General features: G+C 31.7%; 7 protein-coding genes across 13 annotated transcripts; 4 read left to right on the top strand and 3 right to left on the bottom strand.

Annotated features, from left to right (window-relative positions):
* The first annotated feature begins 13,459 nt into the window (after positions 1-13,459).
* Positions 13,460-66,516, top strand: LOC130442046 (ATP-binding cassette sub-family G member 1-like). 3 transcript variants are annotated; one of them, XM_056776015.1, is made up of 12 exons: positions 13,460-13,747; positions 50,923-51,040; positions 52,215-52,407; positions 52,565-52,710; positions 54,679-54,917; positions 55,767-55,856; positions 56,452-56,591; positions 60,818-60,986; positions 61,418-61,518; positions 63,908-64,063; positions 64,461-64,593; positions 65,027-66,516. In XM_056776015.1, the coding sequence occupies exons 1-12, from the start codon at positions 13,651-13,653 to the stop codon at positions 65,239-65,241; spliced, it is 1,797 nt and encodes a 598-aa protein (XP_056631993.1). In that variant the 5' UTR covers positions 13,460-13,650; the 3' UTR covers positions 65,242-66,516. The 3 variants fall into 3 exon arrangements, with proteins under 3 accessions (XP_056631993.1, XP_056631994.1, XP_056631995.1); XM_056776016.1 differs by lacking the exon at positions 13,460-13,747 and adding an exon at positions 20,726-20,901; XM_056776017.1 differs by lacking the exon at positions 13,460-13,747 and adding an exon at positions 25,176-25,347.
* Positions 39,233-41,856, top strand: LOC130442048 (protein FAM200C-like). The gene is made up of 2 exons (XM_056776021.1): positions 39,233-39,857; positions 39,994-41,856. The coding sequence occupies exon 2, from the start codon at positions 40,259-40,261 to the stop codon at positions 41,183-41,185; it is 927 nt and encodes a 308-aa protein (XP_056631999.1). The 5' UTR covers positions 39,233-39,857; positions 39,994-40,258; the 3' UTR covers positions 41,186-41,856.
* Positions 66,515-71,606, bottom strand: LOC130442049 (Krueppel homolog 2). Its single transcript, XM_056776022.1, has 5 exons — positions 71,266-71,606; positions 69,866-70,047; positions 69,702-69,769; positions 68,896-69,029; positions 66,515-67,336 (listed from the first exon to the last, which is right to left on the bottom strand). Exons 1-5 carry the CDS (start codon positions 71,418-71,420, stop codon positions 67,108-67,110), a joined length of 768 nt encoding a protein of 255 aa, XP_056632000.1. The 5' UTR covers positions 71,421-71,606; the 3' UTR covers positions 66,515-67,107.
* Positions 71,607-71,622: 16 nt separating this feature from the next.
* On the top strand, positions 71,623-73,865 carry LOC130442047 (dehydrogenase/reductase SDR family member on chromosome X-like). 2 transcript variants are annotated; one of them, XM_056776019.1, is made up of 6 exons: positions 71,623-72,416; positions 72,558-72,665; positions 72,731-72,904; positions 72,955-73,162; positions 73,287-73,488; positions 73,558-73,865. In XM_056776019.1, the coding sequence occupies exons 1-6, from the start codon at positions 72,242-72,244 to the stop codon at positions 73,750-73,752; spliced, it is 1,062 nt and encodes a 353-aa protein (XP_056631997.1). In that variant the 5' UTR covers positions 71,623-72,241; the 3' UTR covers positions 73,753-73,865. The 2 variants fall into 2 exon arrangements, with proteins under 2 accessions (XP_056631997.1, XP_056631996.1); XM_056776018.1 differs by having other exon boundaries at positions 71,768-72,416; positions 73,287-73,865.
* Positions 73,866-74,883: 1,018 nt separating this feature from the next.
* On the bottom strand, positions 74,884-101,042 carry LOC130442050 (pre-mRNA cleavage complex 2 protein Pcf11). Of its 4 annotated transcripts, none has more exons than XM_056776026.1 (15): positions 100,759-101,042; positions 99,634-99,747; positions 99,347-99,554; positions 92,313-92,438; positions 89,598-89,777; positions 88,719-88,943; positions 88,533-88,604; positions 87,680-88,457; positions 85,356-85,542; positions 84,037-84,242; positions 82,453-83,979; positions 80,913-81,518; positions 80,288-80,802; positions 79,904-80,075; positions 74,884-79,607 (listed from the first exon to the last, which is right to left on the bottom strand). In XM_056776026.1, the coding sequence occupies exons 3-15, from the start codon at positions 99,503-99,505 to the stop codon at positions 79,195-79,197; spliced, it is 5,166 nt and encodes a 1,721-aa protein (XP_056632004.1). In that variant the 5' UTR covers positions 99,506-99,554; positions 99,634-99,747; positions 100,759-101,042; the 3' UTR covers positions 74,884-79,194. The 4 variants fall into 4 exon arrangements, with proteins under 4 accessions (XP_056632004.1, XP_056632002.1, XP_056632001.1 ...); XM_056776024.1 differs by having other exon boundaries at positions 89,598-89,819; XM_056776023.1 differs by lacking the exon at positions 99,634-99,747 and having other exon boundaries at positions 89,598-89,819.
* Positions 101,043-102,811: 1,769 nt separating this feature from the next.
* LOC130441384 (sterol regulatory element-binding protein 1) lies at positions 102,812-106,366 on the bottom strand. Its single transcript, XM_056775044.1, has one exon. It carries the CDS (start codon positions 106,100-106,102, stop codon positions 102,911-102,913), a length of 3,192 nt encoding a protein of 1,063 aa, XP_056631022.1. The 5' UTR covers positions 106,103-106,366; the 3' UTR covers positions 102,812-102,910.
* A 197-nt stretch (positions 106,367-106,563) lies between these two features.
* LOC130441385 (ras-related protein Rab-30-like) lies at positions 106,564-113,522 on the top strand. The gene is made up of 5 exons (XM_056775045.1): positions 106,564-106,703; positions 106,759-107,090; positions 107,144-107,327; positions 107,495-107,646; positions 110,050-113,522. Exons 2-5 carry the CDS (start codon positions 106,920-106,922, stop codon positions 110,152-110,154), a joined length of 612 nt encoding a protein of 203 aa, XP_056631023.1. The 5' UTR covers positions 106,564-106,703; positions 106,759-106,919; the 3' UTR covers positions 110,155-113,522.
* The last annotated feature ends 7,034 nt before the right edge of the window (positions 113,523-120,556 follow it).

A 120,556-nucleotide genomic window follows, 5' to 3' on the forward strand; every position in this document is an offset into this window, starting at 1 on the left:
AAAGTTGCCCATTATTTGGTCCTTCGAGCCGCATGTGAATGCTCAACTTATGCTTTCCTTTTATTTGAAATTAAAAAGATTCAAGCGTTCTCAAAACTGAATTCGATATCGCGGCAATAAATAATTCTGAAAATTCTACAAAATGTAACCCATTTTTATTCCATTTTTTGACCAAGATGAATGTTTCAATTACCTATAAACGACTCAAATAGCATTCGTATGACAACATGTTCTGAGTACGTTGTTGCCATATCTTAAAACTTAAGTAGCAACCTTCGTATATACACTTTTGATTTTGCTTCACATGCACTGTTGTTCTAAACTGTTCGATTACTTTTATTGTTTAATAAAAGTACTTTTTTCTTAAATTTCCGCCCGTCTAATTTGCGGCCGTTGATATTTGTGGTTTTGCCCTTTTCACTCCTAGAAACCGCCGTTGAAAAATGTTTGTATCATTCCAGCACTGAAATTAACGGATGGAATTCTATTTCCACGATGATAAATTAATCAGATTCTATACAATACTTGTTCATTCATTCCTTCTTTTTTTTTGATGATTCAGTATATGTAGATTCCTTTCAATATAACGATAATGATAATCGTTTCGTGAAGGTACGTTTTTGGTACAAATTGGCACCATTGTTGATTGTTATTGCATATTAATTATAACAGCCGATAAAAGATAAACACCAAAGACGAAAGACGAAGAAGGCGTGCAGTTAGAACTTGCACACTTTGAAAATACCAAAGTTTGAGGATAAACATTCATGTGTATGAAACTCTTGTAGTTTTTGCATCGTAGATTATAACGATTCACAATCTGATTTTCACTTTTAATATACAGTCAATAAATGTACCAATACAATACGAGGATGGTTCCAGAAGTACCTGGCTCTACAAAGACCACACAAAAATTTTGGAAAAAATATATTTATTTTTCAACGTAATCACCTTTTAGCTCTATACACTTTTCCCAGCGATGTTCGATTCCCTTTCTATAATAAGAAAAGTCAAGCTCCTCAAAATAGTCATCACCTCTTCTTCATTATTGTAAAATCTTTGACCATTGAGCCATTTTTCAAGTCTGGGAAAAGAAAATAATCTGAGGGGGCCGAATCTGACGAATAGGTTGAATGAAGTAGCTATTCAAACTTTAATTCATTAATTTTGACCATTGTAATAACGGATGTGTGAGCTGATGCATTGTCTTGATGAAACAACACTTTGTTCTTAGCCAAACGCTGTCGTTTTTGCTTGATTACTTCGCTCAAACTTTGCAATAAGTCGCCATTGATAGTTTTTCCTCTCTCATGACAATGAAAATTATCTCATGCGCTACCCGACACCATGACCTTGCCTTCTTTGGAGCCGGTTCTCCCTTTACAGTTCTTTATTTTGAGTGTGATGGATTCACATTTCATCCATGGATTTGTCTTTGTTTCTGTGCCATTGCCAAACACTCGATGGAAACATCTTTACGACGTTGTTTTTGTTGAATTGTGAGCAAATGTGGCATCCATATTGCGCACGGCGCACTTTTTGTTATACCTACTATGTTTGCTAGCTCGTTTTGTGGAGTTTCTTCAACATTTCTGGAGTCGTCACCTCATTTGGTTGACCACTGGTGTTCGCAGGTTATACGGCCACGTTTAAACTCTACTACCCAATATTTTACTATTGATAAGGGGCAGTCTCACCCAGACTATATATAAAAGTATTGTATTAATATAATGTATAACAATATCCAATTTTTTCCATGGCTGCCAAACAAATACTAAACGACGCGACGTCTTCAAACTTGGAACATACGCTATATAGATTGTGTACTCTCTAATACGGTGCCATTTTTCAAACAACTACCGTCATCTCTAGGTCAGGCCAGGTACTTCTGGGACCATCCTCGTAATTGTCTACAGCAAGCGTGTAAAATCGTTTATTTCAGTTATAATTCGAAATTTCACTATACAGTTTCATTCTAATGAATCGTTAAAACATTTTATTGAACTACTTTTTCTATATATCGAAGATTTAAGTGTAAAAAATCCCGATTTTATAGTTATATTGCAATAATCATAATCATAATGGAAAAAAGAAAAATATTAATAGTAAACAGACTAATGACCCCTAAAGCCCAAGGTGCAACAAGTATGTAAATTCGAGACTGAAAGTATATAAGAGATAGAAATGAATGTCTTCACGTTTCTACTCTGTATAAACAACGACAAATATCGCTTAGCTCAAGGAAAAAAATTATAAATGTCGACGAAATATCTTTTTCCTTAAAAGAATGCGTGGAACGTTTGTATGGTAAGTTTTAAGATAGGCTATTACGTCAATCACCTCTTTATAGTTTACCTGATACCATACATCATTATTCATGGCCAATATAATACGAACGCTTCAGAACTGGATTTTTACTTATCAATTTCTTTTATATACAGTGTTGAATTTAGCCCGAAACATGTAGCGCCATCTGTTCAATGTCATAGCTTTCGCTTCTTATTGTTAGGGGCTGTTTTTTTATGTATTTACGAAACTCAACTTTCAGAGTCGCTTTCAAAATATATTTTAAAGTAATACTTTGAAACTTCCCGGCTGATTTGATGACCATACGGACTCGTTTCCACTTCGTGAGAATAGAGCCTCTCATCCTTGCCGAATATTCTTCTTAGACGCTTCGAGAATCTGAAGCATGTTGATGTAAACTCGAGGGTTCAAAAAAATCTATAAAAAGAAATTTATTACGGTTAAATCGAGTGATCTCGTTGGCCAAAACAAAATATTAAGCGATTCGGAAAGGTTTTCTTTAGAATATCGGTTGTGCCACGAGCTGTGTGCGCCTTTGTATTCTTTGAACCACATTTTTTCCAGCCCCAATTCATCCTATTGAGGAAGCAGAAATTCGATAATCATGGCTCTGCAGCGCGCTCTGTCCCACTGTCCCGCAGCGTTCAAAAAAATGTCCAGATGATTCCTCCGCCATCACGCAATAACTTTGAGCTGGTGTAATTTGCTTTTTGTTTCGGTGCCCCAAAAAACAATTATTCTGTTTACGTGAATTAACCTCATCGCTCATTATAAAAAAAATTGTCCACCTCTTCGTTGAGATTCAGGATAGCTTCATTGTTTCACGTGAGCATGTATGTACTTCTTCAAATATTTTAGCAAAATTATACGTAGGGATCACTGGCTAATGACCAATTTCGTGGTACGTCGTCTGATCGATGTTATTTACTTCTCTTCGATATCTTGGGCAACAGCAACGTTATGCTCAGCGGAACCGCTTGGGAAGAGCTCGTGTGCGAGTGGCCAAACGTCGCATTTGTTCAGTTGGTGCCAAATAAAACTGACGAATTATTCCGCTTGGTTGGAAATTGAACTGATTCATGGCTTGTCGATTCATATTCTGATTTTTTTCATAAACATAAAATCCGAATTGACAATTATCCACATGGAAATGTTATATAATTTCTAAATCTGAGCCAAAAATTTATTCATAAACATATCTTAGTATGTCCAGCACTCACACGAGTGGGGCGGTTCAAACACTTGGGCAAGCCTCACAGCTTCTCTAATGACAGCGGAATGTTTAAGTCGACTTCTCAAAGGACAAGTGGGGTGCGATTACACACTAGTGTAATCTGATTTTCCATTCGATTGGGTCCTCCAAAATTAGTCGATGCTTTCATTTTCATCTCCGGCGTCTTCGAAGTAACAAAGCCAAAAGTAGTGTTTCCTCATCGGAATCCATTTTGTTAATGACTGTATTGTGCGCTATAAACACGCGACGAAAACGTTGCATGTCTGTCTGCCAGGCGTCCGCGACGTCCTCGCGGTGCGGCCACGGCGTGTTCGCGACGCATTCGTTACGCGCTCGCTCCGCTCCGCAGCCGCTCGCTGCTAGCATGATAAGACTGTTAGTTCTTCAGGGACGATTATTCTTCTACAATTTTTACGATTGATGAATATACGAGGTCTAGCTATTAAATAACGAGACTGGTTACGAAAAAGGGTTTTATTATAAAAATTATTCTATATTCGAATGCTTCCCGTCAATATACACCTCTCCCCTCGCCACACATCTTTCCGTACGTTTTTTCCATTGATCGCAGCAGTGCTGGAAGTCTTCTTTGATGAGTGCCTTTAGGAGCTATGCAATTTTTTGTTTTACCGCTTCCATCGACTCAAATAGGGTCACTTTCAAAGCAGATTTTATTTTCGGAGACAAAACAAGTCGCACGGTGCCAAATCTTGTGAGTACGGCGGGTGTTCGAGAACTGGAGTGCGCTTACTGGCCAAATACTACTTCACAGATAGCGCGTTATGGGCAGCTGCGTTGTTCCGGTGTAAAATCGTTCACGCAGTGTTGCCAAAACTGACAAATAGTAAGTCTGGTTGACATTCTGACCCTCTGGAACCCATTTAGTCATCACGATACCGTTAATGTCGAAAAAACGATCAACATTGCCTTGAATTTTTATTTGCTCTCTCGGCCCTCACTAAAACGCTTACACCACTCAAAAACACGCGCAACAATTCATAATAGGCAGTCGTTTTTTTCAATTTAACGAGAAATTTGAGATTGATACGTTACTCCTCTTTCAAACCGCTACTGCACAAATACTATAATAGTGATGGAAACGTGTTTTGGGACGTGCATAGACAAGATATCCTGATACCCAACGCACTACTCGTTCTTTATCCCATCCGTCTAGGGTGCCCTCTAGGCGCGCAGTCTCGTTATTTAATAGCCAGACCTCGTACGTCCCAACCTAATTTAAATATCTCAAAACTTTATATGGCGGTCGAGATCATCATCGTTGAGTTCTTGTTGTAATTAAATTTTGTGCATATGTTGTTTTTCGTCTTTCAGAATACATAATACCGATAATATTATCTCTGTGGCGTGAATCATAATGAAAATTATCATCAACAATCAATACATCAAGTTTCATGTTTATATATACCTTGAGGCGTCCACCATTTTAATATGACCGGTTTTTCAAACTTTTTTTTTCAATTGTACTGACTGGTTGATAGTTTTATCTAGATATTTAGCATTCCAGTTCATTTTATCTAAACAAAGTGAAATTTTTAAGCGTTAGGTTTCACTTGAAGTAACAAGTACAGACTTCTTCAATTGAAACGGCGAAGTATATTCTAATTAACAGACATACCAATTTGTTTTATGTAAATTTGATTTGGGATCTTTAAAGCTGTCGTGTTTTTACGTATTTTATGTTTAAACAGTATTTAATTTCAAATGTTTGTTTGCATTAAGCCGCTATGGGTCACTATTTTATTTGATTCACTCGGTATTTACTTTTGAAATTAAATGCTATCTTTCACCATGTCAAAACTGCTGCCGTTTGCATATGAAAACATTGATCTATTTAAGGATTCTAATGCAACTAAATGTTCTTGGTTAGGTAAAATTTGACGTTTAGATTTTTTTGAGTCTTTATCAAGAACATTTAGTTGCATTAATATATCAAAAGGTCTAAGAAATAAGAAATTAAAGAAATTTAAGGATTTTTATTTAAAGTGAATTGTTCTGAATAATCAAATAATAGCACATGTAAAAATTGTATACAATTTATATATTTATAAATTTTAATATTGATTATTACCATGAAAATGGCTTGTGTTTAATAGTAGAAGCAATAAAACGTGAAAATAAGCATTTAAGTACATTAAAAACTTAAATTTTGTAAACAATTCAACAAAAACGAGTTATTTGAAAAAATCCACTGATAATTTACGTTATTAGGTGTCTTAAGTATAGTTTCAAAAGCAGAGAATCACTAAAAAGTCATTTCATGGCACAGAAGTTTGAGAATAATGTTTACGTAACTTTTCTTCAGTTTTCTCAATTGATTTTTCACCTAAAAAATAATGTTCAATTCTCTATTCTTCTTATGAAAGTACTCTTCCGTCAAACCACTTTCTTAAGTAGTCTTAAGATCGCACGGTTTGTCGTCCTCACTTATCGACTAGCTTAGTAGTTTTCTCAAAAAACCGATCCATCCAGGTCAATGTTGGTGTTTCCCTGGGATGCATCTTGTTACCTACTTTCTTTTACCTGTACATCACCGATCTACTCGACAAATTTGCAAACCCGGTATCGTCGTTCAAATCAACCACCTCAATAAACTCGGCTAATACCCAAATCCGTAGGCAGTAACAACAAAGATCCAGGCGCTGTTTTTATACTGCAGCTACTAAGGATTTGGACATAAAATGTCACTATCAACGCAAATTCGTTTATTGGGTGTTGAGGTTGGGAGCAATATGTCCTAGTATATTCTCGTGGCCGAATTACCTAAGGCAACTTCACAAAAATTTGGAGCCCAAAAAACTATATACTCCGCAACAGCTTTTAATTCTCTACAAGACCCAGATTCGTCCATGCTCCCATGTATACACTGAGAAGCGCGAATCAACATGAATGAGAGAAATTGGACTCATAGGCGACCCAGGGTTGACTAGAAACTTGGATAGCTTAGAACATTGAAGAAAGGTCACCGATCTGACTTTATCGTTACTACCACGACAAATACTTTTCCGAGCTGTCCAACATAATCCCATCTATAGCAATATTTGCAAGACCTAATCGACAGGCAGACGTGGCTTATGAACACCGAGTTCGCTGACAGACGCCCAGAACCTCAATTTATCGGGACTCCTTTCATTGGAGAAGTTCAAACCTGTGGATTCTGCTACCAAGGTACGTCTTTTCTGAATATTACAAACTACAGACGTTCAAGATCAATGTCCACAGGCACTAATCGAATTATACGAGTGTAAAAGAGTTCAACCTCTTGAGCTTGCTTGTTACATTAAAAAAAAACTTTATTCCGTAATTAAGAGGGGGTAGTTTCATGTATAAAAATAACCTGAATTAGGATTTTATTGCGTTCATAAAAACTGAATGTGTCCGTTGTTTTAGAATCTCACTGTGTAAGTTTTGGACCATTTACAAGGTATAGTTCTTCCAATATCAGTTGCAGAAGACAGTTATGCGAGGAACAATCAATATTTACATCTAACAAACCGTCAGTCCACGTGGACTTGATGAATGTATGTCAAAATATGGCTTACTTTAGACCATGGGCGAATGAAGACAATGTTATTTGTAAAGATACTTTGGAATTGTAAATGTTTTTTTTTCTTTTGTTTTATTTGCAAAGAATCTATTTTCCTTTATGGTTTTTGCTTTGAAATTTTGTTTTCCAAAAAAAAACGAAAAGGGGTACAAAATGGGCTCATTTCACGTCTGGTATCCTGCTTAAACCAAACGCACTTACAGGCAGGTACATTTTACTCGTCTATTTACGTTTTATAATTTAATATTCAGTTGTAGCAAGTTAACGAGGTATAATAATGATTTATTAATGCATCTGTCTAAATAACCAATTTATGATTCTATTACCTTTTAACGAATACTTTCTCGCATAAGATATACAGTAGTAAAAATAATAAATTTAAAAAATGAAGTATCTACGCCTATGGTAGATCAAACAAAATTGTCGGTAAGGGTTTTTATAATCTACATGGTTTCTTTACGGCTACTTTAGTATTTAATAAAATGTTCTACCTAATAATTTTTGAGCCACCCAATAAAGAATAAAGAATAGATAAATCCGCATTAAACAAATGTGACATGTCAAATCAAACATTTTTCATGAATTATCATAAATTATCCATATTAATGGCTAATTTAAAATGCAATCGTGGATTTTATATTAACAAATTCAAAGGTAACAAATGAACATATAACTATGTAAAAAAATTTCGCTACTGTTACGAAGATATGTAAATCTGATTATATTTTTGATCTTTTCCCAAATAATATGGAAATATATTACAATGGATTTCGGTTCAAACTATAATTAATTTCTTTTAATTATCATATTAAATTATCAAATTAATGAGAATAAGCTACTCTATAACGTAATACAGGGTGCGGCAGCATAACTTCCTTTTTTCAAAAGTTAATAAAACTTATTGTATGAATCAGAAAATTTTTATTCGTTTTTTATAATACAGGCACATACATAAAGTTTTGTTTTACTGAGTTTTGAAGATCAAATCAGTTAGGTGACGTCCCCCATTCTCCATACACTGAGTAAACCGATTTCTGGCGTTTGTCATGACTCTTGCCAGCATAGCAGGCGTTATGTTGGCAATTTCTTCCTGGATGTTCGTCTTCAAATCTTGTAGGGTCCTTGGACGGTTCACATACACACGGGATTTCAAAAAACCCCATAGGAAATAATCACAAGGGGTCAAATCGGGAGAGCGGGCTGGCCACTCCAAATCGCCCCTAATTGAGATAAGGCGCTCTGGGAAGTGTTCCCTCAAAACAGCCATCGATGTTCTTGAAGTGTGTGCCGTTGCTCCGTCTTGTTGGAACCAAGTGTCCCCTAAGTCCAACTCATCTAGCCGTGGAAAAAAAAATTCCTGTAACATGTTTACATACCGGTGCGAATTCACTGTCACTGTGACTTCATTTTCCTCAAAGAACCAGGGACCAATAATTCCACGTGAGTAAATTGCACACCACACTGTGACTTTAGGTGAATGCAAAGGCCGTTGATGCAATTGTCGAGGATTGGTATCAGCCCAGTAGCGCATGTTTTGTTTGTTTACGGATCCACACAAATGAAAATGGGCTTCATCACTAAAAAAAACAATAGCGTCCTCAGGAACGACTTCCAGAAAAACCTCACACGCGTTCCTCCGAGAATTGAAGTCACGTTCAGAAAGTTCCTGCACAATTGCCATCTTGTATGGATGAAAATGAAGATCATCATGAAGTATTCTCCTCACAGAACGATCGGAAAGTCCAAGGGCAGACGCATGTTTGCGCGCAGAACGCCGTGGTGATCGCAACACTGAAGTTCTAACTAACTCAATGTTCTCCGGTGATCTAATGGGCCGAGGGACTCCAGTTCTTCGTCTTGTCACACTTGCAGTTTGTCTGAACGTAGTGACCCACGTAACAATTGATTTCCGGTCCGGGACAGGGGCCAAGGGGGCTAAATTAAAGCGATTCCGAAAGGCGCGCTGGGTTGCGATCACAGAACATCCGCTCGAAAAGTAAACCTCAACGGCAAACGCACGCTCCTCACTGTTCCAACGCATGATGGCGACTGAACTGTGCCGGGACAAAACTTTATAGTCCCCCCTCTCGAACGAGACCACTAGCACTCCGTTACGACATCTACCGACTAAATGGCGAACTTTTTAAAAAAGGAAGTTATGCTGCCGCACCCTGTATTATTATACAGTGTAGAAAAACCAACGTGATCATAAATAATAGAACAAAAATCCGTAATTGCCAGACCTTCGTGATTTTATAAAAGTTGCCTATAAGACAGGTAAGAATGATGGACCATCATTAAGTTTGGGTTATCGAGGCTTTAGCAGGTAAACAAGGTAATCAAGGTGTTAGAATTTCAACTCAAATTTTAATGGGTGTTGTGTTTGTCTATTTTCCTCAGAATATTATTCAAAATCTCATCATTTATCGCCACACACCTAAAATCGTGGCAACCCTTTGTCAGACAACCTTCATTCATACTATATACGAATTATACACCTACTGCAAAATCGAAGGAACATGGGACTTGAACCTCAAAATGATGAACTTAATGTTCAACAAGTGTGACACGACAGCATTAGAACTCATTCTAGACTTGCTCATTTTGAAGATCTTCATAGAAAGTGCAGCAATATAGTTGGCAATAAAAGCATATAAATAACAGAACATGAAGCCCGGCGATCTGTCTGGACATCTCATCATTCTAAGATAAACTATATTATACACGAATTGCTTCATACAACTTCTGCAGAATCGAATGAACATAAGGCTTAAACTCCAAAATGGTGAGCTGGATGTTCAAATCCGTTGTGTAACCTCTCGTAATCTTTCACATTGTGAGGAAACATCTCTAGATAAGCTGCAAAGACCGACTTGCCTTTCAATAACAAATGCGGCACGGCAGCACTAAAATCATTTTAGATTTGCTCATTTTGAAGACATTTACAGAAAGTGCAGCAATAAAACCATACAGATAACAGAACATGAAGCCCGGCGATCTGTCTGGACATCTCAGCATTCTAATATAAATTATATTATACACGAATTGCTTCATACAACTTCTGTAGAATCGAAGGAACATGGAGCTTGAGCCACAAATTGATAAACTGGATGTTCAAATCCGTTGTGCAGCCTCTGGTAAGCTTTCATATTGTCAGGAAACAGTCCTAGATAAGATGTCTTGCTTTTCAATAACATGTGCGATACGGCAGCTCTAGAAGTCATTTTAGACTTGTCCTTTTTTGGATGTACCTATCAAATTGTAATACTAGTGAATTTGTCATTCTCAGTTTACGGACTTCATTTGAGGAACGTTCTGGTAAGAAAGCAGAAAACGCAAAAACAAATGAAAACGAGAAAACTGCATCTAAGTCGGTCGAGAATCAAGGTGATACTAATCGTTTTCTTGGATTACCTTGATGAAATCGTTTCAAAGGGTCAAACGGTCACTTTTTCGCAACGATAATGCGCCTTTGCATTCCAGTATAATTGTAATTGATTTTTGGGTGAAACATGTTCCTGTTTCCGAAACTGAAAACTCTAATTCAGGGAACGCACTATTGAAGCAATTAAAAAATATGCTTAAGGTTCTAAAGGCTCTTCTAATTGAAGATTACAAGTATTTGGAAAATTAGATTCACTGTTGGTATACTTAATTACAGCTTATTTTGAAAACATGTTATGAAAATGAAAAAAATGAAAATTTGTTATAAAATGTATCATTTTTTTTTAATTTTCGACAAATTGATAACAATGTAGTCAGTATTGATTCCTATCCATATATTAAACACGTTCTTAATGTGGTTCTCAACTTCCTTTAGGTATTTACTTGTTCTTGGGCTGTTAAAAAATAGTCAGTTCTCGCTGTATCTTCATATTATGATTTTATTGAGTCTTTTATTTCCTATTTGAATCGTTTTGAGTTTTCCTTCAATCGTTCTTTTGGTCTTCTCTATGTTTATATTCATATTTTTTTAAGTTAATCAAACTAGTCATTTAATTCATATGGAAGTTGTTATTATTCTATATATTAATGAATAAATAATGGTTTATCATATTTAAGATATTTTTTAATGTCTCGCTCAATTAATAAAAAATATTTTCACGTCATTATTCGACTTGTTTTTTTTCTTCTACTTGTCGGTGGGTTATTATTGAATAAATTAATAAATTGCTTAGTATCTTTAGTGATTTGATAGCGCGGAAAATTTTGTGATTTCGAGTTACTACTACATGTTTTGATTGCCAAAAAATATCGAATAGGATTTCGTTTTAATTGATTGATTTTTAAAAAGTAATTTCAAAAGAATTAAACTTTAGAATTAGATCTTAAAACAATAGTATCTACTTTACGTAAAAAAAACATTGTCGGAATATCAAAAGAAAATAAAAGTCGTATAATAGTTTACAACACCTTCTAATATTTATTATGTCCCCCTTTCTTACTGCAATAATGGAGAGCCCACTGTCAACAGCTGATCCATTAATTCCACTCCTTTTAAAAAGTCTAGAATGTAGGATCGCTTTAATTTCCAGAGATCTTCGTCTTCTATTTCAAGAGTTCCCAGGTGTAATAGTTCTTGGCCTACCAGACTCTATTTTTTTACGCCTCATATTCCCAGTTTCTCGACAACGTCCTTTAATGGCTCTGAATCTATTTTTACTTGGTAAGTTTAATCGAAAAAACTTTTCTGTATAACGCGTAACAGCTGCACAAGTGTTTTCTTAACTCTAACTTTCCTTAACTCGCTTGAGTTTAATAACATGTCAGTTTATTCAAAATTTGAGTACATTTTGATTAACAATATCTAATTTAACAAATAATAAGGTTACAGAAATGTAATAATTATTGACTCAACGTCATAACTATCAATGAAAGACAGTGCTATTGAGGAGGCCTTAGTATGAAACAAACAACAGTTTGAGTCCCAGAACCTCAATACATGATCATCAAATTGTCATTTCTTTCATACTAAGGCCTCCAATAGCTCAGTGCCCACACTTATTTAAATCAAGATCCCATACTGATTAGACTGGAGTTTTGTGAAACGTTACAAGAAACGAAAGCCCAAATTGAATGTATCCGTTTTATCGATGGAGTCTTTTTACGCGACAAAAATTTTTTCAATTTTTTCAATTCAAAATTCTTCCACGTGAAATTCTTATATATATATATATATATATATATATATATATATATATATATATATATATATATATATATATATATATATATATGTTTCTGAGTATTTTCATTTCTGTTGTTCGAATGATGTTTTTAGGTCTTTTGTTGTCCGTTCTTGTTTCTATAGCATATATCAATATGGGTCTAACGTATGTTTTAAATTTTACCTTTTTGTTCATACTGGTACTATTCCAGATAATGTCCCGGAGTGCGCCTGATATTCGGCTGGCTTTGTTTGCCTGTCTTTTTATGACATTACCTGTTCTATGGTTTTATTTTCTAGGGCGAGCTTGCACCTCATTGGTTCGTTAGAGATGACAAGGGTTTTAGTTTTTGCGGTGGATATTTGCGTTTTAAAGATTTTAGCTTTTAGGTAGAAAGAATATAGGAGCTGCTGTAAGTCGTTTTCACTTTCTGCCACAATTATAGCGTCATCGACATAACAGATTATTTTTATTGCGCCCGTTGAAAGTGAATATCCTCTTGCTATATTCTTGACATGACATGGCATTCTATTTAACGCCCTTTATCTTGAATACGGATTCATTATGGAGATCACCTTTTTTGAAACACCCTGTACATGTTACAACCTACAACTGTTTGATATCAGCCTACAACAATTAGAATAAACACGGTAAATGAATTGTCGAAGTGACAACATTTTAGTGGTTATTTCTAGCATTGGTTACGAATTGTATTAGATTTTTTTACTTTACATTTAATTAAACTTCATCTAAAAAAAAAAGTTTTGATATGAAGTAAAATAAAGGTTACTAATTTCACCCCCGTATAATAGAACAGGTATATTGTAAAAATACCTTTAGTTAGTCCTTTGCGAGTACACGAAAATTACAGTTTCTGGTATTACTAAAATTCTAGAGAAAAAATAAAACTCAACCTTTCAAAGGTATCTTTGAAAGAGATGGGCTGAAATTTTGTTATAGGAAGGACCCATCTCAATTTCATACCAGAAATTACCTCCTGCATTTAGAAACATCCTGTATAAACAAATAAAAAATTGCAAAACGCGATTTTTCTTATTTCAAACAAATAGGTTTCTTCCCTTTAAGACGTATAGAACATCTCAATATCTCCGGAAACAACATAGAAATAATGTACGTCCTTGATCATGGTACCGTGATATCTGATATATGATATTTTTCCATCCGTGGATATACATAAACACACGGTTATTTGCAATGTTGACATTCAGATACAATCGCATTCGACCAGTTACCACCACCAATACCACTCCAAAATAGTGTATCGCAAGCTCTTTAAAATATTTATATCGAAAAACAACAACAATAAATAATAATTATAATAATAATCATAACAATTATTTGAGTGAATTTGTGAAATGGAATCCGAGATATTTTCGATAAATTTGAGGGTGGATAAACAAGTTACTGACATCGAATTTCACGATGTGACTTATTCCACAAAAATCAAAAATGGTGAGTAAATAAAAATTTTTAGAAAATTTTATTACGGGGATTAAATGATATTAAAGAAAATATTTGATTGCGAAACTGATAAACTATTCTAAAAATATGTACATAGTTCAATATTTTTGAAAATTTGAGTGAAAATAATATTTACCTTTAGTTTAGTTAGTTTCTCAAGATCGATTTTTTACTTATGAAGTATTAAAAAATAATAACATATACATTCTAAAAATGCTTATAGACAAACTTGAAATTTTACTTTTTGATTCAAATTATACTTTCGTTTCAAAGTTAATAATTCTTTGACAATTTCACCTAATATTTAATTATCTAACAAGCAAAAAGATTTTTGTACGTATATATATACACCAGAAAAAGATTTCATTTCATATAAACAAGTAGTCCTCGAGATTGACTTGTGTATTAGTTTTACCAAAAAAGTAAAACTGGATTTTATTGTAGTAATGTCACAAAAATAATTGAATTATTATTTCAAGCCTTTCTGAGACAGAAAAAATTGAAATGCTAATTGTAATAAAACAAAAAACGAGTTTCATGGTATGTACAATATTAGTTTCTTTTTCTACAAAGGATAAAAATAAAGTAAGAATGTTTGGATATTAAAATTAAATGACGAAACGTCTGGACATATTGATAAATATTGAAAAAAAACTTGAAACCTGAAAAAGTTGCTGTTGATAATGGTGTAAAAATAAAAAATTTGTAACAATAATTTCGAAAAAAGAGCAATATATCATCCTAACACTAGAATTTTATTAAATAATGAAGAATAAGCAAAAGAAATCCGAGATTCTTCCACGGAAATTTTATTTGCAACGTTTACTGTACGGTATTGTAGACATTGGCAACATAGCGTTAGTGCGATCCATTTAAAAGAAAAAAATACACATGATCGACTGGTTAGGTTACTGTCGATATACCTAATTACGAGGGCTGAACTCTTTGCTCCCCTCCTAACGTATTTGTAAATCAAAACATTTATATATCATAACATCACATTGTAAACTATTATGTATAAAATCCACGTTAGAAAGTCTTGAACCTACAGTAAAAGTCACATCTCACTATCAAAATAGATCGTGGCAAGCAAGGTGCAGTGATTAAATACCTCCGTTTAAATAAGCTGTCCCCAAAGAAATTTCACAAAAATTTGGTACAAATATTAGAAAAATCTGCAGTATCGTATGACATAATGGAAAGTTGGTGTCGTGAGTTTGAATTTCGTGGAAAGTAGTTTACATAAGAATATGAAGCTGCTACTACACACAAACGACTATTAGACAGTAGTGTCTCCTTATGTACGAGGATTGCGCTAGGTAAATAAAAACCAATATAATTGGATACGACTTTATTGTTTTTCAAAATATAATCCATTAATATCAATACCCTTTTGCATTCGTTTGAACCAAGCTTTTTTCCATTCCGATTGAGGTATATATCTCCAAACTATGAGATTTGAACGCTTCTTCAGGTGTAGAAAAACGTTGATCTCGCAATTTATTTTTAATTTGTGGAATTCATTGAGTGCCAAATGAGGACTTCGATGTTTTGATTGTTCAAAAACGTTTTTGTTTGAACTGTTGTGTTAGAGCTGGCATTGCCGTTGTAGTAATAAATTCGCCTTCGGTTTCCCTAATTTTTTCCAACACTTCTGGCAAACAAATGCTAGGCTATCATTCAGAATTGACCGTTCTACGTTACTCTAATGGAACGGTGGCGACATGTGCAGTTATTCCGAAAAATTAGGCGACAATTTGCTTCGTGCGCGAACAACTATTATTATATTTGGTTCGTCCCATACAGAGTTATTGATGTTTAGTTTAGGTTTCATATTGATAGATCAATGATTCGTCGTTTGTCACGATCTTATAGTCGTCTTTTAAAATACCGCGATTAAATTTTGCATCATCGACACGAAGTTTTTTAAGCGATTGTCTAATTCTGTGGTATCCAACGCGAACAAATCTTTTTGACAGCCACATTTTTATAAAATATTTAATATTGCGAGTAGGACTAATGCCAAAGTGTGACTCAATCTTACAGAATGCCACAAGACGATCTTGCAATATCAGTTTACGCACTGCATCGATGTTTTCTGGCACAACAGCCGATTTTGGATGATACTCACGAACCTGTAGCGAAATTCGACCACTATGAATTTGGAAAACGAGCAAAACACGGTGCCTCGAGATGATGCTTCATCACCAAAGCTCGAAGCGGGTTGATCGGCATATTGTTGATGGTTTAATTCACGTCGAATTTCCATTTTTTGACCAAGATGAATGTTTTAAGTACCTGTAAACATCTCAAATAGTACTCGCATGAAAATATGTTCTACGTACGTTAACCATTAAAAATGTCAAACTTCATGATGGCAATGTCAGATTTGACATATTCATATCAATGCTGTCATATCTCATAACTTAATCAGCGTCTCTTGTAATACATAACTACTTACCGTGAAACATTTATCTGTAGGATATAAATGTTAACAGATGTACATATGGAACTGCAGTATATATTTGATGGGTCGTGGGTCATGGAGAGACCAAGAAGCAGAATAAGGAATAATTATAGTTATTTAAAATACATTTCAAAATGACTAATAACGATTTAAAATATCTCGATGTCGAAATTTGTGCCCGGAGATACGTGATAACAATTTCGCAACGATTAAATTTAATTTACATTGGAGTCAATTAATTTTTTAAAATTAAAAATATCTTAATACGATATGTTGTAAAATTGCTTTGAAAAACCGTGCGAGTGAATATTCAAATTACCCCTCAATTATTTTTAATTAGAAAGACAATAAAAATTATACATTCAAATTTCAAAAATATACAACTTAATTCTTATTTTTTGTATTTCCGCATAAAAATATTTCTACTAGTATTATTTAAAAAAAACATCATAGGCGACTTAACCAAAATCGCGTTTGAAAAGTATCAAAAAAGAATATTCAGTGGTATTTATTTTAGTTTATTTTAACGAATTGAAATAGTTTGAATACTTATAAAATTATTAAAATTGTTAGAAATAAGCTCTAATAACCTCTTTCAAACACGATATATCTTATTTAAATATCGTCCCATTATATTTCCACAAATGAAATTGAAATTTTATTCTGGCATTGCTTCTTTTGAATATTAAATTCATTCCACCGTATTCTGTTAAAATTTTGAAACAAATTTTAAGGCAGCAATGGAAGATTTCCGTTTGCAGCACCGGTATGGCCAGTTCTTAATATGTATGAATAGCGACCCTGATATAAATCTTTGTTATACGTTTTATCCAATTCAAATTTATTTCATAAATTTTATAACCTTGATATCTCTATGTAAATGGGTAAGTTTTGATATAATTAAAAGAATGAGTTCAAAAGAAAACCAGCTAATTAATATTAGTTGTATCATTAAAGATTTCCGTTGTATAATAAAATAATAGTACCATTTCGAAATTTTTAGGACTGGATTTATTTCTGTACAAATTTGACGGAAAATGAAACGCAGGGGTAAAAAGTAGCCCTAAATACACTCGTAACCAAAAAAATCTTAAAGCTAATAGTAATAGCTTCAAAATTATATAAATTATTGTAATTTGTCTTGCTCTCATATTTCAACAATATGTTATGATCGGTAGCCAATCTTTTTATGCTTGTTAGGGTTAACTGACCCTTATAAAAGATTATTTACGTGACTCACCACTATCAGTTAACCATCAAACGTCAACCGATACACATCGAATGAGCTGCACAAACGGTCACTTTATTGCGACAAGGCCAGAGTCAGCGAGAAGTGGTCAGTGCTCTGAAAAGAGTCAGTCCTGCTTTTTCCAGAGTTTGCCGTCGTTACCAAGAGACCGGTAACTTTAATTGAAGACGTGATCTTACAAGAAAAATGAGCGTACAAATCGGTGCGTACACTGGTGCTCAAGTCCAACAAGAGCTTGGAGAAACGCGAGGAGTGGCTGGATAGTCAGAAGAAGACTTAAGACAGCTATCTTTTAGCCAAAAAGGTCAGCTACAGGCATCAAATTTACCACAACTCATCGATCTTGTCAGAAAACACGTTAATGGGACTGACGAACTATGAGGCTCCGTTCTCTTTTCAGAAGAAAGCAGAGTGTGCGTATTTAGTAGCGTTAGAAGATGACAAGTCTACAGAAGACGTGGAGAAAGATTCGCGAAGAAATCATGATATTTGGATGAAGTTCCTGGATCATTGTTTTTTATTGAAACTATCGGTAGAATTGGAACTGATACATAGAAGAAATTGTAGGGGATCCCGTCGTTCCCCACGCTATAATCGACGAAAAGTTCATCCTAATGCAGGACAATGTTCATCCACATACGTACCACGGTACCGTACGGCAGTATTTACAGGATGTTGAAATTGCCGTTACGTGGCCAGCGTGTAGACCGTACTTGAATCAAGCATTTATGAGATACACTTAAAAGTTTTGGTTAGAAATCCTACACCAGCCACGAAATCTACAAGATCTAGTAACGAAACTTGTTCAGCACATGAAAAAGCGATTGGAAGCTGTTATTAGAGCCATGAGAGGGAACACTAAATATTGATAGGTTAATTTCAAATAAATTATTCCTTTTCATTTGTTATTTTTTTTTTACCAAGTCAATAACAACATAGACCACTCATCATAAAGTGAAGACTAATAGCTTTGAAATGCTAAAATAAAAATAGAATGGAAGCTATGACTCGAGTCGATTTTTTTCCTTTGCTAGACCTTATGATTTGTAGATCTGTTTTGTATTGTATTGTCTCTTGTTATCACAGCAAATACTGCTTCGTAACGCAGTTCCTATATTTTTTCTGGAACTAAAATGAATGACTGGCCAAGCGAATTGTCCTTCAGGAACAAAACTGGTGGAAGGAATTTATACACTCGGTGTATATACTTATTCACGCAATTTAATTATTTAAAAATAATCATTTATACGCTGAACTATTAACTAATATTTATTTTATTTACACACATCTTTTAATTGACCTGTTACTGTCCTGATGTAATCACTATGACATCAAATTGTTGACTCACTTACCACAGCTTTACAACTTTTGCTTTATATATTAAAACCTCCTGATTCTTGAAATCTCTAGATTCCCATAAAAAACAGAAATACTTTTGGATTTTGATATATTATCGAGTGTTTTATTAAATATGACAGTTTTTATCAAGAAGCAGAATCCGATTTGTCGCCCTCGTCAATAATAAAAACGTGAACTTTTTGTTTCGTACACATTTTTTCGCCGAATCAATGAATTGCTTCTGTATTCACCATATTCTCCAGATATGATCTCCTGTGGCTGGATTCCGTTGTAATAATATGCTCCAAAGACGAAAATATCAATCAAATGAAGCCAAAGAAAACTGAATCTACAAAAAATTGTTTGTATCACACTTAATGGAAAGTATTTTAAGGAATAAAACAAAATTTGGGAATAAAACTTTCTTCATTATCATGATTATTTCCAAAAAATAAAATGCTTGTTGTGTCGAAATTTATTTGTTTTTTGTGCTATATACATAGTACCATCTAAATAACTTTAACGTACCCAAAGAAATGGAAACGTGGCAAAAAAGTGATAAACACCATACAACAGATATAAAATAAACTGGATGGTACTGGTAACTTTGGTTTGGATACAAAACACGTAGTATTCACGCGCAAGAGGACAAGAAGTGTGTTTAGTTGTATCTCAAGTGCTGGTTCTAGCTTCGTACCAATGTTGGGTACTCCTGTGATGCGGGTCAAAAAAGCTTACTTTCCATAGCCAACAGTTCAATGCTAATGTTGGAAGCCAAACATTCATCGATCAGCGTCCAACCTTGGAAGCATTAGACGCATCGTGTGGTACCGGCCTTAGATTTTTGGTATTATTTTCAATACTGGGAGTTTCACTTTTTTCTAATACAGTTTTATTTTCAATAAAATATTGAAAGTGATGGAAAAAACCATCAATCTGTAGTTGCGTATGTGAATAATTATATAAATTATATTTACATTCAACCTATAAACAAACTTATCAATAAAGTGATTTTACATTTTAAAACTAGGCGATAAACGTAGACAAGGGTTATACATGGGTATTCAACAAATAATTTATTCAATAGCCATGATTATATGGAAATAAAATTTTTTTTGACGTCATAAAACAATGGTAACATAAGGTAGCTTTATTATGCCCGGTGTGGTATCTAAAATATATTTTTTATCTATATTATTTACAAGATCTCAAATGTCGAACATGAACAAGGACTCCTGTATCACATAAATTAACTATCTCATCAACAAAGCAATCGTTAATCATAAAGCCACCAGATCGTCTAAAGTTTTGAGAGAGGGTACTCGAACTACTCTGCCAGTGCCGTGCAGTTTTAAAATAAATAATTAATGAGGATGAAAATTGTTGAAAGTTGAGAAACACCAAATCAATCGAGTACTGTGTTTAACTGTATAAACGAATATGTATTGCGCAAGGAAATCCACAAGATACATTTGCCCAGTGGTTAACTAAATCAACGAGAAAGTTGGAAGGACCAATAAGTTGGATAAAATTCCCCGCTTGATTTAAAATACTTCCAATTAGCTGTCACCCGAATAATATGTATTAATAATAATAATATACCAATAGCTCAAAGTTTGTAAACTTCCTAAGCTATTAGTTACAGAGACACAAGAAGTGGACAAATTGAAATATTATGGTGATTGGTGAATTAATTAACAAATAACTACCCTTCATAATTTCGGATAATGGTTTCAAGCTGGAAACGAAACCTCGAGATATTCTAACGCAGTTAAATCTCATAAATCTAATATTTCAAAGCATATAAATAATATTATAAATGTGTGTAACAAAAATAGCGAAGCCACTGATGAAACCATTTCTTTGGCGATAAGATAAATGTAAATTAGTATATATAAAAGAATACTATCATAGATATATCCAATTGTTTATTAAACTATAACGTATCGATAACTAAATGGATAGTAATAGATATTTGTGAACAAAAATCTCATTGTGCCGAACTATTCGATGAAATGTTCGACAGTTCAAATCCCCAGTTATTCTGTTTGGAATTTCACTCAGTTTTTAAAAGTGCGCATACAAAAGAAGGTACAGTACTCATTTAAATATTTTATATTTTGTGCTTATTGTATATGCACCCACACTAAAAAATTGTAAAATTCGTTTGGTATCATTGTGTTGTTGTCAATAGATGTTTCCATTAACAAGATTGTACAACCTTTTATTATGAAAATTGAGTACTTGTAAGTGAGATAAAAACGTGGCAAATATTAACTGGAAGATATCTGACTGATAACTTGAAACATATTAGTATCATTTATTTAAAAACACAGCATTTATAGGATGACTTTCAAATTAGAATCTATGGAAAATCAATTTTAATATTCCGTTAAAATAAAAAGTGAATAATTTAGATATTCAAAATACTGTTTATGATAAATAAAACAAAAGAAAGAAACAATAATATGGAATAACCTGCCATAATAAAAAAAATTAGTATAACAAACGATATACAAAGATCTTAAATTTCGGTTGGGTAGGTTCAAGGACTCTTCCTCAAAGAATAGGACGGTCTACTTCCATAGACCGACACAATCCAATTTTATGAAGTCATAAATTACAGCAAGCGTGTAGCCATCCTAGGAAAGCTTTCATCTTGGAGATTTCAAAGTCCCCTTGACATGATGCAAGACAACGTGCCGTGCAATGCAAGACGCAATATTTCTTGATCAAAAGCATGCTCATATGAGGTTCATCTGATTGTTTCATGCAAGATTTTCACATTATCGGTTTTGTGCTATTTTTAATGCTTGCAATTTGAAATCTAGTTACTTTGGCTTAACATATCAGCTGATTTTAGGAAAAGCGCCCTTAACAAAATCAATGTTCATATAAGTCTAGTTAATAGTTTTTTAATCTTTCGAGTGGATATATTGGGTTGCTTTAATTTTTTGAGTCCTTTCCTCATCTTGTGCATATAATTTTTTTAAAACGTAAGAAGCTTCGCCTTATAAAGTGACGTCTATATGGAAAAATAAACAAATTATTTATTATTATGTTGCTTGTTTACATTTCACTATAAAGTAATGTCGTGTAATTTGTGACGTCAAAAAACAGATTTGCTCAAGTAGACCATCTTGCTTTGTGGAAGAGTACTTAGGTTTGGTTATCCTTCCTTCCACTGTAACTTATCCTTTGTCTATATAGGGTGTTCCTGGACTTGATGCAAAACAATCGGATGTGAGTAAATGACTTGTAAATAATACTGTACAAAAAAATATTTATGTGCGTTTTCTTACGAACCCTCGTTTCTGAGTTAAAGGGATTTGAAGTTGAGATATCAGAACTTATATTTAAGTATATTTTCTAATAGTCCAGGAGCCAGCACCAAAAATACACGACCAAGTTCCTCTTAAGAGATAATTAGTAGAATGCATCGGAAAGTTGTATTATAAAGCCTAGTGAACGTCAGCTGCGGCTTTGTGGGTGGGATGAAACGAGAAAAAAAAGAAATTTAGTCATTTTCTTCCAACTAAAAATTTGTGAAACTGAAATAATAAAATTTTTATTGATAATAGCTTCTGTGTAGATGTGAATAAATATATTAGTTAGCTGGCTATATCTCGATGGAAAAACTTTCGAAGTTATTACGTAGGAGTTAAGCGGAAGCATCTATTGCATCAGCTGAACAGTTTTTTCTTGGACTCACTGCTAGCTGATTTTTTTTATATATCACTGTAATATATGAACAATCAACTTACAAATTTTCGGCTGGGAGAAAATGACTGAATTTTTTTTGTAGTACGTGGGAAGCTACTGCCGCTTATCCCACCTACCGAGCAGCAGTTGATTTTCACTTGGTTTTGTTGCATAACTCTCTGATGCATCTCACCAATTAACTTTCGAAAAGAAATTTCACCTGGCTCCCGGACTATAAATTATACATTCGAACATTATAAATTTTTAATGGATGTACATGGAATATGTTTGACTAATAATAATGTTCTACACTAATATCTGAAGGCCAAGGGCGGGTCACGCCCAATGGTTAACAATCCGTAACTTTTACGATTTGTACAATCTAAATATAGCAAAAATGTTTTTTTAACAAAAAGGTACTCTTTGTTTAACTCTATAAAATTTATGGTTTATGAGATATGTAGATTTTTAGATCGTTGTACTTGCCAAAGAAACCGTTCGCCATAAAGAGACATTGGTTTCTAGATAAACAACTTTGTTGGAAAAGCTTTAGAGCAAAATGCTTCAAATGCAGTTGATGCCGATCCCACAACTAGCGTACGCAAAATTTCACTACAATTTAAGGCATCAATGACAACTATTCATAGGATTCTCTAGGAGAAACTTCCTTACACCTTTCACAATCCAGAAAGTGCATACCATGCCATGGAAGTAGAAGATTATCCAGCAAGACCGGCCTACGCTCGTTGGTTTCTAGTACTGTTTACTGATGAAGCTGGTTTTACACGAGACGGTTCTATTAATTCCCATAATATACGGCAGATGAAAATCCTCACCGTACAATTCAAAAGAAGAATGAACATCAATTTTGTCTTAATTTGTGGACAGGAATAGTGGGTAATGATTTAGTAAGTCCATATTTTTTTTTATAATAACCTGAATGGTTAGCGATACTTAGAATTTCTCTAAGAGATATGTTGTTTATGCACGATGGAGCCCACTTTATAAATGATGTAAAAAATCATCTTAATAACATTTTTTGAGCATAAAAGCTTGGGATTTGTAACACCGGTGAACATAAGAAAAGAAATTATCGATAGAATAAACTCTCATTGTGACGCTTTAAGGCAGAATCTTGGAATGCTTTTCCAAGTTCAAAGAAATATCCTTTGTAGATTTCGGAAGTATGAAGAACTTTAAGGTGCCCACTTCGAACATTTATTATAGTTTTTTTTTGTTTTTATTTGATAAGTTGTATGCTAACCAATTAAATGTTTCAGTATCTCCTGTAAGTATTTTCAATAAATAATTACAATTTATGATGATTTTCTTCAGAATATCTTTTTACGGCGAACGGTTTCTTTGGTATGTACAAAGATCTAAGCATCTACATATCTCCATGACCATGAATTTAATCGATTTAAGCAAAGAATACCTCGATTGAAATTATTTTTGCTAAATTTAGATTGTACAAGATGTCCCTGTAAAAGTTGCGGATTGTTAACCATTGAGCATGAGCTTCAGATAGTAGTGCAGAATTATTTTTTCCCTCAAACACACTACAGGGGCAAACGTAATCATTCATTAAAAATTTATAATGTGGGAATGTTTAATTTAGAAAATAAACTTAAATGTTAGTTCTAATTTCGAAACTTTAAGGGTCTATAACTCAGAAACGAGGGATCGTATGAGAAATTTTTTTATGTCACAGCATTATTTTCACCTCATCTTTATACTACATACCAAATTTTTTTGCCTCAAGTCGCGGAACACTCTGTATGATTACACAGTTATCGATTATTATGAAACGGTTCTGATTGCGTTGGATATATATGCGACAAGATCGGATTGGCTATAAAAGGAAGAAAATTATCCCAAAATATTATAAGTTAGCCTTGAAAAATTGATATTTATTTATAGTTAAGACGGTAATATCGATAATATCACATACCATTACGAATAAGTTAAAAAGAATAATTAAAATACATTCAAATGTTAAGTACCCAGATGTTATAAACTTTAAGCGTTAGGTTAGGTCAGTTCTTTTGTTTTTTTTTGTTTTGTTTGACAAAAAGCAGTTTTTATTTTTATATTTTGTGGTTAATAGACTAGTAAACATGCGGGGTTAGTTATTAAAAAAAATCTTAGCGGATTTTCAAAATAACATTTTATTTAATAACAATTTCCAATTGAAACTGAATCACATATTTTTTATCATGAAAAGAATATAAAATTACATTAAAGATTATAAAAAGAGTTTATCGTATTGACCTAACTAATCAAAAGTATTTATTGGGACATACAATTCATTTTGATTTTTTCTTTTCTCAAATGAAACCAAGGTCGAACTTGTTTTTGATTCCAAAGTTTCTTAATATTTTTAAAAAATATGAACGGGGAAAAACAATGGACTTTAATTTAATTTATTATGACATTAGCCTAATTTTTAATAATTGAATTTTTGCTATCACTGCTCTTCAATTAATTTCAGTTATATCATTTAATAATTATTTATTTAACTACGTTCAATATTCATTTTTACATAAATACTATATCGCTTATATAGTAATAATAATTATTTTTTTGAAGCAGAAATAATGCGTTTTTAATTACAAAGAAAAAAATCCAATAAATTACAAATTTAGTATAGAATTTCTATAAATAGTACTACATTAACAAAATAGTTATTTAGTGGTGGAAGTGTGGAAGCCCAAAGACGTGGTCATTACCCAATAGTGAGACCTTAATTTATGTGATAAAGACCTTCGATAAGATTTCCTAATTGAATTATGATCGAATTTGATTCGTTAACCTTTGAGGTCAAGGGTATCTCAAGTATGTATTCTCTCAAATTATTTTCCACGGTAAAATATTGGGTTTTATTTTTAGGGGTATATTAAAATAAAATTGTACTCAACAAAGGTGCGATTTTCGAAATTTTGAGGTGTATGAAAATTTGAAATCATATAAAAATAGTTTCAAAGCACATCACTCATATGGCTTCTTTATGAAACTTTAGAAAAATCTTCAAATATATGCTAAGACCACGTTTAAATTCAGTGCAACCGTTGCCTTGAGTGGTGGTGCTTCAATGTCAAAACTTGAAGTAAATATATTTAAGTATATCCCTCCTTTTCTTCTCTAATTTTTGTTCTATTCACCTGACTTTATCAATTTAATGAAAAGCTTACATGAACAGTTCCGTCACCATTTTCTAAAATTTAATTTTTTGTTACAATATGTGACCATTTGTGTAACTACTGCTAGTATTCGGTAGATTTTAGATTGGGTTGATTTAGATGGCCCTGATATAGGATTTATTTCCTCTGCTCACCTTGGGTTAATTAAACGGATGTAGGCAGCTATTTGAATGATGAACCAGCTCACTAGGTTACAAGGAAATCGAAAATATTTATAACACTGATGAGTGGTGAATGTTGGGTAGTAGTGATTTACGTAATGCCGATAGGTCATATTAGGTTAGTTTGAATTTGAAGAAAAAGTTCTGTTTGCTAGATCAGAGGAAAAGGATGACGTTTTTTACGAAATCGATGCCTGATTCGATGATGATTTCCGAAACTTCATCCATATACTTTAGTTGTAGTATTTCGGAATCGACCTGCTATCCTTTCCTTCTGCATTCAGTGAAATTTCCATTTTTCTTTTTTCAATAGTATTTTTCGTTAGTTGATTAAATCCATGATTCTACGTTTTTCGTAACTCAGTAATAAAATCAGAAATGCGAATCGATTTTCTTTTGTTGTGAAACTAAAATCTCAAAAGATATATTCGGTTTATTTTTTGGATAAAATTAATATTATGATGACACTTTTTACCGTCAAACAGCCTTGTTAATATACAAATTAAGAATGGATATACCAACTAATTATGGCCAAATTGTATGCATTCTTAATAAATTTTGAAAAATAGATAATACAACGATTTGATATCAGTTTTGACTCTAAACCAAGGTTAAAAAACGTATCAATCAATAATAAGTAAAATTATTTTGTTCGGATAAGTCCTCGAATTTTGTGACTGTCATAAATCAAGATAATTATGTTAAAATTATTTAATTACAACGAATATATAAGTTTTTTTGTCTTAACATTTCAAAGTTCTAATAATTGCTAATGTTTGTATTTTTTTGTTCATATTTTACGTAATAATTTTGTTAATTCTGTTAATTAATATTCTATTGATCCGTTTGACTTTAATTGTACACTATTCTAGTAAATAAAATACAATTACAATATATATTTATTAGCTAAATAGTACGAGGTACATTGTTAGAAAAACAATGCAAATGGGAATATTCGATTTCAATAGGTATCAATTAAGCCTTTTTCAATATAACTATGGTTATTAACGATATAGATATCCTTTAAACAACCAATATATACTTTCCACCTCCATTTTTTCATCTCTAGTCTCCGCTATTTTCAACCCTTTTGTAAACTATGTGCTAAAAAAGTACTACGAAAGATATGAAAAAGGATGTCAATTAAGTATGTCCTTCGTCCCAAAAACAGCGACTGACTATTCGAAAACTTACTTAAGAATTTGAACGATGTGCTAGATTGAGACGAAAGTTTATAAGCACAAGCCGATTGAAAATAATAGAGTATAAAAGAAAAGATACAAGATATATAGAAACTTTCAACGGACAAGCGTAGTTATATTGAGAATATAATCGGGATCAACAACACCAGGAAGATCAATTATAATCCAAAGTTGGTAATAGCACATGGACGTAAGAATGCTAAACACATAGTAAGAAGATCAACAAACATATTTTTTAGACGACGCCATCTGAAAGTTGATCGTTCTGTATTCATTTACATACCGAAGTTGCGTTCTGAGTGGACTCGTGTGTTGCTCGGCTCGTTTCGCTTGTCTCGCAATTTTCAGACTCATCCAACAAAGTAGCACTTTCAGTCCTTGGCATACAAATAACTATTGTTTTAAAACTGATTCTATTATTGCCGAGTATACTGAATTTGGAAGGTGGTAGGAGGAAATGTATAGAAATCACAGGATCTGAACCCTTTCGAGGAGTCAGCTATATATCAATAGAAAAAGCACTGAAAAAGAAGGTAGCTAGGGGTGGAACCCATTACTGGGAGTACCCACAAGGACTGAGACAGGCAAATACTCTCCTCTCAGAGAATATCTGCTGATTGTGCAGGCCTAAGAACAACCTACGAATACTAACAGCGTGTAGATTCTGTTGCACAGAGAAAAAACCTATATCCACATTCTCTCGAAAAGTGGGACACTACGGAACTCTATAGAGATATAAACTTTATTGTCATAAGAAAATTTTACAATTTTATGGACAAAGCGACACAAGTTTATATTAGATAATTGAATTATGTCAGTCTAAGGTAGATTGTAGAATTCTGCCACATTTCAAGCAGAAATGTCTTTGCCAATCTCCGGAGCTTATTGAATGTATTTGCCAATTCTGAAGGTAGCTGTCCAAATGTTCAAATTTTTTTCTTCTAGTAGGGTAACTACGAATGGGTCTCTCAGTTGAGTTAGCGAACCAAAGAAAGGATTCTTAAATGAAAAGACCAGAGAGAGCTATATTTCTATATTTTTTCAAATAGAATTCGCAATGATTTCTACTGCTTAAACCATAAATACGTAACCAATAGCTCTTTTAATTTGAAGATAGATTCGAAGAGGTTCAAACTACAAGAACCCCAGAAACGTTGCGATTCGAATAGCGAGTAGTAAGTTGCTAAAGCAGTACGAGAATTGAACTATTTAGATTAGAGGATAATTTTTTTGCCAAGGTCTACATGTACAGACCATTGAAGGAAACCTTCAATATGTAGACCAAGAAACTTGATCAAATTTGAAGATCATATTAAGTCATTTTGAGTTTTAGAGGCTGTAAACAGTAAACACTTCTCAGTGTTAAAACAGAGCCCGTTTACGTCAGACCAGGATTTAATAGTAATGAAATCTTAGCCCGTGGTAGAATGTAAAACTTGTATATCTGGACCACTCAACGTTATACTGGTGTTATCGCAAATAAAGTGAAATTACCATTAATTTTTAACTCTGTGACATAATTAATGAATACCAAAAAAAAAAGAATTGGACCCAAAACTGAACGCTGAGGTATACCATTGCCAACTTGTTAATTTATCTAAACTTTACCATCAGGTCGCTCCCGTTGTTTTCTACGTTCAAGGTCAAATAGAAACCATTTTAAAAGAACTCATCGGATACCATAATACTCTAGTTTGAGAAAATCATAAAAAAACGAAACCAAATAAAATTTATTATATGGTATATGTCATTAAGAACAAAAAAACAGCATTATTAGAGCATTTATTAGTTAGGAAACCAAATTGTTGAGATTTAAGATGTCACGGTGTATAAATCATTTTAGTGATACAATCGATTGATATTTGAAAAATTAATGACGTCTAGTCTAGACGATGCCATATTGCACTTGCAAAAAAGTGTAAAAAAGGAAATAACGTGCTCAAGTGTTGGACAGTATATAATAGTAGGTGCAAATAGTATTAAACCACGTTTTCAATGAATTCGAAAACATGGGAAAAATTGGTCATCGTTATGTGACACAATACTGTTATTTGAATGGCATTAACTCAACCAATATAAAAGCTGTACAGTAGTAGAGTTTAAACGAGGCCAGGTCCAGCAAATGTGGTGACGACTCCAGAAATGTTGAAGAAAATCCGCAAAGCACTACAGGATGATCGTCGACTGAAACTGCATAAGTTAGGCTACGTAGTAGGTATTGCAAAAATGGTTGTACTCATAATTTGTACATGAGAAAGCTATGAGCATGATGGGATTTCACACCCGAAACTATGGATTGAATAAGGAGTACCGGCTCCAAAGAAAGCAAAGACCGTTCCATCTATAGATAAGATCGGTTTTTTGGGATGCGCGTGGGATAATTTCTATTGATTATCTTGAAAAAATAAAAACTATCAACGTAGAGTATTATGCGAACTTATTGCAATCTTTGAGTGAAGAAATCATGCAAAAACGGTCGCGTTGAGCTGAGCAGAAAGTGTTGTGTCAACAAAAAATGTACCAGCCCACACATCCGTTATTGCAAAGGCCAAAATTAATGAATTAAAGTTTGAATTGCTACCTCGTGCACTCTATTCACAATATTTAGCCCCCTCGGATCATTTTTTGTTCCCAGACTTTAAAAAATGGCTCGGTAGCTAAAGATTTTCCAACAATGAAGAGGTGATGTCGGCAGTTAATGGCTATTTTGAGGAGCTTGACGATTCTTATTATAATAAAAAGGTTATCGAACTTATTGAACATCGCTGGGAACAGTTTATGGAGCTAAAAGGAGATTAAGTTGAAAAATAAACATATTTTTTATGTTATAATAATTAATGATGATGTCAAGTTTCTAGTCCTTAGTCATTATTTAAATAATCACTCATTTGTTTGGTAGTCAAATCTACCGAATATCATATGTAGACAATTTAGACATCAGCATCGATAATGATCATCAAGTCTATCAGTCACACGACTTTTTGAGTTATTTGAGCAAATTGGGGGTTAATAATTATTATGAAATTAGAGGATACGCAGGATATATACAGGATTTAAAAACGATTAATACCTTCTTATCTGAAATTTCGCTAGATTTCTGTATGACCAATCTGAAAATAATACATCATAAAATGCAAGTAAGCGAACCTTTTTTTTTTGAAACGCAATGAAACTATTTCTCAAAAAATTATGGATAAATATGAAAACGTTAAACATAAACGATCATGATCGAAGTGTTCCAGAGGCACGCAAATCCTGGATTGAGAAATGCTTTGTGTATAGAGGTATGTGGTATATAAATACTATGAAATTCTAAAACTGGTTGAACCAGCCCAAAAACATGTTTGATGACTCGCCAAAAATTGACTATGATTTGTTTCATTCTTTGCAAAACCTTATTAATGGGCAATAAAGGAGACAGACCATAAAATTTTTACTATTATGAAACTAGCAAAAGAGCAATGGCAAACAAAAAAGATAATAAATGCACATTTATTTTCGAATAACATGCATTTGTAGTCAATAAATTATTATTTAAAAATTAAGATGACCGTTTATTAAGTATACATATTTAGATATCTTAAAAGCCTTGTCTAAGTGATTGTTTATTTAATATTACGAAAAATTGTGGATATTCTCAAATGAATTATGGTCGCAAAAAATTTTATAATAAGTACGATTTCTACAAAAGCGAATTTAGCCCTGATTTTTGAGGCTATAATATGTATTAATATTGAATAGTTAATGAAATATAAAAAAAAATGATTAGCATATCCACGCATATTATTTGATATAATCAATCATCTTTATTTTCATAAAAAAACATTCTTTATTAACAAATTTATAGAAGTGCTATTAAAAAAGGATTAATATAATATTGTTTCATTAGAAGACACCAGTGAGGTACTTAACGACTTTTCCGACCGCCTGAGGCTAATTTAATATGAAACAGAAGATGCGAACCTAATTTTTTCAAATTGTTTACATTTTTTCAATATTATAAAGAGTTTTGGTCAAATGATTTGAGAGTTGCACTTTATATTTGATGAACTCGAAGAAATTATCAACATTGTTGACGAGCCAAGAAAACAAAAAGTTATTCATCTTAGAGCAAATATTTTTAAATTTCTTGTCCTTCTATCGAAAATATTCCTCTTTCACAAGGTTGACCAATTTTTTAATTATCAAATCAAATGCAATTCATGTTCTTACTTCATTTTTGTTCATACAACTTTCGTAAATAATTCAACAATTCAAAATATTCCTCCAAAGACTGTCAGGTTTGTCCAATTGCTGAAATAGCGGAAAGCGGTCATAATATTTTTGCCCAATCTCATTGACCATCACTCGTCGCGTCGTGCAACATTTCAAAATGGCTAGCACTTGCAGGCGAAGGGAACGTCTGTAAGAAAACCTTGAGTTCATCACGCAATTCGGACAATCTGGTTAAAACCCTTCACCTGGAGAGCTATCTCACTTCCGTTTGTAGAAGTGATTGGTGCTTACTTTCCATGTCTTTACACGACTTTTTGAATAGCCTGGACCGCAGTGGACGCATTTTCACAAAATTCACGATTTGTATGGCTTGATCAATGACTTGTTTCAAATCAGATGGCATTCTTTTCACTGCAAGAGCATGACGATGCAACAGTTTTTATTCTTGACACTGCTTGTTCCAATCTATATTGTGTTTCTTCATAAATTAATCAATGACTTTAAAAATTTCTTCTCCAGTCGTATTGGTCTCCAAATGTGCACAGAGAAACAAATCTTCTTCGATACTTCCACCGAATGGATATCTAACAAAAACGAGGAGTATTGCTAGTCCGGCAACATCCGTACTTTCGTCCAGTTGTATTACAAACGCTTTGCTCTATCTCTTTCTCTCAATCTACCAATCAGTTCATTTTCGATGTGATCTAAAATCTTATGAATTCGATCAGATATGATGTTGTTCGAACACTGAACTGCTCCGACTTTCTTTCCAGGCCAGACCATGCTTCCCGTCACAAACTCGTACTTACACTCGTGAGCGATACTTAAACGGAATTTCAGATTACAACATTTTAAAATAAGATAATTGAAACTTAATAATAATACGTTCATTTATAAAATTACCATCATACCCACGTATATCAAAGGTGAAGCAATTCACAAGTCTAGCTAGACTAGAAAAAAACATTCGGGTACCTCTGGATCATAGTTTGGATCTCCAGTGTTCATCTTAGGTTGTAAAATTGGCCCTAAGTTGTTAAAGATATTGGATGTGTTGGAAAAACTCACACTATCAGAATATTGGATTATACATATTCGCTGTTTGCTGATCGGTCTGCCGTTGGAGACTTTCAACATTAAGGAATTTTATTTTTCGTTTCGTTCGTAGCAATATAAAAAAGAGATTATCACATCCGTTTGTGTTTGTTACGTTCGTCCCAATAAAAAAACAGAATTTTACGGCAAACGGAAAGTTAAGTTTATGAATCGGACTTAATAAGAGGACATCCATCAAAATATGATAAACAAGTTGTTGTTTCGTAGTATATTCAGTTGCATCTCAATTTGTAACTCCAGAGGGTTGTTAGTATGATTATTCTTTTGGAGGAGCTTCAGTCTGTTATTTTCACAGTTTTTTGTAGGTTTGACGATTGAATTCCAATTAAATGTTGTAGGATAGCAAAAACTTCTACTGTATCCACAGGGCTTATGTCAGGTAATTTATATTTTGATAGTAGGTTTATGGTAGTAATAACAGTAGCTCCAATTTTATTTCAGTTGTTTGAAAGCATCGGTGTGTAGATATTTTATGGAAGTAAGATTGGTGTTTATGTCTTTTAAAGATGGTTACACTTTGTGGAATCTTCCGATGTATTCATACTGACATATTAATCACATTTGTAATTATAATAATATTGAATGAAACGTGTTTTGAAAATGAATTTTTTTAGTTTTTTAGTTACCCATATATAAGATAACCGGATCGATTAAAACCTGTTGCAGTTGACGGATGTTGTCTTGAACCACCTATTATAATTAATTTGAACTGGTATTCTTACCTTCGCAATTTTTCTATTTGTTATTGTCGATATAGCAGTGAGTCATTGTTCATGGTTCGGCCTTCATAAATTGTTTACAATTTTGGTACGGTGTTCATTTTGCTTCTTTCATAATAAAACAAAATGGAGAAACTAAATATATATATAACTAAACTAAACTAAAATAGATAACGTAATTATTTAAATGAGTTTTTTTCCGAAAATGCTTGTTAAAGTACGCAGTAACATAAAATAAGAATATGAAGAAATAAAAAAAATTATAAAACATTAAACAATAATGCCATATTACTGTCAAAAAAACTGATTTCACGAGCATTGGACAAAAAAAATAATATTGTTCTTTGAGCATTCGTAACCAAGTACTGATACTATGTACCTCAGTAATTTATTATAGTTACTAGGTCGTTGATAAGATAATGATTAAAACTTTACATTAATCTACTACCATGTTCTTCGTTTTATTATTAAAACATTTATTTAGTTGGAATATTACATAGATTTGTTGTTTAGATCATTTAACCACGAAATAAAAAAAATTATTTCTTTATACGTTAGCTGAAAGTACGTATTTTTTCGTACTTTTTCTCCCTGTGAGCAGTACACGCTCGCATTAAGCCGGTACTACACGATGCTTCTAACGTTCGCACCAACAGTCGCGTTCGAACGTTGTAAGAAAAGTTCGTCGCAGCGCTGCATAATTAATAAGATAAAAATCATTCATTAAAACGAGTTGATTTATCCTATCTGAACAAGAAAATACAATTGTTTACTTAATGAATAATCACCAGATAACATAGAAGAGCCTGAAAAATCTTTTGAAAATACTCTCGTAATTATGTGTTCTGTAGAATTGTAGAATAGTTACCTACAAAGTAATGATCAGCATATAACAGATATAAAATAAATATACTGTATGACTGTCAATTTTGGTTTTTCATACAAAACACGTAGCATTCACGCGAAAGAGGACAAGAAGTGTGTTTAGTTGTACCACATGTGTTGGGTCACTACCCCTTGTGACGCGGGTCAAAAAAACCGACTTTTCATGGCCATCGTTGAAAGCAAAACATTCGTCGAATGACATGCGACCCTACGATAAGTTTAATCATACCAGCGCCCAACGTTGGAAGCATTGGACGCATCGTGTTGTACTAGCTTTATACTTGGTTTGGAGGGTTGCTGAGAACCCTAAACGTATAGGAATGTGAGTCGAATATGAAGTCGCGCACGTGACATGACAGCTGTCAGCAACTCACAAATTAGACACTAGGTAGTTTAAGAAGACTAAATCCAAAGTTGCTGACAGCTTGGCCAATATAGAGAGCTGTACAGCGAGGTCTAAATCGCTTACCTGGTGTACAGATGGACAGGAGACAAAAATGTATCTCTCGATGGGCTCTTGAGTACGTTGCCGTATTGATCAAGCTGTCAGCAACTTTGATTTTTTTTTAAATAATAGATCCTTCGGCAAATATTCTATACACTTTCGGTATCTGAGTTGTCTAATAATTATTTTTATTCTCTACCCTTAAAAAAATGAAGTTTCATGTTTTATAGTAACATAATTCATTCGATCACAAAAACTGTTGATTCGGTAAGAAACTACATTCAATGTCCTACCCACGTGTTCGCTATAAAAATGAAAAAAATGTTAGTCATAATTATGTTGTTGGAAGTTTTCGAAGTGATTATTTTAGAAACCGGTTCGGAGGTGTGATTTGATAAATTATGCAACAATTTGATACATTTGAAATCATTAATACTGGTAAAAAAATTCAAACTTTGAATTTTCAAGGGTCACCAAACAATGTAGTCCAGGAACCCTGGCTGATTTTTGCATATGATTACTAACAAGCTAATTTTTCGTGCGTAGTTTCGTTTCGAAGAGACGTCCAAATTTTTCCTGTGCGATAATTCTCGAATGTGGTAGGTAATTGAGACAGCGGGTATAAAATATGTTGATTTGATGATTCAGAAAAAATTTATTCCTCGCCAGATTTTTTTGCTTTAAATCTAAAGATAATTACCTCATTTTTCTGAAAAAATTTTTGTCCTACAAAAATTTAGGTTTGATCAAAGAGTCCCCCTCCTTCCAACATGTATTGATAGTGAGGTCGTCAAAACGATTACTAACCAGCTGAATTTTGTTTCTAACTCAATTAATATTTATTTAATTTAACGGTGATATTGTCCTACAAATTTCATGGTACGCTACCCCGGTCCCACACTTAGAAACTATTATTAGTACAAAACCATTTTTGTCATTACTAACTGTAGGAAAAAATACGACATCTGCTCAAAGGAAATAATGTCCTACAAATAAACAGGTAAGCAGTCCGACAAGAATAGTCGTATTTGTAAGACAAAAAACAGTGGAGACATCTTTTAAAAATTTAAATAATTTTATTTTTTAGTGAGATGAGCACACAAATTTGTTTATTCGCTGAAAAAATTAATCCTCATCAGATTCATCTGATGAATCTTCACTGCTGACATCGCTTCTATCCTCATCCATTTCATTGTCCTCATTTGTGATATCCGACTCTGTAATAACATGAAAAAATTAAGTAAATTATTTTATCATAAATAATGAATCAATAAACAACAATAGTATTAATAGTATTGTATGTCAGAAGTTAATTCTTCAAAAGATGGACTTTGGGGACTATCAAACCAATAATATTGATATTTGCCGTCAATTATTGTCAATCCAAAATTTTCTGGCAATTTTTCCGTGGGACATCGCATGTATGCATTACACAATATATTGCTGAAGAATGCAGTTCTTTTAATTTGTTGCAACAATTCTTTTTTAGTTTTAAAATTTCTTCATTTTCATTTTTTGATTTATATCCTTTTTCAAATAACTTATACCGTCGTTTATTGATATCATTTTATGTTTTTAATGATTACATTCTGCATACATACTCTTCGATAGTTTGAACTACCTCATTCGTTGTTGTTATGAATATTTTTCTTTAAAAAACTGAAAGGTCTCTTTTTTCCTTTACGAAAGAAAGCATGATTATATTAATTCCCTGTAAAAATATGGCATATGGCGAGTGAGCAAAATAATTGTTCTCCAAGGTTGGCATGAATTTTATTTATGTTTAAGTATATTTTTTTCTCACTCATGCTTAAATTAATAATTATTTCAATTTGATCTTTCAAATACTTTAAATTTGCCAACATATCAGAATCTGTACAATGTATCTGCACACGGTAGTTAGTATTAACTTGACAAATGTGGTATACAATTTTGGTATCAGCTTCTTCATGATAACAAGAGAGGTCATAGTCTTCATCTTCAATTAAAAATTTAACGAATTTTTCTTTAAAGTTGTTGCTTCTCAATAATTTGCCGAAATCTACAGAACGTTTATTTTAGTACTTATTACGTCATACTGTGTGTCCTCTTCACCTCTCAGTTCATGTTCAAAATCTTTAATACTGGGTTTTTTATACTTGTCAAATATAATATGTACTTCTTTTCTATTGTATGTAAGTGTTGTTAATATCTGCTTCGAAATGTTACCATACTTGTTTGGAAGGTTCTTTGACTTATGCAATAAATAAAATCCGTCTTTGATTGGAAATATAATAGCATACCACGCAATTTGTAAGATAAATTTTTTTCGAATAGTTTAATTAATTATTGTCAAATTCAACTAAAAAAATCCTGTTATTAATAATAAATTTTTGTGAATCATCAAATCTACATATTTTTTCCTGCTCTCTCTGTTACCTACCACAACCGAAAGTAATCGCCGAGGATAAAGTTGGGCGTCTCATGGAAATGGAGCTATTCACGAAGATTCGGCTTGATAATAATTATTTATATATCAAGGGTCTTTAATCTTACTTTGAAGTGTAGGACCGGGGTAGCGTACCATGCAATTTGTAGGACAATGTCACCGTTAAATTAAATGAATATTAATTGAGTTAGAAACAAAATTCAGCTGCTTAGTAATCGTTTTGACGACCTCACTATCAATACTTGATGGAAGATCAAACGTAAATTTTTGTAGGACAAAAATTTTTTCAGAAAATTGAGGTAATTTAATTGAAGTAGATTTAAAGCAAAAAAATCTGGCAAGGAATAAATTTTTTCAGAATCATCAAATCAACATATTTTATACTCGTTGTCTCTGGTACCTACCACATTCGAGAATTATCGCACAGGAAAAATTTGGGCGTCTCTTCGAAACGAAACTACGCACGAAAAATTAACTTGTTAGTAATCATATGCAAAAATAAGCCAGGGATCCTGGACTAATGATACATCAATGGAAAAAAATTAGAAATATTCGTTAATTTACAATAAATAGCTTTGATAGGTCTCTTTTAAGTTTCCAGCAGTAATCTATTAACATTCCTGAACTTTTTTCTCCTTGTTCGTCAAGCACAGCGCCCAAATTCTCGGGGAATAAATCCAGATGAGAGTGCAGGATTTGTATTTTTAAAAACATATTACATCCCAAAGCTTTGTAGGAAATAATAAGCTCATTAATTAAGTCTTTGTAATTTTCCGCTTCATGGTCTTCTAGGAAATTTAGAACATTCACAAAATATTTCCAGATGACTTCTTCCAGATCATTCAGCTTTCTTCCAAATTTTCTATCCTTCATTAGTTCCCGTATTTGTGGACCAATAAATATTCCCTCTTTAATTTTTGCTTCGCCGAGTTTGGGATAACTGTCTTTACTGTCCCATTGGCAAATGATACAGCAATATTTTGTGTAACCAAGCTATAGCACAAGCAATAGAGCAATTATTTTGAAATCTCCACAAATTTTTTAAACATGTTCACGCCGCTCAATCTCTCGGATTATGTCTATCATTTTGTACGCATCTAAAACCCTTTATTAGGGTGGATTACTACCCTTTGTTCTTTTTGTTAGCGTTTTTTGCTGGTCCTGGCCTCGTAAATAAGTTTTCTCCATTCTTTTCTGTTCCTGCATTTTTCTTCCCAGTATATTATTCCTAGGATTTTGGTTTCTTCTTCAATATGGTTTCTCTCGGTATTTCTTGGTCTTCCTCTTGGCCATATTTTATCCTTCTTACCACATCTGTAGGTTTCCTTCTTGAGATTAGTCTTATATACCTTATTATATTTTCTCCTCCCAGTTCTTCTTCTATTCCTTTATGTTTCTTCAATCTTCTCTTTACATCTTCTGTAATATCTTATTAATGTTTTATGTGTTTCTATTTTGTTCTTTTCACTAATATTCTTATTTTTAATTGAAATTTTATTTTTTTAAAATGTTCGATATCCTTTTTGTATTCTCTCTCTTATTCTTTCTCTAGATGTGTGTCCTATTGTTTCTTCTAGATCAGTGATTCCCAAAGTGGTCCATATCGACCCCCAGGGGTCGATGAAGTCCTGCAAGGGGTCTATGTAGGCAAAAAAATAAATTGGGGGTCCATGAAATAAAAATGGGGGTCAATAGATAGAAGTTTTCAAAATTACAAAATTTTAATATAATTTTATATAATAATATAATTTTATATTAGTTATTAATATATTTTATGTTGTATTCGTTACATCAAAGGAAAATAAATACGTTAGCAAACGAATGTATATCGAAGCAAAAATCACTCTCTAATCTAAGCTAAGGAAAAGAATCACGATTTGTAAATATTAAACATCCGTTGTTGTTGAAATTTGATTAAGCAGAATTGTTTTTAAGAAAGAAATAAGAGAGCAATGACGACACGCTCCGTTTTTATGTATGTGCAAGCATATTCTTTGTGAGGGCTTCGGTCCACTAATAGTCCGAGAGCCAGCTGTCGAAAATCGAGACGATTATTTAAAGCATGAGATTTACAGGGTAGATAGATAATGATGAATGAAATTAACTGAATTCCAATCATCTGATCTATTTCAAATTTCTAAAAGAGTACAAAATAATTGCATATAATTAATTTTTCCTATAATTTCAATAAAATTATTAATTAATTACGAATTAAGGGTTGTTTTCTTTAACTCGCCGTATAATTAATAAATATTTTCTTGTTCAGAATTAAATAATCTACAAATCTATGATAGTACGGTGCTTTAATTCCGATTATAACTAGTAAAAAATTCAACATTTGTTCTCGTATCACTATTGCGCGGCTAATTAAGGGTAATTTGCCCTATGTTTCCACAGGCTTGCCTGAGATAATTTAATATTTTCTTGTTCAGAATTAAATAATCTACAAATCTATGATAGTACGGTGCTTTAATTCCGATTATAACTAGTAAAAAATTCAACATTTGTTCTCGTATCACTATTGCGCGGCTAATTAAGGGTAATTTGCCCTATGTTTCCGTAGGCTTGCCTGAGATAATTTAATATTTTCTTGTTCAGAAATAATATATTTTTTTGTATTCTATATATTCTGATCTTTAAATCTGAGTCAAATTTAAAACGAAATACCACTGTTTCAGCACTATAAATAATTACCGGAAATAACCCGTTTTAGGGGCAATTCCGTGGATGGACATTAGGCAAGCTATGATTTTTGGAATCCTCATATCATTATCTATCTACCCTGTAAATCTCATGCTTTAAATAATCGTCTCGATTTTCGACAGCTGGCTCTCGAACCATAAAGGTTCAATCAAAAACAGTGTTAATTTTGCTGTGTTTGACATCAGTTGAATAATAGCACTGTGCACTTTGTGTTTTACTTTGTTATCCTCAACGAAAGGAATACTAATTTGATTCGAAGTTTCGAAGAGAAGTAAGTACCTCTTACATTATTTTTTATAAAATATTAATTTTGTTCTTGTTGTTAGAACTGAAGAAAAATTTAAAATAAATAAATTAAATTTTTAATTATTGTTTTATGTTATATAAATAGCTTTCGTTGTCCACAGATAACCAATACTAAGCATGTCCCAATCAAAAAAGAAATGTAGACAGTACAATGTTGATTATCTGAAGTTTGGCTTTATTCCATCATTGTCGAATAAACAACTGCCATTGTGCCTTATATGCAACAAAGTATTTAGCAATGACGCCATGAAGCCATCTAAGCTGGAAGATCATTTAAGAAGATGTCATCCAGATAAATTAGATAAAGATTTGAAATATTTTCAAACTCTCAAAGAGAATCTTTAGAAGAGACCCACGCTGGACAAAATGTTCACTTTGACGTCACAAAGAAATGATGATGGTTTTCGAGCGTCTTATAATATCTCGCTACTTATAGCAAAATCCGGAAAACCGCATACCATTGGAGAGCAGTTAATTTTGCCAGCCGTTGAAGAGATTATAAAAACTGTTTTACACAAACCTGCGTTTGATATCATAAAGAAAATACCCTTAAGCAACAATTCTGTTCAAAGACGCATAGATGAAATAAGTGATGATATTGAAAACTTCCTATGTAAATATTTGCAAACGACCCATTTCTCTATACAACTGGACGAGTCAACTTTACCCGGAAATGAAGCATTATTACTAGCATATGTTCGCTTTATTATGGATCAAAATATCCACGAAGAATTGCTATTTGCGAGAACTTTGGCAACCGACACTAAAGGCGAATCAATTTTTCATGTTTTGAGGGATTACTTTATTGAAAAAGAAATTCCTCTATCAAATATAATATCTATAGCTACCGATGGAGCACCTGCCATGGTTGGTCGATATCGTGGATTTATAAGCTTTTTAAAAGAAAGCGTACCCGGGGTATTAGCAGTACATTGCGTCATCCATAGACAACACCTAGTTGCTAAAAATTTGAATGAAAGATTGCATGAATCTCTGCAATTTGTCATTGACGCACTAAACCGAATCCGCAGCAATGCGTTGAATACGCGATTATTTGCGCAGTTGTGTGAAGATAACGACGAGAACTTCCGCCAATTACTTCTTCACACTAATGTGCGTTGGCTGTCGAAAGGTTTATGCTTGGTAAGATTTTTTGCACTTTTTGAAACTGTTCTAGAGTTTCTCGATGGTAGATATGAAAATTTAAAAGAAAGTTTATTAAAAAGAAAAACGGACATCGCGTATTTGACCGATTTATTTGCTAAATTTAATACGATGAATTTGCAGTTGTAAGGTGATAGTTTAAATTTGATTAAGACAAAGTCGGTCATTTCAGCGTTTCTTGCCAGAATTAAAATGATGAAGCAAAACATTGGACGGAGCGAATTTTCACAATTTCCCAATTTATCCCAAGTAAACTGCCAAGAAGACGATGTTCCAGTCTATGTGCATCATTTGAATGCACTCTACTCAGATTTTGAAACGAGATTCGAAGATATTTTGACGCTAGTAATACCACAATGGATTATTAATCCTTATGGTGATATTGAGGAGACGGATATCTCATTACAAGAAGAATTAATTGGAATAAGTACAAACGAAGAACTTAAGGTAGAGTTCAGAAAGGGTTATCAACAATTTTGGCTTCAGAAAGACATACCTGCTACATATCCCGGAGTGTGGAATATCACGAGAAAGTTTTTAATTGCCTTTCCGTCTTCATATCTCGTAGAAAGAGGTTTCAGTGCAGTTACTAATCTTATTACAAAAAAAAGAAACAAACTGGACATAGTAAATCGAGGAGATTTGAGATTAAATGTTACTAAATTGAAGCCAAACGTTGATAATTTGTTATTAAAGCATCAAGTTCATCCCTCGCATTGAATGAATTAATTTCTTTTTTGTTTTTTTTTACAACACATTTTGTTTAAAATTTAATTAATAAATTAGTTAATGTATAAAAATGTGTTTTTTTGTCTTTTACACTATAGGAACTACTTATTTATTAATTTTTTTTAAAGAACAGGTGGGGGTCTAATAAAAACCATAAAATATGGCAAGGGGTCTACGAAACAAAAAAGTTTGGGAACCTCTGTTCTAGATAATTGAACGAGGATACAGTTTCAAATATGTATTTCTGTGTCCTTAGGTGGTCCATTCCTTTTTCTTCGTATCTTGCTATCTTCATGTATTTAATTTGTTATTGGTTTATTTCTAGACCAACGTTTCCTGTTTCTTATTACATTGTCTTTGACTCCTTTGTTTATTTTCAATTCTTCTGTTAGTGTTTCCGGATATCATAATTTGGCTTTCGTATTTTGTAATATAACTTCTATTAATATCTTGAATTTTTTGGAAACCTGTAGTATTTCTGGATCTTCTAATATTTGTTTATCTGTTTATTGAGTCAAACGGGCTTTTGAAATCTATAAAGATTATTTGTAGCTCTCTATTGAGCTCCCATGTTCCCATCTTTAATTATTCTATGGGAATAAATACTAAATTTTTTTACAAAAATTGGAAATGATTTTAATACGTCTATCCAACATTGTAAATGAAGTTTTACAATTTTATGGACAAAGCGACACAGTTTAATATTAAACAATATGAAATAACAATTTAATTATAATTATAATACAATAATAATAACTTATTTCATACTAAATATTATATTATGCCACTCAATGGGAAATTGTGGAATTCTGCCTAAGATGTTTTTCAAGCAGAAATGCCCTTGATGTTTTAAAAATATTTTATTTCTTTATGTGTAATTTAAAATATTGCATGATTGAAAAATGTGTTGTGAACAACGGAATTAGTTTTGTTTTCCAATTTCAAGGAGAATTTTCAGTAAAAACTGTAATTAATGTGTCGAGATTGCAGACATATATGATTTTTCACTTAACTGTTTTTTACAATTTAACATCGGTACTTGAACACGAACAATACTAACGAAATAATATAATTATTTAAATACATTTCGGCGATTGTAAATCATTAACTAATGATTATAGAACTTGTTGACATTATCATGAAAATATGAAACAGTTATTTCACGTTTTTCTCAAAAAATGTTTGGTCTATTTGGATAAACGAATCCGAAGAAAGATTAAAAAAGCATGTTATTTATTTATTGGTATATACCGAAAAGCAGGAACATTTATTTGAAAAATTATGAACAAAAAATTGAAAAAAAAAATCTTTTTTATTACGTATAAAACAAGTATTAGAGGTTCGAGTGCCTGTGAATATGGATCTTGAACTTCTGTAGGTTGTAATGTTCGACAAAGACGTGCTTCTTTAGCTAATTCCACAGGCTTGCACTTCTTTAAAGAAAGGAATCCCGAGAAATTGACGTTCTGGGTGTCTGTAGACGTTCATGAGCCAAGTCTATTTGTCGAGTAGGTCTTGCTCTAGTTGGGATTATGTTGAACAGCTCGGAAGAGTATCTGCCGTGGTAGTATCGGTGAAACGCTGTCGACTTACTTTCGTATTGAGTCTCTACTCTAGAGATGCTATTTGGTCTTAAAGAGGGACTATGCCAGGAAAATTGCTCTCAATCTAAACACTCAAAGAGCGAATTTGCGGTAATATGTATATTTTAAGCTCAGACAGGACCAAATCCCGAAACGCAGTGACAGCCTTCTTTTTAAAAACAACAGCCTGGGTCTTTACTGCATTCAACTCAATCAGATTGTGATGTGATGGTGGTGATCAATGTGCTATCAACGGCGAAGCTATAGATCGGATTTGCAGGTTTGTCTATCGTTGTAGATCGTTGATGTACAGAAGAAAGAGGGTAGGAGACAAGACAAGATTACTGAGGATTACCAGCATTGACCTCAATCCTTCCTGAAGTGACCTGAATGGATTGGTATTTGAGAAAGCTACTAAGCCAGCCGACAAGTCAAGAAGGCAAATCGTACGATCTCAATTTATTTATCAGCTTGGTGTACAAAACCCTGTCAAAAGCCTTCGATATGTCGCTATAGCTTCAATCTATACGTTGGTACCATAGGCCAGGTTGATTTATGTTTACAAAAGCCGTATTGATGGTCGCTGATAATGTTAGTAGATTCAAGACTTAAGTCAAGTTAGATTTAAGTTAACGTTTTCTTCTATGATCTTGGCAATGGCTGGGACTAAAATAATCGGACGGTAGTTGTTGGGAATCGTCTTTTTTTCGGGGTTTCGGGATTCTAAAGCTCCAAATATATAATAAAGTTAGTCTAATTTGTAGTAAGAAAACGAAAAATATAGCTGGCGAAAACTTCGTTATATATATATATATATATATATATATATATATATATATATATATATATGAAAGAGAGATTGATAAAAAATTGTTTCGACTGAACTTCAGTCTATCAAAATATTTTGATTTGATCAAAATAATACAAAAAACTAATTTTAAAACAGAAGAGACCTAAAATCGAATGTCAATATATATGACACTGACCCATTGTTTCGCAAATTCAGTGTAAATGTTTTAACCCTGAATTTTTAATGGCCGATCATTACTATTGTTTATTTGACGACGAAACTCACATAATTACAAATAATGGAAAGTTTTTATCAATTCCTATACATGTGATTAGTGATACTAAAGATTCAGGAAAATTATTTGTATGTACTCAAGGTAAACATATATCGGATATGATAAAATTTCTATATTTTCCTTTGAAAAATAAAACTTCATTTAAATAATTTGTCCAGAGTTCATTTTACTTTGCGAGGTTATTCTAGAAAAAATTTTTAAGTTTAAATATAAGCTGTCATATGTTATTTGACCAGTTTTCACCAAAGTAACGCCAATATGTACTAAATACTAACCCTCGAACTGAACAAATTTCGCATTGTCTTCATATATTGTATGTATTTATTTCAAATGTATATCATGAAGTAGATTACGCCATAAAATAAAAAGGCAAATTCGGTCGATGATCTTTACTGTGGATCATCATTTAATTTGTTTATAACAGCAACTGACCCAAAAAGATTAGATAATAATCAGATGCAAACTTTATGAATAACTTTCATCAATAATTATGGGCATTAGTTTTTAATTTGTATATTATCAAATTATCCAAACAGACATTGGCAAACGAAACAAATTTCATATACACTCCATAAAAAAGTTATAAACACTGTCTTCTACTTAATTAATTTATTCAAACACATTAAACTTAACCAACTTAACTAAAAATTAACTTCGTCACTACTTGTATAACTACTCTAATTTTCTAAATCCAGTGGTTACTTTTTTATTTCGTTCTGTTCACTATGACTTTTCAATTAAAACTAACTCTAACTGTTAAACAAGCTCGAATATATATTAGAATGGACATTTTCAGAATTCTAGAAAGTTAACAAAAAAAAACAAATGAATATAATAAGTAGACCTTTCTAAAAATTAATTCTTGAAAAAATAATATAATAAAACAACTCCCAGCTGCTTCTAAAAAACATACAACAGAGGTACCGAAAACCATCAAACTATTCGGCGTATTCACCAAATTGTAGAGATCCATTATAACCGGACAGGACCGGCCTCACAGCTCATGTCGTGGACTTATTGGTAACAATAATTATATTTCAAATTGCTTGATGAAAAATACGAATTCAAAAGGGATAGATATCTGTTTAATGAACAATAACCATTACGTCAATATACTATCTTCGATGAATTAATCCTTAGAAATGGTATAGAGCTGGAGTATTTTAAAACCAAAATTGAGCTGTTTCGTCATTTTCACAAAAATTCTTCCGTTTTCATTTTATTCCAAAGTTTTTACAGTTCACCATCCTATTAAAGCAAATGACTCCAAATAAATCATTGTTAACCCAAAAAATAATTAATGAACATCAAACTATTAATCACATTTTAATTTGAAATGACATGCAAATATTTAAGATGTCGTTGTCCTATTATAGTAAATTACTCTAGGTTAATATTTAGTTGCCCAAACACAGTGAACGAACTATAAAGTTTGACCTTTTATAAAATATTTTACTAAGGCATAGCTTTTAATATCTTTAAATAAATTAACCACTCTCTTAAAATTATTATTCAAAACAAACATACTCAATATTTTTAAAACTAATAATAAACATTTAAAAAATCTTGAAAAGAATCAGTTTTCTGTAATAATTTACTGCACAATTAATGCTTTATCAGTTTTGGCTCGTCGTCCGGTTAGACGTGTCAATCCAACAAGATGCTTGCAAATAGAATCTTTGAGAAATTTTAGGCAATTGTATATGCCGTGTAACCAATTTGCTTTCTCTCGAGGCATTATTACTTCCCAGTTGCTGGATGGTTGCTCTTTGTATATATGCAAGTTAGCTCAATATTAATCTTTAATGGCACCTGCTTCGATAGTTTGACCCATCGGTAATTTTCTGTCCATGTCTTTATAGACACTGTCCGCAGTTGAGCAAATCGTGTTTCAGTATTAATTATGTATTCATTAGACCAACCCTTGACTATTTCAGAAGTAATTACTAAGAACCGCGCCAGAGGATGACGCTCACGAACGTTTTACTCCTTCTTCAGTCATATAAACTTTTTATATTGACCAGGTCTTCTCATTTTTGATAAATTCCTCTCCGCTCCGCATAGTCGTAAATTTTCTTTGCCTCGCCTTCGATGTTTATTCGTATGCTCCGTGATTTTATCACCGTCTTTATCTGATTTCGCTGAAGAGCTTGACAGCGAACAGTTGTATGACTTCTGTCCAGGGAATAAATAAATGATATGGAACGTTTATTATATATTTGTGTACATTTATAATTATATTAAATACATCTATTAAATATATTTTTTCTCTATATGTTTATAATTTTAATCTGTTTTACTACGGCTCTTCCATAATGTTAACAACAATTTATAAATATAATTTATTTCAAATTGGTCATTAGCAGGTTCAAACAATGGAAAAGACGTTGTTTCCAATTAGTACTAACTAAATTAAATAAGTATTCAATGGATACATCAACCATTATTTTGATTGGCAAATTGTTCGATGTTCTATTACCTATGTTAACAATCGAAAATAATTGTATTGCTCATATAATTTTGTCGTTACATTAAAAGCTTACTTAAAAAACACTGAATAACGTTTTGTAGATAATATTCAAATTTAATTATTCTATCAATTGCTATACCAATCAAAAACTATTCAAATACTTTTTAGTTCTAAATCTTATCGTGTATTAAATAATTATTTATTGATAAAAAGTGATTGACACAATTTTTAAACTATTTTAAACAAGAATTTCTTTCTTTCCGGATTATGACACATAAAAATAAAATATCAATACAATAGGGATTTGACAGTACTTTCGTTAAGGTGATTGTAATTTTAGCTTTCGCGTTTTTTATTAATTTTGTTAATATTCCACATAATTCTGGTAGTTAGTTTTGAAAATAAAACGTGCATTTTCAGGAACTTACGAAATATTATTTGGTTGGTTTAACATAATTGGGAACTCGCTTGACTAGGTTTGTTGAGTTATAATGATGAAAAAAATATTTTTCACGCTGTAACTTTCTAATTAGAAAGTCATTCTTTCGTGAAATCACCCTTGTATAAAAACCACAATTACAAAATCATTAGGATTTTTTAAATATGGATTAGATTGATTTTAAATAGCCTGATATAATTTGCTTTTCCTCTGCGTACTTTGAGTTAAGATGTTTTTAATGGGGTTGTTTTGAATGAGGGTTTGTTGAATCAAAATACACTAGTGGGCAAAAAAATCGGCACAAATCGCACCCTCTCGTCTTTAACAAAAAAATCTCTAGCTTTATAAAGAGTGTTCTATGCTATTAATCAGTTATTTTTTTCCAAAAGAAAAAATTTCAAATAAAAAGAATCTTAAATAATGAAAAAGAGTTATAATTAATAGTAAAGAAAATACAATATTAAATTCGTTAAAATAATAACTAACCTATCAATATTTAGTGTTCTCTACCGTGACCCTAATAACCCTAATAACAGCTTCCAATCATTTTTCAATGGATCGAATGAGTTTCTCGATCTTATTCCACACTAAAATTTCTTCCACGTATCAGTTCGCCTTTAATCCTCCAAAAGGCGTGTTTTATGCAACACCACACGAATCTTTCTCTAGGTCTTCTATAGACTCGTCTTCTTCTATCGCTACCATGTAGGCACGCTCTGCTTTCGCTTTTCGTAAACAAGCTGCTCGTTGGCTGGGGTTAATTTGGGGCCAGTCTTCTTCTTCTTTTAATGCCTATCCATTAATGGATGTTCGCGACCACATTTTTTATGGCTTCTCTATCTCTAGCGGTATGGATCAATGTCTGAATATCTTGTATATCCGTCCACTGCCTCACGTTCTGCAACCATGACATCCTCTTCCGTCCCAATCCTCTCTTACCTTCAATCTTGCCCTCGACTATTAGCTTAAGGAATTGATATTTATGGCCTCGCATTATATGGCCAAGATATGCAATCTTTCGTTTCTTCACGATGTTAAAGAGTTCACGGTCTTTATTGATACGCCTGAGAATATCCTCATTCCTCACTTTGGTAGTCCATGGTATCTTCAGGATTCTACGATATACCCACATTTCGAATGCCTCTAATTTGTTGATGTTTTTTACCTTAAGGGTCCAACCCTCCATCCCGTAGAGAAGCACTGACCAAACGTAGCACCGCACAAGTCCCAGTCTAAGATCACGATCAAAGTCGGTACATGTAAATACATTTTTAAATTTTATGAATGTACTTCGAGCTTGTTCAATTCGGCATTTTTTCACCGTCCGACGACCATTCTTCATAGAGCCATGTTCCTAGATATTTAAATTTTTCTACCCGTTCAATAGGTTTTCCATTATATGTTACTCTAGATTTTCTAAACGTATTCGCTTCCCTAGTGATAATCATGAATTTAGTTTTTTTGATGTTGATGTTTAATCCCATGTTTTGGCTATGTCCGCCTACTATATTAATTAGTTGTTATAGGTCATCTATATTATCTGTAATCAGCACTGTGTCATCGGCGTAACGTATGTTGTTGACCCAGACTCCATTGACCTAACCAATATCTCTATATTCAAGTGACTTTCGAAAGATGGCTTCAGAGTATATATTAAACAGGAGTGGCGACAATATATAACCTTAATGTACTCCTCTGCGAATCCGAACTTGCTCAGTTAGACCATGATTTACTTTGACTTGCGCTTTTTGGTGCCAGTACAGATTTTCGATACAACAAATGTCCTTTTCGTCCAAATTCAATTTTTTAAGGAGCTGCATAAGTTTGTGATGTTGAACTTTATCGAAAGCTTTTTCGTAGTCTATGAAGCATAGACAAACATTTTTTCTTTGGTCATAGCAGTTCTGTACAAGAACCTGTGTTGCGACTATTGCCTCTCTTGTACCTAACCCCTGTCTAGTAGCCAGTAGCTAACCACAGCCACTTACAGCAACTCCTCGCGTTACTCTGAGCTCTTGTTGGACTTGGCCCGATTTCCCAGTGATGGGCTCTCATCTTTTTTTTCCGGAACCTCGTCTTCGAAGAAAATTACCAGTCTTTTGGTAAACTCTGGAAACAACAGACTGACTCACGTTCAGCACACTGTCCGCTTCTCGCTGACTCTGGCCTTGTCTCAATAAGGTAATCGCTTTATCACTGTCTATTTTCAAATAGAATTTTCATTTTTTGTTAACTGATAGTGGTGGATCAGGTCATAACCTTTTATAAGGATCAGTTACTCCTAATAAGCAGTATTATAAACAAAGGTTATTGATCATAACATATTTTTGGACTACTATTAGTAGTGATATAGTGTACGGTTACAGCTGCAGCTGCATTATTCTCTAACGTCGGCTAACTTGGTTAATGAAATAATTGACCAGGTTACAAGGAAAACACAATAAACCTGCAATACCGAAAAGTGGCGAGGGGAGCGGTTTGGAGATCTAGGTTTCATCATATAGTGATAGGGGATTCAGAGGAAATTACTAGTCTTAATACAAAATGTTTCTAAGGACTGTAGGTCTATTATTACAACAAGCTATTAGTTACCGCACATAGGGAAAAATGGAAATCGTTTGTGCCAAAATCGTAAATCTCAGGATCGGCTTGACTTAGAAATTTGAAATTTTTACAGCAGATAGCTTATGTAATTAGGAATACAAGAAAAATACTCCAATTACTTCAACGTCATGTTTTGACCTTGAAAAAAATTGACAAAGTTCAACATTTTTGAAAATTTTTGGTTTTTGCCCTGAAATTTGATTATTATGTTACTAAACCCATAAGTTATTTACATATTTGGAAAGCTGACGGAATGACGATTCTAAATCCATACAAACATCACATTCTATTTTATACAAAAATATATAGTAATTATAAAGTATTCAGTAATATATATCTTAAAAATTGTATTAAAAATAATATGACAGACGTTTTCTGTGTACTTTTTCCGCTATCATTTTTATCATATAATGTACCTAGAAAAAATAGAGCCGAAAAACCCTATGCAAATGTACTTTTTTACATTTAGCGCTTTTTAGGTATGTTCTATGACAAAACTGATAGCGCGGCAAAAATACATCGATATCATGTATCACATGATATTTTAAACAAAATTTTGCCTCATAATATCAAAACATATAACAACTTTGCAAAGTTTGGACAATTGTTGCGTAGGATCTAAAAATTAAAAAAAAATTTTGAAGTATGGATTTAGAATCGTCATTCCGTCAGCTTTTCAAATATGTAAATAACTTATGGGTTTAGTAACATAATAATAAAATTATTTTTTCCCTATGTGCTCCGTTTTAACCCCTCAGTTTTAACCACGAATACAAATATTCAATTATTCTGAAAAGTAACGTAAGAAATTGTAAAATAGCATTATTTTGAATAATAAATCCTATTTAATTTTCTTTTCTATATTTTCCTCATTTAAACAAGAAAATGTTTCATGGTTTACAAATCCAATTTTATTCAAAAAATCTAACTAAAATCTTTTATTATTTATTATACAGGCTACAAAAAAATCATCGATGGAGTTTCAGGAAAATTCTATTCTGGTCATCTTTCAGCCATTATGGGACCTTCGGGGGCTGGTAAAACATCTTTACTTAATATTTTAACTGGATATCAGTAAGTATTCGAATTTGAAATTAGATATAATAAAGTTTAAAATTATTAAATTTTATATCAAATCTGTTTACAATGCACTTAGCTAAATAATTATTCAATTAAAAATTTGTGATAAGTATTTAATAGCTAATTACCATTATAAGAGGATTTATAAATAATTTATATATTAAAATAATATTTATTGTTTGAATTCATATTTGAAAGCTGAATCATTTTTAATTTAATGCTGTTCAAACTACTTGTCTTTTGTAAATATATTGAAAAATTGCTCATAAATCTCATTCAGAATGGAGCTCTTGTGGATAATACATGGCCTATATCTCGTCCTTCATGGCTTGCACAGAATGTTAATTTGCGCAGATAGCAAAGCCATAGTATTTAGTGAGTTCGGCGATCGTTTTATCCGGGGTTTCTCGGTTCGTTTTTCCATATTTCTCAATTTTGTTCTCATTTTTTTTTTCGACGTGACAAATTATTTTTTTTGACAGTAACGTCATCATAGGGATTGGTTTCAAGCAATCCCTTAAACGTTTTACTGAGACCATCCCCGACGTATTTGACTCTATGCAGTTCTACCGATCGGAGAAACATTTTGGTAATTCTGTCGATTTCCTGCAGAACCGACGTTTCCACGTGTGTTTTCTTCTTCTATCCAGCAGGATCTTCATTTTTTTTTCTCTTCTTTGGTCTGGTATCCAATGAAACCAGTCACACCAATGAGAAATGTAAATCCTCTCCTTTTCCACTTGCCATATCCTGAAACAATGAAGTGATCTTTTTGTAGCCCTTCGAGAAACGTTTTCTTTCTTCTCATCTACTACAGCTTTCTTCAGAACCATGTTTTCTACACAAGCGTAATAAATTGTGGTCGTCATCCCTTTTCAAATGTCCATCAAGCCATAAAACCTGCTCAAGCAAACATGATTCGGCGATTTACTTCATAAGCTTTACCGATAAGTGAAAACATCTTTTATAAATCAAGTTTTTTGTTAATATTTACTTATTGCTAACAGTAAAAAATGAACTATAGTCACTCGCGACGACTTTGCTTCAAAAACAAATGAATATTCAATTTATTTAATTTTCTTCCAACTCGAAATTCAAACGTATTTGCAGCTATATTTTGCATTATAGTCTATCCGGTATGCTTTATTATTGTTAATCATTTTTCTAGAATTGCAGGAACCAGCGGCAATATAAAATGCAGCAGTCCAAATAAGAGAAAAAAAATACTACATTACAGAAAAGAATCCTGTTATATCCTTCAAGACGATAATTTACCACTTTTATTTACAGTACAGGAATCTATGATGATGGCTTGCAATCTTAAACTAAATAATATTACGGAAAAGGCTAAAGAATTTTTGGTAAGTTAACCTTTGGGAAGTTGGAATCCAGATTATAATCGTTCGATGAATTCAAATTTACTTTCTATGAGCATATTTAGTGCCTGAACTAATGAATATTATAACGATAAAGTTTTTCTCGTAAAATGTTCTACAATAATTTCATTTATTGTTACAGATTAACGACATTTTAACTAATTTGGGTTTACTTAAAACGAAAAATATTAGATGCCACAATTTATCTGGTGGTCAGAAAAAGCGTTTATCGATAGCTTTAGAATTGGTAGATAATCCTCCAATTATGTTCCTAGACGAACCTACTACGTAAGTTTTTCTCTCTCAAATCGAATGAATTGTGATTAAGAGTCCATAGTCAAAAAAATTATCGAATTATTGCGCCTTTTTAATTTGGAAAGTGTAAACAGGGAACATTTATTTAAATAAACTTTTGATTTTAAATAACCATAAAGGAGAATTTGAAGGTTATCTTCCTGTTTTGGTTTTTTTTTTAAATAAATTTGTGACAAAATAATGAATTGGTTTCATAATCACTGGTCGACAAGACAGGCCTTTATTTTTAAAATTGAAATACCCGTCCAATAATAGAAAAAACATTTAGTAAGCCCTAACACGTACCACTTTTCAATGGCTTAATTATCCCTGTTTACACTAGCAGTAGATACCTGAACTGTATTATTCAGAATAATAAACATGAGAATAACATTAAAAATTAGTATTCTGTTGAGTTTCATGGTAAGTGGTTCTCTGTTCATAGTGCAAAAAGTGATTATAAAGACGAAAATTTCGAGTCAATTGCGTCGCAGTTGCAAAACTTCTGACAAATTTTGCTATATTTGTGGAGAATTTATGGTGAAATCGGAAGCCAGTCCATTTTCCGAAAATGTGAAAAAAGCCTATGTCAAATATTTTGGTACTTTAATAGAAGACCAAGACAAGCAGTGGGCCTCCACGTGTGCTCTGATAGTTGTAGCGTGTCATTGGTGCAGTGGATGAACGGGGAGAAAATAAAACATGCCTTTTGCAATTCCAATGGTATGGCGGGAACCTACTAACCATTTTGACAACTGTAATTGTTGTCTAACAAAGACTGAAGGTTATTCTAAGAAAGAAAAGCACAATATTGAGTATCCAACTTTGCCGTCTACTATACGACCTGTTTCCCATAATCAAGATTCACAAGTACCGATTGCGCCTTTAGATCCGCAAAATATTGCTTTAGAAAATATTGGAGACAACATATCATCAGGAAGCTTTGAGGAACAATGCACTGACCCTATTTTTACTCCAAATCCCAGTTCCGGCGAGCCACATTTGATTGTTCAAAGTGAGTTGAATGGTTTAGCACGTGATTTGGGGTTATCAAAGCAACAGGAACCAAAGAGACAAAAATTACGACCTTTAGAAAAAGAAATGCTACATTTTCTGCATTCTACAGTATGGGAAATTCGTTGTGTGCGTGTACGGATATTGATGATTTAATGGAGGAACTTGATATTGAGCATAATCCCAGTGAGTGGCGCCTATTTATTGACTCATCTAAAAACAGTTTAAAAGCAGTGTTATTACACAATAGAAAGTGAAAACCGTCTATACCAGTTGCTCATTTAGTGAAGATGAAAATATTCGCTTGCTTTTAGACAAAAGTAACTACAAAAAGTATAAGTGGCAGATAATATGTGGGGACCTGAAGGTGATTGGAGTTTTAATTGGACCTCAGGGAGGGTTTACGAAACATTGCTGTTTCCTTTCTCTAAGGGACAGTCGACCAACACTATGTAAAAAAAAGGCAAGCAAGAAGTGACTTTCAGCCAGGATCCCAAAATGTTAAGTTTATACCCCTTGTAGATACCAAAAAATCCTTCTGCCCCCGATTAAACTTGGATTGAAGAAAAACTTTGTAAAGGCTGTGGATAAAGAGAGTGATACACAAATAAGAAAATTGCTGGACGATGAAAATTTTGCATATAAGCTCAACAGACATGAACTTAGAGCATGGAGGGGCATTTGTTAGTGTAGTGGAGAGATTTTTGTGCAACAATCACACACAACAAAATTTGGTAGCTGTCAATGATGAGCAAGCTGAAAGGTTCCACCAAGATATTAGAACAATGGAAATTGAGTATAAAGGACGATGGGATTCGGCCATGATGGGTGATTACCGTTGGTTATGGACTATTCATTTTTGTGTTAGTACAAAAATTTTTGTCGGCCATTGTAATTTAACCACAGTCTCTGGTCTAGTATATGTTAAAGTTGTGGTTTTTTCTTCAGGGGACTCGACAGTTTGTCGACCACTCAGTGCGTTCAAATGTTGAAGAAATTAGCCAACGGAGGAAGGATTATAGTTTGTACAATACATCAACCTAATGCCCATACGTACGAGTTATTTGATCAAGTATATATGATGGCAAATGGGAGATGCGTTTATCAAGGAACAAGTATGAATACTGTACCATACCTAGCTTCGGTGGGCCTATATTGTCCACATTATCACAATCCTGCAGATTATTGTAAGATTTTTATATTGTTATTTATCTATATTATATACGCTACGGGACATGATGCAAAAAATTGGAGAGTGAAAATGCGGTGACACAAAAAAATTTTCTCGTACGACTCCTCGTTTCTGAGTTGCGAAATCTGAATGTATACTTACCTACGTATTTTCTCTAAATTATACATTCCAACATTCGAAATATTTAATTGATGATTAGGTATGTCCACGTAGTGTCTTTGAGGAAATAAATAATTATATACTACTATCTAAAGGCCTACCGTAACTTTCACAGGGATAACTTGTACAATTTAAAAATAGCAACAATTTATTTTTCAACCGATTTTTTGAAAAAAAAGCACTCTTTGTTTAACACCTCAAAATTTATAATTTAGGAGATATGTAGATTTTTAGATCGTTGTACATGCCAAGGAAACTATTCGCCATAAAGAGACATTCCGAAGAAAATTATCAAAAATTGTAATTATTCATTGAAAATAGTTACTGGAGGTATTGAGTCACAATCTAACATTTCTTGGAGAACTAATGAAAAAATAAATAAACATTTGTACCACATACTATCGAAGATAGAAAGAGAAATAGTAATTATTTTGCATCTAGTAGGCTACTATCATCTAATCACTCTCGAATTTTTTGCATCAAGAATCAAAACACCCTGTATTGTTGGGATTTAGATAAAATTAAATACCAAAGTGTACTAACTCTAATATATTGCCGAGCTTTCGAATACTTATGTATTCAACTTTGGGGCAAGTAACGGGTAGATAAAAAAATTTTTAATTAAAAGTAATAGATATCAATTTTCATACTGTTACTAACGTATTTTTAAATGCTATTTTTGTAGTTATGGAAGTTGTTAGTGGAGATTATGGTAATTATCTTGATGTACTAGAAATTCAAGCCAAAGAGGACAAATGGAAATATGTACCTACAAGTAAGTCAATTTGAAAATATTTTCAACTTTCTGCCTTTATATTTAACAGTTTTACTAAATTGGGATTACTTGTCTATAATAAATTAATAAATAATGAGGACTCATTTTGTTTTTTTTTAGTTTGTGCACAACCAATCGTATTATGACACAATTTTGCAATAATTTATCGGTATCAAATTAACATTCCATTTTGAAATAAAAATGTTTTAGTTGGTTACTTCTTTCTGTTCGCATTCCCTCTCGTTTCTTTTATTCGAAGATATCAAAATAATTTACTAGAATGCTGGATTTTTCACCTGTCTTTTTTTAGACACGTAATGAATTTTTAAATCTTTAAATTAATTTCACATACATATTACTAAGTAGAATTATTTTCCATTGTTCGATAAATAAGATCAAACAACATTTCCAGTATTTAGTATTTATGTAATAAATGTTATAATATCTACTCAATACTATAAAAGTTTTCTATAGGTAACTTAACTAAGTTCCTTGGTCTCTTTGTTTCATCCCTTTTTTCAAATGAGAATTTCAACATTCTTTACGCTCTCTGTAACTTATTGACATATTGATTTTTTTTCTTTATATTTTACAGTTAAAATGAGTGACAATCTAACTCTAGTTGATAATAATATTGTCTATACCGATAATGGTGGTATAAATGAAGCGCCTCCGGAATGGAAAAGGTTTTTCACATTATTGAGAAAAAATGCTATTCAACTATACAGAGATTGGGTGAGTGTCTTTTCATGAAATGAAAGTATAAATAGATAATGAGGTCTTGAAGTAATTAATTAATTTACTTCCATGTAATTTTCCATACAATAACAGAAAAAATTTTATTATTGTAGGATTAGGGCCGGATTTAAACTTATTGCTGGTTCTCGACACCAGAAAATAAACCGCCCCAATTCTGGATTTTACTTTAAATTACAGTTTATATATTTTATTATGAGTCACCTATTATGGGTAACTCATAATCATATCACATAAATTTTTTCAAAGACAAAGGCAAATCTCCAAGGAAATAAATTGATTGATTCATTTTGATTATTGATTTTTACTCAAAGTGCCAAAATTATAATTCACAAATAATGGATAAATTTCTTGAATTATCAATTAAACAGACAATTATTTTACTTTCAAAATACCAGAAGCATGGAAAATGGCAATAATGATACCAATACACAAGATAGGAAAGATAGATTTATGCAGAAGCTACAGATGTATGACGCAACTAGATACAATCTACAAAATAATGACTAACGCCATATAATTTTGAGAAAATATGGAGGAAACTACTAGTTCGGAGACTACCAATGCGGGCTCAGATCTGGAAGATCAGTTACAGACCATATAACATATAAAAACGAAGATAAAAGGAAACCAAAAAATATTAAGATGTTTTCCAGAGCCACACAGGATTAAAAAAGCTGACCACTACACTGTTCAATATAGTATTATAATCGATAAAATCGGTGTGAACAAAACAAGGACAACGAAACTACTGGCATACGCATACATCGGAAAACGAGCTTAACCTTTCGTCGAGCGCCTTTAATCTATAAAATTAGTAGAATATATTTTGGTCTACCAAGTTTCTGTGTTTCACAACAGAGAGTAGACCTTCCAGCTATCTTCCCAATCGCTTTCTAAGAGTTAGAGACGTAAAGCCTACAGAGGTAGCTGAATTCAATAAATTTGTCGGATTACTCTATCTGGCTGAGGTACTAAAGAGTGTTCGGCAATCCTTGTAAGAACTGAGAGATTAAGACGGATATTGAGTTAAACGGTTTCATTAATTATAAGATAATAAAATTTCTTGTCAAGTTCACTCGATAATATGATAATATTAACACCAGAAAAACTCAAGAATAATTGGCAGTCCACCATATGGTCCAATCATTTGTAAATATTTAGATAAAACTAGCTGACCCGGCAAACGTTGTTTTACCATTTACATTATTATTTGTAGGAAACATTTTTTTAGATCAATAAAAATAATTATCTACTATAAGTGTTCGGGGATGTACTTATAATCGAAAGCGTTATAAACAATAAAAGAATGCTTTATGTAGGGTAATAAATTAATGTTTATTAATGTAGAGAATATATTTTAAATTACAATTCTTGCTAGTTATCTAAATATTAAAAATAATTATTCATATTGTAACTATCAATTATGGCAGTTGAAAAAAAAATTAATCACTTAGCGCAATAGAGTGTACAATATTCTTGGTTAGTCCGTCTTTAGCCAACACAAACAAACTGGATGGTTTTCCCACGCGAGAACATGCCACATATAGTTGTCCATGGGAAAAGCATGGTGTTTCCAAATCTAAGCCACACACAGACAATGTCTGGCCTTGTGACTTATTGATCGTCATAGCGAATGCCAATCTAATTGGGAATTGAGTGCGTTTGAATTCAATTGGCACATCTGTCAGAATCATAGGGATTCGTAGCAGCAACACATTTTCGCCTTGAAACTTGCCATTCAAGATGATGGCTTCTATAACGTTTTTCATTAATGTTTTAATGACTAATCGTGTGCCATTACATAGCCGTGGTGGGTTTAAGTTACGAAGGAGAATAATTGGTGATCCAACTTTCAATTGTAAATTGTGTGGTGGCATGCGTGTTTATTTATATGAGATCACTTTATTAACTAATAGTTAAAACTGTCTTTATCAGTTATTAATAAAATATGAAAAAATAATTATTGCACTGGAAATTAATAATAAATTCACGATGAGAGTAAAATTAACGTAATAGATGCACCGAAAAATTAAAATAATCCGTATAAGTCACTGCTACGATCGATACACAACGAAAACTGTATATTGAGTAAGACAGGAGACCGGCTTCCTTCTCATCCCTACTCCGTGATGTTTGCTGGATGAGAGGTGACCCAGGTAGACATCTAGCGGGGACAACTGATCGATTGATCGTTAATCGGTTATCGACCGGTGAAGGCGGAAGATCAAATTGAATTGAGAAAAAAAAAGGAATTATTAAAAATAAAAATCCCGATGGTAAAATAAATTTATCTAAAATTGATAAAAATGGGGGATGAAAAATAGATGTTGTCCGATTCTCAGACCTACCCGATATGCACACAAAATTTCATGATAATCGGGAAAGCCGTTTCGGAGGAGTTTAACCACAAACACCGCGACACGAGAATTTTATATATTAGATTTTCCTTATTATATGGATTTGGAAATGACGCAATTGGGAGCGTTACCGTACAAAGTTGTTCCAGCTTTTAAATTCCCATAAAAAAAATATAGACCAAAAAATTTCCCTAACCAAATATAATTTTTTCGCGGCGCAGGGTGTGTTTTTATCGAATCCAGTCGGGGTTTTCCCAAGCCCAGTAGAATTGTGTAGATTTAATGTACAAATTGAACAAAACGTTTTAAAATAATACGGTATTTAGATAATTTGGATTTTCATCACAATGCCTCATGAATATATTTCATAAAATTCCTTTCTCAAGAGTTCGTAAACAAGTGGAACTTTGTATGGGTACAGTTTTTATTTCTTCAAAATCTTTTTACTACAAACGACTGACTAATATTTTATTGCAAGGCAATTTCTGGTGCGTTGTCTTCTATTGACAGCAAAATATAAAAATCGTCTCTTATTCCTGGTCTCGTTACATGAAACTTATGCTTCAAGTAACCTACCGTCATTAAAACTTATTTCCCCTTTTTTTCGCTTAAGGGAACCATAATAAAAAATGTACTTGATCTCTTAGATGAATTGCATCCATTCAGGTTCAAATCATATTGCGCCTGTCGGAAGGTTGCGGAAATTTGCAGAATCTTCATAGTAACGGCAAAGACAGTAACTCTACGAGACAACGAATATAAATCGAAGTTCATGATAATGAAAACACCACAAAGAAAAAGAGCTAAGAGAAGTTTTTCAAATACAACTGAATGAAGAAAAAGTGATGACCTTAGAACAAGTTTAATGTGATTTATATCTTGGGGTGGTTATCAAAGACGACGGTGAAGAGGTAGAAAATCTAAAAGCAAGGTTAACGAAGGGAAGTAAACAATTGGGAGCACTGAATGCGATAATAAGTTCAAAAAAAATCTCCAGAAAGGCGAAGCTACATCTATAGAAAACAATAATAAGACCAACATAAGCGTGGATTCTTAACAGAGTTAGATATATGGGAAAGGTAAATACTCAGGAGGATACTAGGAGGAAAATAGGAAAGAGAATTATGACTGAGAAGAACAAATAATGAAATACGTATATTATTTGGAGAAACAGAACTAAGTAAAATAATAAGATCCAAAGGAATACAGTGACTGGGTCACATCCAGAGAATGCCAGATTTTAGATCAACAACAAAAATGATGGACATGAAGAACAAGAAAAAAACGAAGATAAAGGAAAAGATGGTACGCAGTGGTGATGGAAGATCTAAGAGAAAAAGAGGATTCAGGACAGGAAAACGAAAGCATTAAATAGAAAAAAATGGAAGGGAACCACTCACAGGCCTAAAAGGAAATGGTTTCACTCTTCCCAATATTTTCATCAAAATATAAGTGGGAATTTTTGAAACCGTTGGTGATATTCATACTAAACACACTGTTTACACTACACAAACACTCACAATTACAGTGTCGCGTTTCGATAATCAAGTTATAGAATGGTAAACTGTTTACCTTCAGTCTCTGAAGACGATACATTGAAACAGTCTAATCGTGTTGGTGTAGTTGTAGTGGAAACAATATGTTTAGTATTGCATCAAAATGTGTAGCTACTACTGTTTCAACTTAAGTGTTGTTATTTCTGTGTGATGGCTTTTATTAATTCATGTTTCGCTTAATTATTTCGCGTTTCATTCATTATTTCTTATCTATTTCGACTTCTTATTAATATATTATAGCCAAAAATTTCAATGTTCTTAATATGTTTAACGTGTTACTTTTTTTTAGACGATATCTCAACTTAGGGTACTCCTACATTTCCTAATAGGATTAATTTTAGGGTTCACTTTTCAAAGCTGTGGTCGTGATGCTACCAAAATATTTAGTAATTTAGGATTTTTACAATTTGGCATAGTTTATTTAACTTATACTTCAATGATGCCAGCAGTATTAAAATGTAAGTAGTAACACAAACTTTTGGATAACTTTAGATAAAATTCCTACTATGTCATAGATGCATAATACATTAGCAACAATTATCAAATTTTATCTTTTTGAGGAAAGTTTCGATAGGATAATCTATTCTGACTTAACAAAAATTAACGTTATCGTTATTTTATACGATGAAAACAAATATTAATTTGCAGTTCTTAAAATACAAATGCGTCAGTTGAAAATAAAAAATGTAAAATGTGCAGTTTCAAAATTAACCTTCTCGATAGGTTAGGTGAGGTTAAGTTAGGTTAGGTTAGCATAGGAATTGAACATCATCACAGAAAACATTCTCGTGATAAAATAGCAAAGTTTTGATCCAAAATACAACGACAGCATTAAAAAATTTTAAAAACAATTCAACTAATGTGAATTCATATTTTACGATTTTTCTAGTTCCCTCCGAATTAGTTATATTGAAAAAAGAAAACTTCAATAATTGGTATAAACTTTCTACATATTATGCTGCCTTTTTGGTATTCGATATACCTCAACAGGTACGTAAATGTGTGGATTCAACCATTTTAAATTCATTGAAATAATACGAGAATGGTCCCAGAAATACCTGGTCTGAACTAGAGATGCTTGAAAAATACCACTGTAATAGAAAGTACACAATCTATACAGCGTATGTTTCAAGTTTGAGGAGTTGTTTAGTTTTTGTTTGGTAGCCACCAAAAGTATCGTTTTAAATGAATTTGTAAACATGCAAAAGATTGGTCATCGTTATGTAATAATACTTTTATTTGAAAAGCATTAGCCCAACTATAATAAAAGCTTAACTACTCTGGGTGAGACTAGTCCTTCGTTATCAACAGTAGCAGTGTTTAAACAAGGCCGTACGACCTGCGAAGACCAGCATCGCAGTGGTTGACCAAATGAGGTGATGACTCCAGAAATTTTGAAGAAAATACACAAAGCGGTACTGGATGAGCGTCGAATGAAAGTGTGCGAGCTTGTAGACATAGTAGGCATTTCGAAAAGTGCGGTACATCGCATATTAACTGAAAATTTGAATAAGAGAAAGTTGTACGCAAGATAGATGCCGCGTTTACTCACAATGGAACAAAAACGGCGTCTTGAAGATGCTTCCATCGAGTGTTTGACAATATTTCATAGAAATAAAGCCGAATTTTTGCGCCCTTGCATAACCATGGATGAAACGTGAGTCCATCCAACAAAAAAAAACAATGGACTGAAAAGGGAGAACAAAGAAAGCAAAGACCGTTCCATCTGCAGTCAAGGTCATGGCGTCGGTTTTTTGGATAATTTTCATTGACTATCTTGAAAAAGGAAAATCTATCAACGTATTATGTGAACTTATCACTAAGTTTTAGCGAAGAAATCAAACAAAAACGACTACGAAGAAAGTGTTGTTTCATCAAAACAATGCACCAACTCACATATCCGTTATGGCAATGACCAAAATGAATGAATTAAAGTTTGAATAACTACCTCATGCACCCTATTCGCTAGATGTAGACACTTGGATTATTTTATATTCTCAGAAAAAATAGCTCGGTGGTCAAAGAAAGAGGTAATGACGGCAGTTAATGGCTATTTTGAGGAACTTGACGATTCTTATAATAAAAATGTTATCTAACTTATTGAACATTGCTGGGAAAATTGTATAGAGCTAAAAGGAGATAACGTTGACAAAAAAATATTTTTTCCAAAATTTTTGTGTTTTTTTGTTGGGCCAGGTACTTCTGGGACAATCCTCATCTTCATCTTATTATACTTATCATAATTATCACAAATTTTACCACAATTTGTTCTTGAATGGTAGAATGAATATATTATGGTACGTTTTTTTTCTCAAAAACTTTGGAAAGGGTGACGTCATGAAAATTAGTAGCAGTAAATTATTCAACAATAAAGTAGTTTATTCTAATAAATATTCCCTTATAGGTTTGTTGCACAATATATGAAAGTGGAGAAGGGAGAAAAACAATGTGTTAAAAAATGTAAATAGTTGTAAAGTGTTTCATACTTAGTTTCAGTTTTATCTTATCTTAGAAAAGCTTCACCTATGAATCTAGTTTATAATACCCGCATAACTAAAGTATTTAAAAATAAACATTTTTTCGTACCGTATAGTGATCAACACATTTTAAAGTAGCTTCTAATCCTCTACAAGGCCCAGATTCGTCCATGGAGGAGATTTAATAATTAATGGATAATAGATGGAGTAACTAACCACTTTTGAATATCTGGGAGTCATTTTCAATAAAAATCCAATATAAGAAGTGAAACTTGGGTAATTAACAAAAAGATACTGAGTAAAAAAAATAGTAGCAGAGATGAAACAACTGTGGATAAGAAAGGGTAATTTTAGAAAAATTCAAACATGAACCAATGGAAAACAAAATATTTAAAACATGTTTAAACTCGTACAGATACAAAAAGAAAGGAACACCACAAAGCCTAATAAGAAACGTACAAAAGCAAAAAGAAGAAAGCTTGGTTGCATCAAATAGCACAGGAAAACGACAGAAAAGAATACAACAGATGATTGAAGTAGCAAGGGATTGAAAAGAGTGGAAAAAATGAATGAAAACTAAAATCCCAACACTCGGAAAGGTATATAGTGTTCTAGAGAAGTAGAAAAAAGAAGAAAGAGCATAAGCGTCTATTGTAATTTAAATGATTAGAGTGTGGTTATGTTTATTACTTGTTATAATATCAATATATGAATGGATACGTATAAAAAGATTGATACCTAAGTAAAAACATACAAATAAATGAAATCAGAATGATCAACAAAAACGTTAAAGACATTTGATAGTAATTCAGTAATAATAACGGGGTGATAAAAATAGTTAATGACGTCAGCACTTTCCAATTCTATTCGTATTATACATAAACTTTTGTTATTTTTCTAAGGTGCTGTATTCTTTAGTTTATTGTCTCGGATCTTATTTCATCAGTGATCAACCCCTTGAAATTATCAGATTTACTATGGTATTTTCCGTGCTAACGCTATCTTCACTATCAGCCTCCGGAGTTGGACTAATCATAGGAACGCTCACCGATCCAATAGTAAGTTAATAAATAACCGAAAGAACACACTACCACTACATTTAAATTTTGAATCGATGTCCCTGAACATGTTTCTTTGAAACTCGCACCAATTCTTATATTCTAAAACGGTTAATTTGTGTTAGTCCGTATGCAGCGTTTACTGTACAGATATCTCCATCTGAAATTGTACTCTTGCTTACGTCAATTTGGATAAAACTTGGAAAAACTAAATATCAGCTAATCTGATTTTAATACTAAGTTTTACATTCCTGTTCTGTTCCGTTGATCGTGAAGTTATAACAACTAAATTGGAATTTTTGTAAATGAAATTCATACAGAACACACTGTTTATATTACCACTACATTATTGGTGGAACATATACCAACAACATTTTTATCATGTTATTTTTTTCAGAATGGTATATTTTTTGGATCAATTATATTGGCTGTAATGATATGTTTTGGAGGATTTGTCATTATATTTACGCACATGAGCAAAGTGATGTACTACTTCACTTACATATCCTACATCAGTTTTTCTACAGAAGGTAAGTTTAAAAATATCAAATCGTCGATACATTTCGATTTGATTACGGTTTTATGAGTTATACAATGACATACGGATTTTGATTTAATTTGGTATAATAAGATACCATCATCTATTTATTTTGAATAGCGATAAGATTGACATTCATTAAACATTCATAATGTTCGAATGTATAATTTAGAAAATATACTTCAGTGTAAGTTATGATTTCGCAACTTTAAAGGCCTATAACTCAGTAAGGATGAGTCCTATGAGAAATTTTTTTTCTTGGCACAGTCCCGTACATCCTATATATATATATATATATATATATATATATATATATATATATATATATATATATATATATATATATATATATATATTGTTATTCGATCTAAATATTCTTCGTAATTTTATTTTAAAATTTATATATTATTTTTTTGTAATTTCAGGTTTGATGCAAGCTGTTTATGGTTTTAACAGAGCTCCTTTGAATTGTCCCGAAGAAGCAGATTATTGTCATTTGACTTCATCGGAGGATCTCCTCAAAACCATGGGCATGGAATCGCCTAATTATTGGCTAGATGTTGGATATTTATGTTGTGCATTCATCTTCTTTAGAACAATTGCTTTCGTAACGCTAAGAAGAAAACTATCAACGTCATAACAAAAATGGTTTTCTTATAATGTATCAGAAAGAGAATATTTAATGTGGTTTTTTTAAATAAAGTACTTCGACTAAGTAAAATAGTCTGGTACTCTGAATTAAGAGAAGAAACTTTTATTATAAGTTGTATTATAAATAATTGTTGCTTGATTATTCTTTAAATTACGCGTGGTTTTGATGGTGAGATTTTTTTTCCTCCAAAGAACACAAATTTGAACATATAATAAAGACTGATACTAAATAATTGAGTCGAGTACCTTACGCAGAAAGTTATTTTAATAATAATATAAACGTTTCTTTCATTTCAATCTGAGACATTCAAATGCTGCTAATGAAATATTTTGCATTTAAAAACGTGATTCTCAGTAAACAATATTTGTATATGAAACAGAAGGGCGTCAAATATTATTTATTCCCCGAACAACTTTTCACACTTTTGTACAACTCAAGTTGTTGAAATATCAAATAATACACTATCATGTTAAATTACGCTTACTTCAAGTCATCTATAATTGCCACATTCATATCACAACTTCTTTTTTATTGTTTCTTGTGAACAGCTACGTCTGGCGGAAATAAACCAATAACGTTTAAATCTGGGTGGACAACGTGCATTAAGTGAATGTCATTTTGGAAGTTACTCGATGCAAACAAACCGTTGGTTATTATTAATAAAACAGAGCGTTATTGGAGGTTTTCATTTTAATATTTTGAAAATTGAATTTGATCATTTCTAATGGTTGGTTCTGATACTACGCAACTTCTTCGAATTCGGTACACAATTTTTGTTCTCTGTATATTATAAATATAATAGAACAGAATTTATTGCAGCCAAACCGTTTTTCTAAGTCGTCGGTTAGATGGCGACAAAAGAGACCGATAACGTTGATCGCTGTCACGAATGTCAACAGGACATGACAAATAAAGAAATGTGGGAAAAAAATCTGGAAAACTGATATTAGATATTTGATTACGAATCTCGTACAAAATTATTTAGACTGATAGTGACTTTTATTTAATGAAACTTTAGAAAAATAATCCAATTTCTAATCATTTGTCTGTCTTTGGAGGATAATAATCTGTGTATTAGAAACCTAATTTCGGGGAGAACAATTATTGATATTGAAATTATTTATGGCGATTGGTGGTTGTATTATGTTATAAATTATTATCTACAAAAACTATAAATTGTGAAAATCGTTTAATATTGGTTTCTGCAAATTCATAAATAATACCAGTTCTTGAAGAACAATAAAAGAATTCAAACAATAAAAACATGTATTTTCTTTATTTCCTTCAACTGATAGTAGTTTTTTTTAGAAAAACTCTTGTAGTAGAAGCACTAACAGTTTTTTTAATGAAAACCATTTGTTATAAAAGTGGAAAATAAATCTTTTGCTTTTGAATCCGCTCAAACTTCACCAAAAGAGGTTCTGTGAAGTTTTTGTGACATTTTAATGCTAAATGATCCTAAAATAAAACATAAATACCCAAAACTTTCGTAGGAACGTGAATAAAAGAGTTAAAAATGGTCAGCTTTTACATTTCATATGTGATGTATAAGCTTCGTTCCATTTTTCTTTTCGGTCTTAGTTTTACATATAGATAAATAAAATTTACGCTTATACAATTTTTAATATGTATTTCAATTATAAAGAACAAAATCTCGACTGAGCAATAGCAATATAAAACATTAAAAAGGTAAAAAGTGCAACAACACATGCTTTTTTCGTTAATCTAACGAACCATCAACAAAAAATTAAATAATTAATCATTTTTTTAAACAATTTTTCCCTTTTGCCCAATATTTCTAACCAGTACATTAACTCTAAATTAAAAAAAGAAACAACATATTTTATATATAAACTATTGTTGTTGTTGTGGTGTTGGTATAGGTGCTAACTTGGTGGTGAAATTAACGACAAACATCAAAAACTGTTTCACAAATGAAGGCATACTGGGTTTTGCTGCAGTAGTTTCAAAAACAACTCGAAGCTCTCTAAACATATTCCTAGTATAAGGGTTTCTTCTTGAAGTGTATCTCTGCATTAAAAAGTGGTAGTAGATGAAAGGTGTTAACAAACTGGCTCTGCCCCTACAAATTTAATTGAGAATAAACGATTTTTTTAATATTTGGGTCTCAGTACAATATTTTATTAAGCAATAATTAATTTCCTTTCAATAAATAAACATACATAAAACAGGTAGTATGTTATTCATTATCAACCTATTAATAATTACCAGCAATTAAAAATAATATGAACAGGTGACCTCGTAATGTATTTTCGGGTTAACCAATGATGGTTGATAATATTCTTTGTGTTAAAACATTAAACTACTTTGTAAAAATAACCAATTTATGCAAGAAAATAATTAATTAAACTTGGTTTCAATAATCCGACGAATTCCAAAAAAACAATTAAGAACCTCGTATCTGTTTACAAACCGCTTTGAATACCAAAATCCTATTGTACACAAAAGGTATAAATAATTATATCTATGGTCGTTAGAATCACATTAATATAAAATGAAAGAAAGTAATTTAATAATTACTGGAACTTCAAGTATCTAATGGACACTTGGAATCGCTTAACTATGACGTTAGTTCCCATTAGGAGCGGAAGGAAATCCAAACTTTATATAATAAGGTAAATTTATGATTCTTCACAGTTACATTAATATAAAACAAAAATTAAATGATCTGAGAGGATACGTTAATGGGAAGGGGAGGGGGTAAATAAGGGACACTTTGTATCATTTAACTAGATAATTAACATATCCTAATGGTTCCAACACAAGAGATTGTATCTTTGTCTGGATTAGATTCGTGCAATGTTGTCTAACTTTAAATAAGAAGTTATTATGTTAGAACAGACCTCCCACTTTTTGATTTTTTAAACTTAAAAAACAATGATAAAAAATTATATGTTACATTTATGGCCATTGAAAATAATATTTTAGAGAGGTTTTTTAATTAAAAATCGTAAATGACTTTACATTTCGTTATACATAAAAACTTTTATACAATGATCAAGGAAAATGTATCACATTTTCAATGTGTAAATCAATTATGTTTTAATTAAACCATCAGTGGTGTGCTGTGCTTAGAGTCCATAGTTGTTCTAAGAAATTTTAGAACTACTCTGTAAAGCGCAATAAAGAAATTGAAAGGTGTTGCACCTTCCATTTCAATACTAGTTTGTGGAAGTCACTTATAATTTATAATAAAATTACCTCTAGTTAAACACATTCGAGATTAAACTATGAAACCAACATATTTGGTGTTCTTTCATCTGGATAAGAGAATATATTGCAAATCTTTTATCCTCCAGTTGAAGATATTTTGGGGGTTCTTGTGCTATACAATCTTCAAGAACTGCACACTTCGAACCTATGGTTTCCAGAAGTTGTTGCTTCAATTCTGGATGAAAAACATTTCAATTTCTTCTCAACTTTAGCACGTTCTAAGGGTTTTTAATTTCCAATAGCATACATATATTTTTGATACTATGTAAAATGCTATTTGCAAAAATTATTTTTTCATTACAGCTAAACATTCTTGTACTCAATTGAAGAAATTGAAAACAATCCATAGATGTTTCCATTTCATTTTCATAAAAATAGTAATGGAAACAAAGTTTATAAAATACTTACAAGAATATAAGTAAAACTGTGTAGGGCATCAGAAAAATTTCTGTGAATGCAACTGCTTTCAATATATTCAAAGACTGGAATTCAACTAAAGAAATAAGTAATCGAGCACCCCACCATGAGTTCTGACCTAAAGTCTGTAAAATAAACACATTTCTATGTTAATTGGAGAGTGAATATATTTTTTGAAATATGGTACAAAACACCCAAAAAATTTTTTATCATTTCATTTCCATTAACCTTGAATGATTAAAATAAATTTTCAATGAAAAAAGTAGTTCCATCAAATGTATTATTTTAAAAATCATTATAACCCACATGTAATTGTGATTTCGAAAAATAAAATAATTAAAGTTAAATATGAAATGAAATATGAAAGTTATTAAAAGCTGAAGAAAATTATGAATACATTAGATGCATAAAATTATACAGGTTCTATTTATTAAAAAAATTAGTCATTCCTATTAATCATAGATTAAAGATTCCCTCATGTATTGTTATGTAACACTTGTTATCACAAGCTATTTGCTACCCATATTGTAATCACAATATGGGTAGCAGTTAATTAAACAGATTGTCAAATTGTTGAGTAAAACCGAACAAATACTTAGATCATGGGGACTAGAAAAATTTATCCATCTCTTGTTTTATTAGACATTATTTTCCATAAATCCTGATTAGGGAGTCTTTAATCTATACTATTACCTTTATTTTTCAATATTTGAATAATGATAAAGAAGAGTGTGTTCAATATAAAATGAACTAACCTACATGGATGTATGTTGGTAAATTAATATACTATTACTTACATCTAATAAAGTCAGAGAATAACTGGCCGAGTGCAATATGCAAAACAAAATGATAGGTACAAGTACCACTGTTCAATTTAATTAAGGAATAATACATTTTGAGCTGTGTTATATGCAGTTGAAAATCATTAAAGAGAAACTATTATAAATGTTGAAAAGGATACATGTTACTGGTGCTACATATAAGAATATCAGCGAATAAAAGAGATAATGGCAACTATCTTCAGAAAGCAGCTCAGCTGCAAACTGTCTTGTGAACTGCACCCTTCCTATCCTTTGATGTAATCTTAAAGCACTGATTGCCGCATTTGCCAAAAGAACTTTGTAGTAATAATTGTATGGATTGCTATAAAATAAACCATATATGTGAGGAAACGTACATAAAACTTAAATACATGTTTGAACTTTGTACATAAATAAACTTGCGTGCATAGAAATCGGCCCATTGTAAACTTTTACTATAACTATATTTTTTAAATTATTCATCAGATCCAAAAAAGAAATATGCTGTTTGAAAGATAATTTAATACGCTTTAATGTGAGTATAAATTTATCAGCAAGGTTTATTGTTTATATACGTAGTAACCAGTAAACAAATGAAACGTGTTTATGTGGTGATTGTAACAAAAATAACTAATTTGTGAAATATTAAAATCATCATATTGTAGTAGAAATTTGCATATCAAAGTTTTTTATAATCTCAATATTGTTCAAGTATGTTAGTTTAATGCATACTACACCCCAAAAATTGCCCAAGTTATTGCTTCAATCAAAAGTGGACTTGGTCAGTGAGCAGTTGCTAGACAATTGGATATGATCCAGGCAGCAGTTCAAAGAGTGTACCAGCATTATGACCCTTTCATAGGCGACAGGCAAAAGGGGATCATTTAAAAAATATATAGTTAAAGTTAAAAGTTTACAGTGGGCCAATTTCTATGCGCCCAAGTATAAGTTATTTCAGTCCTAAAGAATTAATTGAATTTTCATATATTATAGAAGTTCACCTTTATACTTATTTTGATATGCAAGAAATAATAGACAAGTTATCCTTGGATTCATTCATTCAACAAAAAAATTATGCCATGTTTAAATCATATTTGTTACTATATGTTATAATAGGAAAAATAAAAATTACATGTCTATATAAATATTAGTTTTTGATACAATTAACAATGCCAGATAAAGGCCTATATTTATTATAATCCATGTATATATTTCCAAGGTTTCTGTTCTACTAATTTTCTAATATACCTATACAGTAATTTGAAGATTTCAAAGTAGGTCTGTCTTATTTAAACAGAATTTATTGATGATATTAAATATGGTGATAAAATATAACAACACAGCAGGTACAATTCGTAGCCTATATGACATTTGGATAAATAATTAAACAGAAAATTTTTTATGTTACAAACATATTAAAATCGCCCTAATGTTCCTGAATGGTGATTTTATTAAACTAACTAGCCTTTTTCTTTTTAATGATTAGGTTTAAATTGGGCACGTACATATAGTTTCAGAAAGTGAAAGCCAATGAAAATAAATATAATTCATAGAAACTTACCCAAAAATTGGTATAAAATATGCTATCGAAAAAATAATAGCGAGTACTCTGATCAACCATAATCCACAATTTATTTTATGAGTAATTATATGCACTTTGAGAGCCTCATAATTTAAACTTCTAGTCGGTCCTGTAGTGGATGAAGTATCACTCATTTTAATTATTATGTACTAAGGTCGTTTTCAATTAGATTAATTTTAAACACAAGACTAAATGCTATCGCCTAAACTAATTTTCAATTAACACTGGACAATTTATAAAATAAACACTTTCCTAAAACATATAATTTGCCAATTGAAGAAATGATGTGTCTGTTGTGTTCCCATTAAAATGAAAGATCTAGATAAAACAAGGAACGGTGAAATTACGGTCCAAAAAATGACAGCTGTCATACACGAAACGGAATAATATGATCGATTCCCACGTACGTGTCCATTTCTTACTCGATGAAGAAACAAATTTATGCGTTCTACAAAGCATACACAACATTATCATAAACTTTATTGATGATTGAATTTATGTGTATTCATAAATATATAAAATCCATTTTCTTATTTTAGTGTAGTATTTATATTTACAATGAGGGTTGTTTTTCTTTAGGATATCATAATTATGCTGGATCAACTGAAGGAATATTTTGAGCGCCGTATGGCTAATCAAACGCATCCTAGAGATTTATCTCCGTAAAGGAAAATAACCTCCAATAATATAACGTACAACAAATAGATTAATTAAAAATTGAGGACGTATTTGTTAATTATGTAAAATTATCATTGAAAATATACCTGTTGGAGTGAATTCGATTAATATAGAAAGTTACTGACTTCAGTTCAATTTAATCCCTACCATGAATTTTAAGAAAGTAAACACTTCACTGCTTTCAACATCCTTCTACTCTACAGGAAAGTGAAAGTTTCTTTGATATTCTAACAGTTTTAATAAAATTAATTGCGAAACAAATGCAGAAATATTCAAAATGATATTCTTAGTTGGATGTACAATTATAATTCTTCTAACAGTTGTTGCTATTGTGAGATCAAAAAAACCTTTAAAAACTTTATGTAAAGAAGCTAAATATGACTTGGTGTACAATTATATTGGATCAAGGGCGATTCTTCAGGATATAATTATGAGAGGCAGTAACAAAATAGGTATAAACACTTTTATTATATCTATAACAAAAGTAGTTTTCATATATTATTATAGAGAAAATGGAATAGTTTATCCCGCTAAATTCCTGCGTAAAATATAGTGTAATTGTATAATTACAAGTGTATACTTATTTTTTATAGAATTATCTTTAAAGTCTGGAAAAAATGCTATTATTACCGGAGGGACTAGGGGAATTGGACTGGAGGTGATTAGGATGTTGTTGAAAAGTGATATTAACGTTATTATTGGTGAGATTTTCCATTTTAATATGCAAATTCCATATTCTACAAATTTGAAAAGTATCTTATTTCAGGTTGTAGGAATGTAAAGCAAGGTGAGCTTTTACTTCAAAATTTCCGAAATGATGGTATTAAAAGTGGAAATATTGATGTGATCAATCTAGACATAAGTGTTATGGATTCGGTGAGAAATTTTGCTAAAACTGTTAAAGAAAAGTACTCTACAATAAATTATTTGATAAACAATGGTGGGTGATTAATTAATATACGCACAATATCCTCATTTATACGTTTTTAGCGGGAATTATGTTTGGACCCTATATTGAAACTAGGGACGGATATGAATCCCAATTTTCAACTAATTATCTTGGGCATTTTTTGCTTACACACCTAACTTTACCTTTATTAAAAGCAGCTGGTACAAAAGAAGAAAAATCTAGAATTGTTAATGTGTCATCTTGTGCCCACATTGCAGGAGAAATAAACTTTGATGATATTAACAATAGGTAATATTTTATTTTTCTCATTATTACAGTTTTATAAATTTATTTGTATAAATATGGTGAAAGTTAGAAATTCTTCTAATTGAATATTAATAATAAATATATTTGAATATAATTAACTTTTAAGACATGGGTACATTGCTGGTGCGGCTTACGCTCAATCTAAAATGGCTCAAATACTTTTTACAAAATACTTAGATAAACTTCTCCAAATAGAAGAGGCCAATGTACAAGTTCACGCAGTTCATCCTGGAATTGTTAATACTGATCTTTTCAATGGAACTAATTTAAAGAAATGTATGCCTCTAATACCTTCCTTAATTTTTAAAGTAAGTTCATCATTTTATTTCTTTTCTATTCAGTGGTATATTTTTATCAATATATTGTTTGGGTTTCAGAGTCCCCTTAAAGGTGCAGTCCCAATAATATATGCCTGCTTGTCTCCGTACTTGGAAGGTAAAGGTGGTACATACATTGTAAATTGCAAAGTATTAGCAACAAGTAATGCTACTGATTCCGAAGTGCTACAAGAAGAATTGTTCAATTTCACTAACAAATTACTTAATATCACTGCATTTGGGAGTGGTGATTGATTTTTTTCATGTACAATGAAATTGTTCAATATTTTTGATATTCTATTTATTCTTATAGTTTAAAAAATTTTATCTGTTTTATTTTGTTTTAATACACATATTTGTTTTTCGTAGTTCAATTTCTTTTATTCCTGAATTCTCAAAAAATGTAATGATTGTTACAGATTAAATTCTTTTGGTTTTACATCATTAATGCTTAGACCATACAGTTACTCCTATTCTTTCTAGCAGGGAAAACGTAGGGAAACATCTATTAGGACTAACGTTACCGATTTGGAAATTCAATTTTCAACAATTGTTTACAGTTCAAAAAGAATCTGAATACATTAATTGAAATCGATTGTTAATATACTCAAGAGCCGGAAAATATCTATAAGTAACATGCGCCCTCTAAGTATACAGAAGGGCTTTTGGTTGTACATGGGGTTTTTCACCTACATCTTCTACCGGATTTATACCTCAATGGTCAAATCCTTATCACTTACCTACTGGGCCATCATGTGATGGCTCTGTACGGTAAAACGAAAACAAGAGTGCGTCATTAGTTTCTAATACAGCTTTTGTATGTCAATTTGATTAAAAATTGACATTAAACAATTAAATGACCAATAAAATGGCCGCGTTTCAGTGGAATTCCAACGGTTTATATAGTCTTCTGGTACGCGAAAATATTAATATTGTAGAATAATAACTATAAAGAAATTAATCCCAATTGGAACGGTTTAGGAAATATGAACAGAAATAGAGGATGATGTCATTTTTTTTATTATAGTAGATTTTAAGATACTGTATCTCAGAAACCGATGGATTAAAAGAAGTGAAAATTTGTCAGATTATGAAGAAATTAATCCCAATTTGAATGGTGTTACTCATAATATATTGTGAACAGTTTAGGAAATATGAACAAAAATAAAGGGTGATATGTGTGTGTGATCGCAACAACACCTATTCTATTCTTTTTTTCTTGTTTTATCAGTTATTTTGAAAAATTGTTAATATAAAAATATTTGATAAAGATTTTATTTAAATACATTTCAATTATTCAATAGTTTTAGCAACAACATACATTATCTCAATGTTAATGTATATATCTGAAAAGGAGAAAGGTAGTAAAAGAAAAACCAACTTCGATGATTTTCAAAATTTATTTGTAATTAATTATCACGATCCACATATACTTCTAAATATGTACAAATTATTTTAAGGAAAACCCTCCTCAAATAAAAAAAAATTATACCATGTTTATATAGTTTCAATAACCACTTTGCGAAATATACACACAGAGGTTTTTCTTTTTAAAAATATTTATTTTCAACAAATAACAAAATCCGTCTATGTATTAAACAAATAAAATAGAACTTTTACTCCATAAACATTGAAGTAAAATCGATGATATACATAAATATTTACAAATTAAAGAAAGATCGTGATTTACCATCATCATTTACATATTCTTTTCACATATATTTACATATACAGGGTTGTCCATTTAACTAAAACTCCTTAGTTTATTGAAGATTTAAAACTGGAAATATTTATATGAATTTTGCGAAATTATCAACGAATGTTTAACCCATGCATCAAGTCTTTAGGTTTGGATAAATTTTAAAATATTTCTGTTTGTTTTTGTAAACCTTCAAATAACTTTACAAAAGTTGGAAGTTCTTGAATAAATTGCTGTTGTTATATTGGAAAGTTTTTTGTAGAACAGGAATTTCAATATAAAATATTCAACCAACTTACTTCAAATCTATCAGTGTCAGTCATGATAAATTATATTAAACTTAACAGGTCAAATGGTGTCCCACTCCATTTTATCTGTTTCCGTGAGGTTCATTTGTATTTGTTGATATAATCAAGAAAAATGTAAATAAAAGACGAAGAAAGAATTATATTTTTGGGTCTATCATATCGACAAAAAATTCATTTATTTAGGCAATTAGGCCATCCCAATCCAATTTTAAATGTTTTATACATAATTACAAATTATGAATCTACATTTTCGCCATATCAATTTATCCACTGTAAGAAATAGGTTTCATAGATTACAAACAAGCTTATGACAGTGTTGACCAATCTTACCTCTACAACACTCTGCGTCTTTTCGGCATTCTTCCGAAACTTATTAGCCTTGTGCGGATGACGTTAGCTAAGACCAACAGCAAAATGAAGATAGCGGGAGACACCTCGCGAGCATTCCAAATAGGATGAGGTCTCAGGCAAGGAGACGCCTTCTCGTGTACTTTCTTCAACCTGACATTAGAACGAGTCATCGGAAATATTGAAGTTAATAAAGGAAGAACATTGCTCGACAGAACAGTGCAGTGCCTGTCCTACGCTGATGACATTGATCTACTCAGTCGAAGGGAACGTGAACTAGAGGAAAGCTTTCAGAAGCTGGAGGCGGAATCCTGTAGAGCGAGGCTGACCATTAACGAGTCCAAAACAAATTACATGGTTATGTCAAGGAACAGAAGAAGTCACCAGGAGGCTTTCAAAGTAGGTCGGTGTAAGTTCGAAAATATACCGTCGTTTAAATATTGATTTTTACTTCATAAACATGATGGAAATAAGTGAACGTTTAAAAGCGGGGAATAGACCCTACTTCAAGTCTCCAACTACTACTAAAGTCACGTTTACTGAATTGGAAAACGAAAAAGCGAATCTATCGTACAATTCTCAATCCGGTTGTCTCTAAGAAGACCTCAGGCTGGTGACAGAAGTCTGACTGGAGGAATGTGGTGGACGAGGTCAAGGCTATTTCAGGGCGGTAGTGCCAGCGGTAGTACGAAGTAGGTTAAGGTAAAGTAAAGCAAAAATTTAACGTTTGGACTGGAAATTTAGGGAACTATATCAAATACCCTTTCGGTATGAATGGAAAATTAATGAAAAATAAATATTTGAAACTTCTACAAAATGAAATGTATTATCAATTTAACGAAATGTACCGTAATAAAGATTTATATTGAGATTCCTGGGTGCAGAGAAATATTATCCAATACCACAAAAATAAAATTTTTAGCCATATTAACATCATCTAGAAACAAAATTATGTCTAAATGTACTTCATTTAAAATATATGAATCAATTGAAATATTGAATATAATCACAATTTATATTTATCGTCCATATTATTTCTAAAATGTATAGGCTCGATATTTCCTTCAACTTAAAATTACCCTCAGTTTTTGAAAAGTCTAATTGAATTACCGAGTGACGAGTCGAGACACGGAATGTTTGTGCATGATTTTTTCCCCTAAAATCCTACTACAAACGATTAATAAATTAAAATAGAATGTAATGAGATGAGATGCATCATTTATAAATTAAAAAAAATGGAAACGGTAAAGTGACCAGAAAAGTTATACATGTTGTAGCCATAATATATATAAGGTTGGCAACTAAGTACTTTCGCTTTATTTTTTTAATAACTTATGTTTGGTGGGATTTCAAAGGAGTTGTGTTTTTTAAGCTGCTTCCAAGGAACCAAACGATTGATTCTGAGATTTAGTGTGAATAATGAATGTAACTGAGTGAAGCAATCGGCCAGAATTATCAGATCGGAAAGATTTAGTGTTCCACCATGATAATGCAACTTTTTTGGCAACTCGTGGGAGCTTAGTTGGGAACTGATGCCACATCCCACATACATCCCTGATCTGGCACGATCTGGTTACCATTTATTTCGAAGATTGCAAAATTTTTCAAATAGCCAAACTTTCACAAATGACGATGATCTTCAATCGCACATCAGTTTTTTGTTGATAAGGACCAGAAATTTTATGAGCGCGAAATCATGAAGCTGGAAGAAAGATGGGAAAAGGTCATTGAGCAAAATGGGAAATATATAGTTAATTAAAAACTATTCTTTGTTACTACAAAACCGAAATGTCTTTGTCGCCAACCCAATAATTGACACATGCGCTGTTATATAATACGGTTACCTCACGTCCGGCCAGATTACAATTCCCGTTGTAATCCTGACACTTGGCGTTGAAATTGAAAATAATGACATTAATGATGATATCGATAATCGTACTTATGATGAGAATGACGTTGAAAATTATGATATGATGATAATGACAACATAAGCAATAACGATAAATAAATGTATGGATTGTAATGTAAAGAATGTATAAGATGTAATTTAATATAGGTCATTTTCTAACCTAATTACTTTCTATTGGTTTTGTAATGTAATCATGTTTTGAAATAGTAGCATTAATGAAAAAATAATATTGTAAACATATGTCGCATTTGTCATTTTTTGGTAAAACTCCTTGAATTTGGATATTATGTAAGTAAGACCTTTTCCGAAATCTTTCAAACCTGCCGTAACTACTGTCAAATTTTGATTGTAGCTTGTCATTCCTTTGAATGACTGAGAATTTGTTGGGCTTTTGCTTTTATTAAACAACAACAATTATTTATAGGAATATTTTTTTGATTGCAATCTTCTATCCAAATCATCAAACATTTTTCTGGTTTTGGTATTAACGAATCTTTTACATGTGAAGATTTACTTAAGGTCTGTAACGATATAGACATTACAGCACTTTCATTTTATAAAATTGTTGGTATTGTTGACTCATTTAGCTTCTGATCCTTTGCTATTACTGTTGATTTCTTACCATTATTTAGCTGATTCAAAATATCAGTTTTTTGTTGTAGACAAATAAATTTCCTTTTCACTTTCCTTTTCACTTGTCATGGCTCAAAACAAAATATTTTATTTAAAATATAACTTTTACAGCTTTTAATACTCAAACTCCGTAAAATAGTTTTATACAACATGAGTTACACACGTGCAAAACTAATTATGAACTGTACAAACCATTTCATATTTCACAGTACAAGAATATGTTGGAGATTGAAATCGCGTCAAATGAAAATGCGTTATAAGAGTACTGTGTTATAAGGGAAATTACTGTAGTTGTAAGATGAAAAAATATTTGATCATTAAGAGACTTGAATAATTCACCTATCAATATTTATTTTTTGGCAATATACAATCAAAAGTTGCGGTATAAAACGCGTCACCACCATTCTCCGACCGAACACAAGGTAACCCTCTTTACATTTTTCAATCCGATGCATCTGCTTGTAATATAAAGTTTTATTCATGCACATACCTAATTTAGATAGTATCAGATACAAAAAGATAGAGAATATCAAATATTAAACGAATCTCTATAAATCAATGATCAATTGTTTGTTATATATTAGGATACAAATATTGAGTTACAAGTACATTAAGTAATTTATCGTTACTCGTAAAGCCCGCGCGATGCACACAAATCATTATCTTGATTATATAAATATAAAACCTCGTATATTCAAATCTAACTAAATATTTTACACTTGGTGGATATGTAACAACCGCTCACATTATTTATAACATGAATTTACATATTTTTTTGTACATCATTTAATTTAATACAGTCACATCAGAGAACAGAGACCCGTCAATTCGGTACCTTTTCTAATAGGAGGTAATTTTTTTAGTTTGACTGTTTTGAGCGCCGGTTTGAGCGTCGCTGGTTCAGGTTCTTCTCCCGGTGGGAACGGTTCGAATGGATCTATATAAGTTTCCGGCGGTACTCTATTGTCTAAAGTAGATTCTTTTTCTTTATTTATCACAGGTAAAGGTTTGCTTATATTAATCTTAATTCTATTGCCACTTAAACCAGTGGTTGCCACTGGGTTAGCGCCCGAGGCCGGTTCTACGTTACCGTCCATTGAAAAGATGACGTCCTGTTTGGGGCGCGTCGTTTCAATTATTTCGATATCGTTTTCTTCAGTCGTGGACGATAACAGATCGTTTGTTAAAATCGGAGTAACTGGACCATCCAATTCTGAAAGGAAATTAATAAGGTTAGCCATATAAGATTTACCGCGTGTGTTAAAACTAAACAGTTTGAAACATTACGCCATTAAAATTTGTTATTGTTGTTATACAAAATGAATCTATCTATCTTATTGAATTTACTTGGAAATCACATTAAATATCCATCTTGTGATCACAGTGACACTGAAATTATCACGAATGAATTAATAAAAATTGATAATGTCGTTTTTAATGTTTTCTACTTCATATATATTTTTGATGTTTTCTGTTTGAATATCATCAAATTCTTTTGTACAAAATTACCTTTATCCATTGGTTCAGCTTTTATTTTAACATGTTTACCATTGGGTAAACTAACTAAACCAGCAATCTCAACAAATCCATCATCTTCCGCATTTGTTTTTGAATCTTCTTGTACAATTGTTTCCATATCTTCGTCGTCGTCATCATCGACAACTATTTTAATGGGAGCAACCTGCAAATAAAATAGTATTGTAACACAACGTGTTTTTTATATTACTTATAGAAAAAAATCAAAGATTAATAAAAGTTTAAGATTCTACTTGAAATTTTAATTTTCTCAAATCATCTGCCATAGGTACTTGAAAAGTTTTTAAATATTTACAAAAATAGTGGTTGTAAGCCGCTACTATAATATTTAAAACATATTTTCTATTATCAACTTACCTCGTTTAGAATAACATCGTCGTCATCGTCCTCTTCCATATTTTCCGGTTTGGGAGATTGTCCCGACGATTCAACAGTATCCGGCAACAATTTCGATTCGTCGCTTTCAACAGAAACAACTTCAGCTACCTGCGATTCTTTTTCTAGTTCCTCATCATCGTCATCGATTATTATTTCAAGACCGGGTATAGCTGGTTCTTCAACTTCTTCTTTGTCTTTCTGTTTTTCCTTTTCTTCGGGTGCTTTTATACTTTCGTCTAATGTTTGCTCGAGAAGAGATTGCTGAAAATCTTCATAACACACAGGATGGTATGTCTTATCATCTATTCTTATAGCATTTTTCAAATGCCATTCTTCCTTTTCTTCATTGAAGAATTGATCGAATTTATCTCTGCACACTACGCAGCTTTCATCAGTTGAATCCGGATCTGCAGCGACGCTAGGAATTTCTACATCCTCGTCGGCATCTTCTCCAGCACCTTCTGCTTGTTTTTGTTCATCGAAATAATTTTTCTCTGCAAATAAAAAGTGGATTAAGGCAAATGAGAATATTTATTTGTAAAATAATTACTAATTTGGAGTTAAGTTGGCATTTCTGGAACCTTTAGAAACATTTAGAACTTACCTCTTTCTTCGAGATCCTCTAATTCTTCGTAATTTTTCCAATCAGTTAAAGAATAGTACCATCTTCTACTAGTTGCGACCCTACTGTTCTTTTTTCCTCTCCTATTTTGTCGGAAATGCCAATCCAAATGTTGACTGTATAGCATACTAGCTTCTGCGGTAAATCGCATACCGCAAGTACTACATTGCATACCAGAATACAACATATTATAAAGATTACTCTGTCGGACTCTCAACGTTTCGGGTCGTTCGAATGTAATCCGTTTGAGATTGAGTACAGAATTTTTCTTAAATTTAGTTGTTGGCGGTGCATTTTGACTAGAAGAAACTTGTGGTGTGTATTCGTTATTAGTCGGTGGCGTGGATTCTTTCAAAGAAATGTCGGTAGCAGGTTTTTTCGGTTGTGTAGTCGATGTAACAAAACCGGAGGCTACTAATTTTTGGAAGAGATCATTTATATTCAATGTCGGAATTGTTGTAGGTGCAACTGGTTGGAGATTTGCCGGTACATCTTGTGAGTTTTGATTATTTTCTACTTGATAACCTCCTGTTGTTTGCGTTGGTCCTAAGGTAGGAGTCATTGCGTTCGATAGTACGTCTAAATTATCTAAAATGAAAATACATTGGTAAATATTAGTTTAAAAATAATAAAAAAATTCTTCCTAGAAACATATTGACAAAGTATAACGTTTTTAAATAGGCACAGAATACAAATCACAACACCCATAATTCCCATTTAAAAAATTGAGTATTGTAACTATCATATCAAAGAAGTTCACGATGAAGAATATCAATCTAAATTTAAAATGTATAAGAACTTTTTTTACTATTATGGACAGTAACTGAAATCAATTCCTTTCAGTTTTCCATCACTTTTTATATATTTTGATTATTATTAATACTAAAATGTCTTTGGAGTTTAGGTTCCGTTTGAATATTTTGTTGTACATCCTCAATAAAAATTATTCTAAACACAATAAAAAATGCCGCTGTCTTCATCTGGTATGATAGCTACATTCTTTTGAAATGACGTCTTTAAGACAAGTTTCAATTTAGGGAAAATTCACAAAGACTCAAATCATGATCATCAATCAACAAGATCAATGTACACATTTATTCAATTGATCTTTTGTTCAGTTATAACATTTTTAGGCACAACTTGGCAACATTTTGTTGTACGCTGTCTTCACCTGGTATGACTTCAAACAGGACAGTTACATTCTAGGGAAAAGTCACGAAGTCTCAAATCATGATCATCAATCAACAAGATCAATGTAGACGTTTCTTTAATTGACCCTATGTTCAATTATTAGGTTTTTAGGCATAAATAAATCACACGTCTAAATGTAAGGATATCAAAAAAGCTCTCACACTTTCAAAGTTTTCGTCAGTTTCTTACTGGAATGGTAAGCAGCAAATCAAACCAAACTCTTATTGCCTTGCTAAGCAAATTGTATATATCTCTTAGGTTGGAAAAAATCGAAGAACCCATAAATTATCGGTAATTTTAATAGATACAATAAGAAATGTGTCATACTTACTTTGTTGCTGTTGTATAAATTTCTGATAGAAATTAGGAGAATCGGAATGTCTATCGGGAGAATCATCGACACCTGATGGTTTATCCAACATTCCTGTTATTGGCATACCTGGATCGTAGGCATCAGAAACGGTAGTTTCGTCTTGACTGTTTTCGTCTATGACGGGACTTGATCTCGATTCATCATCACCTTCCATATCAATAATTTTCACTTTTCCCGGTTTAATTCCTTTAGGTAATACTGAAAATCTAATAAAATGTTTTTTATCATGGATAAGTAAAGGTTTAGGGAGACCACCATATTCAACATTAAAAGGTACATCATTTATTAACACTGTCTTCAATGCATCTACAAATTTAAGAGTACTGGTCTCGCCGTCCAGTACAAATTTTTGTGGTTTAGCGTCCAAAAACACAGGTACAATCACTTTAGCATTTATCACCATATTTATTTTACCAGCTACAATATCAGTTCGTTTCGTTTTGCCAATATTCACTGGCGGCGGAGGTCCTTCTAGCTGAACTTTGGTAGGTACACCATCGAGTTGGATTCTTATGCCCGGGCTTCCGAAGAAACATTCGTACGGAACGGAATCGATGAAGATTTCTCTGCTGGGCGCACCTATTTTCACCAAATGCGTTTTCCCGTTAACAGACACCTCTTTATAATCGTCATTAAAGCCTAAAACAAAACTTTCCGTATCGTTGAAAATAATTTTGCGGATACCGTCGTTTTGAAATGTTAATTCTCTAGGATCATCCCAACCGACAAAAACTATTGCCGTTTCTCCGTAGAATCTTATGTCTCTAGATATTCCATCTATCGCCATCGATTTTATTTCATCTACGTTAACGAATCCGTCATTAAGAATCGGCGATTCGGATTCTTCGGCTACCACAGGATTATCATTATCGAAATCTCTCGTTGATTGAGATTGAGCCCATGCATTATTGTTGTTCCAAAGTCTTATCGGCGCTCTTGCTTGAGGCGGATCCCAATTGCGTCTATTATTTCCACGACCGCCTCGCCAACTAAGCCCAGGTGGACCCGGAAAACGCCTGCCGTCTCTTGGATAGAACTGTTGAGGTACATAATCAGTTTTTGATTGCAATGGACCGGTATTAAGTCTTTCATCTTTATCGTTAAAAGGTATAAGACTTTCCTCGCTTATTAGTGGAGGTGCCGCCGAAGAAATGTTTTCGTTGTCCTTAGATGGAGAATTTTCGTTTAAGGTATCTTTTATATTGACGCTATCTTCGAAATCACTGTCGTTGAATTCTTCGTCGCTTATAGGTTGAAGTGATGTATTGAAAGATGATTCATTATCTTTTCTTTTGGCTTCTTTCAATTTATTCTTCTCCATTTGGAGTATAATTTTGTTGAGCAATTTGGAACTTTCTTCGTTCGTCATTTTACCTGATTTTATATTATTTTCGTCTTCAGGTGATATTATAATTTTATTTGCAACTTGTGTATTTATCGGTTGTCTCAAATCTTGATCCTCCAATCTTTGTTTTTTCTTATTATCTAAAATGAAATTAAAAGTTTGTTTTTACATTTTTTATTGTTAAATATAAAACTTACATGATTTAGATAGTACTTTATCTCTATTTGTGGCATTCGCCAATTTAGCTCTGATCGCATCAAGATTACTTTTTGGGGAATCTTGTACGGACGGCGACTTTGGTCCAGATTCATTTGAAGATATAATTGGAGGTGGTGGAGTTTTAGGCCTCTGTTCCGAATTTATTGATAATTGGCGTAAATCGGTATCTTCATCACCAAATAATCTAAAATTTAATATTTTAATATTTATAATCATTTATATATATATATATATATATATATATATATATATATATATATATATATATACAATAGGAAAATAGGAAATTAATTTTCACGAAGAAGGATTTAGTCGATTAGAAATCGCTCAAAGAATACAAAAAGAATAAAAAATCTATGGGGACAATATGTCAGAATAAATGAGCTCAAAATGCAATACAGAATATTTGGGCTGATTTAGAATAAGATTTGTTAATGCATTTTCATTACAGAATGTCTTGCGTTTGAGTAATTCGAAAAAAGGGACTCACATTTTTCATGTCCATCTTTTGTAACATACCGTTCAGTGTGTTACTTTTTACTTCAAAAATTTTGAATATTCCTTTATTCACATATTGTGTGAATAATTCAATAAAATTTCAGTTTCGTTGTTAAATCGTCCTCTATTTATCTACACCTAAAGGCATGTTACAAAATCAAGCCAAAATTTTAGTTCTTTAGTATCGAAACCAAATAAATTTTCATGGACCCCCGCTTACGATTGTGGTCTCACATTTTTTGTCATACCCCAGGTGGATCCCTGTTTGTCCACCCGGACCATTTTGGGAATCATGGGTCTAGCTGATAGAGTAGGTTTATAAATTTTTGGTAAACAATATAATTTAGCAGAAATATCAATCTAGTTTGTTAATTATTCTTTAGTTTCTTTGTCACTTTGTTTTTTTTTTTGAAAACTACCAATTTATTATGATTATTAGTTGTTTTGAGAGCTGGATCATTAGTAAATTCTTCATATGATGTATTGTTGTCCATTATGTCTATAATTGAAAACTAAATTTCCTTTGATTTAAACACATTTAGAATGTATACAGATAGAGGACGATTTAGAAAGGAAACTGGAGTTTGATTGAATTTCTCTAATCGAGTGGGAGGTAGATAACAAATTAATTTCTAAATTGATATTTGATATTGATAATAATTTCTAAATAAAAACTTGAACGTTATAGATAAAATAGAACAATAGAAGTGACTATTGTGCCACAATACGTAAACAAAGGAATTTTCAATATATATATCTAACAAAGCCTTCTCAGTTTATTCACAAATAACAAACTTACTTATCAAGTATTTCCGATTTGTTTTTCTTAGCTGTTGTCGATTCTGGGGATTCTGTTGAAGTTCTCTTTTTACCAACGACGCCTGCAGGTAGTTGTCTGAGATCTACGTCGATATTCTTCGATGATAATTGCGATTTAAGCGGCTGATTACTAACTACTGGTGATTTACTAACTGGAACCGTATTTGCTGTTACGTAAAATACCTTTATTAGAATTTTTCTCAAATATTATAAGAATTTGGGAAATAGATTCAGAGCCAAAGGAAAATTCATGGAATCTTTTTTAAAGTATATAATTAGAGCTATAAAATAAAAAAAAGTCTCTGGCATGAAAATTGAACGACTTATGATCAAAATAAGGTTACGTTATAACTTTTTTCTTCGAAAAAATCAGTAAAAACAACCCTCTAACAAAAATAGATCTTCACCCTTCTGTGATTCTCTTTATTTTGTATTATCAATACACTCAAGAAGTTTGATCAATTTAAAATGCGTAATTTTAGAAAAATTGGAGTTTAAAGAGTAAAAGTTTTTTTGCAATCTCGTATTTTTCACCCTAATACTAATAAAATAATACAATACTAAATTGTAACTTTTTAAATGACTAAAATTTTGTACACAGTTAACGTTTGGGGTTAAAAACCTCCATTTACGAGCGAACAGTACCTTATCAGAGCCCTTTAAACTCACCTCCATTTTAAAATTAATCGATATTAAGGAATTTAATTCACATAGTCTTGTAGCTCTTGAAAAGCCCTACAAAATCATGTTTAAAAAACTTTCTATAACTTAAAATGAAGAAGTTATGTCAATTTTTTTTCGAAAAATAGTCCGCTTCCGAACTTGGTAATCTAAATAATCGATATATTTGGCAATAGAACGTTATTTGTTCCATTTTTTCTACTCAAATCGAAAAACAGAGAAGAAGAAACATGTGTTCATATGACTGCGTGCAGCAAATGTAAACATCCGAGCAATAGATGGGATGGCGTTCTTATTAAGGTTTTTTCATTCCATACGGATGAACAAACCGCCTGCACCCGATGAGCTTTTAAAAATTATTTTTTGCCGATGCAAAAAAGGATGTGGCACCTTGTACAGGTGCAGAAAACTCGGATTGTACTGCAATTCCATCTGTTAAGGGTGCTTGGGTGAAGACTGCAATAATAGTCCATCAGTAATTGAAGAGGAGGAAGACGATATCGACTTCGATGAAGATAAAATTGATGAGTCAAATTTTATTTTATGTAATGCGTGACTATGTATGTAAATGCATGTGTTAATTTATTTTTTTCTATTTAGGTTAATTAAATTTTATTCATGTCAAGGTTTATGATGTTATTTTATAATTTTTTACAATTAGGGGTAGTTTTCAACTCTAAAAATAAGCGTACAACGGCAGAATATAGAGAGGGTGATATGAGCCTAATCCCAAATTTTTGTACAAATCGATGCAGGACGAAAAAATCGCGAGGTTTTGCTTTTTTGAGATATATTTCCTGGACTATAATATCCACTTGTGATACTATTTTCAAAATTCTAATTTAAGGATTCATTCCTTTAGAAGTTAGTCAATTTTTTTCCTTGTTTTATAGTATGTAATACACTAAATTAATTTTTTAAAATACTAGTATGTGAAAAAAGTTGACACATCTTGGAATGACATTTTTTATGTATCGCAAGATTGTTTTTTGACTTTAAAGTAAAATAGAAATATCGTTGCTGGAAAATGATTCGCAAAATAATTTTGAAACTTGGATTTACGGTTAAATTAATAATATATTTAAATATTTAGATAACTATTAATGGAAGGTGAATAAATGATTTAAAGTAGACTAAAAAGCTTGGTTAATGCATCCAAAAACTAAACTTTTTTGGTGGTAATTTTTTGTTTTGTGCAGTAAATCAAGGATAAGGGAAACCAATAGAAATTCCCTGCATGAGTCTTTTTTGCCAAACAAATGTAGAAAGATCCTGACACTGTCCATAAGTGTTTCCATTGGACATTGTTTTTTTCTATTTGTTGAAATCACTTTTAAAAATAAAACACCACAGCGGAAATCGGCGCAACAACATTTCCACAACCAAAGATGTTGTAAACGAAACAATACCACCAATATAGACTGACCTGAAATATTCTGTGCTCGTAGCCTCACAAAATTAAGGTTAATAAAGTTGGTGAGCTCTTAGTTTAATTTTAACTTACTGTCAATTTTCTGTATGAACTATACTTTGATTTGTTAGTTTAAGGGTAATATATTATAATTATGGCTGCATAAACCAAGCTTAAGATTTGTATAAAGAATAAAGTGAATAAACACTTACTCGGTTCTTCAATCGGATCACCTAGCAATCTAGATTGCTTTTCAGGTGGTCCGAGTGATCGTAGATCCTCGTCCTGTACAACCTCCGGACTCGCACTTCCCAAATTTCTCTTAACATAATTTCGATTTTTCATTGAAGATTTGACACTTTTGAAAGTAGCTTGAGGAACAGTACAACTACTACTAGAAGTAATAATCGTTACATCGTCATTGCTACACATTTTTTCTCGTTTGTTCCTTAAATTTGACAACGATTGCTTATCGTCTTTCCGTTTTTGTTTAGATGGAGATTTCACAATGTCACTATTTTTGAGTTTCGGTAAACCTAAAGTGGTGGTAGAACCACTTTTGTTGGTATTTGTATCCGACGTTGTCGAACAATGTGATATTCGGGACGATTTGTGGGATTTGTGTGCGGGATCGGAGTTACGGGACTTTGAGGACGTGTTTGATTTTGTAGGAGAATCGGATTTTTGGATTAGGTTATCATTTTTATTAATTAACCGTGGATCATTGCGAACTTTTCGAACACCCACTTTATTTGTAACAATTTTATTATTTTCTAATAAAGCAGTTCTTTGATTTAACTGATTTTCAGCATTATTACCATCGATTGGTGCCGCTTGTTCTTGTTGCTGTTTCTGCTGCTGTCTCATTAGTCTTGGATCTCTTATCGGCTTGGCGTTGATAAGGGCGCTGCTAACTGGATTTATTTTCGTTCCGTTCGTAATAGGAACTGGCATTTGCTGAGGTTTTTGTTGTTGAGTCAAGGTAGTGTTCTGAAAAATGTATATAAAAATTATAAAATAAATAATAAAATAAACAATAAATAAAAATATACAAATAATACTCACAATTTCATTAGATTTTTGGTTAGTTAAAGTTGGAACTAGTTGTTTTGCCACTTCAGGTTTCAACAAAATGTTCTAAAATAGAGAATTTTTTCAATACATTAGATACACGAAAGACTATTTTTACACAATGTTTTTTTAAACATACAACCACTAACAAAAAAAAATAAAGAAAATGTAATTTTTTACCTGCGGTCTTCCAGTTTTTGGTATACTCTGCTTAATCTGTTCTTGTAGTTTCACTTGCGTTTGTAATACCTCCAATTCTAATCTTTTTTGCTGCAACTCCAACAGTTCTTTCTGCTTCTGTATCAACTGCTCTTGCATAAGGAGCGTTTCCTTATCGACAGCTGGAGCTCCCGGTATTACTGGAGTGGGTTCAGTTTCCGTTTTGCCTTTTTGCGACGGCGTCGACTAAAATACATTTTTTTAAATAAAAAAATACCTATCTTTCTAAATTAGATTATAAGTATTGATAGCTTATAAGTGTTCTCGTCAAAACTCTTTCATATCAGGACCATGGGCAACCGGCATTGAAGGACATTTTTTTCGTTGTATAGCAACACTGCTTTCAAGCTAGTTTTGGATCATTATCGAAATTCAATAAATTCATCACTATAGGAATGTTATTACAATCATCTGCTTTAGAAAAGGAAGGTTTCATTTCTTCAAGTTGTCGGAAATAAGAAATTTCGTACCAGCATTTCTGCTTGATTTAGAAGCTTTGACACGGGCAGTTCGGCACTGTGATGGATTGGTATGTGGGCCGATGACAAGTTTGGAACAAGGAAAATAGTCTAAATAGCACTTTCCAATTTTCGACGCCCAGATGTAAAAGGGTAATTTAAACACGGCATATTTAAAATGGAACAAACGTAATTTAGTTAAATGCAATCGTTATACAATCGCCCAAATCAAGTAATTCAAACAAAATGAGGTCAGAAAAGAGTACATACCTATCTCAAAAAAATTGGTTGGTTGTGACTGATAAAAAATAATATTTTTTTTGAATGAGGGTACATCAAAATAAAAAAAAAACACCACAAAGTTCGTGTGAGAAAGACTTACCGTTGGTTTTAAAAATTTTGGATTCAAATGTATACTGTTGGACGGTAGTTTAGCAGTGACTGGCCACGCGGGATCCAATTGGTTAATTTGAACGTCGATCGCGTACAATTTCATTTGCGGAAAAACTTCATTCCATGTTTGACGTAGCTTGAACATCTCTGCCCGAGTTTTCTCGTCAACCTTGAATTCATTTTTTTTGTAAGTAATATTTACTTTAAGTGTCTGGATGAATAGAAAAAGAAAAAAAGTGTTAAAAAAGCCAAAATAAGCTAAAAAAAGATTGGGTAAATTAAAAGGTTATAAACTAAAAAATTTCGATGTTATTATATGTTAATTGATTAGTTTATTTAATATCCCTAAAACATTATGCAACAAAATTTGAACTAGGTGGTGAAATAAGCGAATGGAAGGAAAATAGTTTGCTTTCAAATTATACTGCAATAAAATATATCATTTTGTAGAAAATCCAATAGTTTTCTTTTCAAAAAACTTTTGTTGTTAGTATGAAAAGATGTTAAACTTGATACAATTCGGATTTATTGAATTTTCAACAAATATAGAAATCCCTAAACCATCCACCAACAATATGTTAGTAATTATGTATATTTGAAAGCATTCGTACATGCAGAAAATAGAAAATATTCGTTTATAGTTTTTCCAATAATGAAAAAAAAAGAAACGTCAAATCATTTTGTACCATTTGCTTCACACTCATAATTAAAACGCTTCAAAATTCTTGTTTTTTCCTTGTACTATTATTTTTATTTAAATCTTTACTTCATGCCACTTGTTAAAAATGAAATATACATAATTAAATAAAAAATTTTGTTCCAAATTTTTCTATGCCACAATTTTTGAAATATCAACTTTCTAAAATATTATTCTGTATACATTTTTTTATTATTTATATTCCACAATGTAAAATGTATACATGGTAATTTTCAAGTAATTTTTAAAACGACTTTACGGAGATATATGAAATATGAGGATTTGTAGATAAAATTTTACAAATTGTAAACATCAAAAGTATACGAAATTAAATAAAAAATAATCTGATAATCGATTCCAACAGAATTTAGAATTCGATTCATGAAAAACGAAGATTTTTAGAGAAAATATTGAAACTATGGTTTATTTTCAAAAAATAATATAAAATAAATATATTACGAGAATATTCAGGTTTGAAATTGGAGAATAAATATTTTAATATAAAAAAACATCAAGTATAGATAGAATTAAATTTCAATCTTCATAAAACCTCACAAAGTGCAATTTGTTTACCATTTCAATTCGTAAATTTTATAAAAACGATTTTTAATTTATCATAAAACTTATCTAAACTTTTTAGCAATTTACATACCAAAATAAAAAAAACAATATGTTCTCATTATATTTCAGCATCACAGTGCAATTTCTAAATCACAAAATTAAAGCTAATTTTTTATATGTTTTTCATAAATTTAAAAAGACGATATATTGGTTGGCGACAAAGTAATTTCGATTTTGCAGTATAAAATAAAACATTTTTTTAATAAACAATAGTTTTTAATCAACTATGTATTTTCCATTTAGTTCAATGATCTTTTGGCATCTTTCTTTCAGCTTCTGGTACTTATCAGCAAAAAGGTCATCGTCATTTGTGAAAGTTTGGACATTCAAAAAATTCTGGAAATTTCCAAATAAAAGGTCAGATGGTGCCAGATCAGGGCTGTATGGGGGCTTTACTTCCCAGCCAAGCTCCAATAGTTTCCACTAGCAGCCAAAGATGTGTTAGGCCTTGAATTATGGTGGAACCCTAAACCTTTCCGATTTGAATATTCTGGTCGTTTTTCTTTTATTGCTTCATTCAGTTTCATCAATTGTTGACAGTAAACATTAGAAATGATCGTTTGATTGCTTGGAAGCAGCTCAAAAAACACAACACCTCTGTAATCTCACCAAACTGACAGTATGAGCTTTTTGTTGTTCCTCAGCTTTCAATGTGGTTTGTGCTGGTTCATCCTGTTTGCTCCATGATCGTTATTGTACAAGACTCATTTTTCATCATCAGTGATTCTTTTTCTTCTTCTTTTCAAGAAAGGGGAGGTTTCATTTCGTTTAAAGTGCATATCTCAAACGTTGATTCATTGTGTTAAATGAATTAGTGAGAAAACCCAAATATCAAGCTTCTTAACTAGCCCAAGACATTTTAGGTATTTTTCAATTGCTGTGTGCAACCTCTCGAACAGTTTTACGACGATCCTCTCCAATTATGACTTTGATTTGGTCACCATCAACTTTGTTGCTCATATTTGAGGAGAAAATCTCCAAAACGGAATTTTTTATACAGCAGCAGCTTTCTTTCCTTTACTAAAATACGAAAGTAAAATAAGCCGAAAATATTCGTTTCTGCATTACATTTAAAATTAACCCAGAACTAGAAGCTTCAATAAGACTCTCTATTAGTAAAAAGCGAAAGTACTTAGTTGCCAACCTTAGACCTTGAAGACGACGAAGTTTACCTTCAGTCTTTGAAGACGATAACTTGGTCATCGAAACGCATTTCAGACAGTGTAATTGTGAATGCTGGTGTAGTTGTATAGTGTAAACAGTGTGTTCAGTATAATTGTGACAATAAGTTAAATGTTTTTAGTCTACCAAATTAACAACCAAAGAAAAACAAATACCAATACTAACTTTCCACATTAATTAAAATAATAAAACTATAATACTTACTGCTTTAAAAACACCTATGAATGTAGTCACTATATTTTTACTAAACAACGACGTATAGGTTCCTCCAACGTTTTTCACAATGCAATCAATCAGATACAAAATTGGTAGTTTCACATCGGTGTGGACCTACATGAAGAAATATACTTACGATATAATTTGTCTAACACTTTACGAGAGATCACTATTATTTTAATGCAATTAGAACTTTACACATTCATCACACACACCTTTTTCAAGATCCAATGAACTAGATAATTCAGTACAAATCTGCACTTTTTTTATACTCGTCACTTAAATCTCAATACAAGATGTTTTGCCGTTGTAGCAAATGTAATGAAAGACAGATAGAATTGTTGGAAAAGTGATCGGTGATCTCTTATTCCACGCAATCCTCATCCATCTCCACAATTACATCGACAACAAAAAGATGACATTAACAAATATAATTTCACTAATTTTTAGTTTCAAGATAGTATACAGAATGTTTTGGAACATTGGGTACATTTTGTCGTTCAAGAAAAATAAGAATTTGATAATTAGGGGGGTATTATGGTCTAGAAATTTGATTTTTTTATATATTTTCAAAGCTTAGACCCTTAAGAATTTGTCCTTAAACGAATTTTTCAAAATTCGCATTATTTCCGGAAATACAGTAGATTTTATGACATGGCGTTTAAGTTGGCCGAGTGGAATGAGTTATTCTACCTTTTTTGAATTGTTTGACATGATATCAAGTTCTACCCGTGCCGGTTCCTTTGAAATTTGGTAGAAATATTTTTTATATATCTCTCTATCGTGTCTTTTTAAAAAAAATTGAAAAGGTTAAAAAAAGAGTCAAAAAAATTTATATTTCATATCGACGCCCTTTTGTGAATTTTTTTTTTTGGTTAATGGATCGCCACATATTCACATATTAAGAATTTTTTTGTTCCACATCATTACACGGGTCGGAATCATTTGCACCTCGGGTGCATTGTTTTTTCGTAGCCCCCTCTTAACCGGCCTGTAATTTATTGAAATTGAATATATTTTTACATTTTTTGTTATATTTTCAAATCAATAGATATATTTATATTTTTCTTATTTTTTTACATTAGTTTAAAAAATTCCTAAAATTTAGGCTTCTAGACCAGAATACCCTTTTATAAATCTATTAAAGGACAACATAAACAACAAAAAAATTAGGAAATTAGTTTCAAAAAATTGTGAACACAGTAAAAACTGATACTAACTACAAACAAACACTTATTATAGAATAGATTAAGGAAAAATTGAAAAAAGAAATGTAAAACGGTGATGACATATAACAAAGAAACAATAAAGTAAAATTGAGATAAACAATAAGTTATAAGGGCAACTTTTATAAAAAAATTAAACAACGAAGGTTATTAGAAATCTCCCCGAACTCACTTTATCTTAATTCCATTAGTCTTTTTAGTCTAGTCAAAAAGTGCTTTTTTGATCTTTTCCGCCGGCTCCTAAAAATGTAGTTGAGGTGTTATTCGATTCGTAATCGCAAGTTTTTAGAAAAATTGAAGATGCGCTCGCAAAAATTAAAAAAGTTTTAAACAATTAACTAAAAAACAAAAAGGGGGTTTGATTTTTTGCTTATATCTCAAAAACTATCTGAAATATTCTAAATCTGAAAAAAGATTCCAAAAGCTCAGGAAGTTTCCTAAAACGTTCCGATTCACGGAATTATATGACCAATATTTATAGTTTTTATTGAGGGCTGAAAATACGTCTAAAAACGGATACTTTGGCTAGCGAACATTTCAAAAAAAATATTATTTAAACATAGTAAATATTAAAATTTTAATTTGAAAAAATTTATTATCTTACAGGATATACAACAAATAATAATCCGCCGGGAAAAAGTTATGCAAGTGGAATAATTGTTAATCTACAAATTTTTTATTTTATTTCCATTATTTGAAGTCTTCAGGATAGATTACCTTCGATAGAATGAAATACTTGTTAGTTAATCTTCATATTGTTATTAACAATCATAACTTACATGGGTGATTATATTTTCAAAAAGAATTTTTTAATTATCTTATAAATAGCCCAATAACAATTTTCTTAACAATAGAGGATAAAAATTATATAAAAAAATCATTTTTAGATAGGTTTCCTTGATAAAAAACAAATTAATGCTAGTATTATGCAAAAATATGAATTTAACTTTTCAATTAGTCCCAGATATAAATTGTTAATAACAATGTGAAGATCGATTGTAATCTGTTCTAAAACCTTCAAACAATTATTCCACTTGCATAAATTTTTTGCTGGCGAATTATTATTTGTTAATCTATCCTGTAAGGTCCTAATTTTTTTCAAATTAAAATGTTAATATTTACTATGTTTAAATAATATTTTTTGTTGAAATATTCACTAGCCAAAGTACCCTTTTTCGGACGTATTTTCAGCCCTCAATAATAATTTCCTCCGCTTTTCGAATCTTTTTTCAGATCCAGAATATCTTAAATAGTTTTTGACATATAACCCCCTTTTTGTTTTCTTAATTAATTGTTTTTAACTTTTGTAATTTTTGCGATTACGAATCGAATGACATCTCAACCACATTTTTAGGAGCCGGTGAAAAAGTTTGAACCTAAAAAGCACCTGTTGACTAGACTATTTGATAATTTTCAATGAAATGATTATCCTAATATGTATAAGAATTTAATAATATTTTAAAAAAATGGACAATTGGAATACCTATAAAATATATCATAAGGTGGACACTTCAATTAAGTTATAATCTAATTTCCTTATTTTGTTATAAAATTCTCATTTTATTTGATTTTTTTCTCCAAATAATTTGTTTAAAGTTTTTTTCTGGCAGACGATTAATGGCTAGTTTGAAATTCATAAAATTTCCAATTGCTGTAAGACAAATGAAGATAATTATCGAGTTATACTTGCTAATTTAATCAAAGTCAAGGTTTTTTTTATAATATCTATAGTAGTGAATTATTTTGGTAAATAATTTGGTAGAAAAATTTAGTAAAGCATTCACAACACTAAACTATAATTAATTAGAAATAACTCCAAAAATCATTAACACACTGATTTATATCCACATTAGTTTTGTCAACAAAATTCTGAAAATTTATCACAATGACAGAAACTTTAATGGAGTGAAATGAATCACATTTTGGACAATTGGATTTTAACAAAAAAATTCCTTTTCTACAATAAATAGATATATAATCCTTTATTACACGCAGTCATTTCTCAAAGATCAGACATTCATTAAAAAAACTATCAAAGTAAAAAATGTCTTTATTACTATTCTTACAAGTATTTAAAATAACTTACAGTACAATAAAACTTCAAAGGCCAAATCACAACCCCTCATTTTTTAAGGTGCTGCATCCTAAAACACTTTTACGGACTCAATATTCCTATATAAAAGAGATAAGTTTTAGTATAAGATTTATATCAATTAAAATTAAGAAAAATCACAGGAATAATATATTTTGATATTAATGTAACCCAACCTACCATTACATTCTGTACACAAACTTGGATTAAAAGTTACAACTTCTCTAAACACACCATATGCCAAAAGTATTTCATATTTTTTCGCTGATTCAACACATAAATTTAAAAAGAAACAACATTGTTCTTTTTAAATACAAATTTTATTTGCATAAGACACAGTAGATCCCTCGTCATTAATTTACTCTTAAGACATAAGAAATTTTATCATTATGGTATTGCACTATTAGATTACAGTTGACCAGTTGATACAAACCAAATGTATTGGAATATTGTTCTCTAATAAAGAAAATAATGAAGCTGATAGACTTGTAAAGAGGTGCACAGAATGAACACAAACATGATGATGGTTAAGCTAACCTTAAAAGTGCACGTATATAAAGAAATTTGAAAGTTGGTCAACGATTTTGAACTATTCATAATTTATTATATACACTGCGTGTCAGTGAAAACGGACCACCCCGAAAATTTGCGCAATTATCCAAATTTTTACATATAGTTTATTTTTATTGTAATAAATGTATGATGTATTTATTCAATAATGCTTTTAGCATGTTATACGATGCTTATACAGGTTACAATTAAAAAGTAAGCAACAATTCGAGAATTTATAAATTTTTTAAAAAACAACACTTTCAGTTGACACTAGAATAATTGAAAGTCTTCTATGTAAAACATGAAGAATTGCTGAATAATTAAAGAGGCAAGAATCCGGGGAAAGTCGACTATGTAAAAGATAAAGAATTTCTGAATTATTGATGAAGCAAGAATCAGGGGAGTCTTCTATGTAAAAGATGAAGAATTGCTGAATTTATCAATTTATAACAATGTTTGTTACATTGTTTAAACAGTATGGAAATAAAAACACTAGTTTTAGCGTAAATATACCACTAAATGTAAAATAAAGTATGTATGTACTCTTTCATTTTAAGATTTCAAATTTTCATTTGTGTTTAGTCTAGCTTGTGTATCTTAAGTCATAAACATAACTCATAATCGAACATCTGCAAGTAAAAATATAAACCAATAAAAACTCTTCAATTTAAGTCTTTAGTAAGTAAAAACCTCTATAAATCAAATTATTCAATGGTTTTTCTTGGTATTTAATTTATCGAGGTTCAACTGTATATCCTCATATCTTTTTATACAAGTCAACACCCAGCAGTAATGCATATGGTATTGGAAAATATTTTGTGTGACAGGAATATAAATTTATTATATTGAACCAACTTAATTCCAATATTTTAGTGTAAATTTCCATAGTATGTTGCGATAAATTATAATAAACTTCAACGTTCCACCAGAATTCTATTACACTTTTTGAGTGACTTCTCTATAATTTTATTAGCATAGAATAAAATCAAGACAAGAGAGGCGCTGAAGTCAAATCCAAAAAAATCAGAACTTTCTTGTATACTGAGAACCTTTTATTTAGAAAAGGACTCCACTATATGTTAGACCTAGCCCCCTAATCAATATGAAACAAAATATTATCAAGGACCTCAAGTAATCCATTTTTTGGGGTTAAATTATGTCCAAATCTATTATAAAGACGTCTCAGCTTTTCAAACACAATTCTTCCACAAAGTTGAATAATGTTTGCTTGAGTATATAAAGATTTGTAGTTTTTTCAAATTCATATTAATAAAAATTTTATTTCAATATACTCCAGAGCAAAATATATCACTTGCAGATAAACTGGTGATTTGAAAAGTCACTTGATCATACAACAAGAAGAAATAATAATATAAAGGTATTTCCCAAATAATTTTTAAACTTGTTTATATTATGAGCAGTAGATTCATCTCTAAACTATAAGTTATTAAAAAGATTTCATCTTCATTTCAATCAATTCATAATTTTGCAAAAAAATCAGTGAATTATACTGAACACCTAACCACCCCTACACCAACACTCACAATTACACTTTTTGACGCGCGTTTCTATAAACGGTTTATCTTCAGAGACTGAAGGTAAACTGGATTTTTATTCTTAGTAGACTTATTTTTCACTTTCCAGGCAAGGTTCTTAGTTCTTAGATACTGAATGGAACTTTCAATATATCCAATGAATTCGCCAAGATCGCCATCGCCTGTAACGGCAAAACCCAAACCCTTATTCAACAACTCCATCTCTTTTCTGTCAAATGTCTGGGAAGAATAAGGATTTTGCAGTTACAGGCGACGGCGATTTTGGTTAGGTTAAATGATTGTTTATATTGAAAGTCCATTGAGTATCTTCCTCATGTCACTAAGAACTTTCCGCAGAAGTCAAATCTCAAAAATATGTCTACTAAGAATAAAAATCCAGTTAACTTTCAGTCTTTAAAGACGATAATTTGGTTATCGATAAGGGGGGCCGGCAAGGGTAATTGTGAGTGTTTTTGTATATAATTTCTTTTCAGAGTTAGAATATTTCAGGTAATGACATTTCAACTTTAAAATTAATAATGAGAAGTAAATTGGGTCAAAGACTAATCATTACTTATAAAATCCCACTAAACTTTGCTAAGTGTGGTGGAAATCTGGTAGAAGAGTTGTCATTTATTATCAATTTATCACAACTTTGTATAGAAATTGGAAGTTAGCTAAAGTGTTTAAATTTACTTTCCTGTTTGGTAAATTTTTTTCAAATATTGTAGCCAACACAATTTTCATGAAAATATTTTCAAATTAAAAGATGTACATTAGGTTCATTCCAACCTATTTCAAAATTGTCCTCGGTATGGTGAAGATTCTACACAAGAGATTACATGTTCCAACCTGACAGTTACCGTTGTACAAATGATTCTGTTTTATGTTCCAACAGATTTAGATATCATTTGTGGTGGATACTTGGTTGATAGAAAGCATTGTCCTATGAATTGTGTATAGCTAGAGATTGGGCAGAAAATATCATTCAAACACTTCCAATAACTGTTTCAAGAACGGTCTAAACTAGCAGGTTGGAACAAACCTATTAGTAAACCATAGAGTATGACCACTATTCATCATATCCATATTCATCCTTGTCCACCTTTTAAATTATATAAAAATGTTCGACTAGTACAGGCTAGGATAGCCTGGAATATTGTTAGGGCGTGTATAATCAAAATGACCATATATTTTTTAAATTGTGTTAAAATTATTACAAAAAAGAGTATGTTTTCAAATATTATTCAATTCAATTTATTATTAAAGAAAAGTAAATAGATTTTAATAGAGGAAAAAATAAGGATGTTTAATCTGATGATTACAAAATTGTATTTAAAAATTTAAGATTTACCATTAAATGAAACATTTTTAAATAAGTAAAATCATTACAAATTGTAATATAATAAAATTTTCCATACAAATATGAATTTAAAAATATATGGATTTGATTTTTGTAATGTAAAAATAAGTTATTTACTTTCAAAAATATTTATTAAAATATATCACAAGCTCTTTGTTTAATATACCTAAAACAATGTTTGACCAATGATGTAAAATTTTACATTATCAGCCACAACGTATATTATTTGAAAAATAACAAGAAAAAGTATTAACCTTTGATAGATGTTCTTCAATGGCTTCCACAATAACATTGGCGTTTGGCGAATTTTCATCAGCTAACATTGTAAGCACATTTATTAATGGCTTACTGTTAAATGTGAGATCTGCCAAACTTGAGGAGTACTCTGCTTTAATTTCTTCCGGTGAACTCATCTTGACTCTTCCTTAACACACTACGTATCACAGATAATGCACTGCTCTCCTGAAACAAAATCATCAAGTTAGAATATTTGGAAGTGGAAATTTTTTATAACGAAAAAAAGGAAAAGGGCATAACTTACATAATATATACATTAATCAACAAAACTACTTCAGAAAACAGAAATCTATTTTATCTATGAAATGTATTCTACAAATGAAAACTGTAACAACTTCTTGATTCTCTTCTGGGATACCTGAAAAGGTAGAAGGAGAAAAGAAGATTTTATCAATATAGAAATAATCTTTTGCCAGATCATAACTATAATTATAGTATGGACAAATAAATTTATGACTAGCTATAATTACCACTTTTGTAAGAGTCTGTGTTATGGAAAAAAATATACAATAATTTCAATTATATTACATGAAAATGAACTGATATTTTTATGGCTTTATATGGGAAAATCCAATCCATCTGATATACCAAACAGGCAAAACCCATATCAGTATTAGTGAAATAAATAATACTTTAGACATCAATGCATCATCTAGCTGCATGATATTAAAGCAAAAAAATAAGGACTTGCAAAGAAAATGATAATGATGAATAATTAATTATCACTCTATAGTTTCAAATATAAAAAACATATTTGAGAGTAATTATTAGCTATATTTTCAAGATAAATTATGATTATATAAAACTGAGATGCCATGTAAGCCTACATCTAGAATACATATTGACTATTTTATCAAAGTTGCCAGATAGGTCAGCTAATTCACTGACATTGTTAACAACTAATTGAAAATTCAGGTACAACATATCGATTTTGTGAATAACACCTACTAGGGATCACGAAAGTATGCCCTAACTACTAAAATTAGATTCAATGTAGTAGAATAATACATAATTTTATATAATCAACAAAATTTCCACTTTCGCGAATCATAAAACAAATTAAAATTTTATAAGTTCTTTTAATAAAAATCGAAATATTAGAAGTTGTCTACAGTCTGAATACTAATATTAAAAAAAAGTTAATAGCTAAAAGTCGTTTGACAGAGGGAACAGATTCATTATTTTGTAAAGTAATTATTTTCTGAAATATTACTATATTTGGATACAATAAATAATATGTAGATAATTTTCAGTTATATACAATAACTAAACTAAAAATTACGCTCCTATAAAAAGTCTACACGGAAGCGTATGGTGCAATGTGATAAAATTTCATTTCCACTATTTACTACTAAAATGGTTCTCTTACCTTAATTCTAAGGGTCTCAAATCATTATTGCTAGTTAAATTTTAAAAATCTGTTAACAGTAACCCATAATTCACAAAGTGATAATATAATTTTTGTAAAAACCACCTTTTACGCTTTGAACTCTCACAATACAAAATGGCGGACTGCCAATTTTCTCGGATGTCTATTGTTTTGGAAACTCTACTGCGTCACGATTATAGTTACGCATGCGACAACAGTTCTGAGTATTCTAATTGTACACTGATCTCAATACCGAACATTAGAGAGTACTTATAGAACGTAACGCTTTGTTTTCAAACTGTCAAATAATATTCATTATGAAATACGATTCCCATCACAAAGGGAGCATTCCACTAATCATTCACGGCGCGTAAAATACTCTTTTGGGCGTTCTACGTGGAGAATATGTCAAAAGGTGGGCAAACTTAAGCAAAGCAGATTGCAACCAGGAGAATATATCTAATTATTTGATGCGGTATGGGATATTATAAGTCCTTTTGAACATTTCTTGTGACGCACCACCAAATATTTTACTATCGCCTCAGAAGATATTTTGATTTTACTTTAATGTAATTCAGTTAAGCACTCCACTCCACACGCAATAACTTACAAATTATAACATAACCTCTTAAAGCTTTCTCTTTATTTTTTCTGTTTTGTTAATTTTTATCTTAACACTCAAAACGCCTCGTAAGCCATTCCACTTATAACGCTCTGAACTAAATGCTACGGGAGAGATCGTGGTCGTCAACGTGATTGTAGGGAGTGCTTAGTGGAATGCACCCATAGTGTTGCCAATTTACAGCTTTTGAATGATTGGAATCATGTAAGCCGGGATTAATACACATACCATTGTATCATAAATGGTCAAAAATAACTGTAATTTCTTCATTACTACATATTTCATGTATATTTATATTATTTCATGAAATATTAGAAGATATATGTTTACTTTTAAATATTAATACTGTCCTTGTAGCTGATGCTTCTTAATTCAGGAGGTGAGTGCTGTGGGTCTTTTCTATAACAAAATTTCCTCAGCCCATTCCTTTCAGAGATATCACCCTTAATAGGTGGTGAGTAAAATTAAGTTATTTTTTTATCTGCAGCTATTGGTTTTGGGAAAAAAATGGTATATTATATTATAAGGATTAAAAGTGCATATTTTTTTACAAGTAATATTTGCAGTTGCGAGGCGGAGCGCAGCGCAGCCGAGTGAATGCAAAATTGCGAGTAAAAATATGCACTTTTAGTCCGTATCATATATACTATTTTTTCTCCAACCATGTCAAAATTAAAATAAAGTTAGCTTTATTCAAAAATCGTTAATTTGGTAATAAATTTGAACACCTATTAATTATAACAGCGATAGCAAGTCGGTAGTCATGGATATTCGGTATTGTTGGAAAATATCGATTGTCAAGTAGACGTACTAATCATATAATTTTTGTAGTAATTTAGTAGTATTTTTAGTCCTAGGATTAAAAGTAGCATTTTTAATCCTAGGATTAAAAGTGTTGCTAAGCAATGAGGAAATTTTTGTACGGTAAGGGAATTGATGGCTTTTGCACCTGAAAATAGTACAAAAATGTCAACATTTTTTGATGGTTGGAGAAAAATATTTTTACATAAAATTTTAAGTTATAATTTCATAAAGCTTCATCTTGAAAAAAATGTTTGATACTAAATAAAGTAAGGATTGCTAATTTCACTTCTGTATAATGTAACAGGAATATTGAAAAAAATATCCGTAGTTAGTCGAAAATTACGGAAAGTTTTTAGCTGTACTGAAAAAAAAAATAGAGCCTCAGCTATAGGAAAGAAGTGGACTGAAGAAATGTTGTTATAGAAGAGACCTATCTTAAATTCATACGAGTAATCACCCCATGAATTTTGAAATACCCTGTCTATTTCTTAATGTGTATAAAAAAATATAGTTGAATTGGTAAAAAAAGTTTGACCTTAAAATTTGTTTATATAATATACATTATCTGAACTTATTTAAACTCTGATGGGTTACTTTTATTAAAATGTTAATAAACCCGAAATTATGTTTTAAAATATTTTATGAATTTAAAAAGGTACAGAAAATTATGATAAAAAACAATATTTTTATTACAGTAACTTGATATAATATTTGTATTGGAATATATTAATTGTTTATAACACTAGTACCTAGAGTCTTCATAAGTTCATAACAATCTTGCAACCTCTTTTTATCTCCAATTTTTTCCAAAGTTTTGACAGCTTCTACTAACATTCCTGCTCTTTCACCGGGTGAAGACAAAAGTGGTCCCGGTAAATATTTGCAAGCCATATACAGGGCAGTCGCATGTTGCCGCTCTCCTCCAAATTCTTGACGATTCCTATCACCTTTTCCACATATAATAGAATATTTACCGTGTCTCTGTCGCAAACTCCTATCTAACAGTTGTTGAGTTTTACCTGGCGCAGCACCTGCCATTAATCTAGCAGTAGCTTCATACAAAAAGACTCTCGCTAAAGCACTCGGAATGTGTCCTGCCAGTGTTCTTAAAGAGGATAAATCCATTTGATAAGAAGTTAAAATGCCGTTCGAAACGGGTGTTTTTAAACCTCTGTTAACACAATCCTCCCAAAGTGAAGTTCTCGTTTCCAAAAGCCAATCGCATACCAATAAATGGGCCAAAAGTACGTTGCGATCTTTTACATTTTTGCAAATAGTGAACGTCAAACTGTCTGCTAATAAATGACTAGCATAATCGCACTGTAGTAAAATTTTTTTTGGGCTGTTGCTTGAATTCTGATCTAAATAATCTCTTCTAGCCACAAAAGCTGCAACAATACATTTAGGTAGCGGATCATTGAGTGAAACTAAGGGTTCTGGTATCATTTCAATCTTCTTATAGAAATATTCAGCATCTTCGTTACCCAAAAGCCAATGACAAGCTATCGACAAGAAAGTCATCCACCACTGGGCGACTTTATCCTGATAACAATTTTCAGAAGAAGCCCCGAAAACTGTACGAGCATCTACGGCAACATTGTCTTTGAGAAGTTCAATATACATTAAAGCCTCACTTATATCAGTTTTTTTATCTTGATTACTATCAATTTTTTGTCCGGGTGTTATTAGTATCGAGAGCGCCTTCTCCAAGAGATGTTCCCTGTAAATTTTCATTTGAATCGCAAGTGGATCTATGCTGTTTCCTATACAACTAAAAGGCAAATTTCTAGTTTTGTTGATGTTGGTGTTATTGGAAACAAAAAATTCATAACCATATGGAGTCATCAACCATTGCAAACGTTTAGGTATAGCATCAACTGAATTTAAGGATGACAATTTAGCCAATCCTAAATAATATCTCTGTAAGAAGTGAGTGAAATTTGGCAAACTGGCTTTAATTCTCAGAGCAACTCCAACATACACGTCAACTAGATCGACTGATTTTATTTGGTATTTAGCAGCTTCTGCCAAATTTAAAGCGTTTAAACAAGTAATCAATCCTATTAAATGACAACTCTCTTCTGAACCACTAACCAACTGAATTTTATGAAGATCATTGAAAACCAAAGCTAATTCTTTGCATGAAGTTTGAGCTTCATAACGTATTTTAGAATCGACAAAAAATCCTCCAACATGTTTCGACAACCATCTTCCAATCCACAATCTATGAAGAATTTGCCTGAATAATTGCCAAACAAAACACATCACTAAATCAAATTTGCTAGTAGGAAGTGAAATATTGTAAGCTTGCAAACAACGCAGCAGTTCTTGGTTAGCTTCCAATTTTTCTCCTTTTTTTAGATATAAATGCGCCTGTCTTCTATGCCTCCAAAATTTCTGGGCTTCTTTCGATTTAGACGGTATAACTGGATCTCCATAGACGAGCATTTTTATCAAACAAAATGCCAAAATTGAAATGTTCAATATCCATAAAATAACAGTAGACTGCACAAATGATACAGATGTTGATTCTGACCATAATATACCTCTTTTCTCAAACTGTTTGTTATAATCCACATTAACATACTTATCAACAGCAAGTTGGAATGGATTGAAAACTAAAACGACCATCATTACCATACACAATGAAATTCTAGAGCTATCCAACATTCCTTTGCGAATAGATGTCATCATTTCTTCTTCATCACTTTCATCCTTAATATTTGCACAATACTCTGGACTTGAAGAAAGTGAATCATTAGGAGAGAAAGATTGACTTTCATCCTTAATGTTTACAGAATACTTTGGACTCGATAAAGGAGAATGATCTGGAGAGAAAGAGTGATCAGAACGAGGCGGAGTGTCTTCTGGATGGTACTTGGATTCTCCTGTAGCGAGATGATCTTTAAGAGAACTTTGTCTAGCCGCCATCTTTAGAGCCATATTTTCTTGCTTGAGACGAGCATTCGCATTCTGTAGAAAATGAATATACTCTACTGCTCTACGGAGTATAGCAGATTTGTTTAATTTTGCATCTTCTCCTACAATCATATTCTTCAATTCAATAATCTTGTCATTTATACTAGTTCTGTATTTCCTTTCAATGGCATTATGAGCACTTCTCTTAACTTCTTTCACTTTATGTTCTTTACCAGCAGGCTGAACTCTATTTATGGGTACTTTACTTTCTCCTTCCAATACCAATGGAATACCGGTGGTTAAAATTCTGTTGGTACTTATTAAAGTTGGTAACGATTGGGATGTTGTATTAGAAACAGCTGTTGTATACATAACTGTTGGTGTCATAACTTGGGAATCAGTTTTTAAAATTTTTGCTTGTAAGACAACAGGTTGCATCTGATCGACGGGTATCTGTTGAATATTTTGTACCAAAACACTTCTTTGTCCTTTCTGTTTTCCATTTTGTCCTTTGGAGGTACTAGCACTTTGTTGTAATATTATGTGTTGATTCTGAATCGGAATACTAGCTGTATAAACTACGGGTTGAGTAGTCTGCTGAAGATTTGCCGAAGAAATGATAACTGGATTTTGTATACTCTGAACTGGTACCTGCACATTTTCAATTTGAATATTCTGGACAACAGGTTGTGTTACTTGAAGTGTTTGTATCGGATTGCTTTTCACGTTATCAGCCAAAGGATACGATTCGGGGAGTTTTATTTCTTCTGAATTGGTATTTAAAGGAAAATAGTTTGTTTTTTGGAGTGTATCTTCTACACCGTCAAAGTCCATTAAATCGATAGGAATATTGTCATCTAGAGCCATCAGAGCATCGTGATTGAATAATTCGCTTTTAAATAGATCATTTTCACAATGATTTAGGATATCATCTATCGCTGACAAATCAGGAATTTGTCCAAAATCTTCGTGAGATGAAAAACTTTCATTTTCATCCATTTTGAAAAAAAAAATTTCTCTCTTGATGTGGTAGAGAAGTTTTGGAACTTCCACTAGTGATAGGCCTAGGCCTTAACTTGTTTTTTTTATATTTAACACACAGTAAGACGCAAATAATTAATAATTATTCAAAATGGCGTTATTATTATTGTCACCCGATTGACACGTTTACAATGACAGATGCAGGTCATTGTCATAAATGATTTTCAATCATGTTGTGATCAATTCTTTAAACGAGCGACAAACATTAATTATAGAAAAGAATCAATTAATTGATGATATAATGGAAAAAGCATTTTATACCCTACTATTCATTACAAGTAATAAACAAAGATTGTCCTAGATTACTGATTTAAGAAAGAAATAGACGTATTCAACAAATTTTGCAGCTCAGACAACTATACGAACGCACAGCTACGTCAGCAAAATAGTTGACAGGTGCCATAACACCATAACAATTATTCAATTCAATGAAAATTACCAATTAAATTACCTACATATCAAAAATGTACAATATCAGGCAGCATCCGAATTTAATAACTTTGGCAGTGGACCGAATTAATTAATATGACATTATTCTGTAGATGCAGTGTGAAATCAAGTTGGTGAAAATGATCATTTATATTCACACCTGTATGACGTAATTTTTATTTCAGAATTATATTGAACCAATAAACATATATTTCCAAATAGGATATAAAGCAATAATAGCAGACAGGAAGTTTTACGCTAATTATACTAGATGCCAAAAGAATGAAAGTTACGAATTAATGCACACAAAGTGTTTGTTATAAAAGTTTTCAGAATTTAGTAAAGTATGGATGACTACAAATTCTTGTTTAAAGTTGTTTTAGTAGGAAATGCGGGTGTTGGTAAAACTTGTTTAGTTAGACGATTTACTCAGGGATTATTTCCCCCTGGACAAGGTGCTACTATAGGAGTTGACTTTATGATTAAAACAGTAGAAGTTGGAAATGAAAAAGTTAAAGTAAGCATATATAGTAAATTATGTACATTATATAAATTACAATTATTTGTTAGTTACAAATTTGGGACACTGCTGGACAAGAGAGATTTAGATCAATTACTCAAAGCTATTATAGGTCTGCACATGCCCTTATTTTAGTTTATGATATATCTTCACAACCGACTTTTGATTGTTTACCTGATTGGTTACGAGAAATTGAGGAGTATGCTAGTAGTAAAGTATTAAGAATTCTTGTTGGTAAGTGTTCCATACCATACAACTCTTTTTTATAGAAAATATTTACAAGTAACTACAATGTTTGTAATATTTTTTGTTGAGACAAATTTATATTTACATTATTTTTTTAGCAATGTGACAACATTACATTAGTTTCTGATAAAATATTCTCTATATATTTGTTATAGGTAATAAAATCGATAGAGAAGACAGGGAAATACCTGCACATGTTGGGGAAGAATTTGCTGAAAGACACAATATGTATTATTTAGAGACATCTGCTAAAGAATCTGATAATGTAGAAAAACTTTTTATGCAGATTGCTGAAGATCTTATGAAGGTATGGGGATTTCTTACAGTAATTTATTAAAATTCCAAGATATAATCACACTATTTAGTAATCATTCATTATTCAATTGAAATTTTCAATGGACCAACTTCAGATTCTCTTTTGGTTTAATTTTCTTAACTCAATTATATCTTTAAGAACATGATCTAGCTCAGCACCTCTCTGTTAAAAACATTGAAATGAAAATTAGAATCTTACTTCCAAACAAACTGCTGCAGGTATTGTGTTGATTAGAGAAGACTTTTTATGAGTATGAGCTACACAAATATTCCATATGGCTCAATTGTAGAGCTCTTCAGCATTAAGAAGGTTCCAAGAGACTCAGAGAAATCAAATAGGGTGTATAGCTGATCTGAATATTTTTTTATGTTTGCTTTGCAGAAATTTTGTGTAGATTGTGAGAAGATATAAGCACTGATATAAGGTTCTGTCAAGCTTGAACACGGCCATTTTTGCCTTGAAATTCACAGATTTGCTAGTAATTATTAAAAAAAAATGGGGTGACCCATTCATTTGAGTATCAAAATAGTAGGTTACTCCTAGAACATTGCTCACCTTTTTAAAATAGCTGAAACTAATTGTGTAGATAATTGTCGCTTGTTTTGCCCTTCAAGATAATAAAATTTCTGACATTGGGGCGCATCGGGATCTGGGGCAAAATGAAAAAAAACCATTTCAATGTTTCTTCCTATATGCCAGAATACCTCGACATCAATTGAGGCAATTGAAGCAGCAATTATCTATGATTTCAGTTTAAATATCTGTACAAAGGGATGCAATATTCCAGGGAGTGACTAGCTAACTCAACTATCAATATAGCGGGCCACCCCCTTGAATATTATCTCTCTCTCTAAACAACAAATATAACAAAGCACGTAAATAATTACTTAATTTGCCGTTCATAAAAATAACATTACCGATCTCGAGGCTCGTTGTCTTATGGGGTAAAACTGGGAAAAGCCATTTCTTACTATTAAATTATTTCGGACTTCATACGTAAAATGGTTTTTTCCCTTTTTACCCTGGATGCCGACATGTTTCGATGCTGGCAATGACATTTTCCTGAACAGAAATTATCTATCTGTAATTAGTTTTAGTTGTTGTAAAAAGTAGAGCTATATTATAGGGGTGGTCACTATCTTGATACTTAAGTTAGCAGGCTATCATTTTTTTAAATAATTAACAGAAAATTGACCAAACGAGGTGAATCCTGAGTAAATAAAATGTTTGAGCAATGCTGTATCCAGTCAAGTTATGTATACGTCAGTGGGTCAGTAGGGTAATTTGGAGACTTAAACCCACCTAGTTTAAATTAAAATGCATGCCAGTACATTACTGATATTTACTATTTGCTCACTTAGAGAAATGTACAATTATTTTGAAGGAAGTGAAAGTGAAATTTAATCACTGATATGGTTAGCTAACATCTTTGAAATGTTATTAATATATAATCTTTTGGAGGAAATGAGATTTCAAGCATGCCCACATAAAATTAAGTCATAAGAAGGAAATATGTGCCATTAAAAAAGGCCCTACAATTTTTTGTGGTTTTTCAAATGTATGTACACAACTTCAATTCCACCTCTATATATTAATTCTGTCTAAATTTCTCCCAATAATTTAAAGATAATATAATTTCGAAATGTGTCTCAGGCTGAAGACTCAAAATAACACTGTCCAAGAGTTGTTTAAACTGTCAATATTTCGATATTTTCTTTGATCTTCATCAAGGCTAAAAATATATGGTACCTTATAAATCTAACCTTGATGAAGACAAAACTATATACTATAAACAAATGAGAACATTCTTGGATAAATCAGAAGAAAAATGAAAAATTAAAAACCTATGCAAATAACACACCTTTTTAAATTATTAGACGTCAGTCAAAAGATAAAATACTTATTATGTATGAAGAGATAATTCTCCTGTAAAGATACATCTATTAGTGAATGAATACTTCCAAACTTTTCTAACAGAAGGATGAATGGTAAAAACTGTTGGAATTATTCTAGTCTGGTCAGTGTTGACTAACTATCTGATTATTGTTTTACTTCTAATTTCACAATTTTTTATTTACTTGTTTATCTTCATCAACGTTTGAGTTATAATGTACCATATACTTTTAGCATTGATGAAGATCAAATAAAAGATCAAAACGTTGGCATTTTAAAAAACTCTTGGACATTTTTATTTTGAGCCCTCAATCCGCAAGACCATTCGAAATTACATACTAGGAAGGACAATAATATTGACAATGACATCCTCACCAGATAATGTAATTTTAATTAAATTTGGATTAGTACTATATATGTATATAATAAAGTTAACTGTGAGCAATAAAAGTTGCTTTCTAATTGGATTTAAATCGACTAATACGAATTTATATGTTTCAGCAAGCGAGAAATCGAGATCTTCCTAGATATGATTCTAATAATCAAACTCTCGATGGTAGGACATCGACCATTAACGATTCTAGTTGTTGTAGCAGATTACAGTAGTTTGTAAACGCGCTTTTTTTGGGTTCCAAACTATATATACAGCGATTTATTTCAGTATTCCACTTGAGTAATTGCCAGATTTTAAGAAAATATTATTTTTGTTATAACTAGATGAAAAGAGGTTAGAACCAGAAAGTTATTTTGTCATTGATATATTTCCTAAATCATTTTTTTTTCTTTATTACCAGATTGTTTACATATGTTTCCATATTTTCATAGACAAATTAATGTTTACAATAATAACAAAAACTCAATAATATTTTTCGGTGTTAATTCGTATAATATTTTTGGGTAATATTTATTTTTATTCAGACTCCATTATTTCCAAAAAATCCTTTTTTTGTTTTAGTAGAAAAGAGTGATGCCAAATTTTTTGTTATAAACGATATACTAACGATATAAATTGAGATAGAATTTAGTGTATTTGAAATGTATAGAGTGTTATTAAAAACTGGAAAAAAATTTTTTAATTGGATACCTTTACCTTACTAATTGGCTTCACGCCCCAGTGTGACCGTTGGCCTATTTCTCATCAAAGCTCCGTATCCTCCATATTCATTGTTTGTAAGTCTTTGGTAACTTGATCAGTCCATCTGTTACTGGGTCTGCTCCTTTTTCTACTGATGTATGTTTTGGGATTCATGATTATCTTGGGCATACATTTTTCGAATGTGGCCAAACCATCTTGATGTTTGAGCTTTAATGAATAGGACGATGTTTTCATTACCTAGTATTTCATCCCTTTCTCTATTATTTTGGATTCTTCAATTAGCTTAGTTCATTCAAATTCCTTCATAATGTTTTTTTCACAAATATTTTCAATCTTTTTGTGTCAACACCCAACATTCACCGCTATAAGTTCTCTATTTGAGTCCTGTAGATTTTTAACTTCGTTCTTCTTGTTATTGGTTTGCTTTTCGGAATCTTCAGATTTGCAAATTAGGCTTTATCACCATTTTGTATTCATTCTTATATGACAGTGGTTGTTTATATTTTCTCCTAGGTATTTAAATTTATTAATATCTTTGAAAGTTTTACTCTCTATTAGATATTCGGATATTAAAAAGTATTATCAGATTTAAAAAAATTTTTTTTTTCATCTAGTTATGATAATTTTTTTGTCTAACCCAGACTGATTTTTTTGTTTGAAATTGTATTTATCTACTTTATACCTGACTAGTCGCAATTAATTAAGTTTATAGAATATATTTTTAATATTTAATGCTATTTCACAGGTTTATATAATCACATTATTTGGAAACTTGTTAATATACGAGTTTTTAGAAAATTTTCTGTTCCAATGTATCAAATAATAAATTTTTAAATTCATTCAAATAATTCTTAAACTTACATAACGCACCTTCGTTCAAATAGTGTTATAAGTGAAAAAATTAGAAAATCTCTTTCATTTTACCATTAGTGCTAGAAAACTTGAAAATTTGAATTAAAATATTGTTATGTGAATAGTTACTATTACAGTAACTGCCAGTTTTTGAGTTTTCATCAGGAAAGTGGAAAACGAAATTAAAATTCAATTATTATTACTCTATAGTTCATTTTTTTTACTTATGACACTGTTTCACCAGAGGTGTGATATATTTATTGATATGAAAGCTACAGAATATTTGGGGATTTCCCGATACTGAATACTGGATTTTATTTCTATTTATAAAATTATTACGATGAAAGTGTTATGATTTATCTTCAGGTTTTCTAAATTCTTATGAATGCATAAACATGTAAATACCAAATTTTCGATAATTCTTATTGATAAATATTCACTATTTCCAAATAACTACTAATGTCATTTTAACCCTCTACTGCATGAATTATTATGGTTGTTTAGGCTTTATTTGGGGGCAAAATTTACTTGAAAATGACAATTCTTCACAAATATACAACAAGGGGAAAGATCAAATAAATAATTTATTATTATTATTTATTTAAATATATATTGAAAATCTTTTGTCACTGAACGATCTCAACATAATATTTGTGGTGTTTTATATTGTTGTTCCCTTTAAAGCCGGTACTACACGATGCGTTCAACGTTTGCGTCAACATTGCGTTCGAACGAACGCCTGAACATTGACGAACGAATGCTGGAACCTTACCTAAACTTACTTAAAGAATTGAAAACGTAGCAAAAAAGTGACGATGTATGTATTTATGGATGTTGGTGTCTCGTCTACACAAACGATCTATAGTGTCCCCTTTTCTTGCTGCAATACTGAAGAACCCAGTGTTTACAGTTAATCAGAAGGTGTTAATCTCACTCTTTTTAAAACGTCTAGTGGTGCTCTGGAGCTTCGTAGTGTTTCACACTTCGAGAGACTGTAGATAGAAGGTTTCGTCCTTATATTATCTTCTAAGTCTAGCGTCTTCAGGTGATCGTTGAGAGTCTTTGTTTGTCTCAGTCCGTGTAGATTGTTCCAATAATTGGTTTTGCTCCTATCAACCTTCTTTTCCATTGCTTTTTCCATTGTTGTGTAGCTGATACCACAGAAGAGCTCAAGTCCCAAGAAGGGCTTGTCTGTCCCTGCTTAGCTCGTTTAATTTTTCTAGGCAATCCTAAACGAGTTTGGATTTTATGATATTGGAGCCTAGAGCTTTAATAGCTGCTTGTCTATCGGACAGGATGATGATTTCCTGTTTGCGATAGTTCCTCTCTAGATTGAACTGGATACATTTTTTTAAATTTCACCAGCGTACAACAGATATAAGTTTTTTTGACATAAATTGGATGATATTGGCGACTTTGATGTTTCATACAAAACACGTAGCATTCACGCGCAAAAATACAAGAAGTGTGTGTAGTTGTATCATAAGTGTTGGTTCCAATTTCGTTGCAATTTCTTTGACTCTGTGAATAAAAAAACCGACTTTTCACGGTCAACGTCGGAAATAAAAAATTGGTCGAATGACATGCGCACTATGACTACAAGATCCATCCAAAAGTTGGAAGCGTTTGACGCATCGTGTGATACTAGCTTAAGATAGATGCGATATTTAAAAAGTATTTTTTAAATCACGTGATTTTTTTAATATATTAATAAAATTATTCCATCACATATTATTTTTTTACATGATTATTGTTATAATTTCTCGCATTTATTTTGTTTCTTATTAATTTACATTTTTTTTACACATATATGAAATTATTTATACATTTATAGTAGTGATACATATATAACATTGTTATTTTTTTTTAAATATTTGCTACTTTAAAAGCTTAAAGTATGTAAATATATTTATTTCAGCACTAGTATGGCACTAAATTGTGGTGTAGGTGGTTGTGTTTTATTTTTTTATATTGTTAAAAAACCAAAGACTCGTAAGAAAATTAAAAATTGTAACATTCTATAAAATTGTTTTTATTTATATTGTTACGAACTCGTCCACTACATGAACCGTGAATCCGATCCTGCTCAGTTATATTGGAAGTCTAAAATTGGAAGAACAATGTAATTTTTTTTTTATTTATTCAAACTATTTATTAACGGTGGGGTGAATTTATACATACTGTCTCTTACTAACTCAATCTATTTACGCAGTGATACTAGACACTATAATAATGAACTTATTACTACTTATATAATAATATATTTAATTATAAACTAACTCTCACTGCTGAACAAGCACGAATTTTATCAGAAAAGATTTCTATAAAGTTAGGAAACGAATAAATAAAACGCATTCTTAGAAACTGGTTTGATAAAAAACATGTAAACAAATCGCCATTATGATAAAAACATGTATTAAAACAAACATCGTAAACGGCGTATTCGTCAAATTTTAGACTTCCATTATAATTGAACAGGACCGGCTTCACGGTCTATATCGTGGACGAGGACGTAAGAATATTTTCCTAATATTTGCAGCAACCCATGATTAATAGTTGATATTGGTATTATCATTTATCATACATCATATGTTTTCTGATGCATTTAGGTGTTGTGAATAAAAAGTACAGTTTTGTATTGATTATTGTTTTTAAATGCATATAGGCCATATCTTATCATTACTTTATGAATAAAGAACGCTGTGTGTGAGCTAAATTAACAAACAAACATGTTTTAACCTGAACGTGCGCGTTCCTATAGTGTAAAAAATTTTAAAACTCAGGATAAACCTCATAAAGTCTGGGAACGATGTGTTGAAGATCTTCGAAATTGTTTTAAGGGCAAGAAAAAAGCTTTCCGGTACGCGATTCCTATGTTATGGCGCTAGCAAAAGAATCATAGAGACGACTTCCTCGTGGGACCGAAATGCCAGCGCTCAAAGCCACTGTTACCTTGGAAGAAATTCCAAGTTCAGACGAAGACGGTGCTGTACCTGAACCTGATGACAAGTCAAATATTGAATTTGAAGATGTTAGCAGTCCGAAATTATTTTCTCAGAGCGAGCTAAATGATTTGGTAACATACTTGAATCTTCCGAAAGACAAGGTTCAAAAGCAAGAAATTACTCTTTCAGACGACGCCATCTGAAATTTCTTCGTTGTGTATTCATTTACATACCGAAAGTTGCGTTTTGAGTGTTCCATGTAGTGAAAGTGACAGTTCCGTACTGCAAAACACTTTCGGGACGCTATGGAGTAGACAACTTTAACTTCTTTAAATGTGACTCTAGCCACTTCAATGTTGACAGTTGACAGTTTACCTCGATGATTTTACATAGCCTTAAATTTTTAATTTTCCGAATTTATTTGTTTTATCCGAAGTTTTGTCTAAATTAATGAATAACAATCAATGATGATGAAAAAGAAAACATCAGCGATGAAGAGTTTGATCGCTGACACGCCACGTGATCTTACCAAGGAAAGTAACGCGGCCGTTCTTAATTCCGATACCGGATAAATCTCGTGCAAGGTGCGAAAAACAGTATTTATGAAGTGGTGTCACCAAAAAAAGCCAAAAACCCAACGGAAAACGTAGTGCTCGCTTATTTTATAGATAAATCTAAAATCTGGAAAAGTTCTACTTTATTGTCTACATTCTCGATGATTAAAAGTACTCTTACAATAAAACAAGATGTTCACATTAATAAATATCCAAAACTCATCAATCTCCTGAAGAAACAAAACAAAGGGTACACTGAAAAAAATCAAAAACTTTAACCAGAGACAATATAATAGAATTCTTGTTAAATTCTAAGGAATGTTTTGTACGCCGCGGCTGAAATACTACTTTGATGGACTCGTCTGTTGCTCGTCTCGCAATTTTCAAACTTGCCCAATAAAGTAGCACTTTCAGTCCTTGGCATGATGTAGATATGGAAGACTTTCTCGAGTCTATGAAACAGGCATAGACATCTTTCCTCATGTATCGACATTTCTGAAAGAGTATTCCCGTGTTCCTAAACGAAATCCGGAAATGTACAGAGAGGCAAACTTTGAAATTGTAATGTTACATTCAAGAATTTAACCCATTTTGATTACAACAGTTGTTTTTATAACTTTTCTCTTTAACATGGTATATGGAACGAAATCCAACTCATGCATGTCCTGCTCGTTACTAGAAATGTTGCAATGTTTTAGACTAATTATTGATTGATCGACACACATTTCTAATATTGTTCTTTTGAAAAAATATTTATTTTCTTTGTAATATATTGAAAAAATTGAAATCGAACAAAATACGCAGAATTTTTAAATAATTCCTTCCGATATAGTTTCCCATTTTCTTAATGCGCTCTTGAAGGAAAAATACGTCGATTTGTTGGAAAGTGTGAGTCTAGATAAAAGAAAAACACGTTTCTCACGTTCCATGATTTTCCGATAGCCAAAATTTGTAAAAATGCACTTAACGTTTTCTTTGCGTTTTTCGCGACAAGGCCCCTATCTAGATTCTCACGAATTTCCTTGAGGTTACAAATCGTATACATTACCGTCGTATGTCTTGATGGCATTTTGTATAAAAAAAGCACTCATTTCAATAAAAAAGGTCACGCTGGAATAAATCATGCCCATTAATTTGATGTGGGTATGCGATTCAACATATATAATGGATTTCTGGAAGTACACACAGAAAAATGTATGATAGAATGATAGAACGCCTGAATTGTTCAACCATATTTTCCAAAAGACTTCTAGAGTATTTAGCCAAAAACCTAACAGCATCCATTATTTTTTCTTCCAAATTGTATAGTCGAAAATCACACATATTTATCTGGATGAGTTTTTAGACAAAAATTTCTGAATTGGATATTTGATATATCCATTCTTAAATTTTGAATTTTTTCTTCTTGATTCATATTTTGTTCGTTTCGTCTATATTCAACAGAGATTTTGTAATAGATGTCTTGCACCGTAAAATATTGTTGTCAATTGCGTTATTTAAAGTAGTTGGTATTTCTTTTGTCTTGGAAACTTCACGTAACTTGTTGCAGTAATTTCTAAATGAATGATTAGTGCATTCTATTTTTTGAACTGTAAATTTTTATAGGACTTACTATCAATTATTTTTTCATAGTTTCTATTGCACTAATAATGAATTTCAGTTTTTGTAGCAAGTATGTTCCGGAGGTTCTTGATTACTAGCTCTTTGGCACACACCAATATTTCATTTTCACTCCTAAATACAAATTTTTTTTAGATTTAGCACCCATTATAGCAGCAACACCAGAAAGGGATTTGTAATTACCGCCACCTCGAAATAATCGTTTTGCCCAACTTCCATCACAAACAACTGTTATCATTAGAATGCCATCAACATCAACACTACCACATTCTATAGATTCTTCTTCTGCTACCTCCTTTATGGATTTCTAAGCCATCTCTTCCTAAGCGGAGCATATTTCATTATGAACCTTTTTATATAATGTAAAACTAAAGGATTGTAGATCTAAGGCACTTATTATAGTTCATATTTGCGAGTATCCTATACCAGAATTCATGGCAATAGTGACAGCAAAAGTATTGATGTCTACCTTTTTTTGGTTGTTCTAGACAAGTCGAAATAGTTAATTTTGATTCTAGCCCCTTTTTTTAGTTCTTTTATAATGTCCCTATAATTAAAGCGGCATCCAAATAATGGGGAATAGATTGGTAATTGCTTTAGACTGTCTAAAAAGTACTGTGTATTAACAGTCCTTAAATATTTTTTACCTGATTGGAATATTTAAAGTTGGTACCCAAAGTATATCTCCACAACAAAATAAATATACCAATACAAATATAATAAGTATAATACTTGATTTCAAAAACTATTACTTTAAATTTAGCCTCGGCCCTGCCTAAAATAATCAGTCGCTTTTGGGCGAGACAAATTTCTTTATTCCGCGCCATCTATTGAGGAATTTTAACACTATTGCAGGGGTTTGGGAGTTGACTTATAATTCAACAAACTTCTTTTAAAGGTTGTAAATTTTACATAATCTAAAAGAAAAATGACTACTAGAGACCTATAATAGTAAATTTTTGATTCATCTTTCTAACTTAGAGGAATTCTTTTGGAAAAAATACGTTATTTTAAGCAAGTTTACTGCCCCAAAAAAATAAAAAACCAGTATTACAGGTCCCTAGATGGGGTCATATCTTTTGATTTCTTTTACAAAAAATTTATATATTTTATATAATATAGAACAACGTTGAATTTAAACTCGTTTCGAGCTAGTGAATGGACTCTTAAGGTAGTCACGCACTTTTCGTCATCGGTCCGAGCGTTCGCAATGGACGGATCGGATTTATTACGACGGCTGCGCACACAGGTACCGATTCCGAGGTCTCTCGCCAGTCGTGAGTTTTAGTGGTTGTGGAAGTCTCGTACGTTTGGTTTTTGACTTCGTTTATTATAAAAATTTAGAATTTTGTGACTCACCGATGGTAAGAGGCTTTTGATCTTTTGCTATCAACAGGGCAATTTTGTAAGAAACCTCAACAGCTTTCTTATTGACCAATCGAAAACTTCCAGTCGCATCAAGTTTCATGCGTTTGAGACTGTCTTTTTTCATTATAAAAAAATCAACCGGCTTGTCTTTCAAAGCGGAATGATTCGTAGACAAATGTGGAAGTCTCGTGCGTTTGGTTTTTGACTTCGTTTACTATAAAAATTTTATTATATTATAATAGTTTCTTGCTTGCTGGCAAAAGACGAAGAGAAACAGCATAAGTTGGCCAGAAAGCCCTCAATTTGGGCTCATCAAATCAATCACATTAAGATCTTAATCTGATAACATTTACTTCTTCATTTCATTGATGAAAGTACTTTCAAATAATTTTTATTGTTATTATTACATTTTAGGAATCACATAAAGTGTAACTATATAAATAAAATGAACGAAATCATTGAAATAAATGCATTGTTACTCACTGAGATGGTTAATCATCCTTCCTATCTCTTCCCAAATATTATCCCTGCGTTGATGATATGAGTATTGAGGGTTCCACTGATTATATAACTTTTCATACTCCTGCACGATCATAATTAACTGAGCTGAATCCATCTCAGGTAACAATCGAGTTATAATAAATAATATATAGATAGATGACGCGGGGTCCAACACGTGCTAAAAGTCGGACTGAATATTCTAACTACGTAAGGATGATTCGGAATGAATGCCCCTTCTCGTATTCTCGTCGCAATTGGCGATCTTCGATACGTACGATACGAATTTGTGCCCGCAGATCTATTTGAATCAATGTTTTTAATCACGCTCGGAAAAATCTATCAGTCCGATTCGTGCGAGTGCTTCATCCGATGACGGCAAGTGCATGACTACCTTTAGCGGCTGTTTCAACATTTGATATTTTCTAAACAACCAACAAATATGATTTGAAAATTTTTAAGTACTACCTACTAATTGGCGGATGAATTTAAATTGTCTGCAAGTGTTTTAGCTTGTAAATACCCGAGTCTATTTTTTTTTCAACTGATAACTCTAAACTTAACATACCTCAAAGTATAGATTCCGTGACCAAAACCAAACAGTAACAATTCAAAAATACGGAAACCAAGAGATCGATTAAAGCACCTGGGCATTGGAATCTTCAAACAAATATATGGAAATTTTGTATCTGTCGTACTGATAACTGGAAAACATTCTCATTTATATTTAATCAAATTGAATGATTCATATAACTCATCCCTAAGGAGTGCATTAACTGATGAACAAGGAAACGCTGTGTGTTCCAATACTGTTAATTTATCAAATGTAATGATGTGTGCAGTTGAGATAGAGAAAGGTCTATGACAATTTGAGAGCGTTGATGTATTTAGTTAAATTACTGAATATAGTGATTACACTCGATGTTTCTTTACAGAACAGAAAATAAAGGTATTAGTCTGATTATTTAATAGATTAAATTTCAGGCTGAATTGAATTGATACTAATACTTGTTAGTATATTCTGATAATGTATAAAGGCATCAATTAAGTGTGTTGGAAAATAGTATTGTAATTAAAAATTTAAGTAATTTATTTTTATCAATTATAATTAATTGTTTTATTGATTTGTATAACGATTTATTAATCACAATATTATTATGAAGCCCTTACATCTAAATAATCTTTCCAACAAATATTCGATTTTGATTTGGTATTTATTATTTCGAAGTACTATACATAAAACCATTCAATCGAAGGTTTTCATCTTGCGGAACGTTTAAAAACATGTTTTCGGACGTTTTTGTTTTTGTAATGTTAGTACATATTGGTATGAAACAAGAAGAATAATTTCTACATTTCGACAATTTCGATATAATTTTAAGTATGTTATGATAAACCATGAAGAAATAAACCGAGTTGGTTTTGTAGTCTAAACATCAGAATACATCGATTTTTGTTAAAAGGTCGATTTTATAACGAGTGGAATTGGGTTAAATCAGCATTTTAATTTTTTTGGTTTATTTTAGGGTTCGAATCCACTTCCTCTATAGATTCTGTTGTTAGATTTCTGGACTTTCGCCTGTTATCTGCAGTCAGCTGTTACTGCTCGTTTTAGTCTATTGTTATAATAACCTCCAAAATATTGTAGTGAATGTTACTGAACTTCCTTGTACTCAGGGCCTGTGCACTGGAATAGGGGAGGCTTAGGACGATTTTTAACGCCATCTCTGTTGCTGGCTCACATCTAAAAGCTTACTTTTTGGTGTTTTATTTTTGAATGTTTATCAATCTGGATTCTGAAACTAAGTTGCAATCATGCATCGAGAAACAACCAAGATTATTGAATGAACAAGGTCCATCTGGCAAAGGTGTATAAAATCTTAGCAAAGGTATTTCATATTGTTTGTTTATTAGCTATTTGCATTTTTGTGCATTTGAAAGTTATTTGTTGCGAATTGTGATGTCGTGTTTACTTAACTCAATATGAGTAAACGAGTAAAGGCCTGCTGTGTACCAGGATGCACGAATAAGCAAGAGATAAGGTGAGAGTGATATTTATTATTTATTAACATAAA

This window comes from Diorhabda sublineata, chromosome 3 (assembly GCF_026230105.1).
Source record: "Diorhabda sublineata isolate icDioSubl1.1 chromosome 3, icDioSubl1.1, whole genome shotgun sequence".
Lineage (NCBI taxonomy): Eukaryota > Metazoa > Arthropoda > Insecta > Coleoptera > Chrysomelidae > Diorhabda > Diorhabda sublineata.

Excerpts from the sequence above, each read along its gene's own strand:
- LOC130442048 (XM_056776021.1), top strand. The coding sequence starts at position 40,259 with ATGTTCACTTTGACGTCACAAAGAAATGATGATGGTTTTCGAGCGTCT.
- LOC130441384 (XM_056775044.1), bottom strand. The coding sequence starts at position 106,102 with ATGGATGAAAATGAAAGTTTTTCATCTCACGAAGATTTTGGACAAATT.
- LOC130442050 (XM_056776023.1), bottom strand. The coding sequence starts at position 99,505 with ATGAGTTCACCGGAAGAAATTAAAGCAGAGTACTCCTCAAGTTTGGCA. Across the intron at positions 88,944-89,597 it reads CAAAATTTTTAAAACCAACG|TCGACGCCGTCGCAAAAAGG; the intron begins GTAAGTCTTTCT and ends AATGTATTTTAG. Across the intron at positions 85,543-87,679 it reads TGATCCGATTGAAGAACCGA|CAAATACGGTTCCAGTTAGT; the intron begins GTAAGTGTTTAT and ends TTTACGTAACAG.
- LOC130442049 (XM_056776022.1), bottom strand. The coding sequence starts at position 71,420 with ATGAGTGATACTTCATCCACTACAGGACCGACTAGAAGTTTAAATTAT. Across the intron at positions 69,770-69,865 it reads ATATGTAGCACCAGTAACAT|TGGTACTTGTACCTATCATT; the intron begins GTATCCTTTTCA and ends TAAATTGAACAG. Across the intron at positions 69,030-69,701 it reads ATTCTCTGACTTTATTAGAT|ACTTTAGGTCAGAACTCATG; the intron begins GTAAGTAATAGT and ends TTTATTTTACAG.
- LOC130441385 (XM_056775045.1), top strand. The coding sequence starts at position 106,920 with ATGGATGACTACAAATTCTTGTTTAAAGTTGTTTTAGTAGGAAATGCG. Across the intron at positions 107,091-107,143 it reads TTGGAAATGAAAAAGTTAAA|TTACAAATTTGGGACACTGC; the intron begins GTAAGCATATAT and ends ATTATTTGTTAG. Across the intron at positions 107,647-110,049 it reads TTGCTGAAGATCTTATGAAG|CAAGCGAGAAATCGAGATCT; the intron begins GTATGGGGATTT and ends TATATGTTTCAG.
- LOC130442046 (XM_056776015.1), top strand. The coding sequence starts at position 13,651 with ATGGAATCCGAGATATTTTCGATAAATTTGAGGGTGGATAAACAAGTT. Across the intron at positions 51,041-52,214 it reads AATATTTTAACTGGATATCA|AATTGCAGGAACCAGCGGCA; the intron begins GTAAGTATTCGA and ends TCATTTTTCTAG. Across the intron at positions 55,857-56,451 it reads ATGGAAATATGTACCTACAA|TTAAAATGAGTGACAATCTA; the intron begins GTAAGTCAATTT and ends TATATTTTACAG.
- LOC130442047 (XM_056776018.1), top strand. The coding sequence starts at position 72,242 with ATGATATTCTTAGTTGGATGTACAATTATAATTCTTCTAACAGTTGTT. Across the intron at positions 72,666-72,730 it reads TGATATTAACGTTATTATTG|GTTGTAGGAATGTAAAGCAA; the intron begins GTGAGATTTTCC and ends ATCTTATTTCAG. Across the intron at positions 72,905-72,954 it reads AAATTATTTGATAAACAATG|CGGGAATTATGTTTGGACCC; the intron begins GTGGGTGATTAA and ends ATACGTTTTTAG.